A 129,772-nucleotide genomic window follows, 5' to 3' on the forward strand; every position below is an offset into this window, starting at 1 on the left:
CACCTTACTCTTTGTAGGTCCTGAAGGATTTTTTTTTAATAGGAACGAGAAATGAGTGGAGAACATTTAGCCATGTAGGTAATTGTTCCTGATCTCAGAGGCCCAGGAGAGGAATAGCAATGGTCACATAGGTCATGAAGGAAATGACACAATCAGATGGGACAGTTTGAGGAAACCCATCACTTTTATGCGGAAGAGTCTGGCTGTTGACAGGAGACCATGACCTCGTCTTCATATACAAATAACATTATAGAATTACCCTTAACTTACTAGAACGAATCACTGAGTTTTTCTGCGCCTCCCTTACCTGATTACCGCCCCCTTCACTGCCCTCCTTTCCCCCACAAATATTAATTTAGGCTGAGTCAGGCTGTGCTTGGCAGTGAGCAAGGCCCAGGTCCATGATGCTTGAGGCTTAGCCCGTGAGAAGGCACAGCTCTGTGACATTTGAATCCGGAAGGCTCCGGTAGCTCTAACAGATCTAACACATGTCAGTGTCCACCTGATCTGACATTGTCCACGTGTGTATGCTCTGTCACTGACCACTGCACCCACAAACAAAGTCACAAACACCAATATTTATTGCTTTGTCCATAACAAGCAACGTGCCTTAGGGCCCCTAGTAACCAGCCAAGATTTTAAGTGTGAGACAAGGTGGGGCTTTATCATTGCCAAGTTCGCACGAGTCCACGGAGGGACCCATCACAGAAACGGCCGCCCAACCCAGAAGTCAGAACTTAATCCTGGGTATTTTCAGAGCCCAAATGGTTTCAGGAACTGCTTGTTTTATTTGCTGACCCATCAGTCTGGTAGGACATGGGTTTCCCCTGTGGGAAACTCCTGAAGTTGGGACCTACCTGTTCTCTTCACCTGGCTGATGAATTCTTGCCATGGAGCTGGACACAGCATGTGAGATCAGCAAATAATCGTTGGATTAATACAGATAGGATTCAACTTTAGAGGCCTTGCATTATGGAAAGGTTTCAAACACACACACATACACACACACACACACACACACACACACACGTCAATAGAAAAGGAAGACAAAAGTGGCTCTTCTGCCCAGAACTTTGTGGTCCCTCCGCATCTCTTCCTGCCTGCAAGGAAAAAAAATATATTTTCATTAAAATGGCAGCTGACTTGGTCAAATATGCTGTGACCTGCTTTGTGACATTTGTGCTCTTGCCTCCCAATGGAGTAACCTGGATGAGAGTGAACTAAGAAAACCACCCACTGTCCACCTAAGGCGGCCAGGAAAAGGGCACTTGCGGGAGTCAGTGTGGAAGGTGAGACCCGCTGGCCTGGGCAGCGGGGAGCATCTGCCCACATGGTAACAACAAGCCAGACCGGGGGCGATGGCCTTTTCCCTTGGTCCTGGGATGCTGGCTTCAGCACGAGACCCACACTCCTCCAGTTCATGGAGGTGGGTATGAGGCTCTCAGGGCAGACTGCTTTCCCGAGACTAGATGTGAGCAGCTGTGAAGACTATTCAGCGTGTGAAGGGAGGCACTCAGGGGCCTCGCCGGCCCTCCCTGCCCCCACTGCTGGCGTTCAAGGGCGTACGATGGCGGTTCCGTCTTACAATCATTCATGAAGGGAAGTCCTAGGGTTGGAAGTCCTGACTGCGTTCTAGGCCCACGAAACATAACATCTGAGAGAGAAAGACTGAGACGCATATGTTGGTGGGGGAAAATCCTGTAATTATTGAGGCCTGTTTTCACCTTAACATATGTACATCCAGCTGCTTTTTTTTTTAATGTTTATTTATTTATTTTGAGAGAGAGAGAGAGAATCTCAAGCAATCCCGCTGTCAGCACAGAGCCTGATGCAGGGCTCAAACTCACGAACCATGAGATCATGACCTGAGCTGAAACCAAGAGTCAGACACTTAACTGGCTGAGCCACCCAGGCCACCCCCCAACTGCTTATTTTTTAAGTACAGGCCTCTATATTTTCATTTTTCATTCTGCTATTTATCTAAATTTTCTTAAGTTTATTTTTTGAGAGAGAGAGAGAGAGAGAGAATGGGGGGTGGGGGGCAGAAAGAGAGAGGGAGAGAGAGAATCCCAAACAGGCTCTGTGCAGTCAGCTCAGAGCCAGACGTGGTGCTCGAACTCACAAACGGTGAAATCATGACCTGAGCTGAAATCAGGACCCAGGTGCACAGCCGACTGAGCCGCCCAGGCGCCCCCTTCTATTTATCTAAAGCCTTGAAAGTCAACTCTTAAACCTATGACGTGTGAATTACACCTTGATTCAGAAGAACACTTAGATATAAATATAGCAGTCAGTGCATTAAACCGTCGCCTGAGACGGGGACTTTGCATGCAGGTGGCTTGTGGAGGTATGTCGACGGCCCAGGAAAGCCAGGAAGGGAATAGGGAGTCCGGGAGGGTGTGGAGGCTAAGCAAGGGTCCCACAGAGGACGGCCTGGCTTTGGGACCCTGCAGGCCTTCCCATCACAAGGCAGAGCCAATCTCCCCGCAGGCCTTCTGATACCGAGCTGGGCAGCATACCTCTTGCCTTGGCCTCTGGATGTCAGCCGCCGCGTGGGACGTCCCCGCTTCCACTTTGTGCGTCTGTCTTCACTGTGGGAACAGACCCAACCAGTGACTGGTGTGGAATGAGCACGCGGCTCGGAGGCCAGTGGCCCCGCCAAGGCCCTCCTGGACCAGCTGGCAGCCAGCTGACCCACAAAATGGGAGAGAGCCCACCAAGATCGGCAGAGGCTTCCAGCCAAACCACGGCCGGTGGCAGATGTGTGAGAGCCCAACCCACCCAGCGTCACCTGTGGCCTGGGGTGGTTTCTTACGCGGCGTTGCTGCTGCATAGATAGCTGATAAGGTGAGCTGCGGCCTGGTCCCCCAAGATGTTCCGCGTGTACGTTACCCTCAGAGCCCTCCTGGCCCACGGGGAGGGAGCTGGGCTTTCAGATTCCTGTGGCCAGCAGTCACTGGCTAAAGGGCTGCCTGGGGAGACATGACCTCCCTGGCACTTCCAGCCCTCGCAGCCTGTGACAAAGCTTCATTTTGCTTTACAATGTGGAGTCCACTGCAAAATCTACTTGGTAAAGAAGTTCAGATGCTCACCCCTGGGGAATGACCAGGATCTCCAATGTCCAGTGACCATGCAAAAATTCGCGTGGCCGAGGCAAGTGGTATCCTAGCCTTCTTTGCCCGTGCCCACTACGAAGAAAGAGCTAGAACAAGCCATGCACCCAGGACTCAAAGAAAGCAATGTCAAGTCTTCCAGCAAGATCTCTGTCAAGCCCACCCAGGCATCTGACCTACAGAACTGTGAGATAGTCAACGGATGTTGTTCTAAGCCACTAAATTCATAGCAATAGATTATAACAACAACAGACAATGAACGCACCCACCTTTGAAGCCTGGAGGCTGACGTTCCTCACTCACACTGTGCATCGGTCAGTCTTGCCATGGCAACGCCACGAGCAAACCTTCCCCAGTGCAGTCACTCGAACAGCAACCACGCTTCCTCACATGCACACCTGCCGGTGGGCTGGGGCATCTGGGCTGATCTGGGCCCCACGGGTTGCACATGGCCAGGTGTGGCTTCAGCCCACAGGTTCCGTTTGCGTCTCATTCGCTGGGACCAGCCACTCCCGGGCATGTGCTTCTCGTGACGGTGGCAGGAGCTCAGGGGGACAAGCTCAACTGGACAAGCACATTCGAGACTCTGCTTGTGTCCCATGGACCCAAAATAGGCACGTGGCCAAGCTAACATCCCATGACAAAGGGTGTAGATATGGGAGGGGGAAGAAGTGGAACAGGAACTCGCAGAAAAGCCTGTGTGGACCCCAGAGTCCTTTGGTGTTGGAGCCCTGAGGACAGGCACATTATCCTGGGTCCTGGGTTCCCGTATCCCCCACCCCACACCCTTCAGAAAGCCGTCAGAGGAGCCAAGCCCCCAAATGTGGTTTGCTCTCCAGAGGCGGCAGCCCATGGCTCTGTCCTGCTTGGCCTCCTACCTCCCCTTGCTGCCTATGATTCACCTTGGACTTCATTCCTGCACTTTGGCTGGAGAGGCCCCCTCCCGGCTCCTAGATATGCCCCGAGAGAGAGAACCAGCAAGCGGGTTCCGGCTGAGGCAGGAGGCCCCGCAAGGATGGGCACCAGAGTAAGCCTGCAGAGCAAAGAATTTGGGCTCCAAAAAGAGGTCTGGACTTTGTCTTGATGAAAGGACAAAGTGACGGGAGTGTCTGTTATTCCTGAGCCCCCCAGGACCACATGCTAATGGGATGCCCAGGTAGGGGCTGGCTGGGCCAGAAAAAGCAGCCGTGTGATTAGAGGGTGGGGGAAGGGAGATGGTGCTAGAGTTCAAGCACACGGGCCAGTCAACCCATGGGGTGTGCCTATGTAGTGAAGCCTCCAGAAGGGCTCTGGGTGGACACTGAGGCCTGATGGGCTTCCCCAATGGCAATACTTGGTGCTTGCTGCCACATGTTGTGACCAGAGGGGTAACACTGTCCAGGACCCCATGGGGAGAAGAAGACCGAAGCTCCGTGTTTAGATGCCTCCCAGGTTCCACAGTATGCATCTCCCCACTTTGGCGGGTTCCACCTTGATGCTTCGCCTGTAAGAATTGTGAGTGTGACAGGACACCCTTCCTGATTTCAGTGAGTCTTCTAGCAAATCAGACCTGAGGCTGGTTGGGGAAACTCCCTGAACCTGCAGTTGGTGTCAGAGTCTTGGGCAGACCGGGTGGTATAAAGGGTTGTGCCCTTAACTTGAATTTGCCTAACTCTGTGTAAGCCCCACCCACTTTGCCCACGGAGAGGTGGCCCCTGGGTCACTGGCCACTGAGAACCAGCCTCTTCCTGAAGAAAGTCCAAGGGCCAGGGCTCCCAGCTGAGCCACCCTCCACCCCGACCACACCCCAAGGGGGCAGGCCCTCACCCTGGGGCAGACCCGACCTTCAAACCAGAGTTTCTTTTACTAGCCCGTGACGTTGGGAAACTTACTTACCCTCTCTGGGCCTCAGTTTCCTCATCTGTAAAACTGAGGTGATAATGGTACCCACCTCATGGGCTTGCGGTAGGGAGTAAGTGAGATGTTATGGTGAAAGACTTAGCGTCTAATCAACGTGGACATTGTTCCTGCTGCCTGGAACAGGAGGGTGTTTGCCACTGGTTGGGGGGCTGTGCCCTGGCTGCCTGGTGGGGGGGATATTTGATTGTTTTCACAGATTGGTTTGGTTTGCTTTCCGGTCTGCAACCTTTCCCCTCCCTGACTTTGCTCCCCACTCGCCTCAAGTACCCAGGATGTACCATTCAGGACTCTTCGTTGTAAGCAGCAGCAAAGCAACTCAAACTGGCTTAGGCAGAGAACAGAATGTTTGTTGGCTTGTATAACAGAATACTGGCTTTGGGAAAGCCTGGGTCAAAACACCCCACCAGGGGCCTGTCCACATCCTTTGGGGTTTCGGTCTCACCCTCAGCCTCCACTGGGTGGCCCAGCAGTTCCACACTCGCCCTTATGGTACCAAAATGGCTGCCACGGCACCGGAGCGCATGTGTCCTCTGACAGCTTTCACCTAACAGAGAGAATGTTTTTCCCTCTCCCGGAAGCTCTTGCGTCCATTGGCTTAGCCTGGGGTGTAAACACATCTCAGAAGCAATATGGGCCTGGGGAATGTTACTAATACTTCCAAACCACAGGGCTGAGCACAGAGGAGGGTGACTTCACCAAGGGAGAATCAGGCACCCTGGGAGAAAGGACCAGCAAATGTGGACCACACGGTGTCTTCATGCTGGGGTCATTCAGGGATGACTGATGGCCATCGCTCACACTGAGGTTACCGTGACATGAGAAACACCTCTGACCATAAGGGGCCCCTCTCCTGACCATGATCCAGGTGGGAGCTGTGGACTGTCTCAGCAGAACTGGGATGTGTCAGCTTGTTTTCTGGGGGCTCCCTGGCTCCAGGTTGCACACAGGCCGTAGCAGACCTGTTCTGGAGGTCTGGAGGCCAGATGGGCATTGCCAGTACCTGGGGAAAAGGCCACCCGGCCTCTGAGTCTTACAGTGGGGAGGACACACACATCAACTCCATCAGGATGCTATGGATGATGAACAGGCTGCAAAGGTGAAGAGGAAAGAGCTCTCAGCGCTCACCCTCCCCACCCTGTCCCTTGTGCTGGATGGAAAGCAGCTCCAGACAAGCCCTGTGTGTCTTGTGTTTATTGTCCCCTACCCCCCAGCACCTAGCACAGTGCTGACGGCCTCCAACTCATAGGCCTTCGATTGTAGCAACTTCTGCCTACCTTAAAAATCCCAGGGAGATCTCAGATTGGTCTGGGTTGGTTCACATGACCAGCACGACCCAAGTGTGGGGATCCCAGGAGGACGGGGTCTTTGACAGGTCAGCATCCATCCCAAAACTGCATGGTGAGGAGTGGACCCAAAGGAAAGGAGGCTGCGCTCTAATAGGATTCCACCACAGCAACTCGGAGGCCTTGGCCCTTGACGAGCCTCGAGGTTTCTTTCAATACAATTCTGTAATTCAGTTCTGGCTGCAGCAGCCGCTATGGGGGGTCTTTAGTTGTCTTTGCAGGAGAGACTCTTCACTTGCATCCTGGGGTGGCTGCGTTTCTCCATGGAGTGGGAGTAGAGGTGATATGGGTGTCCCCTGAGTTGAGCTTTTCAGATGATGTATGCCTTCTTCCGTCTCTTTGACCTTCCCCTGGTTGGAATCCAAGGTCTCCAAGGCTCAGGGGACAGCAGAGCCACAAGCTGGAAGGAGCCCGGGCCCCCAGGTCACTGCATGGAGAAAGTTACCCCACCAAGCAAACCTTCATTGGAATGTTACATGAGTGAGTAGTAAACTGTTTTCAGCTGCTGAAATTTTGGAGTTTATCAGTTTATAGCAGTGAACTACTCATGCAGTGTTCATAGATGGCCTAGAGAAAAAAGGTGCTACTCTGGGCAAGAAAATTCTGCTCTGCAAACCATCATGGCTATCTGTACACTGGAGGTGATCCTGTGTGTGACATTACAGTGGTCCCAGAGCATGGGGCATGAGGAAAGGCTCCCTCAGGCATCTGGAACTTGGTGTCCCTTGTGGGTAGCAGCACCAGGAACAGCAGCACATTATTCTTTTTTTAATCAAACTAAATTCCATAAAACCATTATTCATTTAAATGAAATATATATACAAGAAACCATTGAAATACAAATGTAGGCACATCATAATTAACATCTAAGATTGTGTCTTCAACAAATGAAATGAATGACATTCAATCTTTTTTTTTTTCATAGAACCATTGGTAGAACTACATTAATTTATTTATTTTTTGAAATTATACTTGTTTATTACCCTTATTACTTTATGGTTTGTACGTTGTTTTTTGTTTTTTTATTGAAGTCCAAGTTAGTTAACATACAGTGTAATAATAATTTCAGGAATAGAATTAAGTGATTCATCACGTACATAGAACACCCAGTGCTCATCCCAACAAGTGTTCTCCCTAATGCTCTCACTCTTTCAGCCCTTCCCCCCACCCACCTCCACTCCAGCAACCTTCAGTTTGTTCTCTGTATTTAACAGTCTTTTATGGTTTGTCTCCCTCTCTGTTTTTATATTATTTTTGCTTCCCTTCCCCTATTTTCATCTGTTTTGTTTCTTAAATTCCACATATGAGTGAAATCACATATTTGTCTTTCTCTGATTGACTTATTTTGCTTAGCATAATACACTCTAGTTCCACCCACATTGTTGCAAATGGCAAGATTTCATTCTTTTCATTGCTGAGTAATATTCCATTGTAGACATATACCACATCTTCTTAATCCATTTGTCAGTTGATGGACATTTGGGCTCTTTCCATACTTTGGCTATTGTCAAGAGTGCTACTATAAACATTGGGGTGCATGTGCCCCTCCAAATCAGCACTCCTGTATCCTTTGGACAAATATCTACTGGTGTAATTGCTGGATGGTAGGGTAGTTCCATTTTTAATTTTTTGAGGAACCTCCGTAACTGTTTTCCAGAGTGGCTGCCCCAGTTGGCATTCCCACCAGCAGTACAAGAGGGTTCCTCAATCTCTACATCCTTGCTAACATCTGTTGTTGCCTGAGTTGTTAGTTTTAGCAATTCTGAAAGGTGTGAGGTGGTATCTCATTGTGGTTTTGATTTGTATTTCCCTGATGATGAGTGATGCCGAGCATTTTTTTATGTGTCGCTTGGCCATCTGGATGTCTTCTTTGGAAAAGTGTCTATTCATGTCTTTTGCCCACTTCTTCACTGGTTTACTTGTTTTTTGGGTGTTGAGTTTGATAAGTTCTTTACAGATTTTGGATACTAACACTTTATCTGATATGTCATTTGCAGATATCTTCTCCCATTCTGTTGGCTGCCTTTTAGTTTTGCTGATTGTTCCCTCGCTATGCAGAAGCTTTTTATCTTGATGAGGTCCCAATAGTTCATTTTTGCTTTTGTTTCCCTTGCCTCCGGAGACGTGTCAAGTAAAAAGTTGTTGCAGCTGAGGTCAAAGAGGTTGTTGCTAATTTTCTCCTCTAGGATTTTGATGGCTTCCTGTCTTACACTTAGGCCTTTCATCCATTTTGAGTTTATTTTTGTGTATGGTGTAAGAAACTGGTCCAGGTTCATTCTTCTGAATGTCGCTGTCCAGTTTTCCCAACACCATTTGCTTGAAAAGATGGTCTTTTTTCCATCAGATATTCTTTCCTGCTTTGTCAAAGATTAGTTGGCTATACGTTGTGGGTCCATTTTCTGGGTTCTCTATTCTGTCCCATTGATCTATGTGTCAGTTCTTGGGCCAGGATCACATTGTCTTGATGATTACTACTTTGTAATATAGCTTGAGGTCTGGAATTGTGACGCCTCCAGCTTTGGTGTTCTTTTTCAGGATTGCTTTGGCTATTCGGACTTTTTCCGGTTTCTTACAAATTTCAGGATTGTTTGTTCTAGCTCTGTGAAGAATTCTGGTGTTATTTTGATAGGGATTGCATTGATAGTAAGATTTCTATAGTTTTCAGGGCATAGATTTTTCAGCTCTTTGGTTAGGTTTATTCCTAGGTATTTTATGGGTTTTGGTGCAATTGTAAATGGGATCCATTCTTTGATTTCTCTTTCTGCTGCTTCGTTATTGGTGTACAGAAATACAACCGATTTCTGTACATTGATTTTATATCCTGCAACTTTGCTGAATTCATGCATCTGTTCTAGTAGTTTTTGGTGGAGTCTTTTGGGTTTCCCACATAGACTATCATGTCATCTGTAGAGAGTGAAAGTTTGACTTCCTCCCTGACTATTTGGATGCCTTTTATTTGTTGTTGTTGTTGTTGTTGTTGTCTGCTTGCTGAGGCTAGGACTTCCAACTATGTTGAATAACAGTGGTAAGAGTGGACATCCTTGTCATTTTCTTGACCTTAAGGGGAAAGCTCTCAGTTTTTCCCCATTGAGGATGATATTAGTGGTGGCTCTTTTGTATATGGTCTTTATGATCTTGAGGTATGATCCCTCTATCCCTACTTGCTTGTGGGTTTTAATCAAGAAAGGATGCTGTATTTTTTCAAATGCTCTTTCAGCATCTACTGAGAGGATCATATGGCTCTTATCCTTTCTTTTATTAATCTGATGTATCACACTGATTTGTGGGTATTGAACCAGCCCTGCATCCCAGGAATAAATCCCACTTGACTGTGGTAAATAATTATTTTAATCTATTGTTTCATCTGTTTTGCTAGTATCTTGTTGAGAATTTTTGCATCCATGTTCATTAGGGAAATTGTAGTTCTCTTTTTTAGTGGGGTCTTTGGTTTTGGAATTTAGGTAATGCTGGCCTCATAGAATGAGTTTAGGAGTTTTCCTTCCATTTCTATTTTTTGGAATAGCTTCAAAAGAATAGGTGTTAACTCTTCTTTAAATGTTTGGTAGAATTATCCTGGAAAGTCATCTGGCCCTGGACTTTTGTTTATTAGGAGATTTTTTTTGTTCTTAATTCAATTTCTTTACTGGTTATGGGTCTGTTCAAATTTTCCACTTCTTCCTGTTTCAGTTTTGGTAGTTTATATGTTTCTAAGAATTTTTCCATTTCTTCCAGATTGCCCAATTCGTTGGCATATAATGCTCATAATATTCTCTTATTATTGTTTGTATTTCTGTGGTGCTGGTTGTGATCTCTTTCATTCATGATTTTATTTTTTGGCGGGGGGGGGTTCTTTCCCTTTTCTTCTGCTAGGGGTTTATCAATTTTGTTAATTCTTACAAAGAATCAGCTCCTGGTTTCATTGATCTGTTCTACTGTTTGTTTGTTTTTTTATTTTGATATCATTGATTTCTGCTCTAATCATTATTATTTCCTTTCTTCTGCTGGTTTGGGGCTTTATTTGCTGTTCTTTTTCCAGCTTTTTTAGCTGTAAGGTGAGGTTGTATATTTGAGAACTTTCTTCCTTCTTTAGGAAGGTCTGGATTGCTATATATTCCCTCTCATGACCACCTTTACTGCATCCCAGAGATTTTGGGCTGTCGTGTTTTCGTTTTCATTGGTTTCCATGTACTTTTAAATTTCGTCTTTAATTTCTTGGCTAACCGATTCATTCTTCAGTAGGATGTTCTTTAATCTACAAGTATTCATGGTCTTTCCAAATTTTTTCTTATGGTTGATTTTGAGTTTCATAGCAATGTGGTCTGAAAATATGCACAGTATGATCTCTATCCTTTTGGACTTGTTGAGAGCTGATTTGTGACCCAGCATGTAATCTATTCTGGAGATGTTCCATGTGCACTAGAGAAGAATGTGTATTCTGCTGCTTTAGTGTGAAATGTTCTGAATATATCTGTTAAGTCCATCCAGTCCAATGTGTCCTTCAGAGCCATTGTTTCCTTGTTGATTTTCTGCCTCAATGGGGTGTTGAAGTCCCTACTATTATGGTATTATTATCAATGAGTTTCTTTATGTTTGTGATTAATTGATTTATATATTTGGGTGATTCCATATTGGGGGATATAAATATGTATAATTTGTTAGATCTTCTTGGTGGATAGAACCCTTAATTATGATATAATCCCCTTCTTCATCTCTTGTTACAGTCTTTATTTTAAAATCTAAGTCTGTCTGATATGGCTACTGTCTGATATGGCTATGGTGCATGGCTACTCCAACCTTCTTTTGATGACCATTAGCATCATAGATGGTTCTCCATCCCCTTATTTCCAATGTTCAGGTATCTTTAGGTACCTTGTCTCTTGTAAGAAGCATATAGATGGGTCTTGTTTTCTTATCCATTCTGATACCCAATGTCTTTTAATTGGAGCATTTCATCCACTGACATTTACAGTAAGTACTGACAGATATGAATTTAACACCATTGTATTGCCTGTTGAGTTGGTGTTTTTGTTGATGTTCTCTGGTCCTTTCTAATCTTGCTTTTGGTCTTTTTGTTTTCTTTTGTTTTGTCTTTTCTCCACTCAAAGAGTCCCCCTTAAAATTTCTTGCAGTGTTGGTTAAGTGGTCACAAGCTCCTTTAGTTTTTGTTTGGGGAACTCTTCATCTCTCCTTTTATTTTGGATGAAAGTCTTGCTAGATCAAGAATTCTTGGCTGCATATTATTCTGTTTCAGCATGTTGAATATATCCTGCCACACCTTTCTGGGCGGCCAAGTTTCTGTGGATAGGTCGACAGCGAACCTGATCTGTCTTCCTTTGTAGGTTAAGGACTGTTTTTCCCTGCTGCTTTCATAATTCTTTCCTTGTGAAAATTCCTTTGTGAATTTGACTATGATATGCCTTGGTGCTGGTTGGGTTTTGTTGAATCTGATGGGAGTTCTCTGCGCTTCTTGGATTTTGATGTCTGGGTCCTTCCCCAGATTAGAAAAGTTTTCTGCCATAATTTGCTCATATAAACCTTCTGCCCCTTTTTCTCTCTCTTCATCTTCTGGGACTCCTATGATTTGGATGGTATGCCTTTTTAATAAGTCACTGAGTTCTTGAAGTCTTGTATCATGATCTTTTGCCTTTACTTCCCTCTTTTTTTCTGCCTCATTATTCTCCATAATTTTATCTTCTCAATCACTTGTTTTCCAGCAGCTTGTTTTTAAAAGTAGAAATTTTTGTTGCTTACTTAAAATTATAAATAGTACATGCTTATAATAAACAATGTGTGAATTACAGGAAAGGGATATATATATGTATATACGTATACACATATATGTATATACATACATATGTATATATGTATATGTATATATCTCTTCACTGTTAACTTTTGGTGTATTTCTGTCCAGTCTTTTCAGAAAGACATTTGGAGATACACACTCTTCCATGACTGGGTGGGTATTTTGTGCACCTAATTTTTTTCTTAAAAAGTAGTAACAATAAGAGATTTCTGCTTCTGGGACAATGGAGTGGATGGGCTTTTTTTCTTTTCTCCCTGCTAGGTACAACTAAAAACCCTGGACCTTATACATAAAACATATATGAGAAGGCTGAAAAGTCCCAAGGAGAAGAAAGACCAGCTAGGGATCTTGAGACCCAGGGAACTACATAGTGGTGATTTTCCTGGGTTTTCTTTTTGCCTCATACATCCCAGACTTGGAGCTGATCATGCTGGCAGTCCAGAAGTGTCAATGGTACAGATTTGGGTGGGGGGAGGGGGTGGGGCGGAATCCCTGTTCTCTCTAGCCAAAGGACAGGGAAAGGAGCATCCTAGTAAGACAGAGAACTTTTAGACTATAATTGCTCTATTCCAACCAAACACCTCAGAAAACCTGTGGCCCTACCCCACCCATGCCAGCAAATACTGAGTGGAGAGCCTATTCTCCTATCCTCAAGAGGCTGTAAGGAGGTGCACCAATAAGGTGGTGTCAGAGGAGGCCTGGTGGGGAGTTGGAGTCTTCACTAACACCCAACAGTAATGAGGCTATGGCCCATTCCTATAGTGTCAGTAGAGGCCATGTGGGGAGCAGTAATGAGGCACTCCCACCCAGCCATGGAGGTATTAGTGGAAGTTTCATGGGAAACCAGAACTCCCACACCTACCCAGCAGTAATGAGGCATCCACCCACTGGGTATGAATGAGGTGATACCTTCCACTTCCCCTGCCACAGCAATGCCAGAGAAAGCCACCTGCAACAGAAATTTAGGTAAGATTCTTAGAACGTAGTAACAAAAACGTCCAAATTTCAAGTGAAAGTCACTTATCATGCCAAGAACCAGGAGTATCTCAAACTGAATGAGAAAAGATCATTAATAGATGCCAACACTGAGATATCGACATTTTAGAATTATCTGACAGATATTTTAAAGCAGCCATCATTAAGAATGTTTCAACAAACAATCACAAATATGCTTGAAACAAATGAAAAGACAGAATCAGGAAATAAAATACAGGGTTTCAGCAATGAAACAGAACATATAAAGAAGAAAATGGAAATGTTAAAAATGAAAATATAACAGATATACAAAACTCAATGGATGGGCTCTACTGAAGTGTAGAGGAATCAGTGAAAATAATCAGTGAACTTGAAGATTGAAGAATAAAACTACTCAATCTAAACAGAGAAAAAAAACATTTTTAATGAACAGAGCTTCAGGGACATGTAGATTATAACAAAAGATCTACCATTCATGTTTTTGGAGTCCCTGGAGGAAGAGAATTAGGACATGACTGAAAAAGTACTCAGAAAAATAATGGCTGAAAATTTCCCAAATTTGGCAAAAGACATAAACTAGATTCAACAAATTTAGTGAATCTCAAACAGGATAAACTCCACTCCAAAGAAATCCACACCAAGGCTCAACACAGTCAAACCTCTTGAAAACTAAAGTATACATAAAGTATATATACTTTAAAGAGAGACAGAAGACATTTTCCCCTTACCTATAGGGGAAAATAATTTTAACGACAATGGATTTCTTATCAGAAACCACAGAAGCTGGGGTGCCTGAGTGGCTCAGTCAGTTAAGCGTCCGACTTCGGCTCAGGTCATGATCTCATAGCTTGTGGGTTTGAGCCCCACACTGGGCTCTGTGCTGACAGTTCGGAACCTGGAGCCTGTTCTGGATTCTGTGTCTCCCTCTCTCACTGTCTCTTCCCCACTCGCACTCTCTCTCAAAAATAAATGAACATTAAAACATTTTGGTTTTAAAAAAGAAAAGAAACCACAGAAGCCAGAAGAAAGTGGCAAAAATTACTTCAAGTGCTGAAAGAAAAGAACGGTCAACCCAGAATCCTTCATTCAGTAAAAAAGTCCTTCAGGAATTAAAGGAAAATAAAGACATTCCTAGAGGAAAGACAACTAAGAGAATTTGTCACCTGCACACCTACCCCAAAAGGCTAAATGGCTAATGGCAGGCCCCTAAACAAGAAAGAAACAATAAAAAAAGAAATTTAGAAGTTACAAAGATAAACGTCTAAACACAATAGTTAACTAAAAATGGAATTCTAAAATCTGTTCCAGTAACCCACAGGAAGACAGAAGTATAAACAAGAGAAATAAAAAGCAGAGGGAATAAACTGAAAACAAAACATAAAATGACAAACTCAAGCCCTAACATATTAAACGCTACATTAAATGTAAATGCTCTAAATACACCAATAAAAAGACAGACATTATCAAAGTGGATTTTAAAACATGGCTCAATAATATGGTGTCTCTCTACAAGAAACTCATTTAGAATATAATAATGGTATAGGCAGGTTGAAAGTGAAAGGGTAGAAAAAGTTATATCATGCAAACATGAATCTTAAAAAAGCAGAGTTGGTTTTATTAATGCCAGATAAAGCAGACCTCAGAGCAAAGAAAATTACCAGAGACGGAGAGGGACATTATATAGTGATAAAAGAAGACACAGCAAGGCTAACTGTGTTTGCACCAAAAACAGCTACAAAAATATGTGAAGCCAAGAGTGATAGAATCGAGAGGAAAAATAGACAATACCCTACAATTAGAGTTGGAGAGTTTCTCAACAATTGTTGGAATGCATAGAAAACCAGCAAAAGCCCAGAAGAACTCAATCACACCATCAGCCAACAATTCAATCCAATTAGGGTCTCACTAACATTTATAGAACATTCCATGCAACAATGGCATTATACACATTCTTTCCAAATATCCATGAAACATATGCCAATATAGGCCATATAATCTAGGACATAAAACATTCTCAACAAATTTAAAATAATCAAAATCAGACAGAGTGCATAGTCTGACCACAATGGAATCCAACTAGTGTCCAATACCAGAAAGATCTTCAAACACTTGGAAACTAAACAAAATAATCCCACAAGTCAAAGAAGTCTTGAGTGAAATAAAAAAAAATGAACTGAATTAAGACAAAAAGACAACATATCAAAATTTGGGGATATAGCTAATGCAGTGCTGAGAGGAAAAGGCATAGCATTAAATGCATAGAGAATGCTTTTTCATAGGCAAAAACACGAACGTCCACCTAAGACTCATACCTTATACAAAAATTAATTCAAAATGTATCATGGACTTTGTGTGGAATGTAAAAGTACAACATTTTTAGGAAAAAAAACCATAGGAATTCTTAGACTTGACACAGAAGCACAATCCATAAAAAGAAACATGGGTAAACTGGGCTTAGTCAAAATATGTTGGGAAAGACAGTCTCCTGCTTGCAGTCTTCTGATCCCCACACTTGGATGCACAGGAAGGAGCACTGGGCCTGGAACATTTCCTTTTCAAGATGGAAAAGGTACCACAAAGCCTGTGCTGGACTTGTCACCTCGTGCAGACATCTTTCCTTGTTTCAGATGCGATGTGCCCTCCTCTGTTCTGCTTAGGTGTGTGCGCCATACAGCACCTGGCCAAGCCCACTGCTATCTCTGTCACCTGCAGGGAGGGGACAGGGTCCACCTGATGCAGCACAAGATAGGTGCATGCAGGCGACGGCCCTGCACCAACTGCATGAGGAGCCCGCTGGCCACGGGCGTGCCGATGCCCACTATGGAAGCAGCTTTTGCCAAGTCTCATCTCTGCGAGGAAAGCACTGTTTCACCCATTGCTTGTCTGTGTTGTGTTTTCCCTGGCACCTCCGATACCAGGATGCAGGGGGCAGAAATGCTCAGACTTCTGAGCAGGTGGTAGGCAACAGATGTCACTGGCTTGACAAAAAGTCAAAAAAATGGAACACTTTGTTTAAGTGCCTACCTGTCGAAAAACATCGGGCAGTTTCCTGTTTGGGGCCATTTCATGAATTAAGCTGCTACAAACATTTGGGTACAGGTTTTTGTGTGAACATAAATTTTTGCTTCACAAAAGATCCTAGGAAGAAGATGTAAAGATAAGCTACAGACTAGGAGAAAATATTTGTAAACTGAAAATCTGACAGAGGACTAGTAACTAGGCTACATAAAGAACTCTCAAACTCAACAGTAAGAACACAAATATCTAATTAGGGGATGAACTGACAACATGAAGAAACATGTCAGCTGAGCATTTATAGCTGGCAATTAATCACATAAAAGACAAAAACATACTTATTCATTGCAGAAGCACAGATTAAAATCGCAATGAGACCCCATTACACTCCCATCGAAATGGCTACAATGAAAAATAGTGACGCCACCAAATGCTGATGCAGACAGGGGGACGCTGGATCCCTCAGGTGGGGCTGGCAGGAATACAAAATGGTGCGGCCACTTTGGAAAACGGTTTGGTGGTTTCTTTAAAAACTAAACACGCAGCCACTCAACAACCTGTCAGTTGCACCCCTGGGCATTATCTCAGAGAACAGAAACTTGCATTCATGCAAAAACCTGTGCACAAATGTTTATGGCAGCTTTATTCATAATAACCCCAAATGGGAAACAGCCCGGATGTCCTTCAACGGGCAGGTGCTCAGACCAGCTGGAGCCCATCCACACACGGACGCTGCTTAGCAGTGGAATGGAAGGGACTGTCCATACATGCAACATCCTGGATGGACTTCCAGAACATTGTGCTAAGTGACAAAACAACAACAACAACAACAACAACACAAGTTTACACACCAGAGGATTCCGTTTGTATGGCATTCTCAAAATGACAAAGCTATAGAGACAGGTACCACGTTCGTGGTCCCCAGGGTCAGGGTGGGGTGGAGGCGGGAGAGCACTGTGGCGGCACAGGACGGCAGGTGGGAGACTCTCGGTGGTGGGAACGCTCTGTGCCCAAGCTCCGTCGCTGGGGAGCCCCCGCCAGTGGCGCTGTGTGAGATGCTGCCGTTGGGGGAGACTGTGTTACTTCTCACAGCTGCCCGTGAATCCACCACAAGCTCAACCTTGGAAACTGAGTGGAAAAGTAACAAGGACAGGTAATGTTTTCTGAGCAAGCGCCGTGTGCCTGGCATCACGTTTTAGTTCCCACGGGAGGCCTGCAGGGTGGGCGTTATCGTCATCCCATTTTATAGGTGAGGAAGGTGAAACTCAACGAGAACAGCTCTCCCAGGGCCACCCGCAGCTAGTGGTGTCCAAGCTGAGATTCAGACACAGAGAGCGATCCTGACTCTCCCCACCATCTCCGCAGTCCCTCCCCCCTCAGCCGCCACCTGGCCTTGCCTCTGGGCCCCGTGTGGGCTGTACTCCCTCCCTGGCCCCGCTCCCGGGCCCCCCACAGAATCTCGCTGCTTTGTCCACTGCACTTGGTGATCTGCCCCTTCCTCTCACTGAGGCAGACACACTCTGCACCCCCAACACCCCTCGGCTCTCGTACAAGACAAGACCCCCTCCCTGGAATGACTCTGGCCGCAGGCACTGCCTCGGCCTGCCCATGGGACAGATCACGGGAGCTGGGCATTAACACCGTGGCCGGTGGTGTTGGTGGGTAGACACCCAGGCTCATCAGGCACCACACTGACCTGCACACGCACGGGTCCTGCCCTTTCCCGGCTCGCATCCCCACCCCCCGGGATGGCCTCCCGAGCAAATGGGTGTCTCGGGGTCCATCTGTCAGGGGGCACCCGAGATGCTCCCTAGGAGTTTCTGTGCACGCACATCATGTGCACCAAGCAGCTCCCGGGTCTGCAAGTGTCCCCATATGAGTGCCCTGGGGCAGCCACAGCAAATGACCACGGTCTGGGTGACTGAAAACAACACGAATGTAGTTTCTCACAATCTGGAGGCCAGAATCCAAAATCGGGGTCACTGGGCTGAGGTCACGGTGTCCGCGAGGCCGCCCCTCTGGAAGCTGCGGGAAATGACCCGCCCCTTGCGTCTTCCAGCTCCCGGAGGCTGCTGGCTCCTTCCGCTCCCACCTCTGCCTGTCTTCTGTCTGAATCAAGGGTCCCTCGGCCTCTCTCCTGTAAAGACACACGATTGCGTTTAAGATCCATCTGGACGATCCAGGATACTCTCCTCACTTCCAGATCCTTACCTTAGCCACACGTGCACATTCTTCCCGACAGGGTAAGATGGCGGGTTGTTGGGATTGGGGCCCGGCCTCCCTGGGGCAGCGGTCGTTCGGGCTCCCCGACGTCTTCCCGACCTCTGTCCCGTCCAAGTCCCATCCTCGACCTTGCGCATTTTAACCACGGCGACTCCCCCATTCCGCCATACAGGCCAGAAATCAGGGCACCTTCCCCGCTGCCACCGCCTTCACACTGGGCTGGCCCCCAGGCCCGTCTGCTTTGGCCCAGAGGCCCTGGCACACCTGTGGGGAGTGAGGTCAGTCAGGGTCATGCTTTGCCTTCCGTTCGCTGACCAAGAACTGCCCAGGGCAACGAGGAGTCAGGAGCTCCCCCGGGGTTCTTGCTGGAGCCCCTTCGCTGCACGGTCCCTTCTCTCTGGCTCCTCTCCCACCTGCGTCCAAAGCCACCTCCAAAGTGCTCTCTCTTGTCCTCCAGTGTTCCCTGACACTCGATGCCTGGCTGGGGACGGCTCCAGGTCCCCGACCCATTCTGGACCGACCAAAGGTCTTTTGTCCTGGATGATGCTTGTCCGAGGGGACACGTCCCGCGATAGGGGCACGTGCCTGTCCGCAGCCTAAGATGCTGCGTGGCATACAATAGACGCCTCGGAGTATCCACGGGCTTTGTCACCGAATGTTCTGTGGGCATTCTGATAATTGACGTACCTTAATACTTTAATGTTTACCCAATCTGGTTACATGGAAGTGCCATGCTCCCTATCGCTGAGCGCACAGACGCTGCCTGCTTTTCCGCGCTGCCCACGAGCCTCGAGGGGCGCTTTGCTCGCGGATCGCTGAGCACCCGCCTCTGCCCGCTTCCTCGGCCGAGGATTCTGGGAAGGCAATGACTGGCCCGGGGGACTTTGGGTTCACGTCAGCAGCAGCTCGTGCACTAGCTCAGGCCAGTCTGGGAAGAGCTGGCCTGGCCGTCCGGCCTAAGCCTCTGGCCCCAACGCCCTCGCCCGTCCTTCCTCTGGCCCAGGAGCAGGTCCCTCCCGGCAGGAAGGATCAGGGCTCCCAGGGTCTCGGCCCTGCTCCGCCCGAGCGGTGCCCTGCAGCGTGGCTTCCGAGATGTGAGCCCAGGGACCCCGCAGCTGGGCCCTGTCCCCTCACAAGCACGCACGCTACACCTCTGATGATGAGACTCAGGCTTTCCCCGGGCGCCCACAGACCTCGGCAGTGGCTGCCCCCGGCCACGGGACCCAGGCGTGGTGGCCGCTTCGGCCCTCTCGGCAGGCCACGGCTGCCCCTCCCCCTCGTGCCCAGTGTCCTGCAACACTGAGGCCAGGTGTCTGAGGCCCTGAGGTTTGTCCCAAGCCCATGGCTGGGATATGAGATTTTTAAAAAATATTTATTTTTTGAGGTGGGGAGGGATGGAGAGAGAGAATCCCAAGCAGGCCCCCCGTTGTCAGCACACAGCCCTACTTGGGGCTCGATCCCACGAACTGTGAGATCATGACCCGAGCTAAAATCAAGAGTCGGACGCTTAACCGACTGGGCCACCCAGGCGCCCCGAGATTTCTTTTTTAATTGAGGTGGAATTCACGTAACGCGAAGTTAAGCATTTCAACTTTGTAAAGCGAATGATTCAGTAGCACTTCGTGAAGTTAGCACATTCACAAAGCTGCACGACCACTGCCTGCTTCTCGTTCCGCGGCATTTTCATCAGCCCAGAGGGAGACCCTGAGCCCGCTAAGCATCCGCCCCCGTTCTCCCGCCACAGGGACGAAGCAAGGCCACTAGCCTGGGGTGGCGGTCCTTCCCCCGGCGGCTCGCCCACCCGAGCCAAAGCCCCAGCCGGAGCCACACGCTTGAGCCCACGAAGACGAAGCTTGAAAACAGCCACCCAGGCTTTCGCGGAGAAGACAGCCGCTTCAGCCACGGTCAAACCACCGCCTTGCTTTCTTCCCCGCTTCTCTACAGAACCCGCCCCGGCTCCCGTCAGGGGCGCGGGGGGCTCTCGACCGCTCTCGGTGCTGCCACATTCAAACTGACGCTGGCTCTTGAAAAATCGCAAGGTGCCTCGGTGAGCCTTTCACGCCCCCTCCCGTCGGCTCCTCCTAAAGGCCGGTCTGCTTTCCGCCCCCACGGATTTACCTGTCCTGGGTGCTTTGAGTAAATGGGATCCTTCACTACACACCTTTGGCATCTGGCTCCTCCCCTTCGCATCACGCTCTCACACTGTGGCATGGACCCACGCTTCATCGCTTCGATGGCTGAGTTCCACTCCAGGGTGTGGGCTGTGGCCCCGACCTGTGAGGGCCCCGCTCTGGTCTTGGGAGACTCCACTCAGCGCAGGCCCTGAGGCTGCTGAGAAGGCGCTAACTCCCAGAGGCCTCCGTCCTGGCAAAGACGCAAGACGAACCGATTTCATTCGGGACAAACGGCTGTCAGCTCCATCCGCGAGCACGTGCCCACGAGGACACTTCCCCCGGCCTGTGGAGGAGTGAAGTTTGCGGCCATTGTTGCAGAGACCACAAGCCCAACGGTTTTTCCCTAGCCTGGGGCTGGCTCCCCTCCTGCCATGGGCCTTCGAGGACACCGCCTTCCCCTGGGTACAGCTGGGGAGAGGACTGGTTTTCCTGCCAGGAGGTGGTGGCCACACTCCGGGCTGCGACCCCCTCCCCCACCCCCCACCTCCCCAGGGCATCAGCCTGTCCGGCAGCCCCACGCCCGGCCGGGAGGAGAGACTGGCACAGGAAGGAGGCCAGCTGTGCACGCTGTCCTGCCCGGCGTGCCGGGCACTGCGAGCACCTGGTTCAGACCCTCGGGCCAGGGCCGGATCCTGGGGCTGGGCTGGCCTCCAGGCACCTGTGGTGGGCAGCACCGAGCCAGTCGGCTCAGCTGCCCGCAGAGACGGGGCCGGGGCACAGCCCTCCACCCAAGTGTGTGGGAATTTCCCGTCTGTCCTTCGGCCAGGCTGGGCCTGCACCACAAGGCAAGGCGTCCCGTCCACACCCAGACCCCCGGGGGTGACCGGATCCTGTGACCCCCACCCCCCACCCCCATGCAGACGTGACCCTGACCTCACGGCCGTACTGGTGATATCATGGGCTTGACTTCGTGGTCTGAGCGCCTCCTTCGTAACAGGCTTTGTGAGTCGATCGTGGCTGGCTGGCACGTCTTTAGAACTAGGGTGCCAGACTACGGACTCTCATGCTGTGGGTGACTGTGCTGGGGTGCTGGGGACAGGTGAGGGGTGGGGTGAAAGGAGGGGCTCCCTACACAGAAGAGCTCCACATAGATTAAAAAAAATAGTTTCCTTGAACCTCACAACTCTCCTTTTACCACAAATACTATGTCCTTCTCACCTCTCCCAGCATCTGACAGCCTATCAGCCACTCACATCTTAGTATGAATTTGTTGACCTTACACAAGTCCTCTGACAGCATGGCAGTCACAGCAGCCTGCATTCATGTTTCAGGTCCACCCAACCCTGTTGGCCCTATGAGATCCTGATTCCTCCACCCAAAAAGAAGACTCAGACTCAGTACTAGTCTTGTGGAATTCTAGGATATCAAGGATTAAGGAGCGATTGCTAGAGCACTTAGAGAAGGAAAAGACAAGTTAACCACAGAGCAATGAGGATACAGCCGGCAGCAAGTTCATCAGGCACAATGGAGCTGAGCTTTAGGGTCATGAGGAGAGTGTTTATTATATTTTATTTTTTTAGAGACAGTGCACACACATGCATGTGCCTGCATGACCGAGGGAGGGGCAAAGGTAGAGGAAGAGAGACTCTTAAGCAGGCTCCACACACAGGGCGGGGCTCCATCTGATGAGTGTGAGATCATGACGTGAGCCAAAGTCAGACACTTAACTGACTGAGCCACCCAGGCACCCCAAAGAACTCTTTCAATTTTTGTTTGTTTGTTTGTTATTGTTTTTTAAGTAAGCTCTTCACGCAAGATGGGGCTTGGACTCATGACCCTGAGGTCAAGAGTTACGTGCTCTACCAACTGAGCCAGCCAGGCACCCCCGTGAGGAGAGTATTTTGAATGCAGAATCTATGCCCAGAAAAACCAGCAATTATATTTGGGGCTAAATTTCCAGGTATGCAACTTTGGGGAAGATTTACTTCTTGCATCACCTTTTGTGCTCTTTCTGAGAAAAATTTGCTTGAGGATGTACTCCAATACAGTCACCAGTAACCTGAACAGAACTTCAAGCAAAAGAAAGAGCTGGGGTCCAAAAATCAGTTGCATTAACCCAAGAGTGCAGTATGAAAATAAATTCTAGTCTGAGAGCTTGGAAAGCAGCTGGTACAAATTAGCCACTCAGAATAGTGCAATGAAGAAGCTGGACGATCTTCCTGATGTGGTGAGGAAAGCATACTTGTTCCATCAATATGAAAACATAAAGGCAATTAGCAATCCCAGGATAAACAAAGAGTTATAGAAGAGTGATGGGTACAGATAAAATATCATGACATGATTTGAGCAACTGATAGAATGTAAAAAGTACATATGCATTTTAACATCGGTTCCTGGATCATCACCCCTGCCAGCAGCTATACGTAGTGGTATAAAATTTCATTTCCTTCCTCAGTACAGAAAGGAATAATATTTATGAAACCATACTATATGTTTACTAGCCTTAGAATTATAGACTAAACATACTGGCATTTATAGAGGAGATATAGTTACAGATTTGGAACAGAGAATAAACGTTATAAGTTCTTCCCTGGCCATTTATTGAATGGCAACTCCTCACCTCCCTCCCTTTTATTCCCATAGCTCTTACCACTTGATACATTGTAGATATTACTTATTGCCTTTGTTCATGGTCTGTCTCCCCAGTGGAAAGTGAGTTCTGTAAGTCTAGGGATTCCATCGGCATTGTCTGCTGCCTACAACAGTGCCTGCCATTTAGCAGGTACTCACAACCTTTTGTGGAGAAACCTGTGAACAATCTAAGTGTAAAAGAATCATTGACATGGGTTGGTGTGGAGAGAATGACACGGAGTAGAGGAGCCCTCACCTCTTCACCTGACGTAGAAGGGAGTGCTGAGATCGTGTTCAGGGCTGCTCACAGAAATAGAGACCTGTGCACATGATTCTAAGCCATTGATGAAAAAATGGGAGAGCGAAAAATAATGTAACAAGATTAAGGGGAGAATGTAGAAAGTGGAAATGACTTAAACATTTGGATCATGCTGCAAAGTCAAATAGACATTGTTTAAAATTGACAAATGCAGAAACAGAAGTAGAAGCATTTTATTTTGAATTACGGCGGTAACAACAAGAGCTGAAAACATAAACTGTTAATACGGTTCTCTCCGGAGAGTGGTAATGGTGTGGGAGACTTTTCTTTTTTATTTAATATCAGTCCACACTGCTTTAATATTTTTACTTTTTGTCTATTACTTTTATAATTTAAAAAAATGTGGGGAAAAAAGCCATGTACACAGACTTCAATGTCCTTGTTTCCTGTAAAAATGTCTTCACTTATTTATGATTTAGTCTTATGCCGCTAGACTTTATAGACGGTCAATATAAAAAATGTCTATCTGAAGAGTGTATCTATATTGTTTGAAAACTGCAATAAAAGACATTCATGTCCATTATGTCACCTAATGTCCCCTATACAAGGATTCATGCCAGAAACTTCTCCTGGAATTTCACACCTGAAGAAAGTTTGTCTCAACCAGGGAAAAATATCTACAACGGACATGAAGGACAAAGGGGTTGACATTCTTTGTAGAGAGAAACTTTCTCAAATTAATAAAAAAAACTTCCTAAATACCTCAATAGGGGAAAATGGATAAAGAATACAAAGCATTTTACCAAAGAAATTTAAAAAATAGTCAAAACGGTGAATTAATATTTTTACTTCTCAGCCTTGCAAAATTGAAGAAGAAGAAAGAAAAGTAGTGGAGGAGAATCAGGAGGAGGGGGGAAGGGGAGCAGGAGGGGGAGGGGAAGAAGGAGGGGGAGGGCAGGAGGGGGAGGGGCAGGGGGGAGGGGGAGAAGGAGGGGGGAGGAAAGCAAGAGGAAGGAGAAGGGGGAGGGGCCCAGGAGGGGGGTGGGGAAAGGAGGGGGAGGAGAGCAGCTAATAATGAGGTGGGGGACAGTCGGTGGGGAGCCTGACCCCCTGGGCTCTGTAATACGATCAAAAGCCCAGCAGCGTCATTTCTGGAATTGAGGCTAAGGACACAATTGGGTAAATGTGCAAATCTGTATTTCAAACCCGTGACTGGTCTCATCATGAAAAGAGAAAACAGAGACACCAGGACGCGCGCGGGGCGGAGATGGGAGACAGGGCAGCTGTAAGCCCAGGAATGCGAGGGACCACCAGCACCGCCAGGAGCTAGGTGAGAGGCCACGCGGGATGTCCACACCCAGAGCCTTCAGAGGGAGGCTGGCCCTGCCACCCGGAGCCGTGAAACGGCCCATCTCTGGTTACCGCGAGCCACCAGTCACGCAGCCCCGGGAAACAAACGCTCGGAGGCTGAGGCGGGCCGACGGTTCCGGGCTGGGCGAGGGCATCCAGGCACCAGCCCGGTGGGCCACCTCTGGTCCACAGCAGCTGCCACCAGTGTCCCCGTGTCTGGGCCGGCAGGCAAGGGAGAGGAAGTCCCTTCCTGCTGCTTTGTCCACGAGGAGCCTGCTCAGCGGTGGCAGCGTCACGGCGGTGCTGACTGGGCGGCCGGGCCCTGGCCACCCCGACTGCAAGGGGCCCGCGCAAGGCAGCCTCTGCTGGGCTGCGGTGTCCCGGCGGGAACTCCCGGGCTGGTGTGGCAGGAGGATCCGGGGGTGGGGCAGCCTGATGGCTCCCCTCCCCCAGCCAGGCAACTGGGGCCTGGGAGGTCACAGTGAAGGACCACCTGGTAAGGGGGGCCCGGGTCCTCGGAGGAAGGAGGGCCTCCCAAGTCAGCAGTGCCAGTGAGACCACACTCGGCCCGGCAGACTCCGCTGCTTCGGCGTGTGCACGGAAGCGCTCTGACTCCCATGTCTCTGTTCTCCTTTTCTTGTACACATAGGTCATATGGGAACTTGACACCACATTTAGAAAGCGATGCCGCTCCTCCCGGCCCTGGCAAGAAAGGCAAAAGAAGAGACAGTCTAGCTGTGTCTGACCGGAAGGCACACGGATGCGGGTCCTGGGAGGTCAAATCTTCCGGGGTCGGGTGTGAGCACGGCCCTTTGACCTTTGACATGGCCGTGGTGAGGGTAACTGGCACATTTTGCTTCCTGGAAAACACCTTAAGGGCCAAGTTCTAGGGTCATGTGAGTTCAAGTCCCACGTTGGGCTCCATGCTGGGCATAGAGCCTACTTAAAAAATAAAGTGAAGTATTTGTACAGATAAAGAAATGTGGGTAGTTGCACGTACCTGATGGGTCGACAAAGTGTGGTCTACCCGCACGTGGGTGTATCATACAGCCCTAGGGAGGAACGACGCCCACACTCTAGAGCTTGGGTGCCAACCTCGCAAACACGAGGCTCAGTGAAAGACGTCAGGCACAAAGGCCGCGTTATCGTATGGCTCCTTTTATGTGAAATGTCCAGAGCTGGGAAATCTAGAGACAGAAAGCAGACAAAAAATAGTTCACGTAGGGCGGAGGCAGGGTGCTGGCTGGGGCCACGGTTCTCTCTGAGCCGATGGAATGTTCCAAGACCGACGGAGGGGACGGTGGCCTGTGTCCGTGAACAGACTACAAACCACTGAATTGTGGGCCTTTAATGGGTGAACTGTATCTCAATAAAACCGGCTACAGAGAGAAGTGTGTGTATTTGTGCTGACATGGACGGGACCCGCAAACGGCGTTTGCTCCGGGGAGCAGGAGAAAAGGAAGAGCAGGAAAATTGCGCTTTGAACCTTAAACTCTGTTTTATTTCTGAATCGCATGAAATTTTGCAATAAGCAATCACGTTTGGTACCTGGGAACCCAGTAAGGAGGAGGAGGGGCGGGGGGAGGGGAAAGGAAGGGGCACGTGGCCCACCTCTGCCAGCCCAGAGTTCTCCAGACGCGCAATCTTCCTGCCGCTTAAGAACAGCTCTGCTGGCGTGACCTCCACGCCTGCCTGCCTGGCCGGAAGAGGGCAGCGCGAAGAACCACAGCAAACCCGCTCGTGGGCAGCTGGAAAACTCACACACGTCCCCCTGCGTGAACGTGCAAACCTAGTGTCTCTGCAGCTGTTTACGGCAACACGGAATCGGGCCCCGTATCGATGCTGTCAGTATCGACAGGGTCTGGTTATAAACCTTGTCCCGGAAAGGATAATTAAAAGATGAATTAGACAGAGAGCACCATCTCCTTTTCTTGCGGCAGGGAACCCGGAGGCGGCCCGGCAGCTAGCCGACTGGTCACGAGAAGCACGACTTATGGGTCTCGGCTGGTGTCTTAGGGAAGATGAACACAGATGGAGGGGAAGTTAAGAGCACGTCACATGTATTCTCAGTTGTTCGCTTGTGACAAAACAGGCTTTCAGTTCCAAAGCTGGCCTGGGTCTCAATGGGTGTTGGGTCCTTAGAAGTGGAACCTTGAGGAAGCATGGCAGGTGCCGGCTGGACGGGCACCGTGGAGTAAGAGCAGGAGACCCTCTCCGTGGGCAGGGCGAGTCTGGCTTTGGAATCGGAACATGATCCCCACTGCCACAGGCTGGTCAGGACCGCACAGACGCGTGCGCCACAGCCCCGGGGTCCGGGTGCCAGAGCAATCTGTTCTTGCTTTGATGTTTTGCAAGAAGACACCTGTCTGGCATATTCAGCCCTAAAATCCGGCCCAAAGCCGGGGCCGGGCAGGAGATCCATGTTCTGCAAAGCCTCACGGGAGGACTTGCAGGCTGTCCGCGGGGACCTGGAGGCCAGCGGCAGGCCTGGGAGGGCTGAGCCATGCTCCCACCTGTGACTTTCTCTCTCAGAAAGTGGCTGCTCCTCCCGAGACTCACTGTCCAGTGCTCGTGATGATCTGACCCGCGGCGGGCTCCCCGGACTATGGGGACCATTGCGCCGCTCCAATGCAGTGTCTTGTCATTGGCCATTTTATGTGTCTCTCCCCTCAACTGGCCAAGGGGGCACAGGGCATAGAACGCACAGGGCATCCCAGCACACAGTAGGCATTTTGAACAGGGCTCGTTTCATTACAAAAAAAAAAGGATAAATCTACTCGAACTCAAGCACAAGAGCTGTGGTGGTTATTGCACTGCTCCCGGGGGTGGTCTGGTTGCAAGACACAGATCCTGGTGTGCCACTTACTGGCAGGGTGTCTGGAGCTCACAGAATTGATGGGCACAGTGGGCACCAAGGATGCTCCATACATCTTAGGACAGGAGGCAGATAATTGTCCGGCTGGCCAGATGCTGAGGGCTCTCCCATCGTGCAGGACCCAGCCCCGAGACCCAGGAGTTGAGGGAGATCAGTGGCTTGGGGGACAGAGACCAGACCTCCTCCTGGCCCAGGGGCAGCCTGGGGGAGATGGCTTTGCTGGTGTGCACAGACTTGGGAAGGTGGTGACTGAGTCCTGGGGCGGCTTTGCTGGGGGCACCGTCTAGTGCGACGTGGGGCACCTCCCACTGACCTGGGAGGACAGAAAGTATGGTGGCCAAGAACCCCAGGCAGGTGGCACTGAGAGGGTGAGGGGGCAGTGGTACACCTTTCTGGCATGACCAGCACAGCCCAGCGGGTCCCGGGGACAGGAATGGGGTCCCTGCCTCCCAGTGCAACATCGAGGCTCAGAGTCAAGTGTGTAGCGAGGAGAGACGTCCCCACGATTCCACACCCAGATTTGGAGGCTCGGCCTTGTGCAGGCTGAATGATGATGACCACGGTGGCTGAGCAGGAGCCAGGTGACGCTGCGTCTGATCCCCACCTCACTGTGAGAGGTGATGGAGCCGGGGGGGAACGGTCGCCCCTAAAAGTGTGTCCACATCCTAGTCTCCAGATCCTCAAATGTCAGAGGAGAGGGATCTCGCTTTCCCTCTCCCCCCCCTCCCTCTCTCTTCCTCTCGAGAGAGCAAACATAGCAAACAAGCGACTATGACCTTTACAGCAAAAGGTGCCATGAAGTCAAGGTTCTCGAGACAGGTCTGTCCTGGATTGTCCAGGTGAGCCCTCAACGCCATCATGCGTCCTCCCAGAGGGACACAGAGGGACACGTGATACAGATGCACGGAGGCCACGTGAAGAAGGAGGCGGCGACTGCAGTGATGTGGCCACAAGCCAAGGAAGCACCAAGGACTGCCTGCCGCCTCCAGAAGCTCCAAGAGGCAGGACAGACCCTCCTCTGGAGACTTCACAAGGAACACGGCCCTGCGACACCTGACGTCAAACTTCCAGCCTCCGGGACTGGGAGAGAATAAATCTCTGTGGATTTAAAATACGTTTAGGGGCACCTGGCGGGCTCAGTCTGTTAAGCATCAGGCTCTTGATTTCGGCTCAAGTCATGATCTCACGGTTGGCAGGTTTGAGACCCACATCAGACTCTGCACTGACAGTGTGGAGCCTGCTTAGGATTCTCTCTCTCTCTCTCTCTCTCTCTCTCTCTCTGCCCCTCCTGTACTCTCTGTCTCTCTCTCTCCCTCAAAATAAAGAAACTAAAAAAATAAAAAACAAACACTGAACTCTTTAAAAATAAATAAATAAAATACACCTAAATGAGATAAGTTTCTAGTGACTCATTATAGCAGCCACGGGAAGCGGCACAGGTGGGATTGACCATGACCATCGGGCGAGGTGGACTTCGGCCCAGGGACGCGGAGCACGGCCGCAGAGCTCAGGCCAGCAGAACTTTCTGTGCCTTTCTGGCTCAGGGGTCCCTGCCAGTCGCCACTTCTGCTTTTGCTCCCAGCTGCCCTCGTAGGCCTCCCTGAGCTCTGCGGACCCCGCGCAGCTGGCAGAGGTCAGAGTGGGAGGGGGGCGGGAGGCGCCCCCTTGGAGTTAAGCAGCCCAAAGTACAACAAAAGTTTTCCTGGCTCTTTGGTGGCGAGACAATTTTTTTGTCTTCTTGAGATTTCATTTGGCTTGAGACACGGGCTTTGAAGCGTGCCCCCCCCCCCCCCACCATTTGAGGACTGACCTCAGTCAAGTTTATGACCTGAAAAGGGAGCACAGTGTGTCTACTTGTGAGTCCAGGCAGCGCTGGCATTCACAGCAGGGCCCGGGGCAGGGGCTGGCAAAACGGGGCTGCAGGACGGAGAGGGGGCGCTGGCCCAGGGACACTGGCCTGTTGCTGCCCCTGCAGCCGGCTGCCACAGCCGTGTGCCCTCTCCTCGCCGTGTGGGGCAGGAACCACAGCTGTGATGATCACGTTCACCGACAGCCAGGCCCTGCCACACGCTCCGACTCTGTGCCCACCCGAGAGGCGAAGAAAGAAAAGTGCCTGCGACGTGCACTGCCTGCTGGAAGGCGCTCTGGCGGGAACTCAGCTCAGGAGCTCACAAGCCCACGCTCCCAGCCACCCCGCGCCGTGGCCTTGAGAATGATTTTAACCTTATCAGAGGAAGCGCCTCCTTCCGACACTTATATTTTATGCCCGGTTCCATGTTTTTCCTATGATGTGGTGTGTCCTTAGATGTGAATGAAAGCATTGCTTCAGACATAAAAATTATAAGGCAACTTCTCCATTCTCCGTTTCACCCTCAAGGGTGTTGATAATCGTGGCCAGCCGCCGAATCCAGGGCGAGATGCCAGGTGGGCCGGGGACCAGGGTCTGGGGACTGCTGCTGTCACTCCTGCCCTCTGGGCTCTGCCTCTGTCCCTCTGCCACCCTTGGTCACATCTCCCATACATCTCAGAGGACGTGGAAAACCTGGCCATTGGCACAGCCGCCCCTCCGTCTCTCACAGGTGATAACAACCAGAGAGACACAGGGACCAAGAGAACAAGAGGCGGCTGAAGGGGCCGTGGCCCGCGTTGCATCCGAGGCTCACAGGGGCAGATACAGATGTGAAGCCAGGCACCGTATCACCCCCAGGACGGGGGGTGGGGGCACCGTGGCTCACGGGAGAGGTCGGCCACCTTTGGTGAGGAGGGACCCATCTGGAACCATCTGCTCCCTTTCCACTCATCTTCTGAAGGGGTTGCAGGTTGGAACAGTGGCTGACGTCTACAAGATTCATCTGTGGCGTTCCTGGGCCGGTTTTGAAAAGGCGGAACAGGAGAGAATTTAGGAACCAGTTTTCATAAAACAAAATAATGAATTCATCTCAAGTATGAGCTATTGATTTAGCATCACCTAAGAAGTCATCCTAACACTCTATGAAGAATATGTTTTCAGTTCTAAAATCTTCTAATGGATATGTCAATTTTAACTGATTCTTCCCTGTTAGGTCTAAATCTCTCCTTTGGGTTGTGCCACGCGGCTGTCATGAGCGCTGATAACATGACAAATGGGGTTAGGACGTGAATTTCCATTTTCCAAATGAGACTTTGAGCTGAGGCTGCACTGGCCTGCTTCTTTCTAGATAGGTGAGTCCGAAGGTGTGGGCAGCGGCCGGTGGGGTCCTCTGTGCAGGTGGGGGCTCCACTGCAGAACCCAAAGTAGGGCCGGCCGCCCTCCCAAGTGCCACCTCGGGCCAGGAGTCGGCCTCACAATGCACCATCATGTTGGCTTTCTTTATGAGGCGGCCGGTCCTAGGATCAATGTTACTAATTTTGCAGATGAGGGATCTGAAGCCCCAAGAGATGCAATGACTTGTCCAAATGGCTCCGCGATGCTTCCTCTATGCCCCACGCCGCTCTGAGCGCCACCCACGAACCCTCTCAAGGTCTCTGTGGTGTCCTCCCAGCTGAGGCACGGGGGGCTGGAGAGACCTGCCCGACGCTGGGAAGCAGTTTACCCCAGGTCGCCTGGGCTCCAGAAGGGCAGGCCAGCAGAGAGCCATTGGCGACCTCCTGCCGACCCCAGATTTCCACCCTGAGCCCCCATCTGCCCCTGCAGGCGGATGCTCACCTGCCAGGGCCCCTTCCCACCATGCACAGGCCCCACTGAGGCCAGCAGCCGTCACTGGGAAGGTGGGGCCCTGGCCCGCCTTGAACTCCATGGGCTCCAGTTAGGAGGCCCTGGACAGGGGTCTGGGGAGCCCCGGGGGCCAGGCCTGTGCACCCCCAAGCCGGCTCTTTATGTCTTTCATCACATGCGCCACATGTTGTGGGTTTTTTATTGCTTTTGTTGACTTGCTCTGCGAGATTTTCCCCAGGACTTTACCATAACAATGTTTTCTAGTCAGGCTGACGATGTCTCCCTTAAGAGGTATTAATATTCGAATAAATTGTTCTTAAGGTGCATCTACTTATGGAATAAGCTATAATAAGCACACCACAGTGTTCCACGGAGCACAGTAGACATCATAAAATACAGAAAGCTGTGGAGATCCATAACTTGGTGTTCACTTCCTGAAGCAGTCTGCGAGGGATGGAGGCCTTTCTAGAACGATCTCTGCTGGGGAGGAAAACTTACCCGAAGCTTCGCCTGAATGAGAGGGAGTGTCGGCCGGGAGCAGGTGGGCAGGCAGTTGGGATGGAGGCGGCTCTCGTTGGGGGCGTCCCTTGGGACAGCACAGGGAGCCCGGGGACACGGCCGCATCTCTGCCGAGATCGTCACTCCCCTTTGGCCCATCTGGGGATTTCACGGCCTAAACCCCAGGACCCCTGCTGGAGGAGGACTTCACTCTTTAAGGGGAGGTGTCAAATGCATCGCCATATCTAAATATTCAATTCATTAAGTATTAAACATCTGTTCTAAATAACACTGTGAAATGCAAATGATAGCGGCTGTGTTGTATCTTAATACAAAATTCATTAAATGCATAGCCCCAAACTTTCCAACCTCATTATAAAGCTGTGTGCTCAACCTTGCTACCAAAGACACGTCACACCATCCAGGCTGCGGGGGTGCAAGAAAGCTGCCGGGGGGAGGGGGGAGAATTTACCACTGTTAACCAGGAGACACAGGAAATAAAGCTTTGCCGGTTTTGTACGTCCCCCAAGAGAAACTATTTGTTCAGTTCAAAGAACTTTCAGGCTTCCTTATCAAAGTTAACCCAAACGTGTCCGTGCCTAAGATCAGAGTGGCTCCCACAGCATGGTGCAGGGCGCGGGGGACCACGGGCCCAGACCTGGGAGTTTCCTGTGAGGTCAGCACCCTGCAGGGGCAACTACCTATGTGCAGAGAGAACTTGCGGGCAGCCCGGCCCCGACTAGGGCACTGGGGAGCCGAGCCCCAGGGTTGTTTGGGAACAAGGTAAAGAGGACACGGAGGCTGGTCGGTCCCCGAGCCATGCCTTCTGCTGCACAGATACCCAGAACCATTCCCACCAACCTCTGCTACTCATGACAAGGAGCAGCTGGGCAGGGTTGGGGGGAGGGGGCAGGGCGGGGCACACAGGGCTTCCGATAGCACTTGGTGGTTGATTGGTTGGTTGGTTGGTTAACTAGTCCCTTGTAGGTTCCCTCCTCCCTCTGCACAACGTTGCTACTACCCAGTTTCTCTCTGGAAATGATCTCATCTCACTGGGGTGCCTTGGGCCCAGTGGTGGTGTTTAACCCGCACGCCGAGCGGAACTTTCCGAAACTGGCTGATTCCCTTTGGGGTTCTCCCCATGCGCAGGGCTGCCTTCTTCGCTGTGCTGGCCCGTGTGTGCCTTGCACATGGCAGGTGCCCAGTGAATATTCTAATCTACGGAAAGAGCGAATGAACGTGAGGTGTGGCTTATAAGAGAGTGCGTGAGCAAGTCCCATCCTAGCTTCCTTCCAAGCCAAGGTCAGGATGAGGTAGAAACCGAACAGTAGAGGGGGTCTGGCCTTGAAATCCACATGACCGACCACACATAGGGTGCCCGCCTGGTGGGGGCTCTGCACCCCCAGCTGCTGTTGTCTGCCTGTGTGGACCTCGGGTGCCGTGGGCCCGGCTGACCTCAGGGGTCAGCTTAGGAATACACACGTGACTCGGCCTCCAGCCCACAGAGGCGTCCCGGTGCGGAGCCCTGAGTCCTTGCGGAAGGCTGGGATTCCTCACGGGGACGTGAAACCTGCTCGCTGCTCCTCGATGCTTCACCACAAGCCACAACGGGAAATGCATTTTGCACTAGGCCTCCACTCACATACTTCCACATTACTTATGGTCTATTCTAACACGCAACACGCACACTTCTTCACCTTCTAGCATCTCGCAACTGGGGCGTCTGGGTGGCTCAGTCAGTTAAGCGTCCGACTCTTGATTTCGGCTCAGGTCATGATCTCCCGGTTCATGAGTTTGAGCCCTGTGTCGGGCTCTGCGCTGATAATGGGGAGCCTGCTTGGGATACTCTCACTCCCTCTCTCTCTCTGCCCCTCCTCTGCTCATTCTCTATCTCTCACAATGAATAAATAAACTTAAGAAAGCGTAGTCTCACAATCAAAAACTCCACCTGGCAATCAAGAGCTCCCTGGGCCCTCCTCACCCTGCCAAGGCTGCCATTTTACTGGGACCACGTGGGTCGAATTTCATTTTTGTTGAAATGTCTTCATGGAGAGTTGCTCTGAAGCCACATTGAAAGGAAAGGATTTTGAGTGTGCAGAAAAATACCAAAGCAGGATCGCTAATTCACATTAGGTAACAAAAACCAAATTCAATGTTAGGGGGGCAAATATTTAGCATTGATTGGGAGGGTGACCTTGAGGCCACATGTTCTTTTTTTCCAAAACAACCACCAAGCGCTTTATGAGTCTTAAGAAGGGAAGTCGTGGGGCGCCTGGGTGGCTCAGTCGGTTAAGCGATTGACTTCGGCTCAGGTCACGATCTCACAGTTCATGAGTTCGAGCCCCACGTCGGGCTCTGTGCTGAGAGCTCAGAGCCAGGAGCCTGCTTCGGATTCTGTGTCTCCCTCCCTTTCTGCCCCTTCCCTGCTCATGCTCTCTCTCTGTCTCAAGAATAAATAAAAACATTAAAAAAAATTTTTGTTAATAAAAGGAGGGAAGTCGCCCATAAGTAGGTGAAGCTGGGTTGTTTGGTGACTGAGACGCATGTGGAAGGATGGACTAGGACGCACCTCCCAACGCAGCCACAGGCTGGAGAAACGGCCACGTCTCTCTGGACGGATGAGAAACTCAAAGCACCAAGAAGCTGTTGTGACAGATTCTGGTGTTTCAAAGAAGTCTGCTGTTTAACGTTATTCAGTGTGGCGTAATTGGCTGTGTTCTCCTTCTTACTCATAAAAATCACAGGACGTCTTACAGACTAAGGCATTAAAGAACGCACGGCCGAAACACGTTTTGCAAACCAATACTCATCTTTAGCGTACAATTCACTAAACGTTTCCTATTTTGTTCTACTTCATTTTTTAAAACTTCTGGCCTGGCCCACGTAACGGACCGTGACCTGCAATCTGAAAGGATGGTGCTGGCGGCCCTCTCGTCTGCCACGTGCAGGAAGCCCACCAGAGAGGTCGGGGACAGACGTGACGGTGCCCAGTTTCTCGACCGGCACCATCTGACAGGAACACAACGGGAGCCACAGAGGCAGCTGAAAATTTTCCAGGAGCCACATGAAAAGTGTAGGGAGCAGAAGGTGAAATTAACTTGAATAGTAAGTTTTATTTAACCCAACATATTAAAAAATACTCTCTTAAGCAAGCAGTATGCAAAAATTCTCAATGAGCCACTTTCTTTTCATTCTGTCATTGAAATAGTGTGTGGCTCACACTTACGGCCCATGCTGATTCGGACTAGACACGCTTCCTGCGTCTAAAATACAAGAGCTATGCGGGGCTAGCAGCCACCATATTGGGCAGCCAGGGTCAGCAAACCTTTTGTATAAAGGGACAGATAATAACTATTTGGGGCTCTAACAGCTAACGCTCTTTGGCACAACTACTCAACTCTGCCACTGTGTGAAAGCAGATGTAGATAACACTTGAGCAGAGGACCGCGATAATGTTCCAATAAAAATGTATTTACAAGAGCAGGAAGCAGAATAGATTTGGCCCTCGGGCTGGAGTCTGTCACCCTCTGCTGTGGGTCATTCCATGCCTGAAGCTGTCAACGCCTCTAGACCCCCCAGTTCAAGCCAACAAATCCTCTTCTGAAACTCACTCAAGATGATTGGATTAAGATGGCGGCCGTCTGAGGCTCCTGCCCCCGCTGAGGGTGCTGGGTGGTTCCCAGAGGTCCTCTGGGTCCATTTCCACCCAGTTTTCTTGTTCGTTCCTTGGAGGGCACTTCTCAGCTTGTGCCGTCCATGCACTATTCTTCCTGAGTGCCACTCATGTGACTTCATGTCATGAGACATGGCACTTCCACTCATGTCTCTTGTGGACTCGGAACCCCCAATCCAGGGAGCAGGGAAACATGTCAGGCTGGTTTAGAGCAAGCTGGCCAGACAGGTGGAAGGGGCCTCCAAGTACACAGGCTTCCAGGGTCCAGACAAGCTTCCACTCCCTCGCTCCCGGGTCACCGCTGGCCTGAGGCCCCAGGAGGAGCTGGCGGACCCAATGCCGTCACACGTCACTTACGAACACAGCCCGGTGTCAGCCAAATGGCTCCAGCATCTGACTTCAGCTCCAGGCGAGGCACCTGCCCAACTCTGCACAGGAAATGATTTCCAAATGACAAACATTAGCCTAGTGGCTTCCAAATGCCGTTCTTGGAGCCAAGTGATCATTGTGTCATCAAGGCACGTAGCAGACCTCTGAGGATTTGCCTGCCCGTCTTCCCCTTTTTCATGGATAATTCCTTGTCCCCAGTTGGTCTCCAATGACTGGGGGACACCAGACCAATGAGTCATTGCCCTGAGGATTCTGGACTTGGAGAAGCCGATTTGCAGTGAGAGTGAAGGAAGCCAGTGGCTGAAATGCCAAGTGGAGCGGGTGGGGATATATGCGGGGGACCTGTGGGCATGCATGTCCCTGGATCTCGTATCCAGATCTGGCTCACTCTGGCTTTTCTCGTGGCTCAGAGGCTCTTAGGGACACCTCCAAGTTCTCTCAATAAGCCCTTTTCTGCTTTAGCAGTTCCCAGTTTGTTCCAACCAACGCAAGCGAATTGAGTCCTGCTGACTCCCTCCTAACTCGAGCGGTCGGGGGTCATGGTGAATGCCCTGAGGTGACAAAGGCAAGGGACGCTGGGGGGCTCCATCCTGAAGGGGCTGCGACCCGTCTGAGGCCAGAGGCCAGAGGCCAGCGCCTCCCTTGCCACTGACGGTCCCGTGGTCTCGGGGCTTAGTGTAGCCGTGGGGCAGCACCTCCTCTGCCCGGGGGAGAAAGCACCGGCTATCTTCCTGGGGAGGCTGCTCTGCCTGCTCCCCTCGGGACACCCAAGGAAGGCTGCCAGCTGGGGGGAAGCAGGAGGTTTGCTGACTCACAGGAGTGGCGGGTGTGGGAGTCTAAGGGCTGGGCCAGCTGGAGCCCTGCCCGGTGAGACAGTTAACCTGGAAAGAATTCCCTTACCTGGCACTTTTCTCCAGAAAACACGTGCGACTTTGTAAGTACCATGTGCTGCTTTGGGCATTACAGGCATGACACGGGGAATGAACCACAACTTCACACCCATCTGGGACGAAGGGGGCTGCTCTTTTTTTTAATGTTTATTTATTTTGGAGAGAGACAGAGACAGAATGCGAGTGGGTTGGGGCACAGAGAGGGGGAGACACGGAATCCGAAGCAGGCTCTGGGCTCTGAGCTGTCAGCACAGAGCCCGATGCGGGGCTCGAACCCACAAGCTGTGAGATCCCGACCTGAGCTGAAGTCGGACACTCCACCGACTGAGCCACCCAGGGGCCCCGGGGCTGCTCTTTTTAACAAACTTCCTGAATGGGGTTGAATAGTCCACCCAGAACCCTGGACTGTGACTTTACTTGGACACAGATCTTTGCAGGCGTATTTAGTTAAGACAAGGTTATGCCAGCTAAGGGTGGGCCCCAAATCTAGTGACTGGTGTCCTCACAAGGAGAGGAGAGGGCACAGAGAGAGAGGACAGAACGCACAGGGGCGATGGCGGATCCAGAGGTTAAAGGGCACGCGGCCACAGGCCAAGCAAGGCCGGCAAACACCACAAACCAGGGAAAGGCGGGGACCCCCTGGAGCCTGTGGAGCAAATACCCTGCCGGCACGTTGATCTCCGCCTTTCGGCCTCCACACCGCAGAAGGATACGTGTCTGTTGCTTTAAGCCATCCAAATGTGCAGTGATTTGGTACGGCAGCCCCAAGAAACTAAGGCAACGTCCATTCCAAGGAAAGAAGCCCCTTAGTCGGGTGGTCACCCTCTGCAGGGCCCCAGTGCCCACCCTGTGCTCTGGTCTGCTCTTTCCTACTGGCCGGCTGCTCCCTCGGCACAAAACCCTCTCTCCGCCTCATGCTTCACGGGCCCCTCACCCCTCTTGCCCTGGGGGGCCACCGTGGGCCCCGAGAGCTCCTCCCTCAGGGTTCCCTGTGCCCACGCGGAAGGCCAGTCTTACGCTGATCTCAGAGGCTGCCTGTGTCTGCATCTGCCTCCCTCTCTGCAGCGAGCTCCAGGAGGCCACCCAGGGCCCCGGCCAACTCCGCGCCAGCCCGGAGAGGCACTTCATGAATGGATCGCCAAGTACGATCACTCGGTAGAGCCAAACCTTGGATGTGCATAAAGCAGCAGCAGCTGGGGCTTTGCTGGCAAAGCAGGGATTTGAGAAACAATCGTTCCCACTGACCACTGGCTTGCCGTGTATCAACACTGCACTGAACTCTTGTGGCCTGGACGGATTCATTTCTCCTCACAGCACCCATGGGGATATGCTCGGATCTTACTGGATGGGTGAGGTGACTGGGGGCACTGCGTCCACGGGTGGCCGGCATCCCCGTGTCGCACCCCTGACTCTCCGGGGGCACCCCTGCCCACTCGGGCGCACGAAGGATGAGGCCAATAGCGGTTTCCTCTCTGAAGCATCCAAGTCGCCACCAGAACCCCCCTCGCTGTGCCAGTGGGCAGCTGGCCACAGCCACTCGCACCTACGATTTCCAGCGTTTGGATGTAAACCCAATTTCCCCAAATCCAGACAAGTGAGTATCATATCCGTGGAGCACAGTCAGCTATAACAGGACCGACTTGTGCTCACGTTGGGAATTCCTGCTCCGGGGGTGGAGGACGCACGTGAGGTATCCAGAAGCTCACTTTTCTATCCATTGCACTAAGGTTGCAAGCTGTCTTCTACAGATGGTGACCAACGCAAACTGACCCTTGGGGTGTCCGCAGAAAGCATCAGGGACGTCCCATGCCCACCTGCATTGTCACCTGACACCACCTCCAGGACTGTGAGAGCACCTCACGTGTTTGTCTCCTGCCGACAAGCCCAGGCAAATGGCCTTGCTCCCTGGAGCCCCGGTTCCACCACCTGTGAACAGGAGCTCACCTCGGGTCTCGCAAGGTGCCGTCAGGATCAAAGTTGGGTGGGGAAAGCCCTGGTGGCGTGACTGGCACACATGTGGCCCTCAGAACAGGGTCATTGGTTATGCTCCCTGTCTCAGAGTGATGGAAGGCTCTCTTCTAGGGATCGATGACCGAACCAAAGCAGAAACCTTCACCGACATTCAAGCCAGTAGGAAGAGCGAGCTATGGGTGGAAATGGGTCTCCCTTAAATTTCACAGGGTGAAGCCCTAACCCTCATGAGGCTATCTTTGGAAACAGGGTGATTCAAGTTATAGGAGGCCATTAGAATGGGCCCTGATCCCATAGGACTGGAGTCCTCATGAGAGAGACTCCAGAGATGCGGGTGCACAGAAAACAGACCGTGGGGGACACGGAGAGCAGACGGCCATCTGCAAAGCAAGGAGAGAAGCCTCAGAAAAGCCAGCCCTGCTGATATCTTGACCTTGGGCTTCCAGCCTCCACCAGAACTACAAGAAGATGACTTTCTGGCTAAGGCCTCCAGACCTCCTGTACTTTGTTACAGCTTCCCTAGCAGACAAATACAGCAGGCATCCCTCCCCTCATTTATTGGCCCTTAAAATTCCATTTTCAAACTTGACTCGTTCATTGGTACCCTGCCATGTTCCAAGATGGACACAGGGTCTCAGAATCTATGTTTCCAGGTGAGTGGGCCCCGTGAGCGTATCCGGGGGGCCACCCGCTAAGCTGTGAGGACAATTCGGTCACATTTATAGGTATGTGGTTCTGCAAGCTCATGTTCTGCCGGGTGGTCTCACAGAGTTAACTGTACTGGTTTGCAGCACTGATGATGACCTTGCCGGTGGGAAGAGGCCGTAACATGTTTGCCGGGCAGGACACTGGTGCTGTGTCCAGAGCCTTGTCAGTGTTTCCACACTTCACGCTGCTTGGTGCGAGGTGGTCGGTTTCCACACTTCACGCTTGGCAATGCTAAAGAGGGTGCCAACCTCTGAGCTCTTCAGACCCTTCTCCCAGAGCATTTGGGACACACCCATGTGTCTCAGCAGAATATTCTATGCTGGACAAATTCAAGGCATGTTCAGAGGATTTTTTCCTCTCTTTTAAAATGCATTTAGGAATGACTATACTGGTGAGGTTGGGGATTCCAAGCACTCCCAATTACTGGAATGTTCTCCCTAATTTGAAATGTTTTCCTTGCACGGCTCCCAAAAATTTGCACAAACGATCCCACTGTTCGGGTTTGGATCAGAGCTCTAGCGCTGGCTGTTGTGGGAAGAAGTGGAGCAGGCAATTCAGACACCCCATTAAGGCGATAAAAACCTCTCTCTGCATATTGAAATATATAAAAGTCGGCAGCATGAAAGCATTTGCTTGTGGAGCACCAATGAGGAACAGGTCCAGCGGTTGGTCCAACGGATGAACCAAAGTGGTTGGGTGGGTGACCTCAGGGAGTCTGGACTCTGTGGGAGAGCCACTGGGCCCCCTACCTATCCAGCCAACCTGCTGGGCACCAAGAACAGTGCCTGGGGACTTCCCCACTTCTGATGTTTGTTGGCCATAAAGGAGGTCCTACGAATCCTGAAACCACTGAGGAGGAACAGGTGTCCATGGCCAGGAACCCAGGCCCAAGGTGCTCCAGGCAGTAGAGCCCTCTGCGAGCAGCCACATGGGGGCAAGAGGCTGTCGGTGCTGTGACGTCGGCCAAACACAGCTCCATAGGCTGTGCCCCCGAGCACCAGAAGCAAATGAGTGAGCCCTCACTAATGGCTCCCAGGCCCCGAGGGTCCTGAGTCCTGAAAACAACTGCATTTTCATGGCAACAGCCGTCTCCTCTTAGGGCCAGATGCTTCGGGCACTCTCCACCGTGCACATGTCACCATCTGCCTTGACAAGCAGCAGAAATGATGACCCCAGACCAAAGACTGGGACTCTACCTCCCCACTGACGTGCCAGGAACTCCCTTCCTCGGGCAGCCCAGACTGTGCTCCGCTGGGCTCTGTGGCCATCGATGGCAGTGCTGTGAGTGTGGGCAGCACCCCCGGGAACTCAGGCTGGTCGGTCCAGCCCAAGGGCAGCACCCCAGCTCACTGGCACTGCCCTCCATCCCTCCCAGACACACAGCCTGGTGGGAATGAGAAGAGGGCTCTGGGCAAGTCCTTGCCAGCTAGACATGGTCTCCTGGGAGCGGTGGCCTCCACCCAGCCTGGGGAACCAGAGGAGGACAGGGGCGGGGACACTCTCTGTGGACAGGCCGAGCCAGTGCGTGGGCCCAGAGTTCACACAGACACGTCCTGAGGCCTGGGTGACTGCAGGGTGTTGAGGGGCTGCAGCCACCGACGAGCCCCTGCCTCGACGGTACTTATCACAGCAGGTGTGATGCCCCAGGCAGAGCCCATCTCAGGGCCTGGGCCCGCGCCCAGCAGGGGACTGAGACAGAAGGCCAGGCCAGCCTCCGGGAGGTTGAGGGGAGACCACTCATGTCTCAGGAGTGTCACCGGGCCAGAATGAGTGCAGAGGAGCATAAGAAGGAAGCCAGTGTGATTCCCGGTGTCCCCCCCCCCCCCCCCCCCCCATCAGCTGCTGCTTTTGCCAGGCGCTCCCTGGAGTCTTTGAGCATCCGCTTCTGGTTGTAATAGCTCAAAGGACCAACACACTGAGCCTGGTGTGGTATTGGTGGCCTGGAGCTACCACAACAAACTCTCACCAACCGGGTGACTTAACACAACAGAAGTGGACCCTCCCACTGCGCTGGAGGTCGGAAGTCCAGATCAGGGTGTCGGCAGGGGTTTGCTTCCTTTGGGAGACTCCAAGGGAGAGTCCACCCTAGGACGCCCTCCCGGCCTCTGGTAGCTTTGCCCACAATCCTCAGTGTCCTATACTTACAGATCCTTCCCTCCAGCCTCTGCCTCCGTCTGCCGCGGTGTCCCTACTTCTGTTTTGTAACAACCCTCCCATTGGGTTTAGAGCCTGCCTTGGTCATGATCTCATCTTGATCCTCGATTACATCTGCGAAGACCTTTTTTCCAAATAAGGCTGAATGAATTCTGAGGTCCGGAGTGCACGTGACGTTTTAGGGGCCACTATCCAAACCACTACAGTGGGTATGGGGACTGCTGGTCCAGTCAGCTGTGAACAGTATGGACATCGCCGTCCACACGAATCCAGGGCTGGGGGAGGGAGGCCCAGGAGGAAACTGATTCGGCCTCTCCTTCAAGACAGACTTTCCCTTTATTTTATAACCTCCTTAATTTTTATTTTAATTAAGTCCAATTACTGTAACAACCCCAGTGAATTGAAATCAAGGGTTTTATTAGTTTTCTATTGCTGGTGTAATAAATGACCACAAACTTAGAGGCTTAAACCAACCCACACCATTGTGCAGTTCTGTAGGTCAGAAGGCCAATGCGGGTGTCAATGGCCTCAAGTCAAAGTGTGCCTGCGGAGCTGAGTTCCTTTCAGGAGGCTCCAGAGGAGAATCCATGTTTTTGCCTCTCTTTGGCTTCTCGAGGCTGCCCATGTCCCTGGGCAGTGGCTCTCCCCTCCATCCTCAAGGCCAGGAACAGCAGGCTGAGTCCTTCACTCTTTCTCTTCGGCCTCCTTTTTCCGCTTAGGACCCTGGTGATGACGCTGGGCCACTGAGACAATCCAGGATCGTCCCCCTGTCCTAAGGTCAGAAGATTAGCAGCCTCAACTCAGTCTGTAATCTACATTCCACTTTTCACTTAACGTGTATTCACAGGTTCCAGGGATTGTGATATGGACACCGTGTCCAGGGTGGGGGATTTATACATTATTCTGTTTACCACAGGGCTTTTCCTAGATATCTTCCTGCTGTTGGGATCTGACCTAATTCCATACTTGTCAGTGTACGTTTCCTGCATTAATTCAATTTTTTTTAATCTAGGAAGACTTGTTATGTGGCCCAGCATGTGGCAATCCACCTTGCAGAACATACCACATACTCTGAAGTTGCAGGAACGGTGTAGGTATTGATTAGGTCAAGGCAGTTGACAACGTTTTCATAGTACTTATGTTTTCATAGTACTTATGTTTTAACTCTATGTCTATCAATTGCTCAGCAATGGCTATTAAAGTCTCTAAGATCATAGAATATCTACTTCTTATTAGGTGGGTATACATTTATAATTATTACATTTTCCTGATGAATTGACCCTTTTATTATTACGAAATGCCTCTCTTTTATCTTTCTTAATGCTCTCTCTCTGGAGGTCTACTTTGTCTGGTATTAATGTAACCATTCCAGCTTTCTTATGCTTACTGGTTGCATGATATACCCTTTTCTATGTATTTATGCTCAGCCTATCTGGGTTTTCATATTTAAAGTTATTATTTATTTATATTTTTATTTATTTATTTTTTAAAATTTTTTTAATGTTTATTTATTTTTGAGAGAGAGAGAGAGAGAGAGAGAGAGAGAGAGAGAGCATGAACGGGGGAGGGGCAGAGAGAGAGGGAGACACAGAACTGGAAGCAGGCTCCAGGCTCCGAGCCATCAGCCCAGAGTCCGACGCGGGGCTTGAACTCACGGACCGCGAGATCGTGACCTGAGCTGAAGTCGGACGCTTAACCGACTGAGCCACCCGGGCGCCCCTATATTTTTATTTTTTAGAGAGAAAGAGTGTGCAAGGAAGAAGTGGGGGGAAAGAGAGGGAGACAATCTTCAGCGGGCTCCTTGTTCAGCACAGAGCCTAACACGGCACTTGATCCCACAACCTTGGGATCACGACCTGAGCCAAAATCCAGAGTTGGAAGCTCAACCAACTGAGCCACCCAGGTGCCCCTAGAGTAATATATTTAAAAAATAGCTATTGCAGCTGGGTCTTGCTATTTTTAATTTTCATTTTTAACTGTGGTAAAATACGCATGGAATTTACCATCTTAAATGTACCATTACCATCTCAAATGTAATTTACCATTTTTAAATGTACAGCCCAATCATGCTAAATATATTCACACTGTTATACAACCAATCTCCAGAACGTGCTTATCTTGCAAAACTGAAATTCTATACCACTAAGCAACTCCCGTTTCTCTGCGCCTATCACCACCTCCAGCCCCTTGAACCTATCCGTTTACTTTCATCTCTGTGAGTCTGACTATTCTAGGTACCTCACGTAAGTGGAATCATCCAGTATTTGTCTTTTTGTGACAGGCTGGCTTATTTTACCAGGCATGATATTTTCAAGCTTCATATATATTATAGCTAGTTTCAGAATTTCCTTCCTGTTTTAGGGCTAATATTCTATTGAATATATTTACCACATTTTGTTTAACCATTCATCATTCACTGATGGCCACCTGGGTTTCTGCCATCTCTGGCTACTGTGAATAATGCTGTTATGAACAAATGTCTGCTCACGTCTTTGCTTTCTTTTTTGCTTGCTTTTTCTTTTGGTATGTACTCAGAAGAGGAAGTTTATTTTTTTATTTTTTAATTTTTGAGGAATCCCCATACTGTTTTACATACGAGCTGTACCATTTTAGGTTCCTTCTAACAGTGTGCAAGGGTTCCAATTTCTCCACACCTTTGCCAACACATGTTATTTTCTGGCCTTTTTTTATAGCCTCCTAATGAGTAATGGTGTGGGTCTCGTTTCTCAAAATCCATTTTGACAACCTGTGCCTTGTAAGTGGAATACTCAGTTCAATACCATTTAATGTAATTTGTGAGATGGCTGGATTCAGATATGCTAATTTATTATTTGTTTTCTGTTTGTTCCCTCTGTTTCATGTTCCTCTGTTCCTCATTTTCTGCCTTCTTCTGGATTATTTGAATATGGTTTAAAATTCCATTTTTATTAATCTATTGTATTTTAGCTGTATCTCTTTACATTACACTATTAGTAGTTGCTTAGGGGTTAAAGTAATTATACAACTATTAGTTATTAATTATTATTATTAATGATAATAAAAATATTAATAAAATAGTAGTAATTGTTAGTTATCAACTGTTAAGCAAATAATTATTATCAAATTAATTAATAAATAACTAAAATAATATACAACTTTAGCTTTTCAGTTTAGTTAGAGTTAATATTATTCCATCATATATAAAACATAGAAACCTTATAACTGTGTAGGTCCATATGCCTCTGAGTCCTTTAGGCTATAGTTGTCATGGGTATTATATCCACATACATAATAAATTCCAAAAGACAATGTTGTAATTTTTTGCTTTAAACAGTCTTTCATATTTTAAAGAAATTAAGATTTTAAAAGTCTTTTATATTTGCCCACACGTTTCATTAATTCCCTAAACTCTGAATTTCCAACTGGTATCACTTCCCTTCAAATAACTTCCTTTAGCATTTCTCATGAATAGCAACAAATTTTCTACATGTTCTTTAATCTGAAAATATTTTCACTGTTGAAGGATACTGTCCCTGATGGTAGACTCCTAGGACAGGCTTTTCTTCAAGCACTCTGAAGACATTGTTCCACTGCCTTCTGGGCTCCATAGTTTTGGATGAGAAATCTGCAGTATTTCCAAATCATCTTCTTCCAGTATAGTGGGTATAGTTTTTCTCTGGCTACTTCAGAGATTTTCTCTTTCTTTTGACTTTCAGCAGTTTGATCGTGATGCTCAGATGTGGTTTTATTTATATTTATACTGTTTAGGGTTCACTGAGCGTTTGCAACTCAAATTTATGTGTTCACCAAGTTTAGGAAACTTCTTGGCCTCTATACCTTTAGACACTTTTTCTGCTACGTTCTCTGTTGCTTCTCTTGGGACTCAAGTTGCATATATGTTAGACTTTCTGGTATTGTTCCTGAATCTCTGTTCGTTATTTTCAATGTTTTTTTCTTTTCTCTTCTTCAGATTGGATCACTGATATTCACTTATATTCAAGTCTGCTGACTTTTATCTGTGATCTCCATTCTTACAATAACCCAATCCACTGAATTATTTTGTTTTAGATATTGCACTTTTTTTCAGTTCTAGAGTTTCAATTTCTTTTTTTCATGATGTTTCTTTCTTGGCTGTGACGTCTTCGTGCTTCTTTCACTGCTGGCATATTTTACTTCATCGAATACGGTTATAGTAGCTCCTTTAAAGTCCTTGTCTTCTAATTCCAACATCTTGAGATCATCTAGGATTGTTCTCAGTTAACTTTCTTCCTGAGGCTGGATCATATTTTCAAGCAAGTTTAGATTGTATCCTGGAATGTCATGTATTGGGAATGTTATGCTGCAGAGATTCTGGGCTGTTTCAATCCTCCAGATAATGTTGACTTTTTGTTTTAGTAGGCAGTTAATATGACTGACCTTAAACTGTCTCTTTTGTGTCAGGTCAAATCACAGTTCAGATCTTATTATCTTTTAACTGCTGTGAGTCCTGCCTAAAAGCATGTGTAGTTCAGGGCTTTGCCAGAGACTTGGGTAGAGTTGGTTTTTGTTTGGTTGTTTGTTTTCATACAGAGTTTGTAGTTTTTACGTATAAGAGGGCTAGGTCCATAGAAATTTACTTGGCCACACCCTTATGTTTGTTTCTAACACACTAGTGCTTTTCCCACCTGTCACAAAGCCAGGAGGCCTCTGAGCAGGTGACTTGGTGACAGATAAAAACACCTTCAGAAGAGACTGAGGAATAAAAGGCCAACTGTCCAAGGCTGAAGGCAGAGGCAGCTGTGGGCAAGCCTGCCTTCATTAGTCTGCTCGGGCTGCCATAACAAAATACCATAGACTCTGTGGTCTAAGCAACAGAAATCTGTATCTCACAGCTTTGGAAGTCCAAACTCCAGTCGTCAACACATTTGGTTTCTTCTGAGGCCTCTCTCTCCTTGGTATGCAGGTGGCCACTGTTGCCCTGTGTCTGTGCCCTGATCTCCTATTCTAATAAGGACAACAGTCATATTGGATTCGGGCCCACCCCATCACCTCATTTAACCTGAATTATCTTTAAAGACTCTGTCTGCAAATACAGTCACATTCAGAGGTACGAGCGGTTAGGACTCCAACATATGAATTTGGGAGGAAAACCATTCACCTGTAACACGGCCCTGTACAGGCTGAGGGCTGCCCTCTCTTCAAGGCTAGCATTCATCATTGGATCCACCCTGTGGCACCCATGTAATTACCATATTTTGATGACAGACCTGAGGCTCACACAGTCACAGGGCCAGTGAGCAGCGTGTCTGATGCCCCCTCCTATGTCAGGCCCATCTGACCAGGAGCCCGCTTGGGTCTTGGGCTCTGGTCTTCCAAGCCCAACAGGTCATGGGCACCACCCACAGACCCTAGGACCTCCCATCACAGGACCAGAAGCACCAGTGAGGGCAATGATCACGTTGCACGGAAGGCACTAGATGGTTTTGCTGGGCCCGGTCAGTTGCTCAGCACTGGCTCCTGGCAGCCGCAGGAGCCTGGCCCTGAGGTAGACGGTTTTCTCTCCAGGCCCCCCAAGACCCCACCCAGAACCCCACCTGAGGGGCACCCCTTTCTCATCATCAGCTTCCTCATGGCTGCGTGTTGCTGTGGATACCCCACATTTCAATGGCCTCTGGTTTGCCGAAGGGCGAAGCAGACACTGCCCCCTACGTGGGGTAAATCACGACAGAACGTGTTCGGAGTCCCCCACGTACGGCACGGCTGCAAAACAGGCGTGCGGCCCACCTGAGTATGCACTGCCATGCGGTTCCTCTCCAAGTGGAGGGCAGGGGTCCCAGGGGACGATGGCGCCTAGCAGAGTCCACAGTCCTATCCCGGAGCACCCAGCATCCCACGCTTGCCTCTCCCCACTGGGCGCCACCTTGGAAATGGAAACTTCTGCAGAGATGCGTCCCATATGAAACGGGTGGGCTCTTCCGAGGTGCAGCCAGAGGAAGGAAGCAGCACCCCGAGTGAACAGAATTGAAATGGTCTGGAAAATATGGCTTCGGTGTCATTTTGGAATGCAGGGGATACTGGAGAGTGTGCGTGGAACTGCCCTGGGGCCATCGGAGCGGCTGGGTGGAAACAGGAGGGGGTGTGCTGGGCAGGGCGATGCCCCCTGCACCATGGGAGGGGGTGACAGACAGAGAGGCTGCTGGCCATTACGTCGCTGGCTCAGTGGCAGTTCACGTGTCAAAGACTTTTACCCAAGCATTGCTACTTTTCCTCCGCTTCATTCATGCCATTATACTCATGCAGTATATTCACGTAATCTGCCTCAATTACACTGTCTGGGGAACCACTTGGCAGCCATTAATCCCCTGGCAAAGTATTTGACAAGCAAACAAATTCAGAGAAGGATGGCTGACGATCCTGAATTTCAGTAGCTCCCCTCTGCAAAAGGTGTCAGAGCACTTGACCTCCCGGGGAAAAGCAGGTGGCTTGGGTCTCTGTCCTGTGTTCTGAGAACTTGCCCTTCCCACTGTCCAGCCGCTGGCGGTTCGTCCCCCAACCCCCCGCCCCTGCCTCGGGGAGACGCCACAGCACGGTGGACGTGCCCCGCAGAGGAGGGGCGGCACATCTAGCCATCAGGTAAGTGTGTGCCCCACGCTGCCCAGTGTAGGGTCACAACAGGAAGATGTGCAATTACAGGGACAAAAATACCCCGAGGAAATCAACACGGGACTTATTAATATCAGATCCATAGGTGACAACTGTCAGACAATCGGTCAACAAGGCCCCGTGTCTCTGTGATCCTGGCTAACCCATTACGATCTTTATGAAGTGTCCTTGTGGGGGGTCCGGATCTTCAGATATGAGGGGAAGCCCCTGCCCTTTTATTAGCAGCTAAGCTCTTTATACTTTGACCATATTGCAGCAGGTTAGATGTCTAAGCTTTATTGTCTTATGTTATTGAAAATCCAGATTCGGGCAGGCTTCTCCCTCAGGTCATGCTTTGTCTGCGAATACATCCTCATTTCTCCATGTACAGAGACCGTCTGGAGAGAGGCAGAAAAAGATTATGACTGTAATATACTTAAATCCAATTTATTTGCCTGGCCAGAAACTTCCACCCTCCACAATAGCTTCCTACCCGAGATGCTGTCCTTAATTCTTTGGTGACAGGGAGGAACCACGGCACTGGCTTCCAGCAGGTATGGGCACGGAGGGCAGGCGTGGGTCCCCGGGCGTCCAGGCCAGTGGGAGGTGGCAGTGCCCCCGTCCAGCACGGACTCAAGTTTCTGGCTCAGAACCTCTCATTTGTCTATTGGGAATAAATCCTCAGCTGCATGCTGCCACCGGAAGAGAAAGACATCCGGTGGAGAACAACAGTCTAGGAAAGGTCCCTGGCCCCTCGACTTTTGCCACAGGTCCCACTTCTGTTCCAAGATCCATCTGTTGGCTGCCAGCTCCTGCCCAGGCTTCGGCCCCTTCAGGCTGGTCCTTACAGCCACAGTTAGGGCCTTTATTAGCCTGTGTTAACATTTCCTCCAGACTCTGCCTCTGGACGGAGCCTTGCAGCCTTTGAGGAAAATAATTTGGGGGAGGGGAGGGTTGTTTTCTTAATTAGTATTTGCTCGATTTTATTTTTTTCTTTTTCTTTTTTTAATGTTTATTTATTTTTCAGAGAGAGAGAGAGAGGGAGATACAGAATCCAAAGTGGGCTCCAGGCTTCGAGCTGTCAGCACAGAGCCCGATGTGGGGCTTGAACCCATGAACTGTGAGATCATGACCTGAGCCGAAGTCGGACGCTCCACCAACTGAGCCACCCAGACACTCCAGTATTTGCTCAATTTAAATGATGGGATGCGGAGACCAGCCAGGGCAGACAGGGGATATGGGCGGGGTCCACTGCCTGGAGGGTGCCAACCATAGTCCTACTCCCTTCCCACCCCTGCCCTGGCAAAGCAGCACTGGTGCCTGCCTTGGCCTCGAACTGCCCACTTCATAAAGTTGGCATGGGCTGCCCTCCTGCTTATCACGTGCAGGCCTTGCCCATGGCCCCAGTCCATGCGCCCTGGAACACGACCAGTGGGCATCAGCTGTGTGTGCTCGTCCGGGACAGGCCTTGACAGAGGGAGGAGGCAGGGACGGCAACCCAGGATGAAGCGATGACCTGGACGGGTCTGAGCTTGGGGCAGGGACGTGGGGCCTGGAGACAGGGTCCCAGTCGGCAGGGAGGACCCAGAAGAAGCCAGAGAGGCTGTGCGGAGTGATGAACGGCTGCCAGCTAGCCTGGAATGTTCCCACGTTAGCGCTGAAAACCACACGTCCCAGGAAACCCTGCATCACAAGAAAATGGGGCTAGCTGGTCCCCCTAGCAGCCAGGAATGGTGATGTGCTGCTCTGTCCCCTCTGGGTGACCCCGCAGGTCAGCTTACAATTTGGGCCTGTGGTTCATTCGTAATCCACAGATGATAAGGATGCCTTTTTACCTCCAGAAACCTGTGGCTTCTCATATACTCCTTTGTTTGGGTCCAGGCACTTTGGATGACCGTGAATTTGCTGTTCCCAGAGCTAATGGCACGATCCATTTAAAGACGTGGCAAACTCCAGAGCATGGATGGCAGAGGGTTTGGGATAAGAAACCGGCCTGGCCGGGAAGCTGGCTCCAAAGTCAGCAGCGGTCCTGCGTCCAGCCTCCTGACAGTGGGGGTGCTCCATGAAGGGGCCCCTGTCCTCTGCCGCTCTCCCCTTCCCTGGGATGACTGTGAGAGTGGATGCATCCGTGGGGACGCTAGGAATGCTGGGGAATCTGGCTGTCAGCAGCACCAGCAGGCTTGGGTCCACAGGCCCCAGGCCCCACCCCCTACTGGGCTCAAGATGCCCCCGGGCCAGCCAGTGGGTTGCCAAGCCGACCACAAAGAGTTCCTGGAACCGCATCATAACATCTGCTGGTCTCTGCTGTGCAAGGCACCTGTGAACATTTGACCCTCTCCAAGGCGAAGGCCACATCAAGGCTCCTCTGGCAAAGCACCTGAGGAAGTGGGTCATTCGGTTCACGGACGCCGAGGACTGGTGTCAAATTCTTCCCCCTTCCCAGAAATGAGACAGCAGGGAAAGTCTTGGGGAATCTCTCCCGCCGCGCCGCGCCCTGCCTGCCTACTGCTGTGAGCACCTTCCTCAAAAGAACAGAATGAAGAGGCCGCCGTGGTGGGGCAGGAGGCCCAGCGACAGGGGGCACCAGGGGCTGTGGGGGCTCTGGGAAACCGCACGGGCCTCCTTGCTCAGGGGACCACTCCTGGGCCCTAGCGAGGCCCCCACGGCCACCCCCAGACCTGCTGAGGCGGGTGGGAGGTGCTGTGCGGCCCCAAACGGGATCACCTCCTTCCGGTCACTGCAGGGCAGTCTGTGACGTTTGCTTCACTTGGAAGGAGACAGAGCTCCAGAACGGACGTCATGCCAGGGCGAAGCTGTGTTAGAGACAGAACGTGATGCAGCAAACAGCTAAGTACTGGTGCTTTCGCTCCTGAGACACACGGCTCCACAGACTTAAGTCTCTAAGGGGATCAGTTTCCACATATGAAGTTTGAGCCGGGAAGGGAGAGAAGACAGTGGTCTTTTTAGTAGGTCCAGGGAGCAAGGCTCAAAACGCACTTTTGGGCATAAATCTAAGCGCAGAATCAATTCTCAGGAAAGCAACTAATTAACCAAAGAGCAGAAACATTTTACACGTTAATAGGTTTTGCCAAACTGTCTTCCAAAATGACTGTGACACTTTTTAGAGCTACCAAGAGTGAGTGCATACTTTTTCCACATCTTCACCAGCACCGAGTATTATGCCTTTAAAAAATTCTTGCCAAACTGACCGTAAACTATCTAGATTAGATTTGCATATTCTCACTTACGAATTTTAGCATTTTTGCCGTAGCAAAAATCCCAGAGCAACCCAAGTGTCTACCAATAGCATGCTGGCTGTGTGATCTTAACATGACTTTAACAGGATGATCCGGGTCTGTGCCTGTGAGTTACGTTCACAGGAAAGGCCTCCAGGACATGGTAAGTGACATCAAAGTTGCAAGACCTTTGTGTAGAAGTTTAACAGGCTTCCCCCACACACTCATATGCATACCTGTGCACGTGCACACTCACACACACACACCGACACCCAGGCAGAGTGTTGTGGGCAGGGGGGTGGCGAGATTGGGGAGACAGGAGACGGAGGCACTTCCTGGGTTTGGGGGCTGGGCCTGGGTTGGGGTAAATCAGACACGGCGAGGCCTCCAGGTAGATGGAAAGATCATTCTGCAAGTGTTAGCCACTCTGGACAGTCTGGATGGAACTAAACTAACTGACCAAGGAAATATATTAGAAAACGAAAAATCTGCTAATCGGATTGAATTTACACTCTTAGCAGAGTTTATAAATGGGTATGAGCTTTCTTTAGCTCATCTGTCCAGGACAACACTGCAATCCACTTTACTCTCCATTTTCTAGAATAGTCTTGGGCCTGTGTGTCTCGGGGCTGATGTGTTTCAGGCTGAAACGGAGCTTCTTGGAGCTTCTCCCTGGAGCTGCCCGAGCCACCGAAACCAGCCCCTCCGTGCCCGCCCCTCCGCTCTCCCCTTGGCCGTGCTGCCCCCCTCACCTCGAATGCCTGAAATTCATTCTCTGTTCTGTATCTACTCCTGTGTCCTCAGACCCATAGCTACCCAGAGCCACATGCCGTCTTCGTCCTTCTGATCAAAGTTAGAAAGCCTACGTCTGGCTGGGGTGACAGGCACCGGAAGGAGGGAAAGGTGGTCTCGGAAGGAAGGCGGGCTTGTCACCTGAGGAAAAGTCACCCGAAGGGGTGTCAGATGACATTAGGGAGTCACTGTTCTGTAAATGATGATAAAAGTGATGCCGAGATGCCCTCACCTGCTACAGGCACGTGCAGGAGTATTTTCAGATGACGTGAAACAGTGCCTGGGTTTTGCTTGATACACCTCAGGACAAAAGTCCTCAGAGGGCGAGGAACAGCAAGACTGGCGGAGAGTTCATACTTGACAGAGGCTGGCGGCATGCGGGGACGCCTCATCTCCTGAATACTTTTGAGCACGTTTGAATTTCCCCCAGCACTAAGTTTCTGTAAGCGCCTACTGATAGTAAAAAAATAAGAACAAGGGAGTTGAGGGGCCAACATACTTAAAATCGGTTATCATTATTTACAAACATGTTGGTATTAGCAAATCCAGGAGAATTAATTTGTTCAAACATTAAAAGCTAATGGGAAGGTTTGTCAGCTGGCCAGATCAAACATAACTATGGAGATCTAAAACTCCTCCCAAAAACCAGCCATGGGAAACACCACCAGAAAAGATTTTTTTTAATGTTTATTTATTTTGGAGAGAGACAGAGACAGAGAGAGCATGAGCAGGGGAGGGGCAGAGACAGAAGGAGAGGGAGAATCCCAAGTAGGCTCCACGCTGTCAGAGCAGAGCCCGGAAGTGGGGCTCGAACTCATGAACGGTGAGATTGTGACCTGAGCCGAAATCGAGAGTTGGATGTTTAACCTACTGAGCCACCCAGGTGCCCCTGGAAAACAGGTTTTTTTAAATACGCCATTTATAATAACTGCCCACTATCAAGACAGTGCTGGGTCTCGTGTGCGGGTAGGAGAAAGCCCCCCACCCCTGCGTTGCCCTTTGCTTTCTGGGTCCCTAAGCAGCTGAGACATGGCATTCTCCCCACAGTGCTTCTGATCTCCCAGAAGACAACGCGTCTCCTTGCCTCAGGGGGTGCTTGAGTCCTGCCTCTGCATAACCAGGGCTTCCTACCCACTGGTTAAATAAAAATGATGGACCGCCGCCCCGGGGCAGTGCAGAGCTCGGCCCCCTACAGGTGGGCCCTGCTTGCAGCTTGTAGATGGCAGGGAACTTTCTAGTTCACACGTGATGGACTTGAAACGCCGAGGTTTGGGGCTCAGCCTGGGTACCTGGGCAGTGCCCGGTGGGCCCTCACAGTCCATAGCATCCAAGAGCACATCAGCCACGTGAGGGGTAGAGCCCCTGGGGCCTCCCCTGACCAGCACCTCTCAGCCTGCAGACTCCAGGCGCCTGGATCTTACCTGCGACGCTCCACCCTCAAGAGCCTGAGCCTAGTGGGAGATGGCCACACCCGCTGAGATGGGCACTTCCCCACAGCCGTGCCCAGGGACTATGGGCCCCTGCAGGTGAATGAGACCCAGGGAGTTTGGTTTTCCTGGAGGGCGGGGACCAGATTCCGGGGGGCTGTGCAGGTGTTTCCCGGCCGGGCAGGCTCTGGGGGAGGCATCGGGCCATGAGGGACGCACTCCCAGCTTCTTCCCCACTGCTGGGGAGGCTACGCTGTGGTCTGCTCTTGCCATGCCCATCAGATGACTTCCACCCAAAATCGCCACACCTGTTACTGGCCGCCACAACTTTCAAGAACAGAAACGGAAGTCTACGCGTGTCAGTTGTGCTCAGTCTGACACCAGCAGGTGAAGTGTGCGCCCCAAGACCGGGCCCGCACAGCCCCCGAGCCCGGGATTTGGCATTTCTGCAGCCGCCGCTGGGCCGGGCACCCTCGTCTAGAGACCACAGCGCTGTGCTCGGACCTTCGTTCCAGACACACTGTTATCCTGCAGCATTTCTGTGTGAAGCAGAGGCCGCAAAGCCTCACAGACAGGAAATCGTCTTGAGGCGGCCGCGGCGTGGCCAGTCACACCCCACGCTGACGGAGATGAAGCGGTGACTCGGAGGGTCACGTCCTGTCACACCCGCGTGGTGCGTCCGTCAGCCCAGAGGCGGGGATGCAAATTCGAGGCAGCCACCGTCCCCTCCCCTCGGACGCGCTCCCCGGGCCCCCGGGGCAGACTGATCACTCAGCCTGACACGAGTAAGTCGTAGGTTAGATTCCACACACACTCCCAGGAAACCCGACTGCGCCTACTTCGGTTTCCGGGCGGCATCCGTCACCTGTGACGGGACACGGGATGTGCGCAAGCTGTTTGCGCACGAGCCGGTGAGATCCCGGCGGACGCGGGCGGGAGGAGGCTGCCCTGGGGACCGGGCAGGGGGGCGGCCCAGGGAGGGCGCACGGAGGTCCCGTCCGGGCTGGCCGGCCTGTCCCCTCCACCTGGTGCCCCCCCCCCCCCCCCCCCCCCCCCCCCCCCCGGCCAGGACCCGCTCCGGGAGCGCCCGCCTGCGGTCCACGCGCCGGAAGGCGGGCGTTTGGTGGCTCTCATCGCAATTCGTTTTAATTATGTGCATCATAAAAAGACCACCTGTGGATGAGGCAACGCTGCCGTAAGAGGCTCAAGGTTGCAGCAGGGAATGCTTCATCACCGAAGTGTGTTTTCCCCGAGGAGTTCTGCGACCATTTGATTTAATTTTTAATTTTTACATTTTAATCAAAAATAGATCAAATGGCGGTGGTCTCTCCGGGGAAACATACTTCAGATAGGAAGCCGGCCACGCTCCTCTTAAATATGTAAAGCTGCCATCTCTGCGTGAGTCACGGGTGGCCCCCGCTGCCAGCCGCCCCTGCTGGGGGCGCGGCGCGTTTCTGGAGGCGCGAGGCCGGCAGGCGGCTCCACGGGCTCCAGCCCCTCGTGAGCTCTGAACGACGGACCCCGCGTGCATTTCACACAGGTGCCTCCGCACCGCACGGGGCCCAGGTCTCCCCGCACGGCAGGCCCATCCCCCGGGGGGTCCCCTTACCTCTGCAGCGTGGGGAGGGGGGCAGTGTGGGGTGCGGCTCGGGTGTGTGCGTCTGTACGTCCGTGCACAGTTGCTTCTAACTCTCTGCTCCGTAACAGCCAGCAGGGTAACCGCTGGGTCACAAGGAAAGGCACATGCATCCTCATCCAGGCGCCTGCACAGAAGACGGCCCCCCGGCTCGTCACCGCGGGACTCGGAGTCCGCCCCGGCTCCTGCTGAGGTCCAGGTGGGCTCTGAAAGGTGGGCTCCTTTGTGACCCCAGGTGGCGTGCCTTGTGCCTTCTGCAGCAGCTTCTCCGGCTTGGTGTTCCCATCTGTGAAGTGGGGACGAGGCTGGGCTGTGCCCCGGGTGCAGTCGTGGGGACCGGGAGTCCGTCGAAGAAACATGTCGGAAAAATCCTGGCTGCACAGAAGTGCCCGCTGTTATTTTGTCCACGTCATACTGTTGCACGGGGACGAGAGGCAATCTGCTGTCTCATCGTCCAGAGAGGTCTGAGGGTCTGAAGCATGAGGCTCTGGGCGCGTGGTGGGGAAGTAGCCAGGGATGGAGACCCGGGGCCTCCAGGAGCCCTGCCCCTGCAGAGACAGCACCCGCAGCTCTGCCAGCTGCCCTCTATCCCCAGGACTCTGATCTCCCCTCAACGAGCAACCCAGGCATCCAGGTGCCCCCATTACAAAGCCAGAAGATCCCACAAAGTTGGGGGAGGGGCTAGGGGAGGAGAGGGAGAGCCATCCACTTTCTCTGACTCCTGTCCCTACCTCGGCTGAGATGGCTGACACCTCGGCCACATCCATGTGGCTCCTAGAGGCACGCCTTCACACGTTTTAGTACGACCGTTGCCTCGGCCTCTGGTGCCCCGAGTGGGGGATGTTCCCCACCTCCCATCAACGACGTTTCCATAAAGACCCACTGGAAGGATTCTTTCTGATCTGGCTCCAGGGAAGTAATGCAATTTCTCTCCAAGAAAAAGTGTGCTGCTTCCTTTCTCCAGGCCACGGGGACGTACATCAGTCTGTCCTCGTTGTTGCCTTAGAAGCTCAGAGAAGTGTGTGCTCAAATCTGGCGGCCGGCTTTTTGGTCTCGCCGCCCCTCCTCCAGCACAACATAATTCGTTTCTCCTCCACCCCTGGCTCATCACTGACATGCTCTGCAGGGAACTGCCCAGCTCCCTCTCCGTGCTGTGGGACAGTGGGGCTAGGGAAGGGCTGCAACGGCCACGTCCCCTCCCTGGAGCCACCCACTGAGGCCGAGGGTGGCGGATGAGCCCGTGGGCGCCTTACCCACCAGCCAGGGGCCAGTGGGGCAGGTGGGCAGAGACCCAGCTGGCGGGGGCTCCTTTTCCTCCCCACTCTGTCTTGTCTTCGCTGCTTTCTTCCTTCCCATGTGCAGAGCACACCCTCCGGGGCAGGGCTGTGACTCCCTGAGCATGGTGTGCGACACGGTGGGCAGGTCCTGATCTCCCACGTGGGGGCCAGGGCACCCTGCCCAGGGATCTGCTATTCCCCAGCTCCTGGGAGGTGCTCAGGCACCCTGTGGTCGCGGCTGGCGGCTCCCTGCAGAGGCAGCCAGGCTCACGCTGTCACCAAGGACGGTTTCTGACTCTGCAGTCATCCTTCGTGGCTTGGTGCTTGTGCTGCCAGAGTGACAAGTCTTTCTCAGGTAACACGAGGTAAGTGCCTCTTTCAGTTCTGGGAGGGAGCGCCTCCCCCTGGCTGGGCTGAGTCTGGGGTTTAGACCTTGAGGACTTCTCTAAAGTAACACAGAGAATCTGAAAGTCGTAAGAAACGTTTAAAATGTTAAAAAAAAATTCAAGATACTCAGTTGTGTGCTGCTCAGGACCAAAGCTGAGAAACAGAGAAACACATTAGAAATGGACTATCATCAGTGATAAAATCGGGGGCGGGGGGGGAGGGGGTTCAAATGTCATGGGAGGTGTTCTGTGGTCTCTCAGCATGCACGTGTGTCTTTCACAGAGGAGAGGGGTCATCAGGACACGGGAGACACGGCTCAGGGCAGGTTCAGAAACAGGGAGCAGGTGGTGGACTCTGACCTGGGAGAGACACAAGCTGGGGGCACAGGTCCAAGGAGCCAGAAGGGTCCCTCAGACCCTCACACGCCTCGCAGAGCTGTCTTGGCCGAGCACACTGCAGGCCTCACGGTGTGGGGGCCTCACGGTGGCCGGAGCTCCTGAAGCTCTCAAGGGTCATTAAAGTCAGTTCAAAGTGACCCTGTGGGTGCCAGGGTGCCCTGCCCAGCTCTGGGCACCACTGAGCAAAGCCCATCCCTGCCTCCTGCTCAAGCCCAGCAAAGACCTCGCTTGGCTACACCATTCAGTTTTATGAGCCACACTTTCTCATCTCCAAAATGGATGGCGGCACCTTTCTCAGGGCCATGGTTGGTGGGGGGGGGGGGGGACGATCAACAGAGCTACGGGTGTGTGGGATGGAGTCCTGGCCCGCCAAGGCCGGCCTCCCCCAGGGTGTCCGGGAGAAAGACATGCGTAGACAAGGGCCTGATCCCACGGGAGCTCGAGCGTGCTCTAACACCTGCAGGTGAGGGAGAGGGGGTCTGTGGACCCCACACAGGTCAGTCGTTGGCTCGGAGCTGCCCATGGGAGGCAGGAGCACCAGCCAAAGCCCCCAACATTCGGTGCCTCCACAGGATAGTCAGTGGAAGGAGACAACGCCTTGGAGGAAGCGACCAGGACAAGTCGGATGGAGCCGGGGCTCCAGGCCTGGCCTGGCTGCAAGAAGGTCCCGAGCGAGTGGCCTCAGGTCCGCACTGTCTCATCACAGATACCTCTGCCTATTCCAATATGAGGAGCATTCTTACAAGGATACAGGATTACAGTAGGAGTTTAGACCAGGTCACCTGAGGATCAGAAGGGTCACCACAGCCTCATGGACAAATTAAGCACCAGCAGAGCATTTGAAAATCCCTGCACTAACTTGGAGAAAAAAATACATGTCCTAAGAATGTTTTCCAAACACACCTGTTTGTGCCAGTCCGGTATCGGTGGAGCTCGTTTGCATCATAAACATTCACCAGCAAATCCGAACACCGTGTCTGGGGGCAAATCGGACGATCTTACAATTTAAACGAATTGTATCAATATGTCATTTTCTGTTAAGACCCAAAGGTTCCTGGACTGGTGCACACCATGACACCAGGTAAATGCTGGTCCGCTGCTGTGGGACTTCTGAAGTCTGCGGAGGCCACAACTGCCGTTCTTGGGGGTTTTCGGGGACAGTGAGTCAGATTTTCTTGGTCTAGCCTCTCTGTCCAGGGTGGTATTCTCCAGGATAAAAGCCAGGACATGCCGGGGCCTCCTGGGGGCACGTCCACCCTGTCAGGACTTTGCTGTGGAACAAATGGCTCGCTGCAGGAATCTGCGGTCTGGACGGGACAGCAGCCAGCATGGGCATCTCTGAAGCCTCAACTCTGGGCTCACAGGTCCTGAGCGCATCTATCAATTACCCGGATGCCAGCGAAACTGTGCTGTAAGTGGAACCACGTGGGGAGACACGGGGTCCTTGCGAGGAGTCTCCCCCTCCTCTGTTGTCATGGTGTTTCCCTAACCTCCCTGGCCGTGGGGGGTAGCAGAACAGCCTCCAGTGGCGGCCATAGAACAGAGGACCCTCCCAGGGGAGCGGCAGCATCTGGACCCAAAGGGAGAGACCGAGAGTGAGCACAGCCCTCTCTCCCAAGCACTCCTGCTGCAACAGGTCAGTGTTTGTTTGTTTGTTAATTTTACTGTGGTTAGATACTCACCACGAGATCTAGCCTCTCGGATCTTCAGGTGTGCAATACGGTACAACATCTACAGCGTATTCATCTTGCATAGCTGGAGCTGTACCCCATGGGCAACAACCCCTCACGTCCAACCACCATTTTATTCTTTGCTTCTATGAGTCTATTTTAGATACCTCACTTAAGCGGAACCGTGCACCATTTGTCCTTCTGTGACTGGCTTGTTCACTCAGCATAGTGTCTTCCAGGTTTATCCATGTCATTGGATAATGCAGGATTTCCTTCTTTTCTAAGGCTGAATAATATTCCACTGTATGTGTATACAGTATTTTCTTTGCCTGTTTATCTGCTGATGGACATTAGGACTGTTCACGTCTCGGCTCTTGCGAATAATATTGCTATGTATGTGGGTGTGCTAAAATCATTTCAAACTCCTGATTTCAACTCTTCTGGGTATATACCCAGAATCGGAGCTGCCAGATCACATAGTAGCTGTATTTTTAATTTTTTGAGAAACTTCCGTACTGTCTTCCACAGGAGCCGCACCAGTTTGCATTCCCGCCAACAGTACATAAGGGTTCCAATTTCTCTGCACACTCGCCATCCCTTGTTGTCTCTTGGTTTTTTAGTAACAGCCATCCCAGCAGGCATGAGGTGGTATCTCGCTGTTTTGGTTTCTATTTCCCTGATGACGAGCGATGTTGAGCATCTTTTCATGTACCTGCTGAAGCCATCATACTCCCTGACTTTGAAATATAGTACAAAGTGACAGTAACCAAAAAAGTATGCACTGCTATAAATACAGACATATGGACCAGTGGAACTTCAGAATTGAGAGCCAGAAACGAATACATATACAGTCAAGTGATGTTCAACGAGGTGTCAAGAACACACAACGGGGATAGGAGAGTCTCTTCAGCAAATGGCGCTGGGAAAACTGACAGCCACATGCCGAACAATGAAACTGCTTACACCACACACAGAAATCAACTCCAAGTGGATTGAAAAGCTACAGATAAGACCTGAAGTTCAAATTCCTAGAAGAGAACACAGAGGAAAAGCATCACGACATCAATTCTGGCCGCGATGTGATGTGGCGTGGACCAGACGCCGAAAGCAGGGGCAGTAGAAGCAAACATAAATGAGGAGCACCATGTGGAACCAAGAAGCTTCCACACGGCAAAGGATGCCGTCAGCAAGGTGGAAAGGCATCGTGCAGAATGGCAGAAAGTATTTGCAAACCGTCCGTCTCATAAGAGGTTGATTTCAAAAAATATATAAGGAACTCCTGTAACTCAACAGCACAAAAGCTAATAACTCCATTTAAAAACGGGCCAAGGACCAGAAGAGACATGTCTCCAAAGGAGAAGCACAAATGGCCACAAGTCCTTTTTCATGATCGACAACTTTCAGGGACTAGAAGACACTGATGACCCCAGAGGTGAGTTTCTTGTGTTAATTCGAATTAATTATTAAGGGGCCTGTCAAGAATGTTTTTAAAAATTAAGAGATTTAGATCGTCACTGAACTGGGTTTCTTGAAACAGGAGTAATGGGCCTCACCGTGAGAACGACCAAAAAGATCGCTTCAGTTGATGTATACGTTTACGTTGATGGCTACATCTCTTCTTGTAATTTTATTCTTTTTCTTTTTAAGTTTATTCATTTTGAGAGAATGCGCACAAGCAGAGGGGAGGGGCAGAGAGAGAGTTGAGATACAGAATCTGAAGCAGGCTCTACGCTGTCAGCACAGAGTCTGGTGTGGGGCTCGAACCCATGAACCCTGAGATCATGACCTGAGCCAAGATCAAGGGTCATATGGTCAACTGACCGAGCCACCCAGGAGCCACAATTTTATTCCTTTTCACAGAGGTCATAACTAAACCTGATTTAAGTTTTTATTTGTGTAATTATTTTCATGTAAGTAAATTTAGATGCCAGTAAACAGCTTGTCTGTTGTTGTCTGCCCTGAATTTCAGCTAAAAAGTCACTGCATTTTATAAATGTACAATTACCCCTTACTGGCCTGAGCAAGCTGTTCCGAGTGCTTGGGCTCCTGTCCCCGAACGAAAGCTGCTCCCCGCGCCCCCAAAGCTCCCCTCTCTCTCCTGTCTACCGGGATGAAGGAAGCGGGGGCGTGGAGAACCACACACATGCAGTTCGCACGCAGGAGCGTTTATCACGGACACACTGGACGCGGCACCTGAGCTGGCTCACACCTGTGGCACTGGCTCTGGGAGGAGATGTAGACCCTGGAGTGCAGGGCCCGGAAGGGATGGGCGGGCAGAACCCTTGGCTGAGTCCACGAGAGCGGGAAGCACAAACCCACCCTCTGCATCCGGCCCCAGCAGTCACCACAGAGGGACCCAGTCACCTGTCCCCGGCCCCCCACCCGCCCTGGTCATGCACACGTGGCCTCCACCAGCCCAGCCCAGCCGTCCAGCTGCTCAGAAACGGCCGGTACATCAAGCCGACCCGCTGTCCGGTCTGGGCTCCACTGGACATCAAGCTGTTTGCCCACAGGGAGACTGGGAACTAAGGAGCTGGGCTTCGGAACGGATCCCGGCGCTCACCTAGAGGGCATCACTGCTGAGGTCTCGAGCCAGACGGTTACTTACATTCGACATCAGCGGCGGGGCCCGGTGGCAGGGGGCGGGTCTAAGACGAAACATTAGGCATCCGAGGAGACTCCTTCCTAGCAGAAATGTACACGGAGCTCAGCGCTCCGAGTGGACTTTCCTTTTTGTCTTCATTTGACCGGCTGTGCCCTGTGCCGTTCCCGCGTGTCACGGAGGGAAGGGCCAACCTGACCCACGCCGCTGCTGCCTGTGACCCTCCCCTGCGGCACAATACAGCACACCCCTGTGTGACGGGCGTCACTGGGTCACTGCCACTGCCCCTGCCATCCAGCCAGCCTCCCCCAGTAACCCCTGCAGGACGTCGCAGTACGGCCAGGAGGAGTGGTGCCCGTCCAAACCCCCGTCAGGGCTGTGTGCCCCCAAATGTGGGGATCAAAGAGTCATCCCCAGCTCTCTGTACCGATAGGACTGAGGATGAGGGCTTGTCCAGTCCCAAGGTCACCCCAGGGTCCTCAGCGGCTGGAGGAGGAAGAGGAAGTAGGAAGTGAGTGACTGGGGTTTGGAGCACCACAGCTGATGACTCATGGGAGAGAAGAAATGCCTCCATTTGTCACAGAGAAGGAAAAGACTGAGTCATCATAAGTCTTGACTGGATTTGTTTTATTGTGGTAAAATACACAACACATAAATTGGACTGTTTTAAGTGTGCATTTCAGCCGCATGAAGCATGTTCACCCTGCTGGGCATGCATCACCTCCATCCATCTCCAGAACCGTTTTCTCTTCTCCAGCAGAAATTCTGTCCCCGCTAAGCAACTCCCCGCCTGTCCCTCTGCACCCTACTAAGTTTGCGCCAGACGGCCCTGTCTTCCTGCCAGGCTGCTGAAGTGATCATGTAAGGTGGCTGGCTGGCAATCCTCCCCACATATGCATACGTACTGGTAAGGAACCGATGGGCCAGACGTTTCCCAAGGTGCTAAAAGTGCGCGCAGAAATCACGAGTCCTGGTCATGAGCTGGCAGCAGGTCCTGGGATGAGGTCTGGAATCACGCTCTCCACGCGGCCTGCCACCGGGAGCGGCCTTCTCCACAGTTTCGAAGTCAAAGGCAGAGAGAGCGAGGCTTTTCAGCTCTGTCGCTGACATCCTGGGACCCGGGGCGTTGGGCTCCAAGGCCCCACGCGTGTGTATGCAATCACGGTCACGAGTGCCAGGCCCTGTGCAAAGCACCTAATAGGTCATGCCATCGCTCACTGCCCACCGCGAGTTGGGAGGTGGGCGCTGTTGTTGTCCCCATTTTCCAGATGAGGAAGCTGAGGCACAGGGTCAGAGTCGGAAGCAGCAGGGGAACCCCAGGCAGGTGCCTACCCCAGGCCCTGAGACGCACCAGACCCCACTACTTCCGGTAGTGGGCTTGCGGGCTGCCTAGTCCGGCGAAGTATACTATTCAACTTATTCCAGAACACTGGAGAGACTTTCCACGTAGCACAGAGGAGCCGTCTGCCCCAAAGTTCCCATGTCACAACCTAAATGACTCAGGTATGCCCAGATTCCCGGAACGTGGCGGGCAGCGTTTCCTGGGAGCTACGGAAATGCAGAACGCAGGGACCCTCCCCAGACCTGGTGTCTGCATCTGGACAAGACCGCCCCACCCCTGGGATCCACGTGCAGCCTGAGGAGCTGGGGTCTGGAGGGGCCCGGTTCGGACCACAGTCTGGCCGTGGGTGACTGACCGGGCCTTGCTCAGCCGCTGTCCTTATTAGTACAGTGAGGGTACTCGTTTCCTCAAAGGGTTTTGGATTATTAAAAATGACCACTCAGTACACTGTTTCTTTCCCACTGCACTTGGGGGGAAAAAAAACTGCACTATTCAGTTTTAAACAGCCAGTTTCCAGGAAATGATCTGGTAAGACAGTTATAAACAGAAAACTTAATGGGAAGAAAAAAAGATACCCAGGGTTGAGTTTAAAGTACAAGACCTGTGCTAACAAAACAAAAACCAAGAACAGGAGAAAAGGAAGCACGTACACACACAAGAGTGTTGATCGTGGCACAAGGCCGTGTCTCTGAGTGGAAGCCTCAATACTGGAAAGTGGCTGCTTATCCTGCAATTAATAGCAAATTCAGCAGAAATCCAACCGATGTCTCATGTGGCTTTTATTTGTGAAGTCTGACCAAATGATTCTGAAGTCGATTTAGACGAATAAGCACACAAGAACAGTCAGCAGCATTCCGACAAATGACAGGCGATGACGGAGAAGTAGCCCGTGCCCAGGAGAACGGGACCCAGGCCTGGGCCCTGGCTTTGTCACCTTTCTGCACGTGTTATGTCTCAGTAACAAAAGTCACACACACACACACACACACACACACACACACACACACACACACAGATGCACCCCCCCCTCCACCCAGGCACACGATGCCACAGCCAGCAGATGAGAAAGATCAAAGAACAAGAGAAAGCACACAAGCAACCCCACACATAGTAGAAATGGAATTTATAGTCAGTGGAGGCAAATGTGGTTAGAATAAATGGTTAATGTCGGGGAAGAAATCAAGGTAGACAAATCACCCTTTGCGCAACCCCCCCCCCCCAAATTTTTAGCTACAGCAAAGTTTTAAATGTTACAATGACAGGAGAGTCACGCAAAGCTGTAGACGCATGATTTGCGTATCAATTCAGATAATGTACAGAATTTGGGAGAAATGAAGGCCTCACTTGAATGACTCTCAGGCTAGAAACCAGAGAAAAAGAGGCTGACAGATACGACCATTAAGTCTTCCATGTAGCAAATGGTACCATAAGCATCAGTGAAAAGAAACTGAAAAATTATAAAGTGGGAAAAGTACTTGTAATGTATGAGAGAAAAACAGACCTACTAGCCTTAGTATATGAAGAATTCTTACAAATAAATAAGACACGGGTCCCAGTAGAAATATGGGCAAAGATGGAAAGTTCACAAAGTAAGTGGCACATGGCCACTAAATGGAAAGCAGGACAAAGACCAGAAAGGCAAGGATCAAAAAAGAAATTCTGGGGGGGTGCCTGAGTGGCTCAGTCGGTTAAGCGTCTGACTTTGGCTCAGGTCATGATCTTGCAGTTTGTGGGTTTGAGCCCTGAGTCGGGCTCTGTGCTGACAGCTCAGAGCCTGGATTAAGCTTCAGATTCTGTGTCTCCTTCTCTCTCTCTCGCTCTCTATCCCTCCCCCACTCATATCTGATCAAGCCTGGGGATCATCTACCAACTTGCAGGAGATACAGAGGTCAGAGGAGCAAGTAAAAACATGACTCACAATTAGCAAAATCTCAACACAAGCTCTACAAACAAACCAGCTTCTTGAAAATACAGTCCAAGGGGGAACAAAGGAAGGGAGACCCTCGATCAGAAAAAACAGAACTCATCAACCGGCCGGACATGTGGACCTTATTTGGATCCCAACTCAGACAACCCGTAAAAAAACAGACAAAATAGAAACAAACGTTTATGAAATTGATAAAGCATGCAGAAATGTAACCAGACACTAGAGATTTCATAATCTGTTTGAGGAGGAACCATCATAGTGTGGCTCTGCTTTTTAAACATCTCTGGGAAGGCTGTACGGAAACTATTACAGGTGAATGGATACCTGGGACCTGCTTCCAGTCAGTGCGTGGGGAAGGGGCAGGCAGGCAGAGCAGGCTGGGGGCTGACCTCTGCTGGGCATGGAGGGTTGAGGATGTCCCTTGTACTGTTTCTTCTGCCAACTTCTGGGTGTGTGCATAATGTCCCGAGTTCAAAAACAGAGTAGGCTCTGCCCAGTATCGGTCAAAGAGAAGGAAGTAGGCTCTTGGGACCAACCTGCTAGAGGGCAGAAAACCAGAATGTACCCTCTGACTCACCGATTCAACTTATAGAATGTTCTCTTACAAACATAAATGGGAAACCTTATAAAAATGTGCGAGAATGGTTATCCGGCAATTTTTGTAATAGCAAGTAGATAAATGAGTAAATGAATAAATGAATGAACTTACACAGGCAGTACAGAGGGACCGGACAAAGGCACTGTGGCATTATCCACCCAATGGGACATTGTGCAGACATTTAAGGACATGACCCAGGACACACTGACTGACGTGAAAAGACGGACGTGACGTTAACATCAAAGGACGCGTCTGTGGGAGTGTATGCTTATGGAGCAAAGGTTTTACAAGGATAGACATAGAAATGCTAACATCAGTCATGGTATGGGAATGATGGGATTCTGGGAGACTTTTATATTTGTATTTCATTTTATCTCTAACATTAGTTTTCTTCTGTAGTAAGTATGGAATTGATGTATAATTTTAAATGTTTTAGAAAGAAATTTAGAATTAAACCATATTTTAAAAGGAGGCAAGACATTTCAAATGATGCTACTCTCTTTGTTAACCATTTCCCTTGCTTTTGAATTTTCTGAAAGTTGTATAATCTGTTGGTTTAGAAGCCACTATAAACTTATTTTGTGAGACGGTAAGAGGTATTTTTGTCCCCACACAAAATAGGAACAATGACAGTGATTAAGGGATACACTGACAATGTATCTAATGGGAATGCACACACATACAGGCCCAGCCTGCTTCCTCGGGATGTAAGGGAACCTCCGCCCGCCCCCACCGCCACCCCGACAGGAAAACAAAGACGAAGCAGTCTACAGGGATAGCCACGTTTCACGCTCGTCACGGGGTGTCAAAACCAGCTTTAGTGGGATCTGTGCGGGTTTTGCCTATTAGCTAATGTGCTTCAGTACCTGCGGTGCTGACCTGACGGGGGGGCAGCCAGCGGGGGCTGGCCAGGGGGGGGTGACCAGGCAGGGAGCCACCAGCGGGGGCTGGCCAGGCCGCCAGAGGAGGCTGGCGGGAGGGTGGAGTGGGGGGGTGGCCGCGGTGGGGTGCAGGCGGCACCGGGAGCTCTTCCAGCAGGCCAAGCGGCCGTGCCCCGGGCCCGTCAAGCCGCACATCCTGGCCCAGACTTCATTTTGCAAACATTAAAAAGACCTCCCCACACAAACAACCTGTCCCAACAAAACGGGCACATCGTGCCCGAGCTGTCCCGACGACGGCCTGTGCCTTCCGGGATGGAGTACCCTGTTACCTTCACGAGGACGTGTTCCTGCAGGGACGGGGACGCGGCCCCCACGCAGCACACGGTTAGCCGTGAAAGGAAGCCCGCGTCCGGCAGGCCGACAGCGGCCACCTGGGTGAGTGGTTTCTGGGCTCCTGTCTTCGCTGCCCACCTTGTACGACGAACACGCATTACTTCTGTAGTCATGCAGCGGCCAATAAGAAGCAAAGCCTTCCTTGGACACTTCGCAAGCTGCAGGGCCCCAAACGAGGGGACCGGGCAGGGGCAGGGGCCCGCTCAGAGCCGAGGGGGAGGCCAGAGGCCAGGTTGGAGTGCGGTGGCCGGTCGGGGGAGGCTGGGCTAGGGCGGGTCCGGGGATGGGGACCAAGATGGCTCTGGAAGCCTGGGACCCCACAGCGTTCTACTCTGGGACGTGAATGGGGAGGATGCACTGAAACCACCCCTCCCAAGCGCCCTGCCGACAGGCTTTTCCGCGGTGAGCACTCCCTCCGCCGTCTCAGATCTACAGGGACTCGTGACAAAACTGCGGGTCGGCATCACCCCGGCCTCTGTCATTCGCACTGCCACTCTGCGCTCTCGTGCCCTTCTGCTTTTCCAGAGGAGAGGGCCTCTCTGGGGTTGGAGGGCTGTGCAGTGGGGCACAAGGAAGGACACCGTGAGGTCACCACGGCCGTCTGTGCACGCCCGTGCTTCATGTTCCCGCCACCCCCACAGAGGGACGGGGAGGACGAGGCTCCAGGACGCTGCTGACTGGCTCATGAGGCCAGACGCCATGGGGGACGGGGAACCTGCACCAAGTGTGTCTGGCTCTGAACACAGCTGCTTTCCACCAGGCAGGAGGATGCCCGGGGCTTAGCGTCCACAGAAAAAGCTTTCGGTTCACGTCGAGCTGGGGTGATGCGTGGGCGACGGGTAATTACCAAAACAACGAGTAACTAAGTGGCCACCTCCTGTCCCCGTGAATCTGGGGGAAGGTCAAGCTCACCCACCAGAAAGGTGAACCAAAGAACTCCAGAACTCCCACTGTTTCCCTGGGAGCTCAGATGCGTCTCACTCTGAAGAGAGGAGTGCGAGAAAGGTCCTCAGAAGCACATGTTCTAAGGCCACAAATCTCAGCCTCACGGCTCTCAGCCCTGGCTGTCTGGTGAGGACTGCGGTCTCGTCTCAGGCCAGGTATGTGCCCTGACCCAGGGCTGAATGACTGGTGACCTCCAAGCCGCCGGGGGCAGAACAGTCCGATCTCTTCCCCGTGACACAGCGGTGCGCCTGAGATTCTGGGTAAGCCATGTCACCACGGGTACTGGCCTCGTCTCCTCCCAACGCCCAGTCTTCTGCCCTTCTGTGCAACACCAAGTCCCTCCACGACCACACACGGGACTGCGGACCGGCTCTTTCGAATGTCAGTGCTGGGGCGGGCACCGGCACAGAACACAGCCGGGGGGTGACCGATGAAAACGGAGGGTGCGGGGATGCCGTCCCGCTCGGGCTTTGGGAGCGCAAAGAGGCAGAGTCGTCCTATAACCCAGTAGTTTCGAGAGGACCTTGCCTACTAAGTACGAGGACGTGTCAGGAAGCCCTCAGACCCAGGGAAAATGACGCCAGTCTGCACACCCCGATGATGCATTGAAAACCTGAGAGAAATAAGAAATTTCACTTTAATATAAAGGAAGCCCTGTGCCTCACAACTTCGGTTGGGGAATTACATGGAACAGATTGGATACCAGCATTTAGTAAAATCCAGGTTAAGATTATAGAGTGTTTTAAGTATAAAAATAAGTCTTTTAGTTAAAAAAGAGCACAAGCAGCCCTGGACACACCCACAAAACAACTGGAAAGCCTGACAGAAGAGCCTGGACGAAGCTCCATGAGCCACTGGGCCCTCAAACCTCATAGGGAATCTGACACTGGATCTTTTTTTAACTTTGACATGATGCAAATGATGCATCTGAAAGGAGGCTGTGGCAGGTAACAACGGTCGGAAGGCTCCTCTGAGGGGACGGGGTCCTCCTGGCTCTGGCGTGGTGGACACAGGGGTCACCCGAGCGAGAGGACAACGGGCTGCAGCGTGAACAGGTGGGCGCCCACGTCCGTCCAGGACACGACACTCGCTGGCACGTGGATGGCTGGAACCCAGACCGGAGCCTTCCCGCTTGCACCTTCTAATAGTTCTCCGTGTGGCTAAGATGTCCCTACGATGACACAAAAGTACACCGTGGGAAGTAATTTGCTGCGGTTGTCTGTCCACTGACACAAAGCACTGCGTTTAGAACGACAGGGCGCACACTTGTACGAATGTTTTATTTCTGAGGTGAATCTACATTTACAGAGTATCCAGAACATATAATAAAACATATTTAGAGCACTTCCTACGGTGCCTGTTACATAGAATGTTCTCAAATAAACATTTTTCTTCTTTCCTACATGCTATGAAGGAAAACAAAGAGACTGAAAATATAACTTATATATTCATAAAATAGAATTATTTTTTTATGTTTATTTATTTGAGAGAGAGCAATAGAGTGCGAGCAGGGGAGGGGCAGAGAGAGAGGGAGACAGAGGATTCACGGCAGGCTCCACACTGTCAGCAGCACAGAGCCCGACGCGGGGCTCGAGCTCCTATACTGTGAGATCATGACCTGAGCCGAAGTCAAGAGTTGGACGCTCAACTGACTGAGCCAACCAGGCATCCCGTGAAATAGAATTTTTTCAAACGACGTTGACTAAATACTGAATAGGAACCCAACACAGAGAAGCTGTAGTGGTTCCTGTCAGGGGAAGTAACCTCAGTTGGTAACAGTCCAGGGCTTCTGCCCATCCCACCTGAGGCCTCCTCGCCTTTGCCCGCAGAGATAACTGGGAAGGACCAGATGGCTAGGGGCAGACAGGTGGCCCGACACTGTGCCACCGTGAAGTGAGAGGTCTTGTCCAGAGTCTAGAAACCCTCGTCCCAGTTGGTCACCATCCCAGCAGAGAGCAGTGTGGATCCATGGCCCAATGACAGCAGCTGGCAGGGGAGCCCTGCTCTCCAAGACCACATCACGATGCCAGTGGCTCCCTGGGCTTGTGGAGGCCAGGAAGGGTGGGCTGGGCCGGGCAGTGGAGGGGACAAAGCGGTCTGGTCCACGATGGTGTCCATCTCCTCGAAGGTAGGTATTGCCCTGAGCCACAGGGACCCAACACGAAAGACCTGGGACTGGCACACGGCAGGGGAAGCGGCGCCCAGGCTTGTGAGCATGTTTCACAAGGATGGATCATCCCGGCAGATTGGAACAAGATGCTCTGGAGATCTCAGATTCTACCCAAGGAGCAGTCAGCAAAGGCTTTACACAGGACAGGTATTTTAGTGGACCAAGAAGGCAAAACACAATCTTACAAGGTGAGAGGGCTCACCGGCAATGAGAACAGATCAGAATGTTCCAGAACCAGGAGTGCCTGGGTGGCACAGTTGGTTAAGCATCTGACTTCAGCTCAGATCATGATCTTGCAGTCCATGAGTTCAAGCCCTTGTCAGGCTCTGTGCTGACAGCTCAGAACCTGGAGCCTGCTTCGGATTCTGTGTCTCCCTCTTTCTCTGCCCCTCCCCCATTCGTTCTCTCTCTCTCTCTCTCTCTCTCTCTCTCTCTCTCTCTCAAAACTAAACATTAAAAAAAAAATTAAAAATAAAAAAAAATAAAAAAGAATGTCCCAGAACCAGGGAAGTCATCTGTGATGACTGAAGCCAGGGTTCACAGCACACACAGGCAGGGACAGGGGATCTATCTGGAATGCCATGCTGTGCCCAGATTGTGAAATTTTTTTTTTTTAATTTTTTTCCAACATTTATTTATTTTTGGGACAGAGAGAGACAGAGCATGAATGGGGGAGGGGCAGAGAGAGAGGGAGACACAGAATCGGAAACAGGCTCCAGGCTCTGAGCCATCAGCCCAGAGCCTGACGCGGGGCTCGAACTCACGGACCGCGAGATTGTGACCTGGCTGAAGTCGGACGCCTAACCGACTGTGCCACCCAGGCACCCCAGATTGTGAAATTTATAGGTGTTGAATTTATTCAACAGGCCTCTGTTTCCCAAAATAGCCTCTGCACTGCATGTGTAACAAGCATCCCTTTATAAAAGGACATTTAAACAAGAGTCTTTACTGTGGTTCTTGGGCTCTTTAATCACCTACTACCCATCAACTCTCCAAAAGGTGGGGAAAGGACATAGCACTTCCCCAACTTCTCTGGCCAGGAAGCTCTTGTCCTGAGCCCCTCAGCAGCAGGAGCCTGGGCGAGGAAGCACTGCCCCAGGCACAGGAAGTGGCAGAGATGGGGTCACACAGAGCTTGGGAAGCTCACTCTGAGATGCTCTGGGAGAGGGAGTGCAGTGGACAGGGCCAGGAGGCAAGACTCCAGGCAAGATGGGGCCTCTCTTGAGGGAGGGACATTCCAGGGGGAGGGGACTAGATCAGGCTCTTTAATTCATCATCTTCATCATCATCATCATCATCATATCATCATTACTGCTGCCAATAGCACCACCACCATGTAGCCCAAATACCAAATTTTTTTTAAAAAAATGTTTTGCTGAGAGGTCTCCCTCCAGCCCCCAGCTGCCCCCTTTCCACTGGATGGGGTTATCTGAAGATGTGTTGGAGGCAGAATGGACAAGACTCGGGACAATGAGACAGACGGAGCCATGTCAATATGAAGGCCGAGTCCAGAATCTTAAAAATTTTTTTAACGTTTATTTATTTTTGAGACAGAGACAGAGCATGAATGGGGGAGGGGCAGAGAGAGAGGGAGACACAGAATCGGAAGCACGCTCCAGGCTCTGAGCCATCAGCCCAGAGCCCAACGCGGGGCTTGAACTCACGGACTGCGACATCGTGACCTGAGCTGAAGTCGGATGCCCAACCCAACTGAGCCACCCAGGCACCCAACCGAGTCCAGAATCTTAAACACAGAAACTGCTCCTTTAAGCCTTTCGCCAATGCTCAGAGTTCCTGCCTCGTTCCATTCCCTCTCCTCAATTCGTTCCACTTGGTCAATGTCCCTCTTGGAGCATAGAGCCACAAGTACACCCAAAAAGGAGCCTGTCCTATCACCAATCTAGAAGCAAGGTCCTAGTCCTCTGACTCTGCAACACCCTGTGGCTGACAGGGGAGATCTGGGCGCTGAGTCTCCAACATGACAGGCAGGAAGAGGGTGTTGTGCCTTACCTGTGAGTCTCATGCTGACTGACCACACCTTATGGCCTGACTGGGCTTAAAAAGTAATCTTATAAGAAACGGGGAATATACCATTTTTGATAAAATACAACTCCAATGTATTTCCACCAAGAGAGAGATGTTTTAGAAGAGAGCTTTTATTCGTTTCTAATATTGGGAGGGCCTCAGACCCAAAGACGTCCAGACTTGAACACAGCAGAATAACACTGTCAAAACTCAAATCCTCCTGAAGGCAGAGAGGGAGAGGGACCCTCCAGAAAGTTAACAGCTGACTTCTCATCAGAAATACAGAAGTCAGAAGGCAGTGACAGTGTGTATTCAAAGTGCTAAAAGACCGTCAATCAAGAATTCTATATCCAGCCAAACTATCCTCCAGAAATGAATGGGCTAGGTAAATATCTCTGGATAAACAGAGAAAGTCTGTTGCAGCTAGACCTACCCTACAAGAAATACTGAAGGGCATCCTTCAGGTTGAATTTAAAGGATATTGGACAGTAAGTCAAATCCAGACTTTAGGAAGCCTAAATCGTTTCTTAAAGCGCTAACTTGCCTTTAAATGCACTTCACCGTCTCCTCAGAGTGGAACAGATTTTATTCTTTAGGAAGTTCTTGTTCTGTCCTTCTAATCATCCAAGGGCTTGCTGCTTCTCACATCCAGAAGAAATAATACGAGTGTGATTTGTTTCCTAATTATTACTGCTAAGAGTGTCTCTCTCTCCCCCTCCATCCAAGCTCCCTTAACAGTGTACCCACCACCTTGGGCCTCATGTTCCAGAGGAACCCCCCCAGCCCATCCTGGCTGTACCTCTCCATGGGGTAAGGAATCCACGGGGCCAACGGGATGTTCCCACCCCTGCTCTGCTTCCGGAGCCTATTTCCTGGGCCTGGGTCTGCCTTTTCTGCAGGTACATTCTGCTGAGGACAGACCACAGCACTATCACACTACAGCACCCTTGTTTGCTGGAGAGGGGTACGGTGAGGTGGGAGGGGAGGAGGGTGGAACCTGGACGTGCCCTTCCAGTGTGCACCAGGCCCTGTGTCGTGCAGGACAGAGCCTGCACTGAGCAGCAGGGAGGGGCACACCCAGGAGTGAGCTCTCCCTCATCCCACCAGGTCCCAGCACGAACTGCTGAGAAATTCAGGAATGCTGTATTTGAACTTTCCACCTCCTTACGAAGTTAAAGTGCCAGTATGAGTCTGAGTCGTTGAGGACAGCGGGGCCCACGTGAAGTCAAAGGAGCCCCGATTCCTGAAATCACGTTCTGCCTCTGCTCCAGCTTTTCCAGAGCTCTCAGGCACTGGAACGCGCCCCGGCCTACCCAGTGAAGACCCTTGCAGGGGGCGGGAGTGGGCAATAGGAACAGAGCTCAGCACTCAGCAGTACTCAGTAGTACTCAGCATTACTCAGCAACAGCTTCTAATGATCAACTCAGAACAGTAATGAGCAAACGGTTTATAATCCTCCCCACCGATTGTCTGTGACAGGATCAAGTTTGGGAAGCAGGGCACTTAGACCAGGGGGAAAGGACACGTGGGCAGAACTGAAGTCGGGGTGGCGTCCCACAACCTCCTCCCCCTTCCGAGGCTGAGTCAGGTGCTCCTGCTGGGGAAAAGAAGATGGAGACTGAACAGGCAGAGGCTGCTCCACCTGCCCGAGCAAGGAGACTCGCGGTGCTCACGTCCATGGGGAACGGGGCTGAGGGGAACACAGAGGAACGTTGCTGAGCTCGAGACAGACCGTATTTTACAAATAGGGAATATGGAGGGGGGCGCCTGGGTGGCTTGGGTGGCTAGGTGTCCGACTTCAGCTCAGGTCATGATCTCACTGTTTCTGAGTTCAAGCCCCTGTCGGGCTCTGGGCTGACAGCTCGGAGCCTGGAGCTGCTTTTGATTCTGTGTCTCCCTCTCTCTCCGCCCCTCCTCCGCTCACACTCTGTCTCTCTCGCTCTCAAAAATAATAAAATAAACATTAAAAAAAATAGGGAATGTGGAGGAAGGTACATTCTAGGAAAAGCCTTGAGTTTAAAGCTAAAAACAAAACTGTACACACAGCTTTCGTGGACTTCAAAAGCAGGCACCAAGGACAGACTCTCCAAAATCGGGCTATCATCATAAAATTGTTTTCTCTCAAGCTCACGGGCATGGGCTCTAGGGAAGGGGCATCTGGCACCTCGAGGGGATGCCGCGATCTCAAGCGGGCTGCCTTGTGAGGAGTCTGAGGACTTTAAAGAATCCACTTACCCGCTGCTGCTGCTGTTGCTGTCTTTTAAAATTTTTGTTTCCATTTCACCTTTTGATCCCTTTCACCCATTTCTCCAACTCCCTACCCCAGGCATCCACCAGCCTGTTCTCAGTATGTATTAGCCGCTTTTGTTTTTAAATAAAAGATCCGACGCGGTAGTGGGACTGCACGGTATGTCTCTTTCTGACTTACCCCACTCAGCGTAACACCCCCGAGGTTTATCCACGTTGTTGCACATGGCAGAAGTTCATTCTTTTTTTATGGCTGGGTAACATTCCGTGGAGTGTGTCCATAGTTTCTCTATCCATTCATCTATCCTGTTTGAGTGTTCATCTTCTATCCAACAAGTGCGATGAATATCAGTTTTAGCACTTTATCTGTGACTTCTCTTGGATCTCCTATGTGGGTAATTGTATCATCTGAAATAAAAACTTATCTTTTCCTTTCCAATTGTTACACCATTGCTTCTTTTCTCCCATCTCACGGTGTCCAAAATGGAAGCATTACCCCTCCCTGGGGAGTCAGGGAGCGAGCGACAGCAGCAAACTTGTGTTTCCCTCTTCATCAACGGAAATGCTTCCACCCAGTGTGACGAACCCTAAACCTTCCCAGGATAAACACTTCTAGTTCTGGTTTGCTGAGTTCTTCCCATCAGTGGGATCTGGAGCCTGCATTTATTTAGATTTGGATGATCGTTGGTTTCTCGCCTCTGATCAATGCAGGTTTTCTAATGTTAACTCACGCTTCTGTTACTTCAAGTAGGACTTTTTTAACCTAAGAAGCCATCTGCGATGGTAGCTTTTTGCTAACTTTCCCAATTTGTTTCACTGTTACTGGTCTGTTTACATTGTCTCTTCTGCCATCCCCGCTGCGCTGGCCATCCTAGCCTCGTGCTTAGTACAGCCAGCCCACATGTCCACAAAGGACCTGTCCTCTGAGCGTGTCAAAGACACTATTCCAAAGTCTCCCGGTGTCTGTTTTCACCAACCAGAGGTCTGTGGCCAAAGCATGACCCCTCCCTGCCTCCTAAGCAGCTCCATGAGAGATGTGCTGACAGGTCATGCACAAGGCCTACCCACCATGATTTCAGGAACACAAGAAAGGTATAGACACAAACAGACCCGCCCTCACGAAGCACCACGTGGCTTGGGAGACAGGGCATGACAGACACAACCTGAACACCCTGTACATCCTGAGCCCTCACTCCCTAAGGAGAAACGAACTCGTCATCCTGACCCTGAAGTTTCTCATTCTCAGGAATGTCTTCTTTCAGTTAATATCAGTGTTTTACAAGTTTAAAATTGTATCTAAATGGCATCATTCTATACACATCCTTCTGTAGTTTCCTTAAGTTCATCCATTTTTACTGTGATACTTTGTCAAATTCATATACCCAAACTCACCTACCCACTGTCCCACAGGAGAGTCGGGTTTCTGGCTGTTTGCTCGGCAAACAATGCAACTACAATTACCTTGTGTGCATTCCTCCCAGGGAAGAATCTTCTGGGTCACAGGGAATGCCCACCACCCTCCCTAGCAGGGATCTGCTCTCCCTTTCACTGTGTCAACGTGCACAGCCTCGAATGAGGTGGGCAGAGCCTTTCATCCCACACCCCGCCCTCACTTCTGTCGTCGGCTTCTAATGAGTGACTCGGAACAACTTTCCTGATCAGTCTCCTACCGATCATCTCGACAGGGATCCAGTTTGGGAAACCTTGCCATCTAAGCCAGGGGAAAGGGTAAGGAGGTAGGACCGAAGTCAGGTGAGGAGGACTAGCGGAATGGACGTCCCATTCCCTTCACACTTCTGAGGTTTGCTATTATCGTTGTTATTATCTGCCAATTTGATGCTTAAATTTGATACCCTTAATTACTAGCAAGGCTTAACATCTGTTTATGTTTACTGGCTAATTGGGTTTCCTCTTCTCTCAATTGCCAATTCATACACTTTGTCCATTTATCTGCGACTTTCTGGTATGTCACAAATGTCTTCCCTGCTTTATGGGATCTTCTTCAACAGTGTGGAGGGATTTTGGCACGCGATGTAGCTTATGTTCATAGACAAATATACCAATCCTTCCCCTGTGAGTTTGTTAGATTGTACAATTCTGTGTGGACATTTAGGGTCTTTAACCTTCCCCCCACCTCCCAGGATTGATTTCTGTGAGGCAGAGATCTGCTCTTACCTTTCCTCATGTAGATGGCCACGTATGTTAGCACAGTTGAGAGACCTTGTCCTTCCCGCCTGACTTGCCGTTGAGTCTCTACACTGTTGGCAGTTGCCGTATATGCAAGTTTAACGCTCTCCCTTTTATCTCACTGGTCTATTTCTCTATCCCTGGGCCAGCACCGTCTTAACCCTTATCACTCTGTAATGGATCTTGACATCTGACAGGTGACCTTTGTCACCTTGTTCTTTTGCTTCAAGACTGTCTGGCTACACATGTCTTTCCTTTAATTCTGGAAAATTCTCAGCTACTATCTTTCCAAAAGCCATGAATCTTTTCAAGTCGGGTCATTATTTTTTCCTCCTCTTCTCTAAACTCCTTCCTTCTGGATTTCCTGATGGGGTTTCCATTCTTTCCTCAGACTCTGCATCACACCTTCTATACTTTCTGTCTCTTTATAAGCTCGTGAGGTGCTTTGGATGACTTCTCCAGACAAAGCTAGTTCACGGATTCTGTCTTTCACTACATCTAACTTCAGTGGCCAAGTCACTCACTTTTAGGTTAGTTCTTTCAACCTTCCAATTCTCGTTTCACACTATACTCATCTTTGATTATGGCTCTATTTCCTCTTTAATCATTTTTAAATCTAAAACAATCAGTCTTGGGGTGCCTGGGTGGCGCAGTCGGTTAAGCGGCCGACTTCAGCCAGGTCACGATCTCGCGGTCCGTGAGTTCGAGCCCTGCATCAGGCTCTGGGCGGATGGCTCAGAGCCTGGAGCCTGTTTCCGATTCTGTGTCTCCCTCTCTCTCTGCCCCTCCCCCGTTCATGCTCTGTCTCTCTCTGTCCCCCCAAAAATAAATAAACGTTAAAAAAAAATTTAAAACAATCAGTCTTACGGCAAATTTCAAGTTCTTTTCTATTTCAGAGTCTTGGGGGTTTGTATTCTCGTTATAATTCCTGATGTGTCCCCAACACCCCCCTCACCCCAGCCATAGATCTATGGGTGTCATTTGTATTGTTCTGACAATTGTTCAGGCATCCTCAGTGCAGACTGTCTGACCTCTGCAGCCTGTGTGCTCTGGATGGTGGAGGTGTGCCCGCAGGACGATTCTGCATTTGCCACTATCCAGGGCCTTAATGGATTTCGAGAGTCTGTATTTCTATGTTCATGCTTTGCTTTTGGTTCTTGTACCACTCAGAAAGAGAACCAGCCTGGGGCCCAGACACCCGTGTATGGCCTGGTGTTTTAATTTCTAGTCCCCTTAAGGGACAAGTAGATCTTCCAGGCTCGGAACTTTAGGCAAGGGTCCAGGTTCTAGCTCCCACACCTCCACTGGCCAAAGTCACATCTATCTGCCTCTGGACATCAGAATTCTAGTCCCCCAGCCTCCCCACCCCCTGGTCCCCCCGGCCTACTCTAGGACCAAACTCAACAAAGGTGGGGACTTAGTAACTGCCACCAGGGATGTGTCTGTATCTATTGTTCTGCTTTTGTTTTCTCTCTCTTCACTTACTACACATTAACTATGCATTTCATGCTTTTATCTGTACCAGAAGGTGGATACATTTGCATCAGCGCACCTAACGTGCCCCTAGCAAGTCTAAATTACATCTTTCTTAAAGTGTTTTCAATCCATTCACCATCTCCTCACAGTTTAACTTATTTTATTTGCAAGAAAGAAATGTTTGTTTGGTTTTTCTAGTTATCTGAAGTCTGATCTCAATAACATAGTTAAAAAAAACAAAACAATTTTCCTGGTTGCTGTATTCTAGAGAAAACATTTACTGTCAGAAGCTAAATCTGAAGATTTGGTAAGAAGTCTATCCAAACTCATCTGTTCTGGGATTCACAGTCGGCTGTACTGACACAGCCAAACTCTCTTCTCAGCCAGCGTGTTCATCCAGTTTGAATAATTCAGCGCCGTGTCTGAGCCCAGACGCTCTCCTGGCATCTGGGAGTGATGTCCACAAGGACACCTCTCTCTCTCTCACTCACTCACTCACTCACTCACTGCAGCACCTCTCAGCAGGTGAGAGCTGATCTCTGCGGCCATGTGCGGGGTTGGGGGGCTGGTGAGGCTGGCACGCGGGCTGTAAACACACACAAAGACCAGCCGAGAGGAGCGGGCGGAGGGGCGGGCTGCGGTGACCGCTGGAGCCCGCCTGCCCGCCCACCATGGTGGACCCCGTTCTCCTCAAGCATGAATGCACGAGGTTCAACAAACTCTGGCATCCTTGGCCAAGCTGGGGAAATGCACAAGCACGATTTGATTCTCATGGGATAATCGATGAAATTTCCCTTGAACCCACCTGATTGTGTTTTCCTCTCTCAGGACATAAGAATGAAGGACTGACCAGAAGCAGCTAGTGCTGAGATGGGGCACAAAGAGCAAACAGCTGCTCATCGACCTTCCTTCGGCGGCGTCAGAACACCACGTTTTCATCCCGGCCTCGTCCCCGCTAGACGCCTGGACCGCTAAGCCTGGCCACACCCATCCTCCTGCTGCGACGCAGGCCAGGAGAAAGGCAGGCTCTCTGCACCCCGGGCCCTGGGTTGGTTCCTGTCTCAGCCCAGTATTTAGAGATGCCACAGATGTAGGAAGCACTTACCAATCAGACAGGTGGGTAAATAACACAAAACAAACATTTTAAAGGTCACGCATTTGGAGATAAAAAGTACAAAGAAAACAAGAATATCCATTCAGAATCAGAGTAACCATACTTGGGCTGCTGCAGCCGGGAGGCTGGACCACAGGCTGGACCACACACCCCACTCCCCGCCCGCCTCTCCTTCTCCCGCCCCTCCCCTGCACTGTCAGTCAAGGGACTTCAGTGTCAGCCTGGGAACAGCACAGAGGCTTATTAGGTCTACTCCCCTTAGTACCTGCCCTCATCACTAATGAACAGGCTGTTACCTAAAATCAACTTGTTGGGGTGTGTGTGTTGGGGGGGGGGATCCATAAAACCAAAACATTGTGGTTTGCACATCAGCTTTTATGTGGCAATTCAGCACCAGTTTAGGTAATAAAACCCAGCTCACCCCAGATAACAGAACAAACACCACCAGTGATGAGCAATATTAAAGGGCCTGACTCTTTCGATCTAATGCCGGGCTCACCACATCGCCCAGGCAGCTCCGGGCTGGGGCAGGCTCTGCCCGTGCTACAAAACGCCACGCTTGCTGAACCACACCCTGAGGCCTGAGGGTGGGCAACAGAGACCCAGAGGCCCGTGTTTAAAACTGCAATCTTTTTTTTTTTTTTTTTGTCGTCCAAGAGGACTGGTCTACTCTTCAGGCAATTAAATAGGATACAGTTCAGAAACAAATGCAGGTATTTCACGCAGGGAATTTAATATGGCTTCAACCGCTCACGGAAGAGCAGAGAGGCCCTGCAGGGGAGGTCAAGGCAAGCCCACGCCCCCACGCAGACAGCCGCAGGCCCCGGCACGGAACAGAAGCGGAAGCAAAATGACCACAGAGCCCAGAAGCCCGTGCCACCTGGCAGGAGCTGGGGGCAAGCGGGCTAACTCTGCAGGAGCTGGCATCTTAGAGGGAGGGGCTGAGAGGCTGCCTTGGGGGTGAGGTGGGGGGAGAGAGGCGCCCTGGCTCCCACCCCACCCTCCCTCACACTCCAGGCTCCAGGGTCAGAAACCAGAAGCCAAGGAGTCTGGAAGCACAGTCTCCACGACACAGAGCAGAGCAAAGGTGGGGCACAGAGCTGAGAAAAACCGGGCAGGCGACCATCATGCAAACCCAATACAATCTGAAGGTGGCCCTGCCCCTGCAGGGCTCGTGCACTGGGGAGCTAGGGTGACAGGGACCAGATGCCACCTGGGAAACTGGTGCCAGGACACAGCGCCCCAACGAACGAGGGAGATCTGCTTCTCCCACAATGTCCTGCCTTACGGTGCCCCCACCCCCACACCACGTACCTTCACTTGACTGCCCTACAGACCTTGCACGGCCCTGTTGGGTTTCATCGAAAGGATTAGAATTTGCAAACGATGGCACGGTTTCCACGGTCCGCTCGGCCACCGTGGGCCCTGCACCCAGCGGGCGAAGCTCACCCGAGAAAGGAGGCGTCGTGGCCAGGCTGTGGCCCAGTCCTGGAACCGCCCACGAAGGAGAGGTCATCAGCGATGGTGGCCACTGGCACTGCCTCCAGGTTCGCAGCCCTGGACGGGGCTGCGGAGCGGGGGCACCCCGGACTGGGGAAGGGTGGGCTCCCCAAAGGACGGAACGCCACGTCCCACCACAAGGACAGGGGCCACTTTCACTGCAGCCGTCGGTCACCCGAGCAGGACGAAGCAGGGCTAAGAGAAGGTGCCTCCAAGGAACAGCACGCACGACAGCAGAGACCCCGCGGCAAGGCCCAAATGGCGGTCGCTGCAAGGGGAGCCAGAACAGACCGCACAGGGAGGAGACCACGCGCCAGCCTGGGCGACAAGGCGGGTGGAGAAGGGCAACCGAGAAGTCCCCGCATACGCGAGAAGCCAAGACCCTGCATTCATGAGAAACGATTCGTGCTAAAAACGAAGAGCTCAGGAGAACAATGACAGCAGAAACTCAGGCTCCGAGCTGCGACGGCTGCCTGAGGACTCAGGGCAGGACCGGCCGATCAGGTGAGGTCCCGCCAAGTCAGAACCACACCAGAAAACGAGGCACAAAGGAGGTTATGGGGGGAGGCGGGGAGCACCAAAGAAGGGGAGTTTCCCTTTAGGGCCCCACAGACTCCCCGGTGCACCCTGCGCTTCTCTGTGACCCAAGGTCACCACCCTGGCTCCACTACGGGAACAGTGGTGCAGAAGGGGCACACTTGTGTGCATGGGCACACGTCTGTGGATGGAGTCGTGTGTCTAATGAAGTCTTCTGCAAGTCGGACTTGCTGTCTGTTGGTGATTTCCTGGTAAGCGCTGCTCCCTGGGATCTCACATTTCTAAAAATACTGTTTGCTTTTTATTTAACACTGAACCTTTTGATGTTCCAGAATACAAAAATAGCGTCTTATTATTTTAAAAGCTTAGGAGAGAAACTAGCCGTATTATTAGAAAAAGAAGATATACGCAGCTATAGTCTGTTCAAATATCAAGAGGTGTGACTTTTCAAATTCACATTTCAATCTTTATTTACATAAGACTTTTAGAAACAGTGGGTGTAAATATTAAATCACCCAAGCCTGGGTAAAGTTTTATTGAGAATGACTACTGATAAAGGGAAACTGATTTTTTAAAGTCGGTTTCTGAAATGTAGATGAAAAGAGTATCGAGCACTAACGAAAAAATGATGTATTTACATATCAATATAGGTTCTCTGCTCACAGATTCATTTCCTATGAAACATAACAGAGGCAAGCCTGGGGAGTTACAAAGGAAGGAAAAATCCTAATCAAATAGATACTGTTGTTCAAACAGAATATTAGCTAAAATGATCCAATCAGCTGTTTGAGCCAAATTTTTTTTCTTTAAGCCATTCATGCCAGAAGACAACCTCTTAGAGCGCTAAGAATCCATACTACGTTCCAAGTATTTGCTCAACAGAGGGGGGGATTTGAGAGATACATTCCATGGAAATGGGACGAGGACAAGGAAGGTCACCATCTAGTCACCAGCACTGACACAACTTACTCACAACGGGGCCGTGTCTCTCCAGGTAAACATCACGTATTTGTATCCAGCGCAGGTGCAGCTGTTGTACGAACCAACCTAAAGTACAGTAAGTTCCGACCGCTGGATCTCTGACTCCGCCCTTGTTCAAGGACTACACCAGGGAATGAAGCACAACGCGCAGGAATTCTCCTGACGGAAAGACCACAAAAAGTCGAAAAGCAGGGCGCCTGGATGGCTCAGGCGGTTGAGCGTCCAACTTCGGCTCAGGTCACGAACTCACAGTCGTGAGTTCGAGCCCCCCCCCCCCCCCGCCCCCGCCCCAGTGGGCTCTATGCTGACAGCTCAGAGCCTAGAGCCTGCTTAGGATTCTGTGTCTCCCTCTCTCTCTCTGCCCCTCCCCTGCTCATGCTTTCTTTCTCTCAAAAATAAACATTAAAAAAAAAAAATCGAAAAGCACACCTTTACAAAGCAAGTCAAACACTAAGCTTGGTTTCTATTTCTCCAATGACTTCAGGTGACCAGAGGTTCACACGGGCGATAGCCGACACTTAGGTCTTCACTAAAAACAAAACCATTGCTTCTCACTGTAAAATACAGTAGCCTGCAATATATCCACTGAAAATCTTATAATTTATTGACTCAATCTTTTGCATATCAGAAACAGAGCAATACATTTCTCTAAAAATCTGTAGGGGGAAATCTAAGAAATACTCACATACACACAGATACACACACACACACACACACACACACACACACACTCTCTCTCTCTCTCTCTCTCTTTCTCTCTCTCCTGGTTTCTATGTGTCAATTAAACGTAATTCCATTTTATTGTGATATTACAATTCTAAATTTAAAATTAAAAAAACCCCAAGAATTACAGAGGTTATCAAAAGACATATTAACTTGTTCTTAGAGTAAGTCCAAAATGAATAACAAAGGTATGACGCTAGTGTCCAACCTTACGATATCCTGCCCGATACAGGAGATGGGGAATGTGACTCTGGCTATGTTAGGCCTCCTTTACTTTGATTTAATGGTGGGAATACTGCATTTCTCCCTCCGAAATCTGTGGTTTCTGTAAAGTTTACGGAAACACGAAAGAAAGCTTAAGCAGGGAAAAGAGAAAACAATGTCCATCCCTATTCGGATAATTAAATGAGGTCAGGGCTTTCCTCCAAGACGTCCTCAAATGATCTCTATTAAATGTATCCAGTGGCCTGTTCCCTTCCCTGAACTCTGTGTTAAGAAAAAATTTTAAGTGTATTTTCGTTTCTGTTTCCAAGCTGAAGCTGGAAACAAATCAGTTTGCACCCCAGCAGAATGCCAAGGAAAGCTTAAATCAATCTGCACCTTTTTATTTACATCCCTCATTCCTTAGAAATGTAAATGCCGTTTTTATTAACTTTGTTTTATGGATCTAATATTTAAGAACAAGTCTGTCTTTTATGTCACAGCGAGAAGGTTAATGCACTTACAGATTCCCCCGCAATACATCTCGGGCAAGGCTGGGCCGAGTTCCTTCCACCGTTGTGAGGAATCTATTTAACAAATCACAGCCGCAGATGTATCAGAACAGTGATTATTTACACTTTTTATTAAAATATTTAAATGGGTCACAGCTGGATTGGTGGGAATGGAACCTACCCCCGCGCGTGGCCACCGCTGGCCGCTGTCAGGGAGCTCCTCGCCGCTCCAGGACATGGGGGCGCTCACCTTCACCGGGGGGCAGCCTCGCTCCTGCCCAGCCACCTCGAGTCTCCTGCACACCCGCTTCTGAAATACACCAAATGTCACTTCAGAGAGCCTCCTAGAGCACACGACGCTAACTGGATTTGCTTTCGGAAAATGTCAGCTGCAAATACAGACCCTGCGGAGCCCGGCAAGTTTACAGGGCGTTCGGGGGGTGACTTTAAACGTCGTCTTTCAGGAACCCATTCCATCAGTTACATTTAACCTCATTACTTGTAGCACTGTTTGGTGTTTACTTAGCTTTATAGATTTAAAGGAGACATCTGCAACAATTTTGGGCGAAACTCTTATAATAAACTATTGTGACTGGTTTACTGATATTGAAAATATACAAAACCTATCAATTTTGTTCCAGAAACTAGTTACGTGCTTCAACACATTTTGCCTGGTTTCGAGTTACAAACTTTCTTCATACGAGATGAATAATTCACAGGTGAGTAATTCTTTATGGTCTTGCTGACACTGAGGAGCAAATTAATCGTACTTATTTTCAAGTTGCACACGTGCTCTGTAACTGATAAGCTTTGGGAAAGTCAGCACTTGGCTTCTGCTTCCCCAGGAACTGAAGAAGGCCAACAGCGAAAGCAATCCTCCGACACTAAAGGAAAAACGCATTCACTCTCAAGATCCCAAGACTGAGCCTTCTGAAGGGCCACCCTGTTTTCAGTGATGCCCAGCTGACAAGCGACAGGACCTCTGCGTGTGGCGGTGAAGCCCGACCTCGGCCCGGGGCCGGCATCCGGCCCCGCTGCTGGACCAGCTCCCACCCGCTCAGCGGCCCCGCGCTCACGCTGCGGCCCCCTCGGCCGCCTGGCCTCTGGCAAACCATCACCAAGGTTCGTACCACGTTTGTATCGTCTGTGCTAATACCTGTCTGTACTTTCTAATTTGACTTTATTTTTTTACTCAGTGGATTTACTCAGGATAGAAACCTTCTATCATGGATTTAGAGTGCTAGTTTTACTGACCTCTAACATGCCTTACAGGCTAAATGGAAATTGGAGATTAAACTGGAAAATGTTGAACTCCAAGTCCCTTAACCCACTGAGAAGACTTTCTCGGGGTAAGTGCTCGACCTCCAGGTGGCCAAAGACAAGGCTGGCTACGAGCCATGACTTCCCTACGGCTCCCCTAACCAAACTACGAGTCTACACAAGACCACACTGTGGGACAATGTGAAGACAGAGAACGTGAACGACGGAAAACAGGGTGAGAGACAGAAAAGCCAGCAGGTGCCAGTGCGGGGCGCCTCGTGCTCCCAGCTCACACATGCACCTGCCGACGTGAGCTCTGGTGAGCAAGGGCACAAGGAAGAAGCATAGGACACAGAACAGCACCAGCAAAGGGGTGAGAAAGTCCAGTACAAACACAAAAGAGCTACAAAGTGCCTGAGCAGAGAGCCTGGGTCAGGGAAGGGGCTGAAGGTGCACACATGTGGCAGAAGGGGACAGACACCATTTACAGGGGCATCGGCAAAACTCCGAGCCTCTGGGGAAGAAAACAGGAAAAAGGCAGGGAGAACCACCCTTTGGCAACTGAGTGTAAAGCTAAAAAGAAAGAGGGAGAGTGTAGGGTCTTATGAGCAAAAAGGAAACACGAGATTCAACCTGCCCATCCTCAACAAAACCAACCAGCCAGCCAACAGCGGCCATGGCACCTGCACTTGGGCGAAATTAACCGCAGAGGCTGCCGTCAGACTAGAAATCTTTTAAAAACACTCAATACCGTAAAGAGTTACTCCTGAAAACCACCATGAGTCAAAAGAAAATTGGAATTTACACCCTAAAATCATAAACGTATTCAAACATTTGAGGACAGGAAAGACTACCCTGAATCAGAAATATAAAATTAAAAACAGAAAAGGACCAAAACAGGGAGAAAGTGACATGAGCAGATGCATCAGATAATGGAAGGAAAACAAAATTATCTCAGAAATGAAGAATGGGGGCGCCTGGGTGGCTCAGTAGGTTTAAGCGTCCAACTCCTGATCTCAGCTCAAATCATGATCTCACGGTTCGTGGGACCGAGCCCCATGTGAGGCTCTGCGCTGAAGCATGGACCCTGCTTGGGATTCTGTCTCTCCCTCTCTCTCTGCCCCACCCCTGCTCTCTTTCTCTTTCTCTCACTCTCAAAACAAATATCAAAAAATTAAAAACAAAGAAAGAAATGAGGAATAAACTACAGAGCATCCAAGGAGAATAACTCCAAATGAAAAGTAACAAAGGCACCGAGGAAAGACAGGACACGAGGAGGACAGACGTGGCAGGGAGAAAACACGAAGCAGTGGCACCCGTGAGTCGGGCTTCCCGAAAGAGGAAAACAAAACAGAACCGCAAAGCCAGGATTTAACATGTAAGAACATTTCCAGCACAGAAAAAGGCCTGAATCTGCAAACGGAAGTTCTCACAGGGTATCTGGGAAAAATGACCCAGGATAATCAACTCTGAGACGTGTCCTAATGAAGCTATGGGGTCTCAAAGGTAAGGACAAAGTCCTCAAGGCCCACGGGCCCAGATTAATGAAGACGCAAAGGAAGTGGGCTGGCACGGGCCTTACCAGGGACGTGGACGACAGTACCCCCAATCGGCCCTTCTGAAGGTCAGCTTTATCTGATCTAGTGATGACTGGGGGCTCCAGCAAAGGATTTATGAGGCACATTCAAAAGTACGTGAGTGCGTATTTTGGACCAAAATAAAGGTGTAGTTAAGCTGAAAGGCAGATGTACAAAAATGACAGAGCAGAAATAATTCAACTGAAAAATGTGAGGTGAAGGAAGAGGTAAAGGGCAAACACTCTGATTAACGGACAGGTCAGTGCTGTGTAAGCAACAGGTGTATTAAAGAATACGAGAAAGAAACAGGAAAGTGAGACGATAAAGAGTTTAATCACACAGGCTACTAAGGACATAAAAATAGGTTCAAATACCCCCCTATGAAAAGAAAACAGGTTTTAACTGGGCTCACAGAACAAGCCCCACCTGCATGCTGCGTACAAGACACACACCTAAAATAAAGTGATTCAGAAAAGCGAAAAATTAAGAGGATGGACAAAGGTAAATAAGACAAAAAGAAAGAAGGAGACCGAGTAGGATTCAAGTCCCAAGGCATTAAACACAGGAGGCCGTACTTAATGTTAAACGCCACAGTCTGCAACAAAGACACAATGCTCATGAAATCTGTGCACCAAATAATACAACCACCACTTCTACGAAGCAGATACAACAGGATATGCAAGGAGACGCAGGTAGGAACGTACTCATAGTGGGAGATTCAGTACACCATCTCCGTACAAGACAGAGCAAGTGCACAAGAGTAAGTAAGGAGACAGATCTCAGCAACACCATCAACCAAGGCAGATCTTGTGGATATGCAGTGAACCGCACACCCTGATAACCGAGAATATACATCTTCTCAAAAAACTATAGCACATTCACCACAAGTGATGGTGTATTTAGGTCACAAAGAAAACATCAACAATTTCCATAATGTAGAAACACTGCAGACAATACCTTCTGATCACAATGCAATGTAAGTATACATCATTAACAACAACAACAGAACAGAAAGGCACTTCCACTTGGATATTTAAAAATCCTATTATTGACTCTTAGGTGAAACTAAAAGAATAGAATTTTGAAAAAGTAATTACACAGCAAACACTACGTATCTGAACCTAGGGAATGCATTTAAAGCAGTAGTCAGAGAAAAATTCATTATATGAATATTTTTATCAATAAAAGTGAAAAAACAAAATTAATAAACCAACAAATCTCAGCTCATAAAAACTATAAAAATAACAACAGAGTAACCCAAAAGAAAATGCACGGAGAGAAACAATGGAGGGAAAAACTGATCAATGAGGTGGAGTTTTCCATTAAAACACTAGAGCTAAACAATAACTCTGAGTCTTGTGTGCGTGTGTGTGTGTGTGTGTGTGTGTGTGTGTGTGTGGCGGGGGGGTGGTAAGTGACAAAACAGACAATCCTCCGGCTAAGTTGCTCAAGAAAAAAGGGGAGAAAGCACAAATACAGAGAATAAGAAATGACACAGGGAAAGTGACGAGGAAACAAGAAATTTTAAAAATCCCAAGAGACGGCTTTGCAGACAGACGTCTGTGCAGACAGACGTCTGTGCAGACAGACGTGAAAACGTAGCTGAGAAGGACAAGTTCCTAAGGACACTCGGATGACCAAGGCTGGCCCCACTGCAGCCGGAACGCGGGACAGATGACCGCAGGGAAGAAAAAGAGCCGCTTCCTGGGCAGGCAGGCACCCCACAAGAAGCAGCGGACAGACAGCTTCAGGGGTTCGAGCAGACTTTCATCGCCGGACGGTTCCAACGCTCCATGTAAACTGCCCAGAGCACTGACAAGGTCGGAAAAAGCTCCCAAGTTCTTTAGTGAAGCAAGTGTCACACTGACACACCAGGTAAAGAGCAATAAAGACAGACAATCACAGGCCAGGACCCCTCAGGAATATCAATGCAGAAATACTAAATAAAACATTAACAAACAGAATCTAACACCAGACCACACACTGTGACCAAGTAGGATTTTTTTCCAGAAATGAAAGTTGGGCTCAATATTAAGAAATCCAGTAGCATTCACTGTACTAATAAACCTAAGGAAAAAACATATGGTTATCTATAGAGATGCTAAAAAAAACCCTTTGCCAAAATTTAAAACCCATCTATAAAAATCACAGAAAATAGAAATTGAGTTATATATATATATATATATATATGTTTTTTAATCACTTATTTGTGAGAGAGAGAGAGAGAGACAGAATCTAAAGCAGGCTCCAGGCTCCGAGCTGTCAGCACAGAGCCCAACGCGGGGCTCGAACTCACAAACCGTGAGATCATGACCTGAGAGTTATATTCTTCACATGATAAATATACATACACTATTCCTAATGCCAGTATCTTACTTAATGGGAAAAGGCTGGTGGCATTTCCACTAAAATGGAGGCAAGGATGCCCGATCTCCATTTGTGCTCACCAGTGCCCTACCCTAGAGGTATTATGTTACCCTGTACAGTTACAAAAGATACACCAAGCAGAGGCATAAGAATGGGTAAGGAAATAAAACGATCTCTATTTGCAGACGATAGCATAATGTATATCTGGAACCCCCCAGAGAATCAATGATAAAACTAACCCAAGCAATAAAACCATCCCTTGAATATTAGGATACAAAGTTAACTTACAAAAACTGCCTTCAAATATAATAAAGTATTAGAGAAAAGTCCATTCTAAGTAATTACAACAAAGAGGGTCAAACGTTTCGGAGTAAGTTTAATAAGAATTGTACAGAGCCTATGCAAGGAAAACTCAAAACATTCTTGAAAGACACAAAAGTAGATATGAACAAATGAAAAGGCATCTTCTATTCTAGGTTAGGATGACTTAACATTTGAAAGATGACAGTTAATTGATAAATGCAATGTAATGCCAGTAAAAACACCAACAGATTATTGTATGGACTTACACAGTTGATACCAAAGGTCACATGGAAAAACAAACATGCAAGAATAGGCAGGAAAACCCTGAGGAACATACCAGACTCTATGGATTGGACTTAAAGCGGTAATCAGAGAAACATTCATTACATTAATATTTCTATCAATAAAAATGAAAAAATAAAATTAAACCACTGGATAGTAAACCGTACCATGAAGACTCTATAATTAAACTGGGTTGTACTGATGATAGACAAATAGGCAAATGGGACTGAATAAAAAGTCCAGAAATAAGGGGCCCCTGGGTGGCTCAGTTGGTTAAGCTCCACCTTCGGCTCAGGTCACGATCTCGCGGCTCATGGGTTCAAGCCCTGCGTTGGACTCTGTGCTGACAGCTCAGATCCTGGAGCCTGCTTTGGATTCTGTGTCTCCCTCTCGCTCTGCCCTTCCCCCACGGATACCACTTGGCATCTGTCAGACTGGCAGAACTTCCAAGTGTGACCCAGACTCTGCCAGAAGGTTGTGGGAAACAGGCACCTATCTCCTCCGCTGCAAATTCTGCAGGAAACTTGGTGATACGGAAGGAGAGCTACAAACAGACTTTCTAACCCAGAAATTACACCTGTAGGAATCTACCCACCAGGGACAGCTACAACAATGTGAAAAAAAGGCTGCACACGGTTACTCACCATAGCACTGGTTGAACCGCAAGCTACTGGAAACCGCTAACTAAGCACAGAGCTAACTAAGCAGGAGAGCTGCTGGGGGAGCAGGGCGTGCCCAAGCAGGGCAGCTCTTAGGCAACCGTAAAAACCAGGGCAAGACCTCTGTGCCCTGGCTTGCAGCGATTTCCTGGATATACTGTGAAGTGACAAAGTGCAAAAGAAGTTCTGCAATATGCTACCCTTGGGGTGCCTGGTGGCTCAGTCAGTTAAGCGTCCAACTTTGGCTCAGGTCATGATCTTGCAGTCTGTGGGTTCAAGCCTCACATCGGGCTCTGCGCTGAGAGCTCAGAGCCTGGAGCCTGTTTTGGATTCTGTGTCTCCCTCTCGCTCTGCCCCTCCCCTGCTCATGCTCTGTCTCTCAAAAATAAGTCAATGTTGAGGGAGGGGAGGGTGGGTGATGGGTATTGAGGAGGGCACCTTTTGGGATGAGCACTGGGTGTTGTATGGAAACCAGTTTGACAATAAATTTCATATATTGAAAAAAAAATAAGTCAATGTTAAAAAAAATTACAAATCCATACATCCATCCATACATACAGAAGCAATCTACCCTTCATGTAAGAAAGAAGGGGTATAAGAAAACACACCTGTCTGCTCGTCCGTACAAAAGAAATACAGGGAGGCTGTACCAGAAACTAAGGAGACTGGATGCCCACAGGGAGTGGATGGGAAAAGGTAAAAAGGAGGGATGGCAGGTGTAAGTGGGAGCAGACACTTCTCCACGCGTGTTCTCGGAAGCTCTAGTCTTAGAACCACAGGGACATTTCACGTACCCCAAAATACCAAATTTAAAACAACCAGGGGGGCGCCTGGGTGGCTCAGTCGGTTAAGCGTCTGACTTAGGCTCAGGTCACGATCTCGCGGTCCGTGAGTTCGAGCCCCGCGTCGGGCTCTGGGCTGATGGCTCAGAGCCTGGAGCCTGTTTCCGTTTCTGTGTCTCCCTCTCTCTCTGCCCCTCCCCCGTTCAGGCTCTGTCTCTCTCTGTCCCAAAAAAATAAATAAATGTAAAAAAAAAAAAAAAAAATCAACCAGGACGTCAGAGAGAGAAGACCCAAATGAAACACAAATAATAACAAATGAAACTATTTTACAAACAAATAACGTAGCCACTACAGAACTATCCTCAGTAACTCTGGCAGATACTATTTAGGCTAGAAACTCTTAAGTCTAAGGGAAAAAAAAAAACCTGTAAGGAAACCATCAGCAAAACTAAAAGGCAACTGACAGATGGGAGAAGATATTTGCAAACGACGTATCAGATATAGGGTTAGTATACAAAATCTAGAAAGAACTTATCAAACTCAACACCCAAAAAATAAATAATCCAGTGAAGAAATGGGCAAAAGATATGAATAGACACTTCTCCAAGGAAGACAGCCAGATGGCCGACACATGAAAACATGCTCAACATCACTCATCATCAGGGAAACACAAATCAAAACCACAGTGAGATACCACCTCACACCTGTCAGAATGGCTAACGTTAACAACTCAGGCAACAACAGATGTTGGCGAGGACGCGGAAAAAGAGGACCTCTTTTTGCATTGTTGGTGGCAATGCAAGCTGGTGCAGCCACTTTGGAAAACAGTATGGAGGTTTCTCAAAAAACTAAAAATAGAACTACCCTACGACCCAGCAACTGCACTACTAGGTATTTACCCAAGGGATACAGGTGTGCTGTTTCAAAGGGACACATGCACCCCAATGTTTATAGCAGCACCATCCACAATAGCCAAAGTATGGAAAGAGCCCAGAAGTCCATCGATGGATGAATGGATAAAGAAGACGTGGCATATATATACAGCGGAGTATTACTCGGCAATCAAAAGGAATGAAATCTTGCCATTTGCAACTATGTGGATGGAACTAGATACTATGCTAAGCAAAATTAGAGAAAAACAAATATATGACTTCACTCATATGAGGGCTTTAAGATAAAAAACAGGTGAACATAAGGGAAGGGAAGCAAAAATAATATAAAAACAGGGAGGGGGACAAAGCATAAGAGACTTATAAATATGGAGAACAAACAGAGGGTTACTGGAGGGAGTGTGGGAGGGGGAATGGGCTAAATGGGTAAGGGGCACTAAGGAATCTACCCCTGAAATCATTGTGCTATATGCGAACTAATTTGGATGTAAATTTAAAAAAATAAAATTAAGTATTATGTTGAAAAAAAAAAAAACCCGTATGCAAATACTGACTGCAGTTAGCAAATCCGTTTCTCACAGGGTTAGCAATTTTGAAACTATTTTATTGGCATCCTAGGATTGAATAAATAAGTAAACATATTGTAAATAATGAGAGCAAGGTTTCTCTGTTGCAGAAATAAGTTACATTTAAAGAAAGGGAAGCGCTCCTGGGTGGCTCCGTTGGTTGAGCATCTGACTCCTGGTTTTGGCTCAGGTCATGATCTCACGGCCTGTTAGATCGAGCCCCGTGTAAGGCTCTGTGCTGGTGGTGCAGAGCCTGCTTGGGATTCCCTCTCTCTGTCCCTTCACTACAGGTTCTCGTTCTCAAAATAATAAATAAACATTAAAAAAACACAAACAAATAAAGAAAGGGAGAGGCTATGAAAGAACCTGGTGGTGCTGGATTAGACCCGGATGTGCTGTTTTTACATCCAGACAGAGACACAGAAGCACATACAGATGTGTGTAATGCACATACGACGAAGTGTAAACGATACAAATACCTACACACTAGTGCACGCACACACGCACACACACACACACACACACACACACACACACACACACCAATGCCTACATGTTCTAGTTGCGTCTGCTGACGACGGTGGCATCCTAGGAGCGGCAAGGCTGCACCGAACAGGTGGGTGCTGCTTTCTAACTACCATTCTCCAGGAATGGTAGGAATTATTAAAGGAATCGAGACTCCAATGGAGAGGGACTGGGTCAGGCATACAACAGGGAAAGCATAAAAAGAGCCTGAGACATTCTGTGCCCCCAAAATAAGGAAGTTTTTAAAAAAGGATGAGGACACATCAAAAAGACAAAAACACGCCATCTTGAAGGAGTTCCCAATGGCCACAGTTGGAACAACTGGATTGAAATCCAGAGAAAAAAGTAAATTCCTGTGAGTCTGACTGCGACATAAACAACTGAACAAAGAACTCGGGGAGAAGAGATAGTGTTCCCCTTTCCAGATGACTTCTACTTAACTATGTAAAAGGAACAAGGAAAACACAAAGTCACCACGAAGTAAACGCCACAGTGAAGGTTACTTCCAATGAGATTGACCAATAGATGCTAAAATCTATGGGTAGAAGTTTAAGGAGAACCAGGATACTGGCACCGTCTCCAGGCCCCTCCTCCGAGGATCTTATTAATCACAAAGAGAAAGATAGTGGCTTTACAGTGGATGAAATCACCTTCACCGAGTGACAAGATCAACATCAGCAGTAATGACTGACATCGTGAAGCCCTGACACGACACACTGGGGTGTGATGTCACCTCTGCGGTCTTTGTGCCAAAAGTGCACGGCCTTCATCTACTCGTAGAAGCCATGGGACAACCCAAACTGAGTGATTGATATTCTACAAAACAACTGACCCCTCCTCATTAAAAGCGTCAAGGTCATGAGCGACTGAGGAAGTGCCACAGGCTGGAAGAGACCACAGAAGCACAACAACTCGGTGCAGTGTGGACACTGGATTCAATCAGGGTCAGAGAAGCCTGTTAGTGTGAGAACTGGGGAGGCGGGAGTAAGGTCTAGTCTAGTTAACACGCTGAACCGATGCTAACTTCACGCTAGGCTCACAGCACTATGATCACATAAGCTGTTTAGCCGAAGGCTATACCTGAATTCTCTATACGATGTTTTTTGCAACCTTTCTGTAAATCTGTAACTATTTCGAAGTTTTTAAAAATGAAAAAAAAACCAACCATCTCTTATACCCCTGGTGGTATGTGCACCACACTTCTAGAAACACTGAGTTAAGCCAAACTGCTTTCCCATAATCTCAACCCACTGATTCTAATTTTTCCCTCTTGAGCAACATAAAACAAATATTCCCTCATGCATGAGATGCACATCCTTCCAGATGCTTGCAAATCCTGCTCAGGTACTTTTGAGGCTTCCTCTCTCCCGCCCACTATTCCTGCTGCCTTTCACTAGCCCACACCTGAGATGTTTTCCGGACTTTTCCTATCCCAGACACCTTGCTCCAGAGTTTCTAAACCATCAGCACCCCTCTTAAACCATAACGAACACTTGCAAAGCCAAGTGGCCCCCACGGTGGATAGCAGAACGGCCACCTTCTAGGACTCGGCCAGTGTGTCTGATGCCTAGCTGAACAGGCAGCGGCCACATGGCGTGGCAGGTCCAAGGGAGGCGGGCATCCTCCACTGTCCCTGAGTCTTCTCCACATGAAACGGCCCGATGCTGAGTGTTCCCCTTTGCGGCGAAGGGCTCCCCTCGGCGCCTTCGTTAAATTTAATTTGACATCCGTGTTGCTTCCTAGTCTAGCAGAGGACATCCAATCCTCCTCCCGAAGGATCCTGCAGTAATCCTTATTATCTTCATAACGTTTGCAAAAACGGGGCCTTCTGTGCCTCCGTGCGAGTCAGACGAAAGTACCGCAAAAGACAGGATCGAGGACCTAGACCTGTGGTTATTCAGGACATGCTCGATCTCTGCACCATAAAAAGAAGTATGATGGGTAAAACTGGCTTACTGCCAACTTCCCACAATCTGGGTTAAAGGGAAAAAGTGGAAAGGGTAAATGCGCCCCATGTCATTTTGTATACAGGCTTCAACTCGCCCCCATCGGTAACAGTATCATTTCCCTGCTCCTTTCTGAGTAACATCACACTTGCCAAAGGGGAAAGCCAAGGGGCACGGACAGGGGACTACGAGTCAGAACCCACACTTTCTGGATGAAATCTAAAACACCGGGGAAGCACATTCGAAACCATTTCTGTGTGGGGTCAAATAACATTTGGCACATTAAGGTCACTAGACTTGTGATCATGCGTGGTGACAAGCTGACATTCTTTAAGTGGCTCAGATGGTTGGGGAATTGGGCCCCCACACCCGGTGGCAGGCAAAAGGGGGACTCATGCTGGCACCTAGGTGGTCGGTAAGAGCTGGGCTCCCCTCGGGGACGTGCAGGTTACCTGCTTGGGAGCCCCCCGCCAGCTGAGTGGATTAAATTATTCATGTGTTCTGCTATTTACTGTGGATTATTGAGAGCTGACTGCATATGCTATTGACCTGTACACTTACTTGGCAAATTGTCCAGTTATTATGGATGGGCCTGGACCAAAGGAAAATGAAGGCCGCAGAGGCATTTAACTCCGGGATGCTTGTGCCACACGGCTCCCTTTTACTCCCTCGTAGAGAGGATATGTCAGCCTTCATAAAGGCAGATGAAGATTTACCACCCAGCTAAGACACTTGCACCGTATAAACGAAGTTAAAATCCCGAGTGTACACAAAGACCCCCGTTACTAAACAGTAACTGAGTATCAGTCGAACGGCAGCCTCACCAGAGAAGAAGAGTTCACACAGGAACACGGCTGGCTAAGAGGAGACACTAAGACGACGCAGGAATTAAAATACAAAACGCGTCTCGGGTTACCCAATGACGGAACAAAGAAACCTGGCCGGTCTGGCAAAGACAAGCTGCGGTCGGCCGACTGCATGATCCCACCTGTGCTGTCACCGACCTGTCCCTTTATTGGGAGTGGTGGCGCCCAGCCTGCCGAGGGGGGCGCAGGGCAGGGACGCCGTTCCAGGCTGTGCGGAACCCGGGCTGGGGACGTTCCCACGACGCCCCCGCGGACACGCTGGTGAGCCGGTGAACGGGGAATCCCGGCACACGGGGCACGGCCACCCGCCGAACCCGGACACGCGGCCAGCGCTGGACCCCGGCTCCTCCGCTCCACACGCCACAGGGATGCAGAGAAGCAAAAAGATGCCGACTTCCTGGGCCGTCTGAACAGAAACGCACCGTGTCTTCTCCTCAATCAGCACAGCAAGAAAACGGCACAGTCTTCAAACATTAAACACCATGAATTGAGCATAGTTAATAAATACACCAATATGCGAATCGAGCATATATACTGTGAAGTGGACTACCAATGCAGATCGTTACAACTCAGGATGCGATTGATGGTTAAGTCTCTACACACACGCCCACACCCCTCATCTTTCATTCGGAAGGTACTGTGGGGACTCTTAGTGACGAACGGCCTTTTTCCTGAAGATCGTTTGTATTTGAAAAGTGTCATGCCAGCTGACGGAGGCCTAGTTACCAGAAGCAGTCTGCTGAGCGAGGCTGTTCAGCTCAGTAAAGAAAGTTGACTCCTGCTGGAGGAGCGGACGTGGATGGCCACCAGCCCCGAATACGGGACCGTGAGTGCTGGCAGCGAGATCCACAAGGCCCCGCAGACCGTCATTTAGAAAGAAAACACCGCTTCCATCACACGCAGATCCTGCTTCCGTGACACCGCCACTTGGAAAATGACCCTGCCGCCTCGGGAGGTTTGCTTTCTACGGGACGGTGCCACGTGACACGGAGTCAACCACGGACACCAGAAGCCAGGATTCCTGCCCTCCACCCCGTGCCGCCAGGACATGCTGAAACTTTAACCACAGGGACCTCACATGCTGGTGCTGTGCCCTCCTCGGCTGTGACCGCTGTCTGGACGACCCCTCGACTTACCACGCGTGGGCTTCCCGGGCTGCACGCCCGACCAGGTCTGGGGAAAGAGGGAGGCCGAGGGGACACGCGGCCCGAGGCAGCAGAGGCAGGACTGACAACTTACTTCTAGGAGAGGAAGACGACAGAGCAAGAAAAAAACCACACGTCCGCTTCCGGTTAGAGGAAAAACCACGGATGGGCACACTGGACTCACCAAGGACCCACTGCAGGTGTGCAAGATTACGAAGCCCACCACAGACCCAGGTTACACCCCGGGTGACCATTAGGGATCTCGAGGAGAGCAGGCACACGGACTGAGCTACCCCGGCCGGGCCTGATAAACGTCGCTTGCCACGATTACAAGTACAGTTCGGGGGTGTTTCCACATTTGTCACTTCACAACAGGATCGTTCGACCCTCACGACAGCCGTATGACAGGAGGAATGTTTTCTCTACTTTGCAGATGAGAAACATGAAGCCCCAAACCCTCAACCAACTTGTCTGAGGTCTGGGGATCTGCAATGATACAGCTGGGCCTTCAGGGAGTTTTCAGTCTCACTAGTCAGACAAGACTGAAAAATACAGCCAAAGATGCACTAAAAACCAAACAGTGTGTGAAAAAGATTTCAAAACTTAACATAACTGTCATAAAAACATACAATTATCAGGCCTCCTGGGTGGCTCAGTCAGTTGAGCGTCCGACTTCGGCTCAGGTCCTGATCTCACAGTTTGTGGGATCAAGTCCCCGCACTGGGCTCTGTGCTGACAGTGTGGGAGCCTGCTTGGGATTCTCTCCCTCTCTCTTCCCCTCCACTGCGCTCTCTCTCTCTCTCTCTCAAAATAAATAAACTTTAAAAAAACTTTTAAAAAAGCTACAATAATCAAGACGGTGTGGTACTGGCATAGGGATAAACATTTAGAACAGAACCGAGAATCCAGAAACAGACCCTGACATTTAGGGTGCCAAGACAATCCAGTAGGGAAAGCACAGTCTTCATAACAAATGGTGCTGGCATGACTCAACGTCCACACGCAAAAGCAGGACCTTTGGGCCCTGTCTATACACCATACACAAACATTAACGTAACATGGGTCAGAGATCTAAATGTAAGAGCTGAAAGCATAACGTTTGTGGAGGGGAACATAGGACAAGATCTCTAGACATGACACCAAATGCATGATCCATAAAGAAACAAATTGATAAACTGGACTTCATCGATATCCAAAACCTCGGGGCTTTAAAACGCACCATCAAAAAAATAAAAAGACAAGCCACATTCTTAGAGAAAACGTTTATACATCATGTATATGTTAAAAGATATGTGTCCAAATGATATCAAGAAGTCTTTCAATGGAACAGGGCAAATAACATAATTTTTTAAGTGGGCAAAGAATCCGAATAGTGATTTCTCCAACAAAGATACACAAAAGGCCAATAAACACATGAAAAAACATTTAACGTCACTTGTCATTATTTTTTTTAATCTTTATTTTATTTTTGACAGAGAGAGAGAGAGAGCACGAGCAGGGGAGGTGCAGAGAGAGAGAGGGAGACACAGAATCCGAAGCAGGCTCCAGGCTCTGGGGTGCCAGCACAGAGCCCGACACGGGGCTCGAACCCACGAACCACAAGATCCTGACCTAAGCTGAAACCCGAAGGAGGCCAAGGCTGAACGCTTAACCGACCGAGCCACCCAGGTGCCCCAACATCATGTGTCATTAAAAAATGCCAATCAGAACCACAATGGGATGCCAGTTCCCACCCACTAGGATGGCTGTAATCACAGAGAGACAGTAACAGGTGTTGGGAGCGTGTGGCGACACCGGAACCCTCACTCGCTGTTGGTGGGAACGTGGGGGCAGCTGCTCTGGAAAAGAGTTTGGCAATTCCTCAAAATGTGAAGCGTCGTCAGGTTACCGTATGACCTAGCAATTCCACAATTAAGTATCCACCCAAGAGAAATGAAACCATTACGTCCATGCAAACACTTGTACGTGAACGTTCATAGTAGCATTACTTGCAGAATCCCAGGAGTACAAACCCAAATGCCATCAGCTGAGTAACAGATAAACAAAACATGGTGTGTCCACACAATGTAGTACTTACCAACAGAAAGGCATTAGATACTGGTATCTGCTTCAACAGGGCTGAACCCCAAAAACATTATCAGGCCAAGTGAAAGAAGCTAGTCACAAAAGACCAAATATCGTGATTCCGTTTGTAAGAAATGTCCAGAAGAGACAAACTGATGGAGACAGACAGTCAATCAGCAGTTGCTAAGGGCTAGAGGAGGGTGATAGTGAGTGACTGCCTACAGGAACCAGCTTTCTTTTAGGGGTCATGAAAATGTTCTTTATGTAGATTATGGAGACATTTACACAGCTCTGTAAATATATTAAAACTACTGCCCTGTGTACTTCAAAAGAGTGAACTTTATGGTATGTAAATTACAAACAAGGCCATTTTTAAATATGAGCAAAAGATTTGAATAATTCACCAAAAAAGATACGAGTGATAAACAAGGACATGAAAAGATGTTCAACAGCAAGTCACTAGGGAAATGCAGATTAATACCACATCGAGATGGCTAACTTCAGACCTACCAGGAGGACTCTAACCAGGAGCGTGGACAAACCGGAACCCTCTGTGGGTTGCCAGTGGGGGTGCAAACCGTGCCACTACTTTGGACGACAGCCTGGCAGTTTCTGGGGAAGGCAAACACACACTTGCCGTACGAACTAGCAGTTCCAGTCCTAGGTGTCTAAGAGAAATGTAAACGTGTGTACATACGACGATCTGCATGTGAGTTTCCCAAATTTCCAGCATTATCTGTGATTGCCAAAAAGGAAGAACAGCACAACGTCCACCAACAGGTGACTGGATAAACAAAGTGTGGTGTATTCATACAATGGAGTATTATTTAGCAATAAAAAGAGCAAGCTACAGATACCTGCTTCATCATGGATGAGCCTGGAAAACATCACACTAAGTAAAAGAAGCCAGCTGCACACACACAAAAAACAACAACAGCAACAACAAAACATATGATCCTGGTTATACAAAAATTCCAGAAAAGGTAAATCTGAAAAAACAAAAAGTAGATTAGCAATTGCCTGGAGCTGGGAGGCACGGACTTACTGCAAAATGGGGACACACGAGGTACCAGAAGTGACCCAACACTGGGGTGACGGCTGCACGATTGATTAGCCAAAAAAATCGCTTCATTGTGCACTTGAAAAAACACCTAAACAACACTGTTCTGCTCATAAATGCAAGAAAGAAATTGAAAAGACAGGAAGCGCAGTCACGACCTCGAGGGTGATGATGGAGCACACCGTTAGGGCTTTACCAGCCGAATTAAAATTTTCCCTAAATAAATACTCTGAAAGCACCAAGGATTTTATGCATTAGTGTAATCCTCCCTGCGTTCCTTTGCACACACAACCCTCAACACGCCGATCAGCCAGAAAGTATTTGCTGAACGCCTACAATACGCCTTGCTCGGCTCCGGGCATCTGACACTTGAAGATGCTGAAGCCACGTCACGGTCCCCCGGCGTGGCCGCTGAGCCCAACAGACCCCTGAGAGACCCCCAGCCAAGACTGACCGTTACCCCATTTTGACCTTGCTGTGTCATCTATCAGGAAATGTGCAAACAACTAGACGTGACCGGGCTCCGTGCAGGTGGCAGAGTCAAGGTGGCATCAGAGTTACAACCAAAGAGGAACCGTTACTGGCAAACTTCTCCTCCCCCGGATGGGAACGTGGCAGAATACGTTTCAACTGAGTAGAACAGACAGTGAAAGCAGCTCAACAGATGAGCTCAACCTTGAAATAAAAAATGACCGAGAGAATGGAATAACCTGTTTCTTGAGGCACGGGCTGCAATCATTTTGATGGAAAGGGTGAGCACAGAAAGTCAGAGTGAAGGGTTTGGTCTGGGGTCAGCCCCACCGCTGGTGCTCACCAGGTTCTCACAGTTGGGATCTCGCTCAGCAGACGAGCTACAAAATCCACACCCTTCTGGGTGAAACACGCAAATTTAACTCTGAATTTTCTCTTTAGAAGGCAGACCCCCCCATAGGGTTACTCAACTGGAGTTAAAGCCATAAACATGTTTAAGTGGTTCTGCCGACAAAGACACCCAGCTTTACCGGATCATTTTTCAAGTGTTAGCAAAGGTAGGTCTAAAGTTCTCCACAGCACAGAGTGGACAGAAAACATCCTCAGCCCTTGATTTTAGAGGCAGCTCTTCATAATACCAAGAACTGGTGAAAATGGTAGATTGGAACTTTGTAATTTACTTTCATCTAAATTTCCACAGCTGCATCAAAAACATTCCAGGTTAAAACTCCAAATTACCACCTGTTTTGAAAAGTTCAAGCTTGCTCATCCGTGGACTGAAGGCAAGACCCGTGTGCAGGTTTAAAGGAAGGGAAAGCCTTGTCTGCCAATGTAACGCGCACAGCCCGCTGTCCAACCTGCAGGGAACAGCACAGCTCAACAAAGTCACACGCTGGGCTGGCAAACTAAATTCCGTGCAGAAAACATTCGCGTTGTTACCGGTTTTAGTTCGCCGTGGCATTCCTGCTGTCGTGTACAACCCACACACACTTAACACAGTTGAAATCAAATAGGACAGAAAGCATTTATAATTACAACCTTAAACTTCATGAGGAGTCCCTCAAACTTAACCACATTGGGTTAAGTTTCAACCTTTTTAAAAATTTTAAATCAATAATCCAACAAGCTCTTCAGGTGAAGACGGGGCAACGGGGCCCGGACTCACCCTCCTGCATGAAACATCCAAAAAGGGACAAAATAAATGAAACAACAGATTTCTAGACACTGACCAACGAGTTAAAAAGAAGAGTGACCCCCAAGATACAGAACACAAATGGGCTGAGACCCTACCTCACTGCCTGGAGGGTTCCCAGGCTGAGGCACAGGGAGGGAAACCTGAGGCAGAGCCTGGGGGCCTCCCTGAGTTGAGAACACAATGCTGTGAGAGGTTCACAGGACAGAGCATTCTGGAGAGAAGACAGCAACACAGAGAGAAATATGAAGATCTGCATGTACTCAGTAGAGTACTGGTCAGCATACAAATGTCAGGAAATTATCCAAGAGCGGGAAAGAACCATCTGAAAGAATAACAGTGCTTGGTGCTCAGACAGAGCTGGGAATATGGCCTGACCCTATCATACCAAAGCAAATCGTGACACTGACAAAGAGAAAATTAAAAGTAGCCAGAGACAAAAGATACATTACATACTGAGGAACAAAGTCAGCGTGATGGCAGATTTCTTACTGGAAACAATCCAAGCAAGAAGACAGCACAGCAACATCTTTAATAACTGACAGAAAAAACAGTCAACAGAATTCCATATGCAGTAGAAATATTTTTTAAAAATAAGGGTGAAATAAAGACTTTCTCAGACACACAAAAGTTCAAAACACATACTACCAATCAGCCTTTCCTAAAGAAATGTTAAAGGAATTCCTTCAGGCAGAAAAGAAAGGATACCGAATGGAAATATGCATCTACACAAAAGAATGAATTGCACGGGGAAATGGTTAACTGTGGGCAGATATATGTTTTTTGTTCTTGTTACTGAACCCTCTTTAAAAAATGTTTGATTGTTTACAGATATAGTAATAACACAGTACCAGATTTACAACACGTGTCAAAATAAAATGTAGGACAATGAAAGCACAAAAGTTGAGAGGAACAATGAAATCGTACTATTGTACGTTTCTTATATATAAAGTGGCATAATATCACCTGAAGATAGACTATATTTTAAAGATGTACATTCTAAATCATAAAGCAAATAACAAAATACAGCGAATGAGCCAACAAAAGAAATAACATGAAATCATAAAAGTATGCCACTAAACTAGAAAGGGAAAAACAGCATAGCAAAGAGGACAAATAGAAAACAAAAATCAAGAAGCTAGGTTTTAATCTAACTATGCCAACAATTACATTAAATGTAAACAGACCAAATATTCCAATGAAAAGGTAGAGACTGAATTAAAGAGAAAAATACTCACTTATAGGCTGCATACAAGAAACTCCCTTTATTTTTAAGTTTATTTATTTATTTTGGGAGAGCACGTGCATGAGTGTGCAAGCTGGGGAGGAACAAAGAGAGAGGAAGAGAGAGAATCCCAAGCAGGCTCCATGCTGTCAGTGCAGAGCCTGACATAAGGTTGGAACTCATGGACCATGAGATCTTGACCTGAGCCAAAATCAAGAGCCAGACTCTCAACCAAGTGAGCCACCCAGGAGCCCCAAGAAACTCACTTTAAATGTAAAGATACAGATATAGAGGAGAATATTACAAGGGATACAAGAGGTAATTTGCTAATGTTAAAGGAGTTAATTCATCAAAAAGATATACAATTCATAAATGCATTTGCACCTAATAAGAGAACTTCCAAATACATGAAAGAAAACTAGAAGAAATGCAAGGAAAAAGACAAACATACAATTATATTCACAGGTTTCAATACTTTCTCACAAAAACAGATAGAACATGAAGAAAATCATTAAGAAAATAGAAGATTTAAACCAAACTAACAACCAACATGACTTATTAGACACTTGTAGAACACTCAACAACTGCACAATATACCTTTTCCAAGATGGACCATATCTTGAATCAAAAAAATTGTTTTAGGGGCGCCTGGGTGGCTCAGTCGGTTAAGCGGCCGACCTCGGCTCAGGTCATGATCTCGCGGTCCGTGAGTTCGAGCCCCGCGTCAGGCTCTGTGCTGACAGCTCAGAGCCTGGAGCCTGTTTCAGATTCTGTGTCTCCCTCTCTCTGACCCTCCCCCGTTCATGCTCTGTCTCTCTGTGTCTCAAAAAAAAATAAAAATAAAACGTTAAAAAAATTTAAAAAAAAATTGTTTTACATGGAAAACAGTATGAAGGCTCCTAAAAACAATTAAAAATAGAGCTACCAAAAAAATTGCAATCAGGCTCTCAAAGAGATATCAACACTCCCATGTTCACTGCAGCACATATTCACAGTAGCAAAGATGTAGAAACAACCTAAATGTCCACTGACAGGTGAACAAAGAAAATATGGTATGTACATGCAATGGAACTCTGTTCAACCTTAAAGAGAGGAAGGAATGTTATACGACAACATAAATGTACATTAAGGATCTTGGGCCAAATGCAGTAAGCCAGACACAGAAGGACACATAATGCATGATTCCACTTACATGAGGTATCTAGAAGAGTCAAATTCATAAAATTAAAGGGTGGGGGGGGAGAGATGCTAGTTACCAAGCGTAGTGGGAAAGGGAAAATGGAGAATTATTCATCAATAGGTATCAAGTTTTGGTTAAGCAAAACGAATAAATTCTAGAGATCTGATGTATAACACTGTATCTACAGCCAATACTGATGTATTGTACACTTAAGACTTGTTAAGAGGCTAAACCTCATATTAAGTGTTCTTATCACAGCAAAAATTAAAAATTAAATTTTAGGAAAAGGAAAATAAATAAGTCTAAGTAAACTACAAGGATTCTAGTCACGCACAGTATGTTCCCTGAGCACAGTGAAATTAAATTAGAAATTCTTTGAAAAACTCTTAAATTAGAATTCGTTAAGAATAGAAGACACAAGTGAGATCTTACCACAGATTAAAAAAAAGAGTTAAAAAAAGAATCAGAGATGAAGAATGCCATAAACGAGATTGGAAACAGGCTTGATGCAACGAACAGCAGCCTGGAAGAAGCAGAGGAACAAATTAATGACCTAGATGACAAAATAATAGTAAGTAATAAATCTGAATAAAAGAGAGAAAGTAGAATTATGCAACAAAAGAATAGACTTAGGGACCTCAGCGACTCCATTAAACATAATAGCATTTGTATCATAGAAGTCCCAGAAGAAGAGACAGAAAAGAGGTAGAAATTTTATTTGAGAAAATAATAGCTGAAAACTTCCCTAATTTGGGGAAGGAAACAGGTATTCACACCCAGGAAGCACAGAGAACTCCTGTCAAAATCAACAAAAGGAGGCAACACCAAGACACACTGTAAGTAAATTTGCAAAATACAGTGATAAAAATTTTTTAAAGCAGCAAGACAAATTAAGTCCTTAACTTACAAAGGAAAACCCAAAGGGCCAGCTGGAGATTTCTCAACAGAAACCTAAAAAGCCAGAAGGGAGTGACATGAGATATTCAAAGTGCTCAATGGGAAACATATGCAGCCATGAATACTCTATCCTGCAAGGCTTATCATTCAGAATATTGAGAGAGATAAAGAGTTTTCCAGACAAAAACTAAAGAAGTTCACGATCACCAAACCAGCCCTGCAAGAAATATTAAAGGGGACTCTGAGTGCAAAGGAGAGACCAAAAGCGACAAAGAGAAGAAAGGATCAGACAAATCTCCAGATAACAATGACAAAATAAGCAATAAGATGGCACTCAATACATATCTATCGATAACTACTTTGAATGTAAATGGACTAAATGCTCCAATCAAAAGACATCAGGTATCAGAATGGATAAGTAAAAAAAAAAAAAAAAAAAAAAAAAAGACCCACCTACATGATGCCTACAAGAGACTCATTTTAGACCTAAAGACACCTGCAATTTGAAAGTGAGGGGGTGGAGAACCATTTATCATGCTAATGGACATCAAAAGAAAGCCAGAGTAGCAACACTTATAGCAGACAAACTAGACTTTAAAACAAAGACTGTAACAAAAGACAGACCAGGGCACTGTATCGTAATAAAGGGGATAATCCAACAAGAAGATATAACAATTGTAAATATTTATGCACCCAAACATGAAAGCACCCAAATATATAAAACAATTAATAACAAACATAAAGGAACAGATAATAATATAATAATAGTAGGGGACTTCAACACCCCATGTATATCAAAGGACAGATCATTGAAACAAAAACATCAAGGAAACAATGGCTAGACCAGATGGACTTAACAGATACATTCAGAACATTCCATCCTAAAACAGCAGAATACACATGGGACATTCTTCAGAACAGATCACATATTAGGTCACAAATCAGGCCTCAACAAATATAAAAAGACTGAAATTATACCATGTACCTTCTCTGACCACAATGCTGTGAACTAGAGGTCAACCACAAGAAAAAAATCTGGAAAGACCACAAATACATGGAGGTTAAACAACATACTACCAAACAATGAGTGGGTCAACCAGGAAATCAAAGAAGAAATTTTAAAAATACATGGAAACAAATGAAAGTGAAAACACAAAGGTCTAAAAGCTTTGGGATGCAGCAAAAGCCATCCTAAGGGGAAGTATAGAGCAATACAGGCCTACCTCAAGAAACAAGAAAAATCTGGGGTGCCTGGTGGCTCAGTCAGTTGAATGTCTGAATTTGGCTCAGGTCACGATCTCGTAGTTCATGAATTCAATCCCCACTTCGGGCTCTCTGCTGTCAGCGTGGAGCCTGCTTGGGATTCTCGGTCTCCCTCTCTCTCTGCCCTATCCCCCATTCACTCTCTCTCAAAAATAAAGAAACATTAAAAAAGAAAAGGGGGGGCGCCTGGGTGGCTCAGTCGGTTAAGCATCCGACTTCAGCTCAGGTCATGATCTCACAGTCTGTGAACTCAAGCCCCACGTCGGGCTCTGTGCTGACAGCTCAGAGCCTGGAGCCTGCTTCCGATTCTGTGTCTCCCTCTCTCTCTGCCCCTCCCCTGCTCATGCTCTGTCTCTCTCTGTCTCAAAAATGAATAAAAACATTAAAAAAAAAAAAAAAAAAGAAAAGAGGGAAGCAAGAAAAATCTCAAATAAACAACCGAACCTTAGAAAAGAGCTAGGAAAAGAACAAAAGAAGCCTAAAGCCAGCAGAAGGAAGGAAATAATAAAGATTAGGAAAAAAACATTAGAAAGCAATAGCAAAGATCTCTAGAAAACCCCCAAATATTGGGAAACTAACACATTTCTACGTAACAAATGCATCAAAGAAGAAATCAAACTGAAAATTATAAAGTACATTGAACTAAAAAAAAATGAAAACAAAACATATCAAAATTTGCACTAAAGAAGTACTTGGGGGAAATGTTTAACATTAAATGCCTATGCAAGAAAAAATAAAAGGTCTCCACTCTATGACCTCAGCATCCACCTTAAATACCTAGAAACAAAAGAACAATTGAACCCAATGTAAAAAGAGGAAAGGAAATAATAAAGATCTCAGTGAAAAGTAATGCCACAGTAAATAGAAACAATAGAGAAAAACCAATGAAACTTAGATATCCCATGTTCATACATCAGACACTATGCAGAGTGCAGTCAAGATGGCAACATTCCTCAAATTAATCCACAGATTCAATACAATCCCTATCAAAATTCCAGCCGGCTGCTTTGTAGGAATTGACAAGCTGATCCTAAAATTCACATGGACCTTCCAGGGACCCAAAATTGCTGAGACAGCGTTGAAAACGAAGGTTGAAGGACCCACACTTGCAGGTTTCAATAGTTACTATAAACTACAGTCATCAAGACAGTGTGGTACCAACCTAGCATAGACAAACAGATCAAAGGAACCAAATTGAGAATCTAGGGAAAAACCCTCACATTTACAGTGAACTGATTTTCAGCAAAGGTGCCATGGTAATTAAATGGAGAGAAAGAATAGTCTTTTCAACAAAAGGTGATTGGATACGTTAATACCCACATGCAAAAGAATGAGGTTAGAACCTTACCACATACTATAAGCAAAAATTAACGCAAAATGGAACATAGATCTAAATGTAAGAGCTAAAATTATGAGACAGGTGGGTGGGGAGCGGGGGGAATTCTGCTCTGCAAATCACATTTCTGGTAAGGGACTCATACTTGGAATATATAAAAACTATTACAACTCACCAAGCAAAAGACAACCTAATTTTAAAAATGGGCAAAGGACCTCATCAACACCCTTCCAAAGAAAATATACAAATGGGCGAGAAATACATAAAGATGCCCAGCACTATTAGATATCAGGACAATGCAAGTCAAAACCACAGAGATGGCACTTCCCATCCACTTAGGATGGCTACAGTTAAAAAGACAAATAGCAAGTGTTGGAAAGATGTGGAGAAACCAGAACTCTCGAACAATGCTGCTGGGAATGTAAAATAGCATAGCTACTTTGGAAAACAATCTAGCAGTTCCTCCAATGGTTAAAGATGGTTACCACAGGGGCGCCTGGGTGGCTCAGTCAGTTACGCATCCAACTTCAGCTCAGGTCACGATCTCACAATTCATGGGTTCGAGCCCCACATTGTGCTCTGTGTTGACAGCTTGGAGCCTGGAGCCTGCTTCGTATTCTGTGTCTCCCTCTCGCTTCAGATTCTGTGTCTCCTTCTCTCTCTGCCCCTCCCCCGCTTTCTCTCTCTTTCTCTGTCTCTCTCTCTCAAGAATGAATACACATTAAAAATATTTTTAATTAAAAAAAAAGTTACCACATGACCCAGAAATCCCACAACTAGGTTTATGCCCAAGAGAAAGGAAAATATATGTCCTTAGAAAAACTTGCACTTGGATGCTCATAAAAACATTATTTACAAAAGCCAAAAAGTCAAACTGTACACTTAAATATGTGCCATTGTTATAGTCCAATAATAGTATTTAAACCAAATCTAACAGTACATTTAAAAAAATCATTCAGGGGCGCCTGGGTGGCTCAGTCGGTTAAGCGTCCGACTTCGGCTCAGGTCATGATCTCGTGGTCTGTGGGTTCGAGCCCCGCGTCGGGCTCTGTGCTGACAGCCCAGAGCCTGGAGCCTGTTTCAGATTCTGTGTCTCCCTCTTTCTCTGACCCTCCCCTGTTCATGCTCTCTCTCTGTCTCAAAAATAAATAAATGTTAAAAAAAATTTTAAAAAAAATCATTCATCTCAATCAAGTGAGATTTACTCTGGGGATCTAGGGTGGTTCAATATTCATAAATCAATCAATATGATTTATTACATTAACAAGAAAATGGATAAAAACCATATGATCATCTCAACAGATGCAGAAAAAGCACTTGACAAAGTACAACATCCATTCATGACAAAACTCTCAACAAAGTAGGTTTAAAGGGAACATACCTCAACATAATAAAGGCCACAAATGAAAAACCCACAGCTAACATCATCCTCAGTGGTGAAAAACTAAGTTTTTCCTCTGAGATCAGGAATAAGACAGGGATGTCCGCTCTCGCCAAGTTTACTCAACAGTGTATTGGAAGTCCTAGCCACAGCGATCAGACAACAAAAAGAAATAAAAGGCATCCAAACTGTTAAGGAAGAAGTAAAATTTCAACAATTTGCAGTTGACATGACACTATATATAGAAAACCCTAAAGACTCCACCAAAAAACTACTAGAACTGACAAACGAATTCAGTAAAGTCTCAGGATACAAAATTAATAAAATCTGCTGCACTTCTACACTAACAATGAAGTAGCAGAGAGAGAAATTATGAAAACAATCCAATGTATTTTTTTAATGTTTATTTTTGAGAGAGAGAACAAGCCCAAGTGGGGGAGGGGCCAAGAGAGAGAGGGACAGAGCACCCGAAGCAGGCTCTGTGCGGCCAGCAGCAAGCTGGATATGGGGCTCCAACTCACCAACCGTGAGATTACACCTGAGCTGAAGTTGGACGCTCGACCAACTGAGCAATCCAGGCGCCCCAGAAAACAATCCCATATATAATTGGACCAAAAATAACAAAATATCTAGGGATAAATTTAAGCAAAGAGGTGAAAGACCCGTACTCTGAAAACCATGAAACATTGATGAAAGAAATTAAAGAGGACACAAATAAATGTAAAGATATTCCAAGCTCATGGACCAGAAGAACCAGTATCATTAAAACGTCTGTACTACCCAGAGCAATCTACAAATTTAATGCAATCCTGGCCAAAATGCCAACAACACTTTCACAGAACTAGAAACAAATAATATTAAAATTTGGATGGAACCACAAAAGACCCCAATGAGCCAAAACAATCTTGAGAAAGAACAAAGCTGGAGGTATCACAATCCCTGACTTCAAGATATTCTACAAAGCGGTAGTAATCAAAACAGCATGGTACTGGCACCAAAACAGACACATAGGTCGATGGAACAGGATAAAGAGCCCAGAAACAAAACCAGTTATATGGTCAATCAATGGAGGCAAGAATATGCAATGGGAAAAGAGAGCCTTTTCCACAAAAGGTTGGGAAAACCAGTAGCTACATGCAGAACAATGAAACTGGACCCCTTACTTACACCACACACAAAAATAAACTCAAAATGGATTAAAGACCTAAATGTGAGACCTGAAGCCGTAAAAATCCTAGAAGAAAACACCAGCAGTAATTTCTTCTGACATCGGCCATAGCAACATTTTTCTCGATAGGTCTCAAAAACAAAAATAACCTATTGGGACTGCATCAAAAGTAAAAGCTTTACATAGCAAACTACCAATAAAAACAAAAAGGCAACCTATTGAATGGAATGGGAGAAGATATTGGCAAATGATACATAAGGGGTTAATATCATGGGTGAAGGGATGGGCTAAACAGGTAAAGGGGATTAGGGAGGACACTTGTTGGGATGAGCACTGAGTGTTATACGTAGGGGATGAATCACTGGAAATCTACTTCTGAAGTCACTATAGCACTATATGGAAACTAACTTGGATGTAAATGAATAAATAAGTAAAAAGAAAAAAAGGGTTTAATATCCAAAATACATAAAGAACTCATACAACTCAACACCAAAACACCCAAATAATCCGATGAAAATGGGAAGGACACGAATAGACATTTTTCCAAAGAGGACATTCAGATGGCCAACAGACACATGAAAAGATGCTTAATATCATTAATCACCAGAATGGTGAAACTAAAAAACACAAGAAATAACAGGCGATGGTGAGGCTGTGGAGAAAAAGAAACTCATGCACTGTTAGTGGGAATGCAAACTGGTGCAGCCACTGTGAAAAACAGTATAGAGGTTACTCAAAAAAATTAATATAGAATTAGTATATGATCCAGTAATTCCACAACTGGCTATTTACCCCAAGAAAAACACTAATTCAAAAAGATATTTGCACCCTGTGTTTATTGCAGCATTATCTACAATAGCCAAACTATGGAAGCAGCCCAAGTGTCCATCAACAGATGAATGGATAAAGATGTGGTATATACATACAGCAGAATATTACTCAGCCATAGAGAATGAGGTCTTGCCACTTGCCACGCAGATGGATTTAGAGGTTATTACACTAAGTGAAATAGGTCAGTCAGAAAAAGACAAATAACATATGCTTTCACGCAGAAGTGGAATTTAAGAAATAGAACAAACAAAAACAAATGAAAAAAGACTCAAATACAGAGAACACCAGTGACTGCCACAAGGGAGGTGGGCGGGTGGGGAGATGGGTGAATTCAAGGGGATCAAGAGTACAGTAACCATGATGAGCACGGAGTAATGTAATACAACTGTGGAATCATTACAGTGCATCCCTGAAACGATCACTGTATGTACAGCATTCTTCAATTTTACTTTTTTAATTTATTTTTTTTAATGTTTATTTTCGAGACAGACAAAGAGTGCGAGTGAGGGAGGGGCAGAGAGAGAGAGAGGGAGACGCAGAAGCTGAAGCAGGCTCCAGGCTCTGAGCTGTCAGCACACAGCACAGAGCCCGACACGGGGCTCGAACCCACAAACCATGAGATCATGACCTGAGCCGAAATCGGACACTTAACCGACTGAGCCACCCAGGCGCCCCTATACTTCAATTTTAAAAAATACATATCAACAAAGAAATATAAAGGTAAAAATTTTTAAAGAAAAAAACTAGTGATAAAAAAACGGTCAATAGCCAATTAATTATTGCATCCTGATACGTTATTTCTACAGGTCACTGAAAAAGAACGAAAATACATTAGAGGAAATGGTCACTAATCCCAGGATAAGCTGGAAAATGGGATCCTGGATCAACCGAGAGGAAACTAGAAAAGATACCAATTGGAGGGTGAGCCCAGACACCTCGGGTGCCGCTTCCCTGGAGAATTTTTACAGAGGTCGTCAGGAAGGAGCACCTTCACGGACAGTAAAGGCTGAGTATGCATGAAGGTGGGCGTTCTGGGCACACCCTCTTCTTCCCGAACGTGTAGGGTGGTGAGGGTGCGGGGGCAGGGGGGCTGAAGCAGCCAAGCGCTGGATGCCTCCAAGTCTCAGGGTCAATCTCACCAGGATTTCACTTCTTTCCTTTCTGCAGAGCCCAGAATAGTGCTTGCTGTTCAGCAGGCACTCTAACAGGAATAATGAACCCTACTCATAGTCCATGGCTACACGTGTCACCACACTGGGCAACCTTCCCACAATCAGGACACCCAGGGGGTTACGGGAGGCGCCTGACTGTGGCTCCGCCGGAGAACACTTGTGGAGCTATTCCAGAGATGGGTCCTGGCAGCCGCAGGGGTTTCTACAGCTCCACTGGTGCTTACAACGCACAGGGTGTAGACCCACTCGTCTGTGAACAGAGGTAGGACATGAGTTGCTCTTTCCACGTAACCAAACTCTGAGGAGGCCGGTGGGGGGGGGGGGGGGGGCGTGTGTGTGAGAGAGAGAGTGAGAGAAAAGAGAATGGAAAACTTGGGACAAGGACTCAATCTGGATTATTGGATCAACGACTGAGGCACAATACAATATGAACAAGAACTTTATCAAATTAAGAGTCCACACACACCATGGCAATAAGACACCCAAGTCACTAATCCTTGGTAACAGGAAGTACTGCAGCCTCCAGCTGGGCACTTAATTTCAGCATCGCAATCTGCAAGATCATTCCAAGTTTCTCCTGTAAGCCTTTCTCGTTCTCTCTGATCAATAATGACCTCCAGTGCCTCGTCCCTGACAGCCTGTGGCATCACACCTTTCATCTTTGTATGGCCAATTCAGGGCTTTGTTGCAAGCCCCACATGGGAGGCTACAGACGTCTTAGGCTGTGACTAAGACGACAGGCTCTGGAGGCAGGCGGTGGGGTCAAAGACCTACGTCCACCACTAGCTGTGTATCCTCAGACCAGCTGATTAACCTCCCTGTGCCTCCGTTTCTTCATTTGTAATATGGGAATAAAAACAGGTTGCTGTGAGATTCAGACAACCCACCTGCTAAGCGCTCAATGACTAGCACTACCTGTGACAAACGTGCCTAAAGTGGAAAACACAGTGACAAAACCAGAGCTGGTGTTCTCCTGCAGCTCCACACCAATCTTCTCCTGTAAGAGCACCATTGCCCAGCCAGGTGCTCAAGTCACAGCCCTGGGAGTCATCCTGGGCTCCTCCTCTCCCGTGACCTTCCACGTCCACTCCATCAGCAAGACTAGTCCGTTCTTCCTCCGATACACAGAGCCCTCTGTCTACATTCACTCTCCAAACCTGTAACCTCTCGTAATTTATACGCCCCTTGCCCCACTCCTTAGCTCTGATCACCATCCCTTTCGTTTCCCCCAGAGTTCCCAGAATAGGCTCTTAAAATGTCAGTATGATCATGTCACTCTACATTTACTTCCCACCATACGCAAGGTGAGCAGTGTAGTGATGACCTGGCGTTGACCTCACGTAAAAGGACACCACCAGGGAATGCAGGAAGCAGGTGATGGGAGGAACCTGGGTCCCTGGATGTCTTTGATCTGGGTAGCACCAGCCCCACCCTGTATTTAAGGCCCGCCCCCCGGTCTGCTCACCTCTATACATTATGGACAGCAGGATCAAGCTTCCACCTCGTTGGAACCAATGTGGTTTGAAACCTTCAGTTACAGAAGCTTAATTTGTTTCCTAGTAACACGGTCCCTGGAAGTGGTGTGCTTCTGTGACAGGGTGTTAAGTGACACTGGCTTCGTGGCCAGGCAGTGGTGGGTGAGGAAACACATGCAGGGAAGGAAACTAGGCACTCTTGTCATGCTGTAAAATCATGCGAGAAAACTGTGCTTGCATGAACTCGGGAGACAGATCCCGTGCTTAGTAAGCCTGTGGGTCCAGAAGACACAGAAAACTTCACGTGCTGGGTATGTTGGCTGCTCGCTGGTGCTCTTAGCAAGGAACCATGAAATAAAGCAGGCGGGGTGAGACCAGCCAGTTCGCAAGCGGAGGTGGAAGTCACCGGGCGCTGCTCAGGGGCTCTGCCTTAACGTTCCAATCCGACGGTACTTGACTTCCAGTTCCCTAAAAGTCTAAGCAATCCCCTGCCTCCTATCCTGTTCCCCTTCCAGTCTCGTGCAGGCCCGATTACCCACCCGCGGATCTTGATCAGGGCTTTTATCACCAGTCACGTCACCTGACCCTGCTCCCTCGGGTCAAAGTGCTCAATCCAGGTGTGTCTGCTCACCTGGCAGCCCCACCACACCCAGCCCAGCGCCTGCACGCGGAGGCCTGACTCAGGAGCAGCAGCGAGCAGAGGGCGCCACTTGACCCTCACCCCGAGTCCACCGAGTCTGCCAGGCCATACAGGGAGCCCGCGCTCCTGAGAGGGACCCAGGGTCCGGGGCCCCGCATCTCCGCGCAGGCGCGGCCGCGGGGAGGCGGAGTGCCTGAGTCGCGGCCCCGCCCCCGGCCCGCCCACCCTGGCAGGAGGGCGCCAGCGCTAGTCCGGCTAGATTTCCTCCCGGGCAGGCCCGCGGGGAGACACGAAGCCCGTGGGCCCGCCCAGGGGCTCCGCCAACCCGTTCCTAACGCCCAGGCCCCGGGGGGGCTCACCGCGTCCCCCGGAACCTGCAGCTCCTCCGGCCGCCGCCGTCGCCACGGGCCCGGCACCATGGTATCCCTGCGGCCCCAAGCCCGAGTCCACAGGCCTCTCATGACCTACGGACTCCGGCCGCCCGCCCCAGCCACTGTGTCCACGCCTCTTTGCCCCCCCCCACGTGCGCCGAGGGCGCCAATGAGAGACGGGGGGCGGGGCGCCGCGAAGACGGCTGGGCCTTGCTTCGCGAGGGCAGCAGACAGGAGTAGCGGAGACCCGAGTCTTCTGGGCAAAAGGGGACTTCCGCCCAGGGTTGTCATTTCGCACAGAGGGCCAGCCTGTCACTTCTCCAGTCACTGGATCGACTGTGGGACTCCGAAGACCTTACTCCTTCAGGGTCCTGCCAGGCTTCGACTGCTGGTGGCGGATCGGCAGGGGGAGCTCCCTCCTCCTCGCTCTTGTGATTGGTCATCGAGCGCCGTCAGCAACCGTCTTCCTGTGGCTGGTCGGTTGATGGATGGCGCAGCGAGCCAATCCGCGTGAGCGAGCTGCCCTGGAGGGTGTGTCTGGGAGCTGTAGTCCCGGGAAGGGGGCCTCACTTCCGTGTGGGCGTGGCTGGGGGCGGTACGGTGATCGCCCGCCCGGGTGTGGCCCTGGGCGGGAAGCTTCTCTGCGGGCTGTGCAGAGGAGGAACGGGGGCATGGCGGCCCGCGCCTGCTGCCCTCTGCGCTCGCACCCTAGGGGAGCTGGCAGCCCCCGTAAAGGCCGAGGCGCCCGGCCCCGTACTCTGATTAAGTAACACGTGTCCGAGCCGGGCCTCTGCCGGGTATCTGCTAGCGGTGGGCAGGGCCGGAGCTCTGCGCAGTGGCAGTAAAGTAGGTCTGCGGGGGCGGGGCTCCGGGACAGAGTTTCCCGTCTGTGGTAAACGGATGGATGGGCGGGGGCTGCGTTCTTTGCAGCTATTGTTGCGGTCGTTTCCCGCAGAAGTGTGAGCTTCCCGGAGCCGCTGCAACCTTCCTGCCACCATGAGGGGCGGCTGGCGGAAAACCTGGTGAAAAGTGCGACAGCACCTAGGCTGAAACGCCTTGAGTTCCGCACCAATCCACAACTACATGCCTGCCAGCCTCCAGGCTTTTTGTCGCATTTCAATTATTTGAGGGCTGAGTTTACCATTCTGCTGCAGGCAAAGGCATCTTTTTTGTTGCAAAGCCTGGTTCTTACCCGTTAAGGTGAAATGCGTGACTCCTCCACTCCGTTGGGCGTCTGGCTGCATGATCTTCAGCAAGCTAGGTAGCTAATCTATATCAGTTTTGTTATTTATGAAAGATAATGAATCAGGGCATTATGAAGATTAAGTGAGGTGTATACATATAATGTACTTAGAACAACGACTGACACAAACTACTCAATAAATGGTATATTACTATTACTAGTCTTCCTATACTAACTCTGCTGCTCCTAGTTGACAATCCTGTATCAAAACCCTGGACTTAACGGTTGTGAGCGAAAGTTAACAATACTGTATATTTGAAAGTTGTTAAGAGACTCCATGTTGAAAGTTCTCACCATAAAAAAAATAAAGTGTAAGGTGAGAAATGTGCTAACCGATCTTACTATGGTAATCATTTTGCAATGTAAACATGTCAAATCATTCCAGTTGTAGGATGTCCTATGCCAGTTATATCTCAATAAAGTTGGGGGTGGGACCTTGGGGCTGGCTGTGTTTTGGAATTCAAAATCTTCAGGATTTTTTTTGTTTTTGAAGCGCTATATATATAATATATATATATTACATATCTAGTATGAAACGCCTTCAGTAGGGCCTGGGACAACACCCTATGATCAGACACAATATTTATGTGGCAAAATGTGTGAATGTTCAGAAATATTCACCTTAAGTGGGATATGTAACTGCTTTAAATAGTCTCATATCCGTTCAAATGTGTTTGCTCGAAACTTAGGAAGAACTGATTTTCAGAACTGTTGCATTTCAGAGTTGAAAATAAGGTGCTATCAAGAACCTGTACTACTACCCCTACTTTAAAAACTTTGTGTTCTTTTGGCCTTGCAGTTTACCTTAAATGATGTGCTGTGTGGTCCAGTGTCAGTATCACTGGCCTTTGGACTTGGGGCTGCTCTTTCAGGCACTTGAACCAACCATTGAGTAATGGGGGAACGCTTAGCCCACAGGCTGGTGACAGCTATTCTCCTTGACCAAACTCTACCCAGGCTCCCCTGAACTCTTCTCAACTAGTCCCTGACTCTGGGGTTTCCATGTTAGTCTCTGCATTGTCCAGGTTTAGCAAGAGTCTCCCACCCTTGCTCTCTGATCAGCCTCAATGTCTGATGGGGTTCCTCATTCCCCACATTCCCCCAGGTGATGTCTGATCACCCCGGCCTGCCTTCAGCAAGAATCCTGTTGGGTTGATTTAGAAAGAATTGTCCCTCACCCCAGATGTTTCCTTCTAGGATTTTTCGCCCACTGACCTCCCCCTACCCGCATCACACTCCTAGGCTATGAATTCCCACTCTTCTTTGTGTTGGGAGTTAATCCCACTCTTCCTCTCCTACTGCAAAACCCCGTTATAATAGTCTCTATATCTGTCACAATGGACCCCCTGAATAAAGTCTGCCTTACCACTCATGTCAAGTGTCATGCATTTTCTTTCTTTAACACTATGTACAGTGATAGGTATATTTAATACATTGCGATTTAGTGTGATACGCTAGTTACCAAACAACAGTCAATTGGATACAATTACGATGTATACAAAACTCTGCTACTACTTAGTTTATTTAAATTAATATCATATATTTTTCAAACTCTAAAAATAATATAAGACATCTGTTAAATGATATTTATAGTACTCATTATTTCAATATGTTAAATACATTAGTTATTAGGAAAGAAAACTGGAAAATTCTCAGGATGTTGGATTCTTGCATATGACATCAAAAGCATAGTCAACAGCAACAACAAAAATGGATAAATTGGACTATATCAAAATTAAAAACTTACGTGCATCAAATAACACTATTAATACAGTGATAAGGTAACCCCAAAAATGGACTAAATATTTGTAAATCACGTCTCTGATAAGGAGTTAAGACCTAGACTACATAAAGAATGTCTACAACTCAACATCAGGGAAAGAACCTGATTAAAAAATGGACAAAGGACTTGAATAGACATCTCTCCAAAGATGATTCCAAACAGCCAATAACCACATGAAACGATGCACAACATCAACTACTCAGGGAAATACAAATCAAATCCACATTGAGATACCACCTCACATCCATTAGGAGGTGCATTATAAGAAAACAAGTGTTGGCCAGAATGTGGAGAAGTTAGGACCCTTGAGTGTTGCTGGGGAGACTACAAAATGGTGCAGCCCTATTAAAAACAGTATGACATTTCTTCAAAAAATTAAGAATAGAATTATGATCCACAACCCAACTTGTGGGCGTATAACACAAAATAGCTGAAAGCATGGAGCTCGGATGCCCATGTTCATTGCACACTAGACGCAGTAGCCAAAAGATGGAAAGAAGCTAAGTGTTCATAGACAGATGAATGGATAAGTAAAATGTGGTCCATCCATACAGTGGAATATCATTCTGCCTTAAGGAAAGAAATTCCGACGCCAGCTACGACATGGAACCCTGAGGGCGTTATGTGAAATGAAATAAGGCAGTCACAAAAGGCTAAAGTATAATTCCAGTTACAGGAAATACTGGAAAAATCAAACTCCTAGAGACAGATAGAATGGTGGTTTCCAGGGGTTGGGGAGGAGAATGGGGAGTTAGTGTTTAATGGGTATAGACTTTCACTTTGGGAAGGCGTGAAGAGTTCCAGACATGGATGGTGATGATGGTCACTTAATACCATTGAACTCTACACTTAAAAATGTTCAAAATGAATTACCCTATGACCCAGCAATGGCACTACTAGGTATTTATCCAAAGGATACAAAAATGCTGATTCAAGGGGCACATGCACCCCAGTGTTTATAGCAGTGCTATCAACAATAGTCAAAGTATGGAAAGAGCCCAAATGTCCATCGACTGATGAATAGGTAAAGAAGATGTGGTACGTATATACAATGGAGTATAACTTGGCAATCAAAAAGAATGAAATCTTGCCATTTGCAACAATGTGGATGGAACTAGAGTGTATTATGCTAAGCGAAATCAGTCAGTCAGAGAAAGACAAATACATGATTTCACTCACATGTGGAATTTGAGAGACAAAACAGGTGAACATAGGGGAAGAGAAGGAAAAAATAAGAGAAAAACAGAGAGGGAGGCAAACCATAAGAGACTCTTAAACACAGAGAACAAACTGAGGGTTGCTGGAGGGGAAGTGGCGGGGGGATGGGCTAGATGGGTGATGGGCAGTAAGGAGGACACTTGTTGGGATGAGCCCTGGGTGTCATATGTAAGAGATGAATCACTGGGCTCTACTCCTGAAGCCAATACTACGCGGTATGTTAATGAACTTGAATTTAAACTAAAAAAGAGGTAAGACAGACAGAAATAAACAAACAAATAAATAAAATAAAATGCCAAGAAGTCTTTAATAAGAAAAAAATGTTTAACATGGTGAATTTTACGTATATTTTACCACAATAAATATTAATTATTTACCACAAATAAATGAATACATTAAATATTAAAAGAAAAGCATTTCTCTGCACACCATTTACCATCCCGCGCACACCACCTTCCAGGGAAACAGCTCTCAGGTGACCTGAGGTCCGGTTCCACCCTGCCGATGTCCAGCTCCCAAGCGAGTTGCTTTAACCTCTCACCCCCTGCCCCTCTCAGTGTAGAAGTTCGGGGTGTTAATAGCAATGTCTGCGTCAGCGCGGTCCTGTGCGTCTTCCGCGAGATACCGTCTGTACCGTGGTGAGCCTGATGTGCGGTACTCGGTCACTGTAGCTGCCCGACCATCTCTAGTCTGTCCCCATCTGAGCCCTGGACCATTCAGAGTCCAGGCGGTTTCTGGAGGTTCAGTTGGCATATGGCTGTCAAACCTAACTAGTGATGTTCACCGGGGCAAGCATTCATCTCTAAGCCTCAGTTTCCTCATCTGTACAATAGGAATGAAATAGCCTGCTTCTGTCACCTGCCTTCCAGGAAAGAGGGAGCTTCAAAAGTAGCCTGCAGATGGCCTCGGAAACCATGTACAGCTCAGCCTGGTCAAGGGAGATCGCATGTGTGTTGTAGGGAGGGGGATGAGTGACAGTTCTGTTCAACTTTTGCAAAGCTAGGACTAGTTTTTCATGAACTTAAACACTCCCCTTTCACTCTCCAACGACTTCTTTTTTTTTTTTTAATTTTTTTTTCAACTTTTTTTTGTTTATTTTTGGGACAGAGAGAGACAGAGCATGAACGGGCGAGGGGCAGAGAGAGAGGGAGACACAGAATCGGAAACAGGCTCCAGGCTCTGAGCCATCAGCCCAGAGCCCGACGCGGGGCTCGAACTCACGGACCGCGAGATCGTGACCTGGCTGAAGTCGGACGCTTAACCGACTGCGCCACCCAGGCGCCCCTCCAACGACTTCTTTTAAAACTTGCTACCTCTTCTTGTTGGGATGTGAAAGAGACAATACATCCACAACCTCCAGTACAGAGACTGGCACACAGTAGGTGTTTAATGAATGCCCCTTCTCTTCCTTCTTGCCCTCTTATTGAAAGAAATTCTCAGCACTTTCTTTGGGCACAAGCATCAGGATACCTTTCTTTCTTTGAAATTCTCAGCTTTTAGATACTATCATAGTGATAAGGGTCATCATCTTTGCCTGGAAACCCTTCCCCCTGCTTTGCAACAGCTTGCTTCTTCTTGTTCAGATGTTGGCGGTCCCGCCCCTCCTCAGAGAGGCCAAGCTGACCCGCTGACCTAGAGCAGCCACCTACATGCTCCTCAGCCGTGGCCTGACTCCAGTCCTCCAGGACACTCAGCTCAGGGGTCAGTTTCCCTTCTTGCCGACTGACGTCCCGTAGGCCCCACCGAGGGCTGGTTCCCCACTGGCTAGGACTGGGCCTGCCGTCCATCAGGCGTCGGAGCTGGAGCCGTCAGCTCCGCGTCCCTGGTGTCAGTGAAGCCACGGCAGGGGTGTCTTTGTGTTCAGATACCAGAAACAGGCTCAGAGGCCTTATCTGCGGAGCCCAGGGCTGCGGGAGGACCGGCTGGACGACCCGAATTCCCTCGCAGCTCCGTTGGGACCTCTCACCAGTTTTGCTGCCCTGTAGCCCTTCCTGCCTGTGGAGAGCCTCCCGATTAGGCTGCAGGTGTTGCTGGAAACCGGGCAAGTTTGCTCACCCCAGCAAACAAACACCAGCAACAGCTCAGGTCTGCCATTGGCCCCAAGGGCCTTCGTCTCACAGGCCGAGTTTGCAGGCGCCCTGCTGGAAAGCGCGGAACCGGCATCGGCCCTCGAGAGGTGACCGTCTGTTGTGCGCCGGCACGAGTAGTCCATCCTGCACACTCCCCTCTGTGCCGGAAGTGGCTTCTGCCCAGGAGTGGGCGGTCGAGGGCCTTCTCCTCCCTGAGAGCCGACCCGTCTCTGCCTCCCTGGGTACGGCCTCACCTAGCGGCCTGTGTCCGTCCGCTTTCTTCCCTGACCAGGAGTCCTGTGCCTGTCTGGCCTCTCTCTTCCCGCCTCTCTCTTTCACCTCGGGGCTCAAGGTCCAGCCAACGTTCAGCTCGCCCATGGGACTTCCCTTCCGTGGCTCTGACGGCCCTGCGGTCCTCCACAGGAGCCACCCTCTGTCTGTCATGCCGTCTGTATCTTCCCACGTGGGCCCATCTGGACTGGCCAAGTAACCTGTGCCAGGGGCCCCCGACTCCAATGTTTTCTGCATCGAGCTGGCATACGACGCATGCCCTTTATTGGCGAGTTAACGTGGAACGCGTGCTGCCTACGAAAGCCTCGGCATGGTGCTTTCCTTTCCGTCGTGATGAGAAGCCAGCCGACAAGTGAGACCACCTTCAGACACGGCGCCAAGTCAGGACTGGAAGGGCTGACGGGGAAACTGAGGCTCGCTTGCCCGCCCACTCACTCATTCCAAAACATTCCGTTGCCTGGAACATGGAAGGTTCTCTGAGTGGGAGTAGGTCTGTGGTCCATGAACTCAGGGTCCGGCCTGCCACTCTCTGGAAGCTCCGTGAGCATGTGTATCTGTGTCCCCAGCTCCCCGCGCGGGCAGGGCCCAGGGCGGGTACTCAGGGCAAGGCCAGTGAATGAATGAGTGTAGCACCGTTACCCGTGAGGCATCGGCTCCAGCCACAGCCAGGGGGGCCTTCAGGAGGGCGCCCTGCCCTCTGGCCTCTGGGCTGCTAGCGGTAAGGACCTCTCTTCTCGCTGGGCTGGTGAGTGGGAACGTAAGCTCTGCTATCTCTGGGCTCGCATCGTTAGCCTTGGTCTTCAGCAGCTTGTGAGGCCCTCGCCCTGCGGACAGACTGCTTCATCCCCAGAGGATCCGAATCTGAGGCACACACGCGTCTCTCTCTAGAAGGGAGACGTTTGTTTCCCTGAGGGTCACGGTTTGTTCAATGCCATTTTAGTCCGGGCTATATCTTCCTTTATGGAAAGAGTCGGTATAAGATTCTTCTACATGCGATCTTGATAATGCTCCAGGAAGAGTTCGTTGAGGCCAAACACAGCCCAGCACGTTTCACCCTTCAAAATGCTATCTCTCCGTGGAGACGTCTCTGATCTAAGCCAGCTCCCTACATTATTTCCTGACACTGTAAGTGTACTCTTTGGGAATGACCAGCAGCAGATGATTATTTAATACTGAAAGACTTTGGGGGCGCCTGGGTGGCTCAGTTGGTTGAGCATCCGACTTCGGCTCAGGTGATGATCTCAAGGTTCTTGAGTTCGAGCCCCGCGTTAGGCTCTGTGCTGACAGCCCGGAGCCTGGAGCCTGCTTCGGATTCTGTGTCTCCCTCTCTCTCTCTGCCCCTCCCCACTCATGCTCCGTCTCTCTCTCTCTGTCAAGAATAAATAAACATTACAAAAAATTTTTAAAAAATACCGAAAGACTTTGTGACCAGTACAAATTAGAGCTATACATGAGATGACATAGCACACGATGTGCGCGCCCCCAACCCATCCCATAACGTCCGCGTAAACACTTGTTACGTACAGAAGGCAAGAAGGCAAGCTTTTTATGGTCTGTCGTTTTGCATTTTCTTCACAGGCGCCGTAAATAAATTAAAATATTAATAAGCCACAACTGTGCCGCCTAAAATCAATAATAGCTTTATGTTTGAATGGAGGGATTAATTGGGTCTCCTTCTGACCTCTCTCTGCTTCTAATCACTCGGTAATATTTGTCGAATGCCAGACACAGGTGTACTTTCTATGCTATGCTGTGTTTTCAACAATAGATTGAGATTTTAGCACGATGTTTTATATTTCATCCTAAAATTTTTTTTTATTTGCAAGTGTATGAAGTCACATTGGTTATGTTTGATAATCCATTTTTGGCATGTATTTTCATATAAATGATAGGGTGTTTGGGCCTCTTGGCTCTCACAACAGAGTAAGGAGGACCCCTGCATGTGGAAATATGGCTGTGTGTGGGTTGGAAATAATAAGGATTATAAATGACTCACTAGGTATAGAAAATAAAGGAGAAGACTTATCGGGGAGAAGTAAAGAACCTTGCTCTCTTTATGCACCGCCAAAGAAGCCACCACGAAAGATATATTACTGTTTCCCTTCTTGTTATTTCTAAGGGGGGTTTTATTAACCCCTTTTTATCAATCAAAATAAATTGATTGCCAGTGAATGCAATATTTCCTGACTATATATAATTTGAAATTATAAAGGAAAAGCAAAGATGTGCAAGCTCATATACTACAGCTCAGGTAAAGAAGAGACAAACCCCCTCCAAAGAGATTGCTAAATAGTGTTAAAGATTTGTGCGGCCAGCCCTTAGAACATTCTCTCTAAGGATATGATCAGGCCTGGGGAGTCTTCGGGAATCCGGCTTCCTTCTGCCGTGTCAGTGGCCAGGTGTCCCAGAACACTGCCATTTCATATTTATGCCCCATCATAAAAGGACATATTTCTGCAGGGTAAACATAGGGACGGTCAATAAAAACTCGGTCCTGGGTAAGGAAGGATGATTCAAGCGGGGAGAAAAGTGAGTGGCCGGAAACCCACCGTGCATCATGAAGAGGGGACCAGTCACTGCTTGTGATTCAGGGACCAAAAATGCATGGAAAGCTAGAAAATTAGGATTTCATCCAAACAGCGGAAAGCATCCCTCCTGATCCATGCCAGGCTGGTGAGAAGGCGGGAGGGTCCGGGACGATAGGAGTAAAACACAGCAGGATGGAACGGGGGTCCAGCCGGGCTTCCCACACGGAGGGGCTGGGGCTGCTGGCTGGCGGAGACCTCGCTGAACCAGGAGGCCCTTTGCCTCTCCCACCACAGGCCCTGGGGCGATCCAGCCCCACCTGCTGGGCTCGGCACCTGCCGGAGCCTTCCTGTGGGGTCTGTGGGACCCACCCTCTCCCTCAGACCCTTCCAGGGTCCCACACATTTGCCTCTTCACATAGGAAGGAGACTCTTCCCCTCCATCTCCGACTACTCATTGAACTGAGGAAAGAAAGAATGATTGGAAAGTCAAAAGGGAATGTTAGCATTGACATTTTTAAGTGAGCTACTTCTTTCAATTACAATAAGGCGTATTTCATATGAATGAGTGAATAATAGATACTAACTTAAACGTAGGCTAATAATGGAGTTACCACCAAGTTTTGCTTTACTCTGATGGAAGGGACACATCCATGGAGGTCTAAACTTCAGCTACTTTGTCATGAGAATGTGAAATAGTGACTCATTTATTTTATATACATGCTACAGAGCAATAGGACCCAGGCATCATTTAAAAACCAGTGGTTTGCCGGACACCTTGCAGGGCTCGGTCAGTGAAGCGTCTGGCTCTTGATTTCCGCTCAGACCATGATCTTATGGTTCATGGGTTTGAGCCCCACGTTGGGCTCTGAGCTGACAGTGTGGAGCCTGCTTAGGATTCTCTCCCCGTGCTCTCTTTCTCTCTCTCTGTCAAAATAAATAAATAAATTAAAAAAAAAAAATCAGTGGTTTGCTCTTTTTTCTCCTTTCTTTTTTGTTTGTTCGGTTCTGGAGGAAGGAATTTTTTTCCCTAATGTTTATTTTTGAGAGAAGAGAGAGAGAGAGAGAGAGAGAGAGAGAGAGAGAGAGAGGCAATGCAAGTGAAAGAGGGGCAGAGACAGACACACAGAATCTGAAGCAGATTCCAGGCTCTGAGCTGTCAGCACAAAGCCCAACTCAGGACTCGAACCCACCAACCGCAAGATCGTGCATGACCTGAACTGAAGTTGGATGCTTAACCCACTGAGCCACCCAGGTGCCCCCAGAGCAAGGAATTTGAAGGCAGCAGCTATTCTACAGGAAAACCGCCCCAACCGTGAAAACCCGAAATGAGTGAGCCAGTTTGGAGACCATCTGAACTGAGAATCCTTTCTGGATGTGAAGCAAATCCAAATTTGTTCCCAGCACCAAGAGTTAGTATTTTGCCAAATCCCTGACATTGCCCCTGAACTTCCTGGAGGGCAGCTACTGGGAACGGGCACAGAGGCTCCCGAGCTGGCTGAGTAGAGGTGCCTTGAACGTCATGCATTTTGCCCTATCCTGCCCACTGGACTCCAGCGGGGGCGCCGTGGCGCTGGGCCAACGTTCACACAGCAACTCTGGAAAAGGTTCAAGAAGACAGATTCCAGAGGATTAAAATAAAAATCCTGGCCTACCTTAGTCCTGCCCCTGTGCAGGAAGCTGTTGTGGGTGTGGCGGACTTTCGAGGAATTTAGGCAAGTGTAAGACTACTGTGGTCGTTGATTTAACCAAAGTCGAACCAGTCAGCTTCCTGGGTTGGGATGGCCTCTGCTGTGCACCGAGAACCGATGATTGGCTGTTAGCGGTGGGTCGCTGAGCTGTGTCTCCAAGGAATGTGTGTGTTTGCAGTGTTTCCCAGACCTCTGTGAATCCCTTCCACAGACAGGAAGGGGCAGCTTCACTCATAGTGCCTATTGGACACTCCAGGTGTCCACTCCGTGTGGCGACCTCTCCGTGCCAGAGCAGACTGTGAGAGGGCGCCAAGGTCAGCGGGACAAAGGCCCATGCATTCAAGTGACACAACATGGATGGAGAGCCAGGGTCTGTAAGGGTCCCTGTTGAGACGTGAGCTGTTGGGGCCACACAGCCTGAAGGTGCTTCCCTGGTTAAAACTTCTCAGCTCTGTTAAAGATTTTTTTTAATGTTTATTTTGAGAGAGAAAGAGAGAGAGAGAGAGAGAGAGAGAGCGAGCACAAGTGGGGGAGGGACAGAGAGAGAGGAAGACGCAGAATCTGAGGCAGGCTCCAGGCTCTGAGCTGTCAGCATAGAGCCCGATGCGGGGCTCAAACTCGTGAACTGTGAGGTTGTGACCTGAGCTGAAGCCGGACGCTCAACTGACGGAGCCACCCGGGCGCCCCTAAAACTTCTCAGCTCTCTTAAGAATGACTTCTGATTGACAAGGGATCTGGTTCGTGACACCAAGTCAAGTTCATCTGTGTCCTTAGTTCCTCAAAACCGATGCAGGAATTATAACCAGGAGCAGAGAATTAGCACCAGAAGGACTTAGAGAAGACAGAGTCACACATGGGCGCGCACGCAATACGGTCTCCCTGTGAAAGGTTGACGCAAGACAACGAGCAGCTGCATAGAAACACACACAGCAATCACAAACACTCGTGGCCAACCAAGTGTCCTGTATCTGCAATGATCACACCCCGGGACCTGGACCTTCAGGTAAACAAATACGCATGTGCACGCGTAGTGACAACGTGCGGAGTTGTCCTCACCACCACCCTTCCCCCAGCCCCGTACTGACATGCCTTCACAGCACAGTTCAGACTTGGTAAATGTCACAGGATGTCAAGTGCTGAGAAGGGCAGGAGAAGGTACTAGAAGTTGGCAGGTTGGGGAAAAAAGTACCCATTTCGTGGATCAGCAGAGCCTCTACAGACTCAGAATCAGTATTTGAGGCCAATCTGAATTCTGGCCTCTCTAGGTTGAATAAAGAAACCACTCAACAAAGGATGCTCCTTCCCCAGCCTGAGGAGGTGGCTAATGCCACCTACCGCCCGGAGACTGGTTCTGCAGCCGGTTCCGGCCACCCCGTCTGGTCCTCGGTGGAAGAGAGATTAGAATTTATACCAGGGATGGAAAACGGGCTGTCACCTCTCAGGACGGTGATACATTGCAGGGAATTAAAAATTAATTTAAAAATTATCTGGCTAAAGTGTTTTTGGAGATCGCAATAAATTGGATTAAGATTCGTGGGCTACATTTCTTATAAATACATTTCTTCTGCAGGGCACCTTATGAGGTACGTTCATATTTTTTTCGTGGGTAGCAACCTCAAAAGCTTCATCCCAATTCTAGATTAGGTTATTGGGTACATGCTTACCTGCATAGTCGTATCTTAGGAGAAACTGGATTGCTGTGGAACCATCAGATAACACACATTTCTGAAAAGAAATGGAATGTATTTTTATTGGCACAGCCAAGATGAAGTATGTCTTGAAATCTGTTTTACAAATAAACTTGCACATAAATTGTCCATTCACTGCTTTGAAATCTTTTTTCACGTTTGAGGAGCTGTCAGAGGTCCCTAATAAACATGAGTCTTATTTAGTTTACTGGATATGTAATTCTTCTTTTCTTTGAAAATAATTATTTTTCAAGCAAGTGCAGCAAAAATACAACCAATAAAAATCTAGCTATGACAGCATAAACAACCTTTATAGCCAGCATATACATAGAGTTCTTCCAATAAAAGCAGTTTCTAGTAGGGAAAGGAACACAGAAAATTGGCCGACTGGTCGGAGATCAAGGTCTGGGCTCCTAAGGGTCGACAGCCTGTTTCCACTTCTCCATTGGGATAATCCCTGGCTATTGGGGACAGTTGGGGCATCCCAACTGCTGGTATATTTCAACGTGGTTTGTGAGACACCTGCCCGAGGGCCCATTCTTGGGGCCACCAAAGCTGATGGACGGTGGGGTGAAGGTCCCCAGAGGGCTCCGGAGGGCAGGATGCAGACCCTCTACATTTTGCATCCGGCCCTGCGGTCTCTCAGGAGGGTGGTGTCAGGATGCCAAGGTGAGTGGGCAGGGCTGGGGCAGGGGGATTAGGGTCCATTTAGCAGAATCTGGTCCAAGGATTCTACTCTGGATTTTGGTCACCACCAACTCCGACTAGTCAGGGCTCCCTTCCAGGTGTGTTGTTTGGGCCCTTCCCAGCTCTGCGTCCTGGGGTGGTCTCACTGTGCCCTGATCATGATCCTTGGCCACCAGCACGTGTGGACAGAGCATGAACCCTGCAGCTGAAGGCTCCTGGGCGTCCCCAGCCAGGTGCAGACTCTTCCCGGGAAGCTCCGTGTTAGCAAGTTCTCAGCAGACATGCGGGTGCTCATTTATGCTTTTTATAGTAGCTCCAGAAGATGTTATCGCAGCTTGAGAACAGAAATTAAAATATGTATCCTTCAGGTGCAAATCTACTGTACTTACAGTTTTACTGTTTCTCTGCAGGGGGGCTCCATTAATCTTGTAACAGTGAAATTCCTAAGGAAATTAATTCCCTCCAGTTGGGGTTATTCTCAACTGGTCTTCGGGGGCGGAGTAATTGGAATTTAAGAGTCTCTCTTAAAAGAAAGGAAACATTGGCCATTTTACTTGAATAACAACACTTTTTAATGCCATGCCTTGCCCATTAAAAACGCTGGTTTGTTCTCTCCCCGCCCTCCCCCCACCCCAGGACTCCTGTGTCTCTCAGATCCTTGGGGTGAGGTTTACAGAAACCCCCTCCAGGTGGGGACTTAATTCCAAGTCCTCACCTAGAGTGACCAGGCATTCCTGTCCGCCATGACTTATTTGTGTCTGCCTAGCTCCTCAGCACTGTGCCCTGCCAGGGAGTAAGTGACACTTGGCCCCAGGAAGGAATGATGTGTCATTAAAAATGCAGGGCGAAAATATTTCCTTGCCTATTTAGGAGCAGTTAATGTTAGCTGTCGTTACCTGGAAAAATAACGACCCCTCAGTCTCTCTCTCACACTCACCCCTCTTTAAAATGGGGTCCATTCACAGATGCAGGGTGGGGGGGGCTGCTTTGCTGCCAGGAAGGCCTCCCGCAGCTCTGTCTGGAGCTTTGGTTCTCCCAGGCCAAGACTTCACAACGCGGGGTCCCGGCCTCCAGATCCCTGTGCTGCGGGTCCCTGAGACGCAGCACAGCACCCGTGGAGAAACCTAACTGCCCTGTCCTTTTCAGGGCTGGGCCGCTGTCCCAGGAGAGCTGAGCTGTGCCTGGTTCCTGACTGAGCAGGGTCTGGGAGCCCGGGAGAGGCCCCTGCTCAGGGGACACTTAAGGTGAAATGTCACTGGCTTCCCTAAGGGGGCGCCGGGAGGGAATAGAACATGGCTAAATGACGCTTCTGTATGGGGTCAGCAGAAGGTCAGTGCCTGGGATGAACACACATCGCTACATAGGCCGAAAACAGCCCCAGTATATTGCTTTCCTGTGTTTTTAAGCTCTTCCACACTAACGGGCCGGAGGGAAAGCCAAGTCCAGAGTATTCTGTAACGGGCCAAACCAGTTTACTCGGATAATGAGCTTTTCCCTTTGGGTGCAACAAGCTTAGAGACGACAGCATACTCACAGCGTACTCACATGGGAGGGATGGGGTGCAGTGGGGTACACGAGACAGGCAGGAGGTAAAGAGAAGGCCTAGTGTGATCTTGGTGTTGGTCCTTCCCTGCCGCGGGTCTGGGTGTTTCCTTAGCTATGAAGTGTAGGTAGGTGGTGACGTTTTCACTTCAGCAGCCGGAGGAGCATTGAGTGATAAATACAGACTCTTTTGTGAGGGCTTCGGAAGGCTGACAAGCACTTTATACGTGTATATATGCTTATGTACCTGTAACTCAGATGCAACAGCCTCCCACATGTGGCTTGGCTCAGGGCTGAGGGGAGTGGTCTTTTGTTGCCAAAGTCAGAGCATTTTATTTTTTTATTTGAGAGAGAGAGAGAGAGAGAGAGAGAGAGAGAGCGCCAGCAGGGGAGAGAGACAGAGAATCCCAAGCAGGCTCCACACTCAACACGGAGTCCAACTCTGGGCTCAATCCCACGACCCTGGGATCATGACCTGAGTCAAAATCAAGAGTTGGACACTCAACCAACTGAGCCACCCAGGTGCCCCCAAAGTCAGAGCATTTTAAAGCTCAGAGGTCAGCTGCTAACCATTATGCCTGTGTCTAATGTCTATCACTCACTATGTCGATGGTGATAGCGGCAGAAAGAGCATGAGTGACAAATGGTAATGTAACCTGGGAGTTTTCCTTTTTTTTTTTGTTAAGTAGAGAGCATGTTCTGTAGCTGGTGTGTGCTACTATCAGCAAATTCCATTTAAAGGGGAAATAGGGATTTTTAAAACAGCCACATTCAGA

The 129,772-nt window shown here is 49.0% G+C and overlaps 1 protein-coding gene across 4 annotated transcripts; it reads right to left on the bottom strand.

The window, feature by feature from the left end:
* Positions 1-48,462: 48,462 nt before the first annotated feature.
* On the bottom strand, positions 48,463-118,560 carry CD2H10orf143 (chromosome D2 C10orf143 homolog). 4 transcript variants are annotated; one of them, XM_047825229.1, is made up of 5 exons: positions 118,556-118,560; positions 114,248-114,352; positions 83,547-83,675; positions 83,378-83,440; positions 48,463-48,579 (listed from the first exon to the last, which is right to left on the bottom strand). In XM_047825229.1, the coding sequence occupies exons 2-5, from the start codon at positions 114,347-114,349 to the stop codon at positions 48,478-48,480; spliced, it is 396 nt and encodes a 131-aa protein (XP_047681185.1). In that variant the 5' UTR covers positions 114,350-114,352; positions 118,556-118,560; the 3' UTR covers positions 48,463-48,477. The 4 variants fall into 4 exon arrangements, with proteins under 4 accessions (XP_047681185.1, XP_047681188.1, XP_047681186.1 ...); XM_047825232.1 differs by lacking the exons at positions 48,463-48,579; positions 118,556-118,560 and adding an exon at positions 68,316-68,863 and having other exon boundaries at positions 114,248-114,634; XM_047825230.1 differs by lacking the exons at positions 48,463-48,579; positions 118,556-118,560 and adding an exon at positions 81,918-82,088 and having other exon boundaries at positions 114,248-114,642.
* Positions 118,561-129,772: the final 11,212 nt, after the last annotated feature.

Source organism: Prionailurus viverrinus, chromosome D2 (genome assembly GCF_022837055.1).
Source record: "Prionailurus viverrinus isolate Anna chromosome D2, UM_Priviv_1.0, whole genome shotgun sequence".
NCBI lineage: Eukaryota > Metazoa > Chordata > Mammalia > Carnivora > Felidae > Prionailurus > Prionailurus viverrinus.

What these genes read in the sequence shown, in the direction of transcription:
- CD2H10orf143 (XM_047825229.1), bottom strand. Translation starts at nt 114,349, where the DNA reads ATGAGAGGCCTGTGGACTCGGGCTTGGGGCCGCAGGGATACCATGGTG. An exon ending in TGCAGGTTCCGGGGGACGCG is followed by an intron (nt 83,676 to 114,247) that starts GTGAGCCCCCCC and finishes GGTGTATTTCAG; the next exon opens with AAGCGGGTGTGCAGGAGACT. An exon ending in AGCGGTGGCCACGCGCGGGG is followed by an intron (nt 83,441 to 83,546) that starts GTAGGTTCCATT and finishes TTTGTTAAATAG; the next exon opens with ATTCCTCACAACGGTGGAAG.